Below are 143,316 nucleotides of genomic sequence, written 5' to 3' on the forward strand. Positions count from 1 at the left end.
ATTTCACTAGTCCAGCGGCCCTCAACATTTTTTGCACCACGGACCGGTTTATGCCCGACAATATCGGCCTTTAAGGTGTCGCGGATAAATACAACAAAATAAAACTAGTACCGGTACCGAAAAAAAGAAGATTTATTCATAACACACGTGAAAAGACCCAGGAAAACCAAGTTAATGATAAAAACGATAACAAAATAACGCTGAAAACCGATAAAAACCCTGAGAACCATACATTTCACACCGGAGCCTCTACTCTTGTTGGCCGGTACCAAACGACTCACGGACCGATACCGGTCCGAGGCCCGGGGGTTGGGGACCGCTGCACTAGTCTACTTCCTTCTCTGTTCCTCTGATGTGAGCTGTAAATATTGCTCATACGTGGGGGAAGGATTTAGGCACAGAATAAATAGAGGATGACTGGCAGGAAGCTATAACCCTGATCAAATCTACCTTCATATGCAAGAGACTCAGTATAATAGTGTTCACAGATTGCATATCACCGCTGATGTTTTGCACAAGAGTCTAAATTGATTTCCAGGTTCTGGAAAGTTATGTCTAAGGAAATTAGTGGAATGTTTAAAATAAGCTTCTTTATTTTTTTTATTTTTTTTTAAAGATCCTGGTGTTTTCCTCTTAGGTCTACCCTCTAGCGAGTTGCACCTAGCACACTACAGATTTCTGGAGAAGCTTCTTCTACAGGGAGTGCATAATTATTAGGCAAGTTGTATTTTTGAGGAATAATTTTATTATTGAACAACAACCATGTTCTCAATGAACCCAAAAAACTCATTAATATCAAAGCTGCATGTTTTTGGAAGTAGTTTTTAGTTTTAGCCATTTTAGGGGGATATCTGTGTGTGCAGGTGACTATTACTGTGCATAATTATTAGGCAACTTAACAAAAAACAAATATATACCCATTTCAATTATTTATTTTTACCAGTGACACCAATATAACATCTCCACATTCACAAATATACATTTCTGACATTCAAAAACAAAACAAAAAATCAGCGACCAATATAGCCACCTTTCTTTGCAAGGACACTCAAAAGCCTGCCATCCATGGATTCTGTCAGTGTTTTGATCTGTTCACCATCAACATTGCGTGCAGCAGCAACCACAGCCTCCCAGACACTGTTCAGAGAGGTGTACTGTTTTCCCTCCCTGTAAATCTCACATTTGATGATGGACCACAGGTTCTCAATGGGGTTCAGATCAGGTGAACAAGGAGGCCATGTCATTAGTTTTTCTTCTTTTATACCCTTTCTTGCCAGCCACGCTGTGGCGTACTTGGACGCGTGTGATGGAGCATTGTCCTGCATGAAAATCATGTTTTTCTTGAAGGATGCAGACTTCTTCCTGTACCACTGCTTGAAGAAGGTGTCTTCCAGAAACTGGCAGTAGGACTGGGAGTTGAGCTTGACTCCATCCTCAACCCGAAAAGGTCCCACAAGCTCATCTTTGATGATACCAGCCCAAACCAGTACTCCACCTCCACCTTGCTGGCGTCTGAGTCAGACTGGAGCTCTCTGCCCATTACCAATCCAGCCACGGGCCCATCCATCTGGCCCATCAAGACTCACTCTCATTTCATCAGTCCATAAAACCTTAGAAAAACCAGTCTTGAGATATTTCTTGGCCCAGTCTTGACGTTTCAGCTTGTGTGTCTTGTTCAGTGGTGGTCGTCTTTCAGCCTTTCTTACCTTGGCCATGTCTCTGAGTATTGCACACCTTGTGCTTTTGGGCACTCCAGTGATGTTGCAGCTCTGAAATATGGCCAAACTGGTGGCAAGTGGCATCTTGGCAGCTGCACGCTTGACTTTTCTCAGTTCATGGGCAGTTATTTGGCGCCTTGGTTTTTCCACACACTTCTTGCGACCCTGTTGACTATTTTGAATGAAACGCTTGATTGTTCAATGATCACGCTTCAGAAGCTTTGCAATTTTGAGACTGCTGCATCCCTCTGCAAGATATCTCACTATTTTTGACTTTTCTGAGCCTGTCAAGTCCTTCTTTTGACCCATTTTGCCAAAGGAAAGGATGTTGCCTAATAATTATGCACACCTGATATAGGGTGTTGATGTCATTAGACCACACCCCTTCTCATTACAGAGATGCACATCACCTAATATGCTTAATTGGTAGTAGGCTTTCGAGCCTATACAGCTTGGAGTAAGACAACATGCATGAAGAGGATGATGTGGACAAAATACTCATTTGCCTAATAATTCTGCACTCCCTGTAATTGCCAGAAAGTGTATTTCACTCAACTGGATTAAAGGTTCTAGTGTTACCATTGGGAACTGGGAAATCTTTAATGCTCTTCCACATGAAAGACTACAAGCGACTATAAAGAGTCATGACAAATTGTTTTTGAGGGTCTGGTCACTCTGTCTACACTATCCACCTTCTGGCTTTAAATACTTGCTTCTGGAGTACTCGGTAATATCCCAGAATCTCTGATTGTTAGCTTGATGGCTGTTGATGACAAGTTAACTTATTTATTTATTTATGTTTGTGAATTTGTTAACTATGTAATAGGACTGCAGTGGGATGTTGGGTGGGCTGGTCATTCTTTTGGATGTGTGTCAGACTCTTTGTTACTTGCTAAAACTTAATAAAGTATTTTTTTTAATCCAACAGTACCATAAGGTCATTCACTCATATATAACTTTCATACAGTGCTATGTTCTGTGCATTTATTTTGCTGTTTCTTTCTTTCTTATTCAGCTGCTCCCTTTAGGGTTCACCACAGCAGATCATCTGCCTCCCTATCTATAGCAGTCTTCTCTGTCACACCAGCCCTCTGCATGTCCTCCTTCATTACATCCACGAACTTTCTCTGTGGTCTTCCTCCTTTACTTTCGCCTCGCAGCTCCATATTTTACATCCACTATCCCTCCTCTGCACATGTGGAAACAATCTGAGCCTTTTCTCTAACTGTGTCTCCAACCCACTCAAACTGAGCTGTCCCAATGATCAATTCTGCCGTGTCTGCTCACCCTCCTGATTTTCTTTCTGTGCCACAGTCTACAAACCATAAACCATAGAAGGTCTCACTATCACCTTGTAAACCTTCCCTTTCACTTATGCTCCTCTTGGTTTGTTACAAATCACCCATACAATCACAATCTCCATCCTGCCTGCACTTTCTTCTTCACCTCTGTTATACACTGTCCATTGCCTTGAATCATTTATCCCAGGTATTTAAACCCATCCCGTTCACTTCAAGCACATTATCATCCACGCTGACACAGGGAGAGCTTGCAAACCCCACACAATTTCATGAAAGCCATTATTTGAGTTTCCAACCTGGCTGAGGTGACAGTGCTAACCACTCCATCATTGTGTCACCCATAATTTACATACATGCAATATTTTCTTTAAACTAAAAAAGAAAACCAAAAAGAAATTATGAAATAAACCTGTGAAAACCTTTCTATGAGCAACTCTATGACAGGAGTAAAGATTTCAATTGTGAGACATGAAAAAAACAGAGGAACATTTTTTTTATAACTTTAATAATTTTACAACCAAAAGTACCTCTAAATTAAACAATTATCATGTTCCCTTCCTGCAAGTCTCTGCTAGTCCACCTGCCCTTTTCTTCCATATGAGCAATGCACCAGTTTGATGGTCTCTTAATCACGCTGACTTCATTCAGCGTAACTGTGTCCATTACTCATTCCTCACTAATGCCTCCGGGTGAAAACGACATGCTATGATAAGACATAACATAAAAACAATCATCCATTAATGGTTTTCACAGCGCAAACAATCATAAAATCAATCAATCTGAGGCCATGGTCCTGAGCTGGAAAAGGCTGGAGTGCCCACCCCAGGTCAGGGATGAGCTCCTGCCCCAAGTGGAGGAGTTTAAGTATCTCGGGATCTTGTTCACAAGTGAAAGAAGAAGGGAGTGGGAGATCGCCAGACGGATTGATGCTGCGGCTGTACCAGTCCGTTGTGGTGAAGAGGGAGCTGAGTGTAAAAGCAAAGCTCTCAATTTAGCGGTCGATCTACGTCCCTACCTTCGCCCATGGTCACGAGCTGTGGGTACTGACTGAAAGAATGAGATCACGGATACAAGCGGCAGAAATGCGCTTCCTCCGAAGGGTGGTTGGCCTCTTTCTCAGAGATAGGTCAAGCAATTCAGCCCATCCAGGAGGGGCTCAGAGTAGAGCTGCTGCTCCTCCACATTGAAAGGAGCCAGTTGACGTAGTTCGGGCATCTGATAAGGATGCTTCCTGGGCGCTTCCTTGGTGAGGTGTTCCGGGCATGTGCCACCATGAGGACGCCCCGGGGGAGACCCAGGACACGCTGGAGAGATTATATCTCTCCCCCGCAACTTGGATAAGCAAAAGATGATGATGATGGATGGATGGAATTTTATATTTGACAATGGTGACGTTAAACCGAACTGATGAAAAAGCCAAATGACAAAAAATAATGAGCTAAACTGAGTTACCTTCTATTTATGCAAAATAAATGCTTTATTAATCCCAAATTTAAGAATTTTTTATGTTACAACTGTTGAAATAATAATACTTATTCTCCCCTCGAAGGCAGGGAGTATGTAATTGTATGTTTGCAGCGTAGCATCCACAGTTTGCAAGATATCATTTTTTCAAATTTTGCGTAGTGGTAGATACCAGTAACAGCTCAAGCTGATATCATTTTTTTGAAAATTCTGTAAAGATCAGAGCAAAGGAGGAAATAAGGAATAACATTTTTATGGGTCAAACCTCACAATAATATATGAAGCCTTTCGGAGACATGAGTACTTGGGTTGACCTTCATTAGCATTTTAGGTCAAAGTTGACCTTGTAAAACAAATTTGAAGAATCCATATTGAGTAATGTGTCATATGAAAGGGCATGGGGAGAGCTGTGCAACACACTTTTTATTTGATCAATGCGACGCCCTGGGGCGTCACAATGAAGCCATAATCAGCCGTTGTCATCGTACTGTAATCAAAACATCATAAAACGAAAGACATCATAAAAGAGTTTTAGTATAGCCCTTGCTATTCCGGGGGTGTTGCATTCTCTGAGTGCTCTTGTTGTTATTATGATTATAATTCATAGAATGTGGTATGTATATTGGACTATTTCTTGAGCTCTCTTATATCTCATTAATTCATTCCTCCTGCCTGGGCTCATTTTTCTCAGTCTCTCAGCTTCTTATTCCCGCTGTCAAGCTCCTTCTTCTGAACTCCAACTTCTCCTCCACTTTCCTCTCTGTCATCACTTTCACTTTCCTCACTGTACGTTGAGATTAGTCCTTATCTGCTTTTTAAAGGATTATCCACATTTTCCTATCTATTATTTTCTCTCCTTTCTGCTTTTTCCCTCACACAGCACCCCTGCATATTATGCACGATTCAGTCATTCTGTAATTGATCTCTTCTTGTCGCGTTCACATTCTGGGTTTCCTTTACTCAACGTGTTCTGTTCCTTCTTTCTTTCTTGCTTTTGTCTTCCTTCTTGCTTCCTGCTTTCTCCAGCGTTCCACTTTAACACTTGTTCTGCACCCTTCGTGTCAATCACCTTGTGGGTTCCTCAGTAACTTTATTGCATCTCATTCCTTGCGTCTTCAGCTGATTCCTTCTTCTTTTCATTTCCCCCAAGCCTTCATTATTTAGGATTCCAGCATCACATAGTTGATTTCCTCATCCTTGTTGCTATATGTTCCATTCTATTCATTATCTCTTTGTCTTGTTCAATTAAGCATACCTGCATTTCCAAACTCCCCCCATGTTACCTTCTAACAGTAATATAGCTGTTTTATCCCAATGATTTCCATTTCTTACGTGCACTTGTGTATTCCAGCACATGCTGCACCCCCCCCCCCCCCCCCCCCCCAAAAAAAAACAAAAAAACAAAAACCAAAACTCTAAACCTTGGATTACCCCAGCAAATGTGCAAATATGAATCTTTTCAATGTATGTGTCATATATACTGGGATAAATCAATGATAAGTAAGTACAAAAAAACCTCATGTGTTATTCATAAGATTCAACACTTGTATGTATTTGCTTTCCTCCCTATACTTCCTGCCTCTCCGCTCATTTTTCCATCTCAGAGGCAAAAAGCCTTTCAAGCGAACACCCACAAAAACCATCAACAACAACAACAATAAAGCACTTAGCAGAGGAGCGACCCATTTTTGTTTTCATAAATGTGACAAATCCAATGGAGCCACACTTTTTAGTGCTAACAAATTGGATCAGAGCTCCGGTCTGGTTCATTCTGGGGTGGTTTTGGCCTGTAGAGAAGTCCTCCCACAACGTTTTGACAAATCTGTCAACAGCTGGGATTCGTTCATAGGTGCAAAATGATGTCCTCCACAGCCTGGCATGTCTAGTAAATTACCTTGTGGAGCCATGATCACTAGAGCAGCTTCCTTTATATGCTTATAAAAATCACCCCCACCTCCCCACCCCTCATCTCCCCATTTAAGTGCTTCACTGTACTTGTACATATTGTCAGAGATTGAATTACTACACGGTAATGGAAACCATGCAGAGTGCTGTGGGACATCCGTTTCCCACACAACAACCGTTTAATCACGGACAAACACTGGGCTGTTTGCCACAATATGTATCAGTGTCTATATGTGAGTGAGTGGAGAAGAGGCCAAAAGACCACAAAAAAAAAAAAGTGAGACCGTCTGTTACATGTGCGCTGCAATGGAGCCATGCAACCACATGGAACCGCAGTTAGTTAATATTCCATCTGCCAGGGAACATGCACAAAAAAACATTGATCTTATATGAGAAGAGCTGCCCACACCCCCCCCCCCCCCACACACACACCCCTAGTTACTGATCATATATAATTAATGCTAAATATACATTTCAAATGCTTATCCAACCATGATATACAAACAGTATCTAAGATATTTTTGTCAGCTACAAATGCAAGAGTGAAATCCATATTTGCAGGAAACCGTCATAACATAATGGATCTTAATTGAAGCAATAAAAACGCAAATGATGAAGAGCTTGGCCTTTTATTGCCCCCTTTCTACTCACTCCCTCCTGGGCAAGTTGGTATGAATGCAGCACTTCAATCAAAGATTAACATACATCATCAGACCATGCCGATCCAGAGTGGACGGTGTGTGTGTGCGTGCATTTGTGGGTAGAGTAAGAGCTTATTTCACACAGAACCAACCCACAAACCCTGCATGCTTTCAGAAGGTCTGGGCACGGGGAGCATCACCACTTCCCTCCCCTCCCGCCACTGCTGGATTCCAGGGTTCTCCAGTGTCACAGTATTTTTGGGGGGGATATCTCATTCCTTTCTTTTGAGTTTCTCTCGCTCTCTTTGGTCCCCCTTCTTGCCGTTGCTGTTTTTTGGGACGCTCCGATTCTTCTCCCCCTCTCTCCAGTGATGTCGTCTCTTCTGAGGGAGGAGATGCAGAGAGTTTTGTTTCGACCTGCAAAAGAGAGACTGGTGGAGTTCATTGAAATTGAAGAGCCATCGCACGGAAGACATTTTTTCTGTGCCTCAGGTAAACAGCTTGATTGTTGACTCAGAAATGTGCGTTTGATTTTTACACAGGAGTAAATATCTTCCTCCTTAAAATGTACATTTTTAATGTGTTTAATAACTTACTTCCTTAAAAGCTGTGTATACCTGCACCACACAGGGTGTGTTAAATCTATAAGGCTGGCTTGCTGATGAAAAGCCCGGTGCTGCAGTGCACCTGTTTGTGATGTTTTTCCATTTTTCCGCAGTTGCAAAAAACAAAGAAGTCCAGCTATGTATAGTGCACTGTCAGATGTCTGTGCCCCTAAAGTCTACATCCAAGAGATCCTTCACCAAACGCTCCTGCATACAAGAGTGCTACCGGAGGGCAGAGATCTGGTCCCTGAAAGACCTTACCCTGATTGATGGAAGAAATCCTGACGTGGTAATTAGCCAAATTCTTCTGTAACTTCCATTGTTCTTAACTGGCTAAAATAGAGACAAACTGTCTTTTGGGTAACTGTATGTGGATGGCATTCTTGATGACCACATAGACCGCATAATAATAATTCTGTGGACATTTTGCTTTATCAGTACCTATTAACTAAGTAATTAAAATGTATTTATAAAGTGCATTTAAACACAGTTTTCACCAACCAAACTGGTGCACCAAGTCACTGCACTTTGACCACCACCATAATGTTCTGTTTATGCCACAGCTGCACTAAATTAACAATATTTGTAATTATCCATGTCATTTTTTATGTTTCTGGAATGTTTAATCTACCAGTAAGTACCAAGCTCCTTAATGAAAATGATATTTTTAATGCTAAAATTGCTGTTGTTATTATTATTTTCATCCGTGATTTATATTAAAGCACACTAATTTTTTATTTTATTTTATTAAGATGGCAAATTACAGTGATTGCATTCCTAAACAGAAAAGGTTTAGTGATTGAATGTTATGCAGAAGTCCAGTGTACCGGCATTTTTCAAATATAAAAATGTGAAAACAAATTTTGTGTTTGCTTAATAAATAATAATATAACTTTTAGTTTTAAACACGTTTTTGACAGATTTCTAAAATACTGGTGCTTTCTTGTTTTTATGACAAGTGGTCTAATAAATTTGTTAAGCACTGTATGTATCCCATATACACACAGGGGTGTAAATACATTAAGATAAAATCATAAATGAATTTAAGATAATTCCAAGCTCCTTAGCTATTAAATTCTAGATGAGTTATGTTATTAAAATCTTTACTCCTGCTCTGGCACCCTCCCGTGACTCATCAGCAATAAATTTGACATTGTTATTTATCTATTTTTCACATTTTAATTAATCGTTTGGAAAATTTCTACAGTTGCTTAAACACATAATGTTTGTGGGCTAACAAGGGACAAGGTAAAGATGAATGGTCTATGGTCATTTGGCTTTAGTTGCCCTATAATAATGTAAGCTTTCTACAGAACAAACACAATAAAAAAAATGCAGTGATTCTTAAAGGTGCTCCATAAATATAATTTTCTTTGGTTTCAGGATGACCCTTGTTTCCTGCTGCACTTCGACGAGGTGCGTACAGTGACGGCCATCAGCTGCTCAGCCAAATATGCTATGGTGCGTGCCCTGGTTGCCCTCAGTGACCGGTACTGTCAAAGGTCACTGAACCTGAGGAACTTTGACTGGCCTTACATCAAGCCCACCTCCTTCTACTCAAACAAAGGGGACTGCGCTGTTCTGTCACAGATATGCTTCTATGCAATCAATTTGGTTTGTCTCTCCATGTGTCATGTGCCTCTGGATGGATAATAAAAGTACGCAGTTGTTGTGAGAGTGCCAGTTAAGGTGGGTGTTTATATTACGAAGTTGTAGCAAATACTGTACGTGTATATTGCTTATATCAGTTAGTGTGAAGCAAATGTAGGCTCGTAGCTTCAGTTAGCTGGGCTTTGAAGAACTCATATTTACAATGAAATATGTTTTGCATTAATGCTCTGCTAAATGTATCTTCATGGCAAATGCTAGCTATGTGCCATATTTATCATCTAATTTTGTTAACTTTTAATTATATAACCCTGGAAGTTATTATATTATATTCCATGTGCTGAATTTCAAAATAAATGTAGCACAAAAGAAATAAAGCAACTGCAAATTCCTTGCGCTTTTTTCTCCCTTTATCTTCTTAAACACAGGGTACGAATCATGTATTCTGTCCTCTTTATGCAGTGCACAGTACTGTTAACAGCACATGTCACAGGGAGCTGCGCTGCAAAAATCTCATTTAGTTTAATGAACCTTAAAATGTATTTGGTGGATATTTCAGTGTCTGATTCTGATTCCAGTATACTCTATGCCATTTCTAGATAAATAAATGATTAGGTATTTCCTCAATAGATGTATTACTCCAATGATGAGAGGCTTTCAAGCAACATTGGTGTACATGAACTGCTGTGCAAAACTCTTGAGCCACCTCTCATTTCTTTACATTTTGCTGGGAAAATAGATGCAACAAATTTTTAAACATCTGCAAACACGCACAGAAATACAATAAACAGTGAAAAAAAACGAGTTTGTACAATTCCAGTAAGCCTGAGTTAAGTTAGTTAATACTAAATACTAAGTTAGTATTCTGTATGACCAGCTTTTCTCTTTAACATAGCCTGAATTATCTTTGGAAAACTTGTAATTCCTGTAAGTAGTCTTTAGGAATAGCTCTCTGGGCTTCTTGAAGGACATCCAAAACTCTTCTTTGTATGTTGGCAGCCGGAAGAAAAGGAAATGGAAGGAAAGGCCTTTTCTTCCATTCTCTGTCAAGATGATTCCACACTGCTTCAATAATGTTGAGGGGCAGACTCCAGGGAGGTCGCGCCATAGCTGATAGTGTTCCACTGTATGTTTTTCTATCCAGATATGCTTTTAGTGCATTGGCAGTGTGTTTGAAATGACTGTCATGCTGAAGCCCCTACAAATCAGATGTTTTCAAGATGCCTGCGTGGTGGATCAAACTCTTATGGCACTTTTCTGTGTTAATAAGTCCATTAATTTTGACATGATCACAACACCAGTGGCTGAATTGTAGTCCCAAACCATGACAGAGTCTCTATAATGTTTTACAGATGGCTGTACACGCTGTTGCACCTTTTTCCTGACTTCTTCTCTACATATTAACAATGATTTATTAAAAAAAAATTGGTTTCATCACTTCATAAGACCTCTTACCACTGATTTTCAGTCCAGTTCTTATGTAATTTAGCATACCTCAGCGTTTTCTCCGTTTTCCTTCCTTAAGAATTGCTTCTTGAAATTCACCCCTCCACTGAGACCATTTCTGATGAGGGCTCAGCCAGATATCTGGCACACACACACACACACACACACGCCAAGACCTGCAAAGGTTTCAGTTAATAGGTGAATCAGAAAATATTACTTCATGCCTGTTCAACTGTGTTATCTTTGGCATTTTATTACAATTACAAGAAGTTCCGGCAGCTTGGAAGCAAAAGATAAAGAAATTAGGGGTGGGTCAAGACTTTTGCACAATAGGTTACATAGGTTAAATAACCGTGGGTGTAATTAGTATTTGAATTCAAGGCTATAACTTCTAGTCAATGCTTTTAGCAAGAGGAGCTACTTTTCGTTATTTAACAGTCATACCTCATAGCGCTTCTAAGTGACAGGTTTTTCAATTTCATTTAATATTTCAGATTTTATATAAAGAAACATTTAATATCTAGCATAATTAAATTATCTTTATTAATTAAAACTATTTTTAGTATAATGCAGTATTTTCTCGACCGGCCAGGTTGACTCGGGACGATTTTACTAAATGCACTTGTACTTCATATCTACAGGTGGCGCCAACAAACACACGCGCGCGCGAGCGCGTGCGTCTAAGAGTTTTAGTTGCCTTGGAAGTTGCCTGACGAAAATAAATATATATCGCAATAAATATTTAAGAATCGTTGTTTCTTTGATTTTACATTGACGTTTATTTATTTTAAAATTGGATCATTATAATATACTTGTTGTGTGTCTGCATATTTTTAATGTAGTTAGGTTTCTTTGTTTTGTTTCCGGCACACAACGGACGCACGCACTCGCGGCTCAGGGTCTGCACGCCTGCCGCCAAAATTCAAGTTAGAAGAGAGAAGCTGTTTCCCAGTTGTCGGTTGTAAACACGGGGCTAATATTTGGTGCTTTCTGTTTAAGGTGGTGGTTTGTCACCTGGCTGTAACAAATCTTGCCTCCGGAATCAGCTGAGAGAGGAAACCCGAAAGATGTACATCAAGTCTATTATTATCGAAGGATTCAAGTCCTACGCGCAAAGGACGGAGATCAACGGCTTTGACCCACTCTTCAACGCCATCACAGGATTGAACGGCAGCGGCAAGTCCAATATTTTGGACTCGATATGTTTCCTTTTGGGTATTTCAAATCTCACCCATGTAAGTGTGCTGTTGTCCGTAAGCTAGCTTAAAAGCTATCAAATCCAGTGTTCCAGTTGTTTATATTTGATTACTTAAGAGTTTTTGTTGAGTTTGATAATGGCAGTGGTTGTATTCCTCTCAGTAACAAGCGAAAGTCACAAATTGTTATAGTGCTGAAAACTACTGTATTTTGCGAAACAAATTTAAAAATAAAATGAAGTATGAATACAAGAAATACATCTAGTTGTAGTTTCGTAGAAGCTGTCAATAGAGTAAGCATAAGAAGGCATCGACACTTTGAGACTGCGGTCGCTTCATGACTGGAAGTAAATAGCCGTCACGATTTGTTTATAACAATATTGTTCTCTCATAGCAAGTGACAAAAAATAATAAAATAAACATATCCTTTCTGAAAACTGACTCAGGTCAAACTGAACTGCCACAAAAGTGAGAAACAAAATATGAAGAACAACTGTTGAATAATACGAAAGTGCAGTGACCCTGAACTGAGGTTAACTAAGTAAGAAGCATGTGTAGTTGTTTCTCATTCAAAATTTGCATCCTTTTTTGTTTCATCTCACCTGACAGGTGCGAGCCTCCAACCTCCAGGACTTGGTGTACAAGAACGGACAGGGTGGCATCACAAAGGCCACTGTGTCCATTACCTTTGACAACTCCAACAAAAGCCAGAGTCCTCTGGGGTTCGAAACACATGATGAGATCACTGTTACGAGACAGGTGGGGAAAGAAATAAAGGAGGAAACTCTCTGACTTTAGGATTATTATGCAGTCCTTGTATTAACACGCATATACTTTTTTTTTTAGGTGGTAATTGGTGGCAGGAACAAGTATCTCATCAATGGAGTCAATGCCAACAACACTCGCGTGCAGGACTTATTCTGCTCTGTTGGTCTTAATGTCAACAACCCACATTTCCTCATCATGCAGGTCAGTCTTGTTTCAGCGGTGTAGTTGTGGTTGTAAATGGATATGATCTGTCACCCCATTCAAAGATTTTCCTTTTGTTTTAATACATTAGGGGAGGATCACCAAAGTTCTGAATATGAAACCACCAGAGGTAAGACAAACACTTTGCCCATTAGGAGGACACTTATTTCCCTCCCTTCTTAGGACTTATAATATTGAATACTTCTCTTCTTTCAGATCCTTGCCATGATCGAGGAAGCAGCAGGTACCAGGATGTATGAATGTAAAAAGATTAGTGCTCAGAAGACCATTGAGAAGAAAGAGGCCAAGCTGAAGGAGATTCAGACTGTATGTTAATTCACTCTGACTGTATCACTATCTATACTTGTTCGTCAGCAAACTGCTGCTGAAGCAAACCATTTGTTGTGTTTGCTCTTTCAGATTTTGGATGAGGAAATCACTCCAACCATGCAGAAACTGCAGGAGGTAGTTTGGCATTAAGATTTGAACCGACTATCTCTCTCCACAGGTTCAACCCGTGAAGCCTGTGTTCTTTTTGTTTTTACTGTTGTAATATCCATTTCTGAACCTTCCTCTGTCCACAGGAACGATCATCATATCTGGAATACCAGAAGCTGATGCGTGAGATCCAGCACTTGTCGCGGCTGTATGTGGCCTGGCTGTTTGTGTGTGCAGAGGAGACCAAGCTGAAGTCAGCAGAGAATCTAAAAGTGATGCAGGACAACATCGCCAAGATGCAAGCCAGCATGGCAGAGAACGAGAGCAAAGTCCAGGAGCTCACAGCCCAGATTCAGGAGCTGCAAAAGAAAAAAGACCAGGTACTTTACACTGGGGAAGAAAGGGAGCGATTTTTCACAATTTGATTTTCTTTTTCTGTAATAGTGGGCAGATTTTTTCAGTACCTTTGTTGAAGTCTTTAAAATAATTTGTATGCTATAGGTCCATCCTCTGTATGTTTTAATCAAACTGCAGCAAAGTAATCCGTATCAATCTGCTCGTCTGTAGGAAGTAAATGGAGTATTAAAGTCTCTTGAGGAGGCTCTAGCTGATGTTCAGCGTGTGGACGCCAAAGCTCAGAGTGCACTTGACTTAAAAAAATCAAATCTCAAAGATGAAACCAAGAAGAGGAAGGAGCTTGTAAAGAACATGGAAGAGGTAATGGATTAATAAAAATCTTGCTATTCTATGACTTGCAAACAAGGGCAATGTGTACATCTGAATCATTTATTCAAACTGTTGTTTTCCTTGATCTGCAGGACAAGAAAATGCTTGTGGTGAAGGAAAAGGAGGTTTCTGTGTTGACCAAGCAGCTTCAGGCTCTGCAGGAGGAGGGAAAGAATGACAGCGCTGCCCTCGAGGCAGCTGAGCAGCATTTCAAAGCTGTGTCTGCAGGTCTTTCTACCAACGAGGATGGAGAGGAAGCCACACTCGCAGGCCAGATGATGGCCTGCAAGAATGACATAAGCAAAGCAGATACAGAGGCCAAGCAGGTGAGTCTTGCTTTTAGAATAAATATTTTTGCAGAAGGCTGATTATGCTTCTGTGACTGGAAAACGTTTTTTTCACTGACCTTATTCCCTGGGTTCTTATTTTATCCTGAATTTCCAACCATCTATTTTTTTTCTTCCTTATTTATGCTCAGGCCCAAATGACGCTTAAGCATGCCCAGGCTGAGCTGAAGACCAAACAAGCAGAGGTGAAAAAGATGGACAGTGGCTACAAAAAAGACCAGGACACTCTGAAAGCTGTCAAAAACAGCAGGGAGAAACTAGAGGCTGAGCTAGCCAAGCTCAACTACGAAGGTACTAATTCATGATTATTTATGTATTTGTTTAAACAGGAGTCACATGCACTCACGTATGAGGTGCCTTTTCTGTATAAACCTGTGTACTAACTGGAGGGTTTTTTATGTCCTTCTGCAGATGGGAAGGAAGAAAGTCTGCTGGAAAAAAGAAGGCAGCTGTCCAGAGAGATAACTAAACTTAAAGAGACGCATGAGCGTCTTATGTCACGTTTCCCCAACCTGCGCTTTGATTACAAGTAAGAACTCAGATCTCATCAAATTATACCACATCTAATGTTATAAAGACATTTAATGATTTTCTAATTAGGGAAGTATTAAAAAAAATTAAAAAGGAGCACTGAGAAACTTTCATGTTAAAAATGTAGAGGTGTGTAAATTTATTTATTTATTTTTATAAACTTGTATTCCTTTGCACACTTGGCTGACAGTTCCCTCACCTTTTAGCTTTGTTGTATTGTACCTGTGAAGGGGAGTCTTAGCCATTTGTTAATATATTGATATGATGGCAGATATATATGGGTTTTTATGTGGTGCCAGAGGACACAAGCTAATAAAATGCTAGGACATTTCTTTTCCCTCCTGGGTCCCCAGTGTGTGTGTGTGTGTGTGTGTGTGTGTGTGTGTGTGTGTGTGTGTGTGTGTGTGTGTGTGTGCGCCCACAGTGCTGAACAGTCCAATGATAATAGTTCTGGAGTGTGTCAACACAACATGTAGTTACATTTCTGGGTCGTAGGGTTTGAAAGCGGTTTGCAGTTATGATGTTGGGATAAATCCCCAATAAAGCCCAAAATTTAATTTATAAAAATAAACGAACAAATGAATCACATCCTCTCTTTTGAAAGGCAGGAAAGAGACACTGTGTGGAAAATTTAAAAATAAAAAAACATAAGAAATATGTATTTCAATAATCTCTTAGCTACCTCAGAATATCTTCGATAATTATAATTTCCAATTATTCCAACTCTGTTAATTGATAACTTCATCAAATTTCTTCAGTATACTTATCTTAAAGACTTTGGCCAAACAAAATATGAAAAAATCAATGCTCGAAAACGGGATTTAAAAAAAATCATTAGAGATTAAATCATTCCTTGAAAAACAGGGTTTATGTGTTTTTAGAGGGAGTGAACACTACTTAATGAACTCAGGTGTGCTAACCTCCTAAGACCTGAACTCTTCCATGGCATGCATTTTTAATTTCTCATTGATATTTGGGCATATTGGGACCCAATGAATGTAAAAACAAAGAAATACCTGATGATTTTTTATTTATTTTTTTACCTGATTTTTGTTTCTAAGAACAATGAGAGCCACATCTGAGGACATTCGTTTTAAATTTTGATAGAACTGTGGCAGTATAATGTCCTTGTAAGTGGATATCAGGCCCTTTAGAGCAAAATTTAGTATTTTGCTCTAGACAACCCAAAATGTGATGTCCACATATGTGGACGCCAGGTCCTAGGAGGTTAATGTTGTTTTTAATGTCCCTCTTTAGGGACCCTGAGCGAGGGTGGGACCGCAGCAAAGTGAAGGGGCTTCTAGCTAACCTGATCACAGTCAGCGACATCTCCTATTCAACAGCGCTGGAGGTCGTGGCAGGAGGACGGCTTTATAACATTGTTGTTGACACAGAGGTAGGTGTGTGTGACCAGTCTGTGTGTTGTTTATTTATTTATTTTCATTCACAGATCAGTGGGATGGCATAACTGAAGTTATTGATTTTTGGTTTTTTTGTAGGTGACAGGCAAAAAGTTGCTAGAGAAGGGAGAGCTGCAGCGAAGGTACACCATCATTCCCCTGAACAAGATCTCTGCAAAGACACTTAATGACAGAGTGATCAACGCTGCCAAGAACCTGGTGAGAGAATCTTCTGAGTGTTTGGGTTTGAAAATGTTTGGAGAAGTTGTAAAAGTGCACTTAATTTTTTTTTTCCCCCCCGTTTACTGAAACTTACCATTGACTCTTATTGCATTCTTTCTGTCTTATCTTCATCCAGGTTGGAGTGGACAATGTTCACACAGCTCTGTCCTTAGTCGGTTATGAGTCTGACCTACGTAAAGCCATGGAGTATGTGTTTGGCGCCACACTGGTGTGCGACACTCTGGACAATGCCAAAAAAGTGGCTTTCGATAAGCAGGTGATGACCAAGACAGTCACACTCGGTGGAGACATCTTTGACCCACAGGGAACCCTGAGTGGAGGTGAGAGCAAGGAGGACGTGTGTGCTCTGTCATGTGTTATTTATTGGATTTTGTTGCCACTGTTTTATGATGACTTTGAACATTTTACCTGCAGCGATGGTTTTATTTGAACTCACTCAAGCACTCAAAAAGTAAACTGGCTTTTTTTCCTCCTCTCAGGTGCTCGCTCCCAGTCTGCATCAGTTCTGTCCAGCCTGAAGGAGGTGAAGGAGGTTCAGGACAACCTGAATGAAAAGGAGGCCCAACTTCAGGATACTGAACGGCAACTGGCCAGCCTGAAGGGAACCGCTGAGAAGTATGTACATGCAAACACACAAAATATGCCCATGTTTTAACTGTTTACAGCAAAACTCTTAAAAACCTTGTTTTTAAGACTTAATGCACCACAACGCCGTTTAGTATTTAAAAGCAGTGGGAAAAAAACACAACAGAAACACACTGTGATGTAGCTGCCAGCATGTTTTCTCACCTACCCTGGTACATTTCCTTGTTCTTTTCACCACACTTCTCTCTCTCTCTTGCAGGTATCGTCAGCTGAAGCAGCAGTATGAACTGAAGGTGGAGGAAGAACAGATTCTGCAGGCCAAGGTGCAGCAGAGCTCCTTCCACCAGCAGCAAGAGGAGCTGGAGAGGCTGCGCAAAGCAATTGGTCAGAGAAATCAAAATACGTGGGGCAACAAAAAACCATCCAGTCTGCACTTTGTGTTTTCTAACTTGATCAAATGTGCTGTTTGTTAATCCAGAGGAGAGTGAGGAGACGTTGCGTGTTACTAAGGAGGTGCAAAAGCGGGCTGAAGAGAAATACAAGGTGCTGGAGAACAAGATGAAGAATGCTGAAGCTGAGAGGGAGAAGGAGCTGAAAGCTGCCCAGCAGAAACTCAATACAGCCAAGGCCAAAGCCGATGCCTTCAACAAGAAGCTGAAGCAGAAGCAGCAGGTTAAATGAACTTTTGACTGCTTTGAATAATTGCTACAATATACAATAATATATTTTTAATTTTAGCCAGAATTTTAGTCAGCCAGTGTGTGTCTGTCTGTTTTGTGTTTTATTTATTATTTATTTAACTCTTTCTTTGCTCATGTTTGCAGGAGGCTGATGCTGTGGCCCTGGAGCTGGAGGAGCTGCAGAGGGAGCAGGCTGGCTACGAGCAACAGATTCAGGCTGTAGACGAGGCGATGAAGGCCATCCAGGAGCAGATTGACAGCATGGCTTGCACTGTATCCCAAAACAAGGTATTTGGGCCATTTTGAACATGCAAAGTAGCTCCCAGAAGTCTTTTGGCAAATAGACTTAGATGAGTTTATTACTGCTCCACTCCAGGGGTGGAACTCGTTCACGTGAACTTAAAAAGTGTTATGATTTATCACAATCAATTTGTCTGTGTGGGTTCTCAGTCATCCAGGTCATGACAGTCTTAAGAGGTTGAAAAAGAGGGCGACTGGACTCTCCTTCTTTTGTTAAGCTCTTACGAATCCCAGTCGATTATTAACTCAGATCTTTTAAGTAAAAGTCTGACAACTTTAATTAGGCTGTTACAGGGTTTCCACGTAGTTGTTTTGGTCCTCATTATGAATTATATAGTTTTTCTCTTGTGGATTATTGGGCTGAGCATGTGCTATCTTTCTATGTAAAAAAAACAAAACAAAAAACACCATCAAATGTGATGTTTATAAATTTAAGTATCCAAATGCTTTCCTAATTTATTTTTTCTGTTGTAATGTAGGAGGCAGTGCGTAAAGCCCAGGAGGAGCTGGCCAAACAGAAGGAAGTGATTGTGTCACAAGACAAAGCGCTCAAGGTATATCTATCTATACATCTATATATATTTATTAATTAAATAATGTTACAAGCCTTCCACAGGAGGATTGTTGTTGTAACTGCAACAGTTTCAGTTTCTGACTCAAACATTTTAAAACATTTCACACTCCTCAGCACTGAGAGCTTCACAACTGGTTAGAACTTTCAGATATGACTGATTAACTGAATTGTTTGTCCATCTCAACCCTCCAGACAAAGTCCACTGAGGCCAATAAGCTCAGAGAACAAAACAATGAGGTCCAGCTGAAGATCAAGGAGCTGGAACATAACATCAGCAAACACCGCAAAGACAGCCAGGATGCTGCTGACAAGGTACACGCAAACTCTCATTAGCCCACAGTCCTCCCACTGCAGTAACACTTAATGTCGTCTTGATCCAGAAGATTGGAGTGAGTTTCATCTTTTCTCGTATGACTTGAGCATCATAAACACGTTTCCATCTCTCAGGTGACTCGGATGCTGGAGGAGCACGACTGGATCAATTCAGAGCGCCACTTTTTCGGTCAGCCGAACACTTCTTATGATTTCAAGACCAACAACCCGCGTGAAGCAGGCCAGCGGCTCAAGAAGCTGGAGGAGACCACCAGCAAGCTAGAGAGGAACGTTAACAAGAGGGCTATGAATATGCTGAACGAGGCAGAGGAAAGGGTGAGGAGGGACGAAAAAGTATATTTGTAACTCAAAGGCCTCAGCTACTGTCTGTTCCTCCATGTAACATCATTCCCTTCTGCAGTACAATGATCTGATGAAGAAGAAGAGGATTGTGGAGAACGACAAGGCAAAGATTTTGCAGACCATTGAGGAGCTGGACCAAAAGAAAAACGAGGCTCTTAACGTGGCGTGGCAGAAGGTATACTTCTCAGCACCTTTATTTATTCTTTCTCCTTTACTTATACTTATTGTCACCTTGCTTTGTTTTAAACTTACCATTGCAGGATTTTCAATAAATCTAATATCTGTGGATGTTATAAATCAGTAATGTCAGTGAACAGGACTTATTTTGTGCAGCAGCCACTTCTGCGTCTTTCTCTAACAGGTTTCAGTCACTATGAATATAAAAAGGTGTTAGGATCATAGGCTGTATGAAGAGTGTCACCACCCCATCTTTAAAATGAGGTCAGACAGTGAAACTGTACATATGTTAGGTAATCCTCCTTTCTTACACTCAGGTCATTTTTGTATATTTAGTCATCCTAACATTTTATTCAGTCTGATCCAAAACGGGTGACTGAGCCAAGAATCACATCAGGCTTCTGTAGGTTTTGCCCCCTAGTGGCCATTAAGAAGAAAGCAGGTTGGCTGCCTGTTTTACAGGAGTCACATAGTTTCTTTTTCTGCCTCCATACGACACATATATCATTGCCTCCTTCCTGTCTTGTTGTAGTTTTCTTTGTTTGTTTCTTAGTATCCTGTAGTTGTGGCATTTCAGATACTGGCTTTTGGTTGTTCCTTTTTTGTTTAACTTTAGAATAATTAATTTATTGCCCATTATCTCTCACTGTAGGTAAACAAGGACTTTGGCTCCATCTTCTCCACCCTGTTGCCAGGAGCCACAGCAAAGCTGGCTCCTCCGCAGGGCTGCGGTGTCCTGGAGGGCCTCGAGTTCAAAGTGGCCTTGGGTAACACCTGGAAGGAGAACCTCACAGAGCTCAGTGGTGGGCAAAGGTGAGTAACCTCATTCAGTATGGCCTTTTAGTGTCACTTCGATTGCACCTAAACAATACTGTAAATAAGTTGTGTCTGTTTTCAGATCACTGGTGGCCCTGTCTCTCATCCTGGCCATGCTGCTGTTCAAACCCGCTCCCATCTACATCTTAGATGAAGTGGACGCTGCTCTGGATCTGTCTCACACACAAAATATTGGGCAGATGCTGCGGACGCATTTTAGACACTCTCAGGTAAGTTAAAGCATGAAGGTTTTCACTTTATTTCGCAGAATACACTTCCTGTCGTGAAATACCGTAAACCATTATTCCTCTTTTAAACCAAGTTAATGGGTAAAGTTTTTCCAAACCTTGTAATTTTTATTGTCTTTGCAGTTTGTGGTCGTGTCACTAAAGGACGGCATGTTCACAAACGCCAACGTCCTATTCAAGACGAAGTTTGTCGACGGCATGTCCACAGTGACGCGGACCGCGCTCAGCCAGAGCGACCCCAAGAAAATCCAAGAAAAGCCATCACAGAAAGAGAAGAGGAGCAAACAGCTCATCAGCTAATCATTGCACTGAAATTTCATCACACATTATGTCATCTAAAAACCTTGTAACATAACCTAAGGAGGTATCGGTTAATAAGAGTTTTCTCTTTATCTCATGTGTTCTTCTTTGTTTACATCTTTGCATTTCAAACAATAACGAGCTTTATTTTGTCTGAACTGTCCTTATTTATCCTTTCTCTTTTGTGGTTCACGTTCCCCTGCTTCCTGTCATCTGATTTATGTGCAGTTTATATTTTAGTAAATAAAGGAATAAATGCATTTTTGTCTGGTCTTGTTAGTTCTCCCATTGAAGGGGGGGGGAGTACATAATTCAATTTGTTACTCAAACATATCGAGTAATATGTGATATAAAAGGGCACAGAGAAAACTGTACGACACACTTTAATCTTTTTCGATACAAAACCCTACGACAGGGGACGGGAACTCCAGGCCTCAAGGTGACCTGCACGTGTTAGATATCACCCTGGGTCAACACAACTGAATCAAATGATTAGTTCATTACCAGGCCTCTTCAGGACATGTTAAGGGGCAAATTTAGCCATTTAAATAAACTGTTTTGGATCAAGGTCACATTTACAACCTGCAGGACACTCGGCCCTTGAGACCTGGCGTTCCCCCACCCCTGCCCTAGACATTAGTGACACCATAGCAGGCTGATATCAGCATAAAAAAAAAAGCTAATCGTAAGGTGTTTTGCCTTACGAGGAGTTACACTCATTGAGTGCATTTGTTCCTAGTGCCTTCCACTGAGGCTGAAAGCGCTTAAACATGTGGTTTTAATACAGAGCCTATTTGGAATTAAGTGAAGAGTAATTGGTGCAAATTATTAAGGGGATTTTATTTATTCAGGGACAAATTCAAACAACTATAGCATCTCTTTGAAGTTGACAGCAGGTTTTTGTTTTTAAAAGACTTCACAAAATAGCCTTACGTCTTGCTCATCCATCAGGCAAAAAACCTTAATTTTTTTTAAGATCCCAAGAGTTCTCCAGTAGCCCCCGTCCTTTCACCACTAAGCAGTGATGGTGTTCACAACCCCTGAAAAGCCCCCCCCCCCCTCCATCCTTGTCGACTAAGGTGCGCAACCTTCTGTAGTTTCCAATGTTAGGCAAACCCACGACAGCAGTAAAGCTCCCAAAATTGGGGCTACAGGAAAACAGTGTCCACAAACCTAACACACTGGTTTATATATCATTTATCGTCAGCTTACTGTCCATTTAAACAAATAAATCTCAACAAGTTACGATAACAGCCTCGCCCTTCAACATGTCACTGAGTGCAGATGTAGAGCAAGGTTTGTTAGTCTCTTCAAGCTTTGCCAGCCATAAACATGAAACAGTCTGCATAAACAGGTGGGAGTCTCTTGGGCAACCCAGCATCGCAGCTCATGGGAATTATTATTATTATAGAGTGGGATATTTGTGAATCTCAGAGCATCAAAGAGGTCGGGGAAGTGTGCTAATGTATGGTCACTGATGAAGAAGGAAAAAAAGAGACACCGATGCTGTATGTTCTTGCCGCTGTGCGCTCAAGGTTGGCTTTGGATGTGTCTGCGCAGCTCCTGGGCCTTATCCCGCAAATCAGGCCTGCTGTCGGACTGCAGCGTCGACAGGGAGCGCTGCAGCTGCTCCCGGCTCTTCACAGACACACAATCCCACTGTTCACTCTCTGTTCATATCAGAGAAAGCACAGAAATATCATCAGTCAATCGATCAAATCTTTATTTCAACATATGAGTAATAAATGTAATCACACATTAAAAAAATCAAAACATGAAATCACTCAAACACGAATATGTACACACGATCTACAATTCTTTAACTACAGCAATCCAAAAGTGTTCCTTTTTATAATATGTAATTATCAATTTTTAATGTATAATACAACCACATCAATTTTTAATACTCTGCTTGATCCATATAGTGCTTTAAGACTACACATGCTCCTCATTGCTGTCTATACTTTTTTTTTTTTACACTTAGCTCTTCCCTCACCACACAATCTTTCTTTTGTTTAAATTTAGTGACTATTTGCTCATATCAAAGAACATTTGAACTTATTCTTTTCTGTTATGATTCCCTCTAAAAGCTGCTGTAAACTCTGACCTGAACAAAACACGTTCATATCATCTGCAAATAATACAAGTTTCAGGGTGTTTGAGGCTTTACAAATGTCATTTATGCATATGTGGAACAAGTCTGAACCTTAATTCAGAGCAAACCTCACTACTGTAAAACCTTATGATCAAATGGAGATGCTAGAAAAAGAATAACGCTACATCGCCCAAGAATAAAACTGAAAAACAAAATACATGCTTGTATATAAGCAGGAATCGATATTTACCTCCAGTTCTCTTGACGATCACATCCACGACTGACAGGGCCTCGGTCCTCACAGAGGAGTAACTCTTGTTTTCTGGATAGAAAAGCAGCACAGTTGGGCATGAAACGCATGCGTATAAACTATAAAACAAAGTACCAGGACGTAGTGAAGGGCTTACCTAAAGGATATGTGAGAGCAGCACAGGTCTCTGTGAGAATCTCTGACAATGAATTCAAGTCGTCATTACCCTTTTCTAGCAGCAGTAACCTGCAACGAAAAAACAGCTCAATGCCTTTTAATCATTTTTTTTTCTTCACAGCCAGTCGAACACCTTCTCTTTGTTTCGCTGCTTACCCCTGGAAGTATGCCTTCATAGACTGAAGAACAGCCAGCTGCACTTTCCAGGTGCTCAGCTTAAGCTTCTCGCACATCAGATTGCACACCTCTGCCTGGAAACGTGCTACACACACACACACACACACACACACACACACACACACACACACACACACACACACACACACACACACACACACACACACACACACACACACACACACACACACACACACACACACACACACACACACACACACACAGTTGAGAACATTACTTGCAGATCTTTCAATCAGCTCAAACACATTTCTTGCCCATTCTGTGGTAAGAAATTTGTGGAAGTTCTGCCAGATAACTTAAAAATCCAAGATACATGTAGTGGCTTATAATACGTCTAAAAAGTAGACAAAGGGAAAGAATGGTGTCAATTAAGGGGACAACATTTTTGAGCTGGTCCTACATTCCCATTTCTTTAAATGCCATATACAATATGTCAAAACAAATTTGGGGTTCAGTTTTGTCTCTTGTGAGAATAAACTTACTCTGAGTCTCGGGCTTTCTTGGCCAACCTTTTCCAAGAGTCTCAAAAGCACAAATAATAGCTTCGGTCTGCAGCTCTTTCTCCTTCACATCTTTATCATCATCGTCGTCGTCGTCTTCCAGTGATCTTGGGGATCCAACACCACTCTCTGGACTGCTCTGTTGTAAAATTATTAAGACAGGTTGAGTTCATTAAAAGACTTTTGCAAAATATGGCATCAATATTTTAATATTCATATTCAAGAGGCAGTAGGGAGGTTTCAACCTTCTTGATTAGAGGGAAAAGGATCTCTGCCATGTCGGCGAAACGGTCCTCCTGGCTGCTGTGGAGCACGTCCCCAGCACAGCGCAGAGAAGCAATTTTGTACACGAGATTCTCCTTACGACATTCCTTCAGCACAACCTCCAACACCTCAGAGATGGTGGGCTGGCCGCTGCAAGGCTTCTGTAGCTCCGTGCTGAAATGGAAGAAGTGTGACAAGAAATGTTGTGATGTACTTGGAAGAAAACATACAAAGAAAAGGCTGTGAGAGACTTTTTACCTGCATTTGGACACTACAGATCCAATGGCTTTCAAAAGCTCCTCCTGGAACAAAAATAGTTTAAAATAGAAAAATAAAATGAACACTTTCTTGTTTTCTTCAGGTATATTACATATCATTACCTTGCCAGCCCACGTGCGCCCAGATAGACCCTGCATTAAAGCTGTCAGCACCAAGCCGAGGTGTGGCGCCACCAGTGAGCCTGTCTGTTCCTTGGCAACAGTTGCCATGGCAGCTGCACCCTGAGCCTTCATCTTCCAGGACTGGGACTGCAGCGCTTTCTGTGTGATGGCAATCAGCTCGGTCATGTACAGTCTGATGCCTCCAAAGCTTCCTGATTAGAAAAAAGTTTAAAGAAGTGGAAACAGAATTAAATCTTTATGTCATCACAAAAAGACACCATCACAAATATACAGCACATCTGAAGCTGAAAGGATTAGTTGGTAAAACAGAAACCTTGTAAAACAGGAAGATTTGCTTTGTTTCCTTTATATGTTCAGTGTATTGCAGCAGATTAATCAGTAATGCATAATTTTCATTAATGCTGTCTGGATTTTCCTCACCTGGAACGTTCTCCTGCCACACCTCAGACCACAGCGTGGCATCATGGCTCTCTCCTTTGTCCTCATCAGGACCCGGTGCCTGATGCATGCCCAGGAAAGCCAGTGGCAGGGCCACTCCCGCATGCCCTTTCAGCACATCTGGACTGTAGTGGCTGATTGCATGTACTGTCAGTGCACAGGATGACTTGTACACATTCTCTGGGAGCAAGAAAACACAAAGAGCAGAGTCTGAAAGCTAGCACTGAATTTAGTAAACCAACTTCTTGTGTTTTCAAATATAGAGCAGCTGGGAGAAATATAGACATATTTTACTTTCTCACCTTCTTTCTCCAAGTACCAGGTGTTGAGTTTCAGCAGTAGTTTTTCTACACTGCTGTCTTTTGCTGACTGATGGGAGAAAACAGATGTCCTTATGACTTTAACAAATCATTATTTCTAAATCATCAACAAGATTACTTATCACAATTGCTGCTCACCCTGACCAGGTGTCCCAAAGCAAAGGCATAAGCTTTCTGTACTACAGTGCTTCTGTCATGGATGCCATTCAGCAGGGAGCTCATAAGTTTACCTGAGGAAACAAAAACAGTTATCACAGTTAACACCACACTTCCATCATCCAATACACAAACTAGATGAACAGATTCAAACTTGTCCTGTACCTGAGTGTGGGGTCAGATCCTGTGGACACTGCACTGTGAGGGAAACAATTACACTAGCACAGCCACCCTGTGAGGAGAGACAAAGAGTAGCAGGTAAACACCTTGGTAGAAAAAAAGAAAAGAAAGGAAAGAGCCACTGTGTGGAAAAAAGGCAAATGTACGAAAGATCGGTATGATGATGCAAAGAAAGCTAAATAACTGTGTTTTTTACCTTGGTGCCCAAACCTACTCCACTCTTAAGCAGCTCACAGAGTCTGGGAACCAGTTCTCCCAGAACAGCAACATCCAGGTGCTGCAGACACTGAATACAAAGACAGCAAAATATATGTCACATGCTTTTGTAACACTTTAAATAAGGCACCTCTTTGTGACACATCTACTTAATTAATTAGTAAGGCTGTTTTGTTTTTTACCATGTTAACAGTCTCCATCATTGGAGAGGATTTGGCAGCACTTAGTCTGGCAGCATCCATGGCACTCTAGAAGTAGAGTAATAATAACTCATGACAACTTTTAATAAACTTATAGGCTTCGATTTTTTTATGGAGGCGAGTGCTGAGGTTACCTTTTCCTGCTCTGTGGCTCGGAGACTCAGGTAGTTGAGGACCTGAGGCTCCAGAGTGCTGAGGGACTCCAACAGAGCTGGGATTAACCGGGAAGCATGGGGCCTTAGTCTGGCACCGGCAGTCTTACTGATCTTCACCAGGGTCTGGATACTGATTTGGAAAAAAAGAGATTGTTGAGAGAACAGAACACACAATTATACAGCAAAAAATTACGACCTGGTAACGTGATGACCGAATGATGAATTAAAGTTAGCATCGTGCCATGTTGGAAAAGCGGAAAGGTACTACTACTAAAACATTTTACTAGAATTAAAACTAGAATTAAAGCACAAGTTTACATTAAAAGACTGCCACAGAGGAAAAACCAAACCAAGATATTACCTGAGTGAGCGAACCTCTGCGACATTGCTAACAATGCCTTTTTCCAGTAGGGTGGGTAAAATCACCGCCACAGTTCTCTGGGCTCCAGAGCCTGTAGACTCACACATACGGGTGCACACCTGGAGAGAGAAAAGGTACTCAGACAAGCACACATGTACACACAAACACATACACAGGCCAAAGTTGTGGCAAACAGCTTTACCTTACTGAGTGTTTTCAGTGTTAGGTCTGCAGCCTTCCTCACAGACTCCTAAACAGAAATTTTTTTTACTTTGTAATAATGTACATTTTATTTTTTTTGTTATGCATCAGTGAACGAATTCAAACCTTTGTGCCACATCAATGAAAGAAACACTGATCTCTGATCACTTCCTTCCTACCTTGATGTCATCAAGGACTCTAAACAGGGTCTCCCATATTTCTGCCAGGTGATCAATAAGGTCATCAGCCTGACGGCCTCGAATCAGGTCATTTAAGGCCAGGCAGCTGAAAGAAAAATTCACATAAACGTTTAGCCTTTAAATCTTATTCTAAACAAACTGCAAACATTATTAACAAAGCATCCATTCTAATGCAAGTTAACAAAGTCAAAAGCCAAGGCTGATGATCTTATTTTTTTTAATATAAGTGTACATGGACCTGGACTCTCGCACTCGCCAGGCGTTGTTGGTCAAATTAGAAATCACATCCTGAAGGATCTCTTTGAGATACTTATCCACCTGTAATAAATCAGAACAAGCAAGCAAGCAGGCACATGTAACTAAACAACTATGTCTACAACCATTTTTTTTCTAAAGACAAGTAATGTTTTGTAGTTTGTTTTTTTAATGGATGCAAATGTACAACAATCAGCTCTTACCAGGGTCTTATCAGTGACCAAAGCATCCCAGATGCTTGTCATGGCCTGGCGAATGCTAAGGTTGGGATCAAACTGGTAGCGGTACAGACGAGGAATTATCTGAGGCAGGAATGGAGCCAGCTGTTCCCCGGCTTTAGCTGCGATCATGTGGAAACCAAAAGCTGCTCCCTGAAAGGAGGATAGGCATGATCAGGTTGGAAGGGGCATGGATGTCACGGATGTAAAAACTGGTGAATACAAACATGATACCTTGCGAGAGTTCCACATGGCATGATGATTGGCTAGGTTCATAAATTTGTACACAAGATCTGGTTGGTTCAGGTCGCTGGCCAATGAACACAGCTCCTTGTATGTGGACAAACCGTGACTGCCAGAAACCATGAATACAGATTATGTACAGAAGTAGGCCAAGAAGGGTGAATGTGTGCAAACTGAGCACAAAGATTAAATACATTTTAAAAAGCATGAATATATTTATTACACTTTCACTGAAATAGGAGCTAAAAATGCCAGTAGAGGTGATATGCCTTACCCATCAGGTGTTTTCCCCAAACCTTCTCCTTGGAACACCTCTGTATCCCCTGAGACTGCATGTTTCACTCTGTTTACAAAAAAAAATAAATAATGATTTAACAATTAGCCCAATGCAAGACACGATTGTAAGCTTGTTACAATCTTTGTCCTTCTTCAGTTTAACACTGGTTTCAATCACAATTTCAAGTTTCCCTGACAAACCACTGGAGACCAACAAACCTGCCTGGATCGAGCACAACTTTAGGTGGAAACTGAAGGACACCCACAACAATATATTGCTTTTGTTCTATTTTTAAAAGCGCAAAATTTGACAGAAGCTCGATGCATGTGTTCATCCTGCCCATGGTGCACATTAGCTAATCATTAGTCCTCCCACAGTGCTTAATGGACCATTTAAATTATTTATTTTTAGACTTCTTTTTTAAACATTTTGTGAATCCACTGCTTTATGATCCAAGTCGAGTCAGTCAGCTCTGTGAAACAGATACATTCAGAGGTCTTAACCCTTTAAGACCTACCATAGAACAAAGCCCGCCAGAGCTTATATTATATTTTTACATGCTGTGGAGCCATTTTTGGGAGCATTTCAAGTTGCTATACATCATTACAACCATTACAGCCTAAATTTTAATAATATGTATGCATTAAGTGCATAGTAATTACATAAATTGCAAAAAAGTGCAATAAACTACAAAAAAATTGAAAATCGTTTTGTTTTTTTTTAACATATATTTCTAGTTAGAGAAATTTAAGAGGCTTATCCCTCAAAACTGTAAATACAGAAAAGTTGCACAAAATAGTTTCCTACCACAGGAAATTTATTTTGAGTGTCTTCATAGTTTTATTTTTGAAAAACACCAATTTTTATACACTGCAGAAAAAACGAAAATAAATATTATAGTGCAAAAACAGCATATATATCAAAATAAAATATTTCCAGCAGTGCAATATGAGTCCTAAGCATCCCAGAAACAACACAGAAAGTCATAAAGTCAAACATAACTTTTAAAAACACCAGTATAGGCTCATGAGGCCCTGACGGTAATAAAAACTACATTTCCGCAAAAATTACGTCACTTCCGGTTTCGGGCAGGTCATGGCGGACATGCGATAGTTCGCGCTGACGTCTATTCCAACGTAGGAAGTGTTATGAACAGCTGATCGGATCAGCAAGGCGTGTTTCTGGAATATTATGTTTTTGTTGCTGCAAGCGCTTTGTATGCAGTTTTTGCAAAGCTTTATGTGGAAGGAAACTGTGACCGAGGACAAGCTGATGGCATAAGATGTAAGTACAACTCCTCCAGTTTCATATGCAAAAAAAATTATTGCGCTAGCTCACATGGTTGCAGAGCTACCGGGATTTTAAAGTAGTTGCACAAAACGGAGCGTGCCCGCTCCGATCGGTTTTAAAGGGTTAACCCAGGAAACTGAGCAGCATCTTTGTGAGTCCATAATATTCCATTCCCATTTCTTCTAATTTTTTATTCTGTACACAAACTTATCAACACTTGCAGTAAAAAAAATAAAATTAACTGTATCTTTAGACCATTTTAGCTTTCAGCTGGGTATGTGGAGGACCTCATTCAACATGCACTACGGTCTAACAGTTTGTTTCAAAACAATAAACCTGTTTCTAGATTTTTCCCTCATTCATGCACAAGCTTGAAGCTGTTGAATCTGTACTCAACCCAACCATCCACTCACCTTTTACCAGTCATGAGCGTTTCAACAAGAGTGGACACCAGTTCCTGCTGGTCACCCTCTCCCCCCATCTCATAGACCAGACCAAGGCCTTTAGATGCCACATCCTGACTCAACTCTGAATGAAAGAGGAAGAGTGAAGCGTGAGGAAGTGCACAGGCACAAAGCTAGCAAGTAATGAGCTGATCAAACAGTTCACTTAGACTTGACTCTGATCTTACCGTCAGGGTCTGAGAGAACAGAGATAAAGGCCCCCTGAATCTCTTTCAAATGTGACTGTAAGAGTTAAAGAAGAGAAACAAAATTACGGGTATTTGACATACGTGCATAAAGAAATTAAATTTGCACACTAAAGACTTTGGCACATGAATATTTTTCCCAGAAAGGTACAATTTCACATTTCAAACATCTGATATGTTTTCTACGGTCTCACAAGATCTGCAAATCATTGCATTCTGTTTTTAATTTACATTTCACCCCGAGTCTCAATTTTGGGGTTAAAAATACACACCGTAATCTCCTTGTGCTGGCTGAGCTTCTTGACAAGGGAAAGCAGCCAGATGCAGGCTGCCTGCCGGACGTGGGGGTTCTGGCTGGTTATATACTTGGTCAGGATGGCGTTAAGGACCCAGGGAACCACATCATTGTTTTTTACATCTGTCAGCAGAAAGGAAAAAGTGGAAATTAAAACTTTTGTGGATAAAACATTCAGCTTTTAGATAAAAATGGACTGCTGCAGGTGAATTTATGCTCAGAAAATTCAAAATAATGTCAGACAGAAAAGATAACCATGGATTTCATTAGGACGACTGCTGGTATAAAGCTGAATATGGTCATGCAGAGTGGACAGTAAGCGTGCCACTATACTGGAGAACCAAATCAGAGTAGTGTGAACTTCAGAAATGGCAAAATTCATTAACAGATAAAAAAAAAATGTTAAAAGCACAATACAAGCTGGGACTACATTTTAGAAATGTACTCTGTGGTGGAGTGTAATGGTCCTCGGTGCAGGTCCATGGATCTCTGGCAGCTCCAGAACTGGTCCCTACTGCACCACTTGTTATGGCCTCTCCTACTGTGAATTGTAGCTCCACCTGCTTGGCCTTGGAAAGATTGAGAATGTAAAAAAAAAAAAATTTGAGTACTGCTGCCAGCAACGAGTTGTTAAGCCGAGTGACAGCTCAAGTAGAAATGTTTAGAGACAATACCAGCATATCTGTGCAAAAATAACCACCTCAATACAGCCCGATTCATTACCCTGACCTCAAAAAGTAAAATGTTAAAAAACAAACAAACCTTAAGCTACCAATTACACCTATTCATTTGAACCTAGTCTTTTAAAAATGTACTATCCATCAGTATGTTTCATACCTCTACAGAGTCCATAAGTCCCTGCAGCAGCTTCTTCTGATGAGGGAAATCTTCATCTCCCACTGGCAGATAACCCAAGGTCATGATGGCTCGTTCCTTCATCTGGAACAAAGACACAAACATGATGATCAAGATAAAAAAGTAGGCAAGAAAATCTAAGGACCCGACATATCATTAATTTATACAGTGCAAATAAACCACTGATATAATGTGTGCCAGTAACGATCACTGGAAAGTGCCTCTCAGTAGCCATTTTTTCGATTAGATTTCTAGAATACCTTTGTACTCTCCTTGCCAGAGGGAATGCGGGCCAGCAGGTTTTCTACAACAGAGAGTTTAGTCAAGCCCTCTCCCTCTGCAGGGATCAGCAGGTGGCCATTACGCCCAATTTCCCCCAGAGCTGTACAGGCTGCTATAGCCAGCATTGCACTGCTGTTGTCCAGGAAGGAACCTTGACGAACATGAACAAAAATGGATCAAACAGCATACAAAGAAGCGAATCATTATTTATGATATAAACTTTAAAACTGTCAACTAAAAACTAAGGAATTAAAAAAAAATACTGTATAATCATTACAGTATAGGCAAAATAAAATTTAGCATCAGTTTTTGGTACTCCAACAGTTACCAAATCAGTAAATGAATGAAGCTGATGTGAAATAATTACATACCAATTGTCTTTGTTGCCATGGCAGCAAGTTCATCATCTTCCTGGGAAGAGATGTTCATTTGCTGCCCCATGTTTTCTGTCGAATCAATGGATGTGGCAGCTTTTTTCCTGCTCATGTTCCTTCCGACCATATAGCCAAGAGCCAAGATGGCACCATGCTGAGTTTCAGGGCTCTGTGATTTGACAAAGCAAGTAAACATTAATGCAAGGTAAATTTTCACAGCTATAAAATAAATGAAGCTACGAACGGCTGTGTAGCAACAAAGTGGCATTACGTGGTTGTCTTTGGTGATTTTGACGAGGTTCTGCACGGCCTTCTGCAACTCGTTGCCAGTCATAGTCGAAACCACAACAGCATACAGCTGGGCTGCCAGCTCCCTCATGTCCTCCTTGTTTGTGTTCATCAGACTCTGGGGGGGAAAAAAACATCTGCTATTACAGCGATGAGATCTGTAAAATGTGCACTAGGCTGATGGTTTTACAATATCACAACACAGCTGAGCAGCTGGATTATCTGGTATCTGTCTCATTTGTGAAATAGTAAATACCCATATTGGCACTAACATCCCACATATTTATGATACTCACTTTAATCCAGTCGATTTTATCAGCAAATCTGGGAGCCAGTTTCTCCGGGCACACAGACACAACCTCCAGTAAACAGTACATGACAGGGATTCCTGTTAAGAGATTATTACATTAAGTACAATTTCCTGACAAACATAAATACCTGGAAATGCACATGGATTCTTAAAGGAACACAACTTATTTACATGAAGCACAAACTGAATTTTGCAGTCTTTTATCAAAGAGACAGTCTTCTTGAACAGAAGATACTTGCAATTTTTAAGAGTCAAGAGATTTTTTGGTTACTTAAATATTCACTGCACATTTTCAGAGCAAAAAAAAAAAAGTTCCAAAAACTGCTTGATTGTTTAATAACTAAGTGCTTCCTCACCTCCTACAGCAGAGAGCAGCTGCTGCAGAAGATCCATGTAGACATGTACAGGATTTGCTTCAGAGCCCTTTGACCCTGAGGGCTGAGAGTCAGAAAACAGCAGCGTGTGGACATAGCGGCCAATGGCAGGGGCATCATCCTGCATGTCTGACAAGCGTGTGGACATGGGCATGGCCCCGGCACTGTGGGCTAAACACATCCTCAGGTAGAGCATGATCTGGGACAACAGGAAACGGAAATGAGACGGATTAGAAGACAAGCATCTAGCACAGGTATAAGAGGTATAAGACTATAAGATGGGCCAGTGTCACGATTAATAGATGCCGTGAGGTCATAACAAATTCATATTTACCTCGCCAAATGCAGAGGGGTTGAAAGGAATTGTGGAAGTTCCCACAATGTACTTAGCTGGAGTCTTGATTCGCTGAGCGGCCTAATAAAGACAAAAGTGCAGAGACTTAAGATTTAAAACGTCTTAGTAAAAACACCATCATGAGAAACTTGGAGAACATGCTCAGAGCCTCACTTTCTCCTGGATATAAGCCACCATATCAGGAAAGGAGGGCATAGGTTTTGGTCCCTCCTTCTCTGAGCTCTTGGTATGGAAAGCCCTCAGCACCCTCTGGGCCTCCCCAGACACCTCTTCTCTTCTACAACACAGAAAAATAAGACACTTCAAGCTTTTCTGCAGGTAAGTACACCTAGGACACATTTTAGTTTAAGCTCAAAGCTTCTTCTTTGTACTATCAATAATTTCATGACCCAGTAAAATGTTTACTGTGTGTTCTTGTCATTTATTTACCACCACACGAAAGATTACTGTGTTTTTCAAACTTACGGGTCTCCAGCAGCCAGCAGCAGTAGGTATCTTGATGGCACATGATCAGGAGCAAAGACCGTGCTGGCAAACTTCATGGCCACCTGGCGAACCTGCACCTCTGGCTGTTACAAAACAAAACAAAAAACAACAAAGAACTATACGAGTGTTTGATTTGCCTCATTTCTACTTATTAAACCCACCAAGATTAAAGTTTATTCTACCAGTTCTGCCTCTCACCTTTCCAATATATGCAGCCACCAGGGCCTCCATTAGGTTGAGCAGTGCTCCTTGGAGGTTAGCGTAAGCTCCAACCATCATAGACAAAGCCTCCTGAATAGCTAGACGGACATCAGCTTCTTCCTGAAGAGGAATTTTAGAAATTTCAATACCAGATGCACAAGAATAGAGTTTAAGGCAATAATTTTATATGGACTGTGAGTGCCAATATCTTGTAATGCATTAGTTGCTTGGTACTCAGTTTTCACTGCAACGTCTTTCCCCTACCTTACACATGGACTCAAAGAACTGCTGCACAAGTGCAATGTCCTTTGTGAAGAGCTGAGGCATACGACTAGAACAGAGGACCGAGATATTTTGTATTACATCATTTGAAATACAATGCAAAACTGGAAATGTTTAAATAAAGAAATAGTTCATTATTTCCTTATACCTTGACAGCTTTCCAACAGCAGAGTAAGCAACACACAGTAACTTAGGATCCTGCAAAGACAAGTGTTTCCCAGTAAGTATATTTCAAATTAAAGTGCGCGACCCTGTATGAACTTCACATTATTTATGTCTTGCATTTTACCTCCTTGTATTCATTGATGAGCTTGGTAAGACCATTAAGCAACATTAGCCCTAAAGGCTTATTAGTGTCAGGGCATCTAATGAAAAATCAGAGAGACAGAATCAGCTTTTAATTACTTGAAACACACTGATGAAGACAGATGTATCTGTAGGAAGACGAAGAAAAGACTTACACCATGCAGATATGATGGACAAACTGTAGGGTGAGAGACAGCAGTTTGTTGTTTGTGCTGGCCCCAAACAGACCGTCATAAACAACCTACAGAGGACAGAAAGCAAACTAGTGAGAAAATCTGGAAAGTTTACTGTTTTGCATGGCAGTACCTGAAAAATACCCATATATCAGAGTTATCTGGATACACTAAAACAAACTTCACACTGAATAAAAAAAGAAAACATGGCCAGAAGCATCACAGATCGTACCTGGATATTAGCTGGAAAGCACTCTGCAGCCAGACGTGAGCGTAGAAGATGCGGCAGGATCTTCAGCTTAACTCTTGTGCTTACTGGCTCATGTTTCAGCTCTTGCTTCATGCCGCCCCCCTACAGTATACATATAAAGGGATTTTACATTTCTACGGGTCAAGAAAATACTTATGTTCACAGGTTATGTTAAAAAAAAGAGAGTTTAAATGTTGAGTTTGAGTTGACAAACCTTTGTTTTAAGAGGGACATCCCCCAGATACACTTTGAACATCTTGTTGATAATCAGAGGATTGTTCCAGTCGATGATGCTGAAACATTACAAAACAAGTGCATTACTAATGATAGGAATGACAGTTTGACAGTTTATTCAGCTCCTCAGAAATACTTGAAAAAGTCTGACTTTTTAAAAATTATTTTTACAAAATCTAGGAAACTGTTAAGTTGTATAAACTACCGGACAAAAGGAGCACTTAAAAGTGGAGGACTTGGTGATGCAAATACAAACACAGACATAAATCAAGTTTCATGGCCTACCTTTGTTTGCTCTTCAGCTCCAGATCAGCTGCAGTGGCCACACTGTGTCTGGTGTCACTTGACGCCACCACCAGGTGGACCACCGTCTCCACTTCTGGGACTTGCTTTGCCTCAATGAACTTCACTATTCCCAGTTTACACTGTTGGAACCAAGTACACAACAAGGAACTATTTAGTCATAGTAAACATGCCACATGGTGCTTCACCGTCCACATTTATATTAAAAAATATACATTACAGAAGAAATTGCTCTGAAGAAATTATACCAAACAGTCAAATTAGGGGTGAAGGTGGAAAATTTATAGACATAACTGATTCTAACCTGAATGTTTAGAAGCTATTCAAAGATTTGCCTTACAAAAAACCCCCCTCCATATCAGTGTTTCCCGCAGATTTGAATATTTTTGTGCCGATAACCTGTATGCATCCACAAGCGGAGGCACAAGCACTGCATGTGTACAGCAATAATCATCTCCAGTTACTCTTTACGCCTGCAGATGGACTTCAAATGCACAGTGCTGAACTGCAGCTGGTCGTTTTTGTCATTCTCTGCATCATCTGTGATCTCAGTATAGTTATCCACCTACTGCATGTTTTGATGAACATGAAACTCAGTTACAATGAAACCCAGGGATTGTCTTTGTTAACTGCAGTGCACAATGGTATAGTTGGGCACTATTCCAATGAATGACAGTGAATGATATTCAGGATTGTCATTAAAGTCACCTGACTAGCAAAAGACTGGGATGGCCTAGATTAGTTGGTAAACAACTGAACTTTCAAAACATTGGCAAGGGGGACCAAATCTACCAAATCAACAGGACATTGAGCTATCCACACAGACAGACAAAAACAATACAGGTGCAAGATACACAAAATTCACGGTTCGGTTCGATACTTTGGTGTCACGGTTCAATATTTTTTCGATACAAAAAAAATGTTCATGCCTTTTTAATTTGTCATTTATTAAAATTATAAATATATATTTTAACTCAAAAGTACAGTTTTTAAACTTAATGTTGCTGAAACAACAAAATAAATCTATCTGATGGAGAAATCACTCATCTTTGGAAAAGAGAGTTTATTACAGAGAAATGGCTCTTTCCAAAATAAAAGCTATACTATACGCTTCTTCTGGGCTATATTCTCAGCAGCATATTAAACATATCAGGTCCCCATAAGGAGAATCATGTGCTAACGGCTGTCTAAATGACTCGGGTAAAGTTTGTAGCATGCATGCTTGTTGTTTTTGTCTGCTTCCACTTGTCTTTGCACTAGGATGATGTCGGCGTAAATGTGCAGTCATATTTGTTGTGTTCCCACTAGTGCTGTCAGCGTTAATCTCGTTAAAATGACATTAACGCCATAACGCGGCAAATCTCCGTTAACGAGTTACCGCGGATCGCCCCCCGTGCGTGGGGCTGGACGGCGTCAACACGTTAACGAGCTAACTGCGCTAACGCACTAGTTCCCACAAATTGAGCATTGCTTGGCACATCTGACATACTGTTTTACTTTTGTTTTCATGTGAAGCTTACCATCAGGGTCATGCTTCACATGAAAACCAAGATAGTTCCAAACGCCAGATCTGAATGAGGGTGGGGGAGGTTCAATTTCAGGTAGCGTTGAGGCAGTTGCCATGTTGCAAGCTTAGCTTCTGTCTTGCTAGCTTGCGTTGCGCTCAGTGGAACTGCACTCAACAGTGCAGCCTAGGCAGAGTAGTCGAACGCAGATCCATTGAAGAAAAGTTGATAAAATAAATAAAAAATGTTGTATTGTTCGATACATATGCGTACCGAACCAAAAGCACTGTATCGAACGGTTCAATATCTATACGAGTATCGTTGCACCCCTAAAAAACAAGTCACCAAACATACTCAGATGGGCATAAATATACTTGGCCGGCCTGCCCAAACACTGAGCATATTACCTTTCCAAACAGATAAACATATAAAGCCAGTTCTCATCCTCCCAGTTCAGTTTGTATACCTGCTCCAGCTGTTCAGCATTCCACTGGGCTTCTCCAATCACCCTCTTGGCAGCATAAACACTCATCCCTGGAGGAGGCTGTGGGAGACCCTGACTACTCGCAGCCACTGTCCCATCTCCAGAAGTACCCTGGGAGGAGGAGGGAGCGGGGCGAGTTGGAGATTCATTCAGCACAAACCTAGGAGGAGAAGGACACTACAGGTCAACAATTTGTGGTAAAAATACTTCTCGCAAGGAATTAATTTCACCAGAGGTAGGTCTGCAACCCTTATTCGCTTATGAATCGTCAACTCACCCATAAGGCATCAGTAAAACATCTAACATGAACTCCAACAGCAGGTGCATTGTCTTTGGCCGCTCAGTTAGGTTAAACAGAGAAGCACTCTTGGAGGTGTCAGTAGGATACTTTATGTGGTAAAGAGTAGGGATCAGCAGGTGCATCAGACTAAGAGAGAACATAGAGTATAGACAAATTAAATTAAAAATAATAAGCTGATATCTCAAGATTGCTTAACACACATGTCACACAACCATATCCAAAATGGGTGTTTGGATACATCCCCTTACCTGTCCTGCTGTGGCTGTGGTTTTCCTTCCATGGCAGTGATGAGGGTCTGGGCTAGCTCACACTGTTTTACCACCTCCAGACGAGGGTAGCCCATTTTAATGTAGATGATGGTGAAATTCTGCGTATAAATGTGACCATCAAAACTCTGCTCTCAATAATAGGCCAATTTTTAAAAACACAAGTCAATCTAGGATCACTAACTAGATTTAAAAAAAAACCCCACATAAACGTCAATTCAATCATGTGTATTAAATTGTGTTTTTAAAACAAAACAAAACAAAGGGACAAAAACACTGATCTGATTAAATCCCATGTGGTAACTGTGTGATACCTTACCAACGATGTTCATTGGCCCATAAGGCAATCACGCCCACAAGGCAAACACGAGATCCTCCACTATATGGCAAACATCCTAATATGAGATTCTTACCGTAACGAAAGAGGCAGCTGCAGGGTCTTGGTACTGCACAAGCAAAGTTTCTACTGGAAGTTGAATCTTAGGCCGGCTTTTTATCCTCTTATTCAGGTGGACCAACAACTCCATTACCTAGCAGAGAATACGCAGTTTCCACATTTTATTATGTAGTTAAATAAGACAGATGCATAAACAAAGTAAAAGGGATCTAAGCTCCTTGAAGAACCTTTGCATCTAGAGAACTGAGTCTATATCTCTGCTATACCTTCAAATAATTTTTTTCTGGGCTGAACTTTGAAGTAATGATACTGCAGTTTATAAACACATCTCCCTTGTAATGCAGTCATTATAATCTCTTAAGTAACAGAGACAGGCTACACCCTTCTTACTTTCTTCCGCACCCCCTCTTGAACGCTGGAGAGCTTGAGGAGAACAGGGGGTAGGAACTTGGAGATAATGTCCTGCAGCTGTTCATCTGTCTCTGCATGGCCCAGGCGAAGGAACACACGTTCCAGTTGATCTGTCAAAAATACATATAACACCCTTGTTAACTCATTTTCCAGGCAGTATTTGTCACACGCTAATTATTGGCCCCATCATGGCTAATTTCGCAATATCTTTCTACTCAAGTATCTCACCCAGTAGTAAGGTATCTGCAACACAAAGACTACGACCTTCAGTTTAACATAGAGCAACATGCATGCTTAAAACGGTCTCACGGGCATGTTGCTGCAGTTCTGCTGATAAGTTCGTCCTGTCAGCTGCTGTGCTGGTGCGACCATCACCCAGCCCTGCCTTCCTTCTCCTGGCATGGCTCACCAAGCACCCAGCTAGCTACAACAACTGACAAGACTATTCACGCATTTGATCGTTTCTGTATTATTCAACTAGCTTTTCACTTAAGGTCACATCCTGCAGGTCAAATCCCCAATACCCCGAATATCCTAGCAGTTACTGCGCACTTTCAAAGTTTCATAAATGGATATATATTAATAGCCTACGTGATAGTTTCTTTTTGACCATGACTGGGCAAACGGCCTCCTGACGATAGCATTCTGGTTAGCTTAGTAGCTAGCTATCGCACCTACCCCTGGTTTTTAACTACAAGAAGCTTTAGCGTTACACCAAAAAACACCCCAACTGTCAGGGCGGGTCAGGCATTTTCCTGGATACGTTTTTAGAAACCACGAGTGCGACATTTGACAAAATATATGAATCGCCAATAACCCAAAAAGAAACTTACTGAGTTCATCCTGGGCAGCCATGTTTGCAGAAAGTCAATCAGCGACCCCCACAGTTTAGAGAGTGTTACTGCATCCACCGACGCCACTCCTAAGCCACTGCTTCATCACCCCAGACACCAAAAATTATTAAATGACACACAAGGAATCACAAGGAAGTTTTGTACATTTAAATTGTGCAGCACAGATCCTACATGCTCTTATTCTACAGGCTCTCACGACAAATACAACTAACTAGATAGATAGATAGATAGATAGATAGATAGATAGATAGATAGATAGATAGATAGATAGATAGATAGATAGATATTATTAGTATTAATTTCCCAGATTTTATTGATTAGATTCATATGGGGACAGGTAGTACTTCAATCTCCTTCCCTTCTTCTGCTCCTCCCATCAGCTGCTCATTTGACTCAGTATCGCCCTATCACTGGCATTCTTTTCTGTCACACCAACTGTCTGCATGTCCCCTTCATTACATTCATGAATCTTCTCTGTGGTCTTCCTTTTTTCCTCCTACCTGGCACCTTGTTATTCGGCATCCTTTGTCAAATATATTGCTCCTCTGCACATGTCCTCTCTGACTTTGTCTCCAAACTGCTCAACTTGAGTTGTCCTTCTGATCTACTCACTTCCATTGAAATGCTTAACCTCTTTAGCTCCACCCATCTCTTTTTTTGTCAGCACCATCATCTCCAAACCATACATCATAGCATGTCTCACATTTCATCCATCAGCTCCTCCTTCCATCGTCCTAGCACACTCATTAGCAGCTCTGTCCTTAATCACGCTAACCAGCTTCTTTGCCAGTCAACCTGTACAAGTTCTCTATTCTTTAGTGTCCAGCCTTGCATACAACTCACTATAAGCTGTGTCCTTTGCTTTTGTTCCAGTACTGCTGCCCCTTTTTTCTTTGTCATCCTCTTCCTTCAAATGCGTTCTTGTACCTTTTCCTTCCACCACCAAAATCTCATTGTCTACTCTCCTCAGTCCAGGGGATACACGAAATAACTTTTTTTTGTACAATTATTCATAAATGACTAATTCCGTACTAATTCTGGAGCATTAAATCCCAACCTAACAAACCTCTCACAACCAGGCAACCCAAAACTTATTTTCATCAGATGCCTAAAAGAGCCTCGGCTAAGTTAAGCTACTATTAAAAAATCCTTTGGGATTTAACTTAAGCTTAATTGTTTTAGCCCTTGATATTACAAATTGCACAATTAACTCCAGATTTTTTTTAAATTTATTTATAGCTTTAAAAACAAAAATAACTTTCACCTCTGGGCCTCAAGGTGCAGCTATAGAAATGACAAAATATTAGACCAGCACTTTTTGACTTTTTAGCGCTGGGGATGCAGGTGCACTTACTACCTACGTCTCTGGCTGCGTTCCAGTTGACGGGCTCGCCTCCCGATCCGCAGATCTCACAGCGCCTGGATAGGTTACTGCACCACGGCCGTGCCTGTGGAGGCGGTGTGGGACACCGCCGTTCTGCACGGCACGAATCAGCAGCAGCTGTCATGTGAATCAGCTGTACGAACAAGGAAGGGGATAAACAACAACACGACCCGAGTCTTTCTAAATCAAGGTAAAACAAAACAAAACAAAACCCTGTACACTTTAATGCGGACATGATGTGAAATACCGGCGAAAATTGTGCAGAGGAAGCTAGCTTTGCGCCAGTTTGTGTGAAAGCAGGGTGCATTTCGTGACTCCTGTGCAGAATTAGCCGAGCTATCAACAGCTAAGCGTTAGCACTGCCACAAACACAAGTTGGCACGCTCTCATGCCACTGGACTTCTCGCGGTGTATGTTTTGGCTTTGTTTGTTGGTCTGTTGCTAAACTTGCATAACACATAACAGTAGAGAAGTGCTAGATGAAATGTTCTGCACTACATAAAGTGGCGAAGGGGGTAGCTACAGGCCTGTGTGCAGCCTTCTTGTGAGGGGCATTTAAATCTCATTGACTCGTGCAGTAAGAAGTTAGCTAACGCGATAGGTGGCTTAACTTAACACTTTGTAATGCTTTGCCCTCTCTAACTGTTAGCACCAAATACTGTTGAGCCGCAATGCCCCACGAGCACACATTAAATTAAAGCCGGTGGGTATCATTTAAATATAAGCGAGCTAGTCAGCCGAGCTAGCAAGCTGCGCTGTTTGTTCAGCCATTATTTGGCATCCTAACAAAACGTAGGCTAGTTGGCTAGTTAGCTTGTTGGCAGACAACAAAGATCAGCAAAGCCAGAAGCGTTCATGCAGTGTTATTAATACGTAAGTACAATTCTGCTGTGATTTAATGGAGATATTTATCCCTATATATATATATATATATATATATATATATATATTATGCCAGACAGAGGTTATGCAGGGTTTTAAAACGATTGTTTTAACACCCCGACAAAGAGTAAGGATGTAAACATTGTGCTTAAGCATTTTTTAACTCTCCTCCCAGAAAACTTGCTCCAGCCTGTGATTGCCTATTACATAATTAGGTTGCATACCACTAATTGGGTCGCATATAATGTAGATTGCAGTGAAGTAGCCTTATAAAGAAGTATAAGGCCAAACAAACACAACAGCTTCACCCGTTGATCCTTTGTCTGGATACACAGGAACCTCAGAGTTGGGAGTGGGATGGGTGGAAGGGACAAAAATCTGAAAAGGGTTGTTGGCATGAGCAAAAGGATCACTAGATCACATCCACAGTTGTCGAATCTCTATCTCCATCTAGTGGCGAACCTGTCGGTTACACGCAAGTCAGTTACCCTGCTAATGAGCACAAGATCTTCTAGTAATGCGATTTGTATTTTTTGCAATCGTCAGAAAAACTAAAGAATTTCTAACATTATAACTATAGTGAAGCTGTTTGAAATTATATATCATTGTGATGAGTGTGGAAAAAGTGAAATAGGAGGTGAACAATTGTTAAATGGCATTTTGCATTGTATTTTGCATTTGTAACAAGACTTGGTGCTGGGGGTGCAAAACCATCTGTCCTCTTGTTGCGCCACTCTTGAAATTCACTCTAAATAACTAACTAATACCCTGCATTTTCACTAACCATAGACAGTATAGGGGTAAAGTATTTTGACAGATACTTTTTATGTGAATTTTAAAATTCATACAAAATTCACATTAATGTTGGAACATCATCAATATCTTCTGTTTTTCTTTCTCCTCAGGTTTTACCTGGTAAGGTGGCAGGATGGCGGGAGCAGAGGTGCATACCGCTGCAAACCCCACCTGCAAGATTATGACCTTCAGGCCCACTATGGAAGAGTTCAAGGACTTCAACAAGTATCTGGTTTATATGGAGTCTCAGGGTGCACATCGGGCAGGCCTGGCTAAGGTAAGTAGTGAGTTGAATCAGACCTTGGACAGTTATTTTTTTTTAAACTTATCATATTGTTACCTTATCTTAGTGAGTGGGTTTACATTTTATACGTAGTTTGAACCGAAGTTGGATTTAGTCAATCAAAAGAAGAAAAGGAAGAATGATGTATAGTGTGACATGTAAATGCACAAGGAACTGACTTTTTCTTTTGAATAAATTTCCTACATCGTTGTTTTTGATTCCTCTGTTTATCCTTCAGGTAATTCCTCCTAAAGGCTGGAAGCCCCGTCGCACCTATGATGACATAGATGATTTGGTCATCGATGCTCCAATTCAGCAGATGGTGGCTGGCCAATCAGGGCTCTTCATTCAATACAACATCCAGAAAAAACCTCTGACGGTGCAGGAGTTCAGACGATTGGCCAACAGTGACATGTGAGTTTTAACTAACTGGTTTACATGCTTCGTTAACTCTAATAATCAGGAGGAATAGTTCTTAATTTCACACAAATGTTTCATTTTGATGTTGTCACAGCCAAAACCCAATTTCTTCAGAGTTTGAGTATTTACAAACCTTTGTAAAAGGCCTGTAAGGTTTTGTCTTATACTAATAAAGAGAAATTGACCACAAGCTGGCAAAACAGTATTAAACATGACCATTAACAAAATAGAATAAAGGAGAATGAAATGAAATGAATGAAAGCTTAATAAGGTTAAAATTACATAAAAAGGAGGTCAAGTAAACAGAAAGAGCAGTAAATAAACACGAATCAAACAAAGAAGCTCAATATGTAAAAAATTACGCACATACCATAGAAAGCAATGTGAAAAGCTTAATATACAAAAAGCCATAAATAAAAATCAAAAATACAATAAAAGTGAATTTTTAAAAAAGGTAAATGTTTAAATTAAAGACTATGTAAAAACTGAATAGAGAAGTAAGCATGATGTAAAGAAGCTCACATCAGTAAAGTAAAATAAAAATAGGATACTAAATCTAGCGAAAAAACGCAAGCATAGCAAATATTATTAAAACAAAGTTAAGAGTAGAAATAAGTTGCTTTGGTGTTGGTGTCAGTAGCTCTGATTCTGCGTCTCCGGTTTAGACCACAGCAAAGTACTTGTACAAGGATCGCTGTCTAATGTCAAATGAAATTTCTTTCTTTTTCTCACAGGTACTGTACGCCTCGCTACCTGAATTATGAAGACCTTGAGAGGAAGTATTGGAAGAACCTCACTTTTGTTTCACCCATATATGGTGCTGATGTCAGTGGCAGCCTCTACGATGAGGTAGATGGATCTTTCTTCTCTCTGTTTTTGCTTCTTCTTTTTTTTTTTTTTTAAATGCATGCTGATGCTAAAGCCAACCTTTCTAGTTTAGCTTTCTCTTATTACATTCCCTGCTGAGTTTTTACAATTCGTTTTATCGTAAGCAAAATAATAACAAAATTAAATTGACTGACGATCAGGTTCATGGCCTGTTCCTTTGTTATTTCATGACGAATGAAGCAGATAATATTTGAACTTGATGAGTGTGGAACATGTATTTAGTGACTTGTGAAACAAGTGTCAAAGTCTACCTTCATGAATGGAAATACAGAGAGTTACAACAAGGTGCAAATCACTGGTTACACTCAAAAACAAGAAGTCTGGATTAAACTTTGACAGAAAACATCTAAAATAGCCAGAACAGTCCTGGAAAAATCATTTGGACACATGAAATGAAAATTCACTTTTACCACAATGATGGATAGAGAAGAGTATTGAGAAAGGAAGAAACAGATTCAGGCAAATACTGCAAAGCTGATTAGACAGCACTTCACAGTACACGTCAGGGGTGTCAAACTCAAATACACAGTGGGACAAAATTCAAAACTGGAACAAAGTCGCGGGCTAACGTTAATATTTATTGAAATATATTTATTCCTCCAGATATAAGAATGAATCTTTTCTTATGGACTCAAACACGTTTTGCTGAAAAACTGAATATGGAACAAGCAAAGCTTAATACTAAACAATATATATATTAGCTGTATAATACCAGTAGGCCAGCTCTAATAGTAATTTGGTATGGCTTCGCGGGCCAAATGTAATTAGGCTGACGCCTATGGTCCACGTGGATAATGACAAAGCATACTGCAAAAGCAATGGAAAGAAATGGGACATCATTCAATGCACAAGAAAGTCAATTAACCCCAGCACAATAGAGCAGCTTTTCACTTATTAAATACACAACTGAATGCGGAAATACCCAGAAACAGGTAGTAAAGGCTCAGCAGAGCACCTCAGTGGAGGAAGCGCAGTATTTGGTGACGTCTGTCAGATCAAGATTTCGGGCAATGATTGACTCCAAAGGATTTTTGGCCAAGTGTTAAAACCAATCCTTATATTTAATAATGGTTAGCTTTTTTTCACCGATTAGTTCTGAGCCTTTAAAAATGAGGGAGTATGTATACAAATAGCTGCAATTCCTAGTTTGGTAATGCAAATAGTTTTGTTAAATAAAAGCTGAAAGTCTGCACTTTGATCATATCTCGATTGCTTGATTTAAAATCCACTGTGGTGGAGTACAAAGGGAAAATTGACATTTTAAACGTGTCACTGTCCAACAACTCACACTTTACTGTATATCAATATTGGAACTGTTTGACATTTCTACATGCACACAAATACACCAGAATAATGAAAGTAATCAGAAGGATCTTCTACACAGGGACTTCAATAGTCATTACAAATCCTCCAGTTTTGCACTGCATTGTTGACCCCCAGTAAAATCAGTGAATAGTGCGGTTTCTATTAATATAGAGTGATTGGAAGCCTGAGTAGCATTTCTTCATTGCTGGCTTGAACAACTGAAGGTCAAAACATGTCGAGCAGCACTTTAGCGACACAGCGCACTTGTCTCTTTGTGTAGCTGAGCTGATAGTGATTGGATTTAAAATGCCATCATCAACTGCGGTACCAATCTGTAACCCAGGTCTAAAGCCTGTTTCTCATTTTCTAGGATGTGGATGAGTGGAACATTGCCCACCTGAACTCTATCCTGGATGTTATAGAGGAGGACTGCGGTGTTTCCATTCAGGGTGTCAACACTCCATATCTATACTTTGGTATGTGGAAGACTACCTTCTCCTGGCACACCGAAGATATGGACCTTTACAGCATCAACTACCTTCACTTTGGAGAGCCCAAATCTTGGTGAGTAAGGAACAGTGATTAGTAGGAGATGGAATCATTTTTGTGTTTTCTATTCGTCACTGAGTTATAATCTGACTCCTACAGCAAGAAGGTCTAATCTAACAATGTTTCACAGATTGTATCAGTCCTTTTTCTCTTTTCTATTAACCAGGCAGACAAATTAGACAAAAATGAGAAATTTGAAGCTAAAGGTGATTACAGCCCTTTAAAAGCATTATATCGAAGTCCTTAAATAATAAATGCAATCAAGGTTCAGAGCACAGAAGGCGTTGATCATTAAAGAATAGTCAAATTGGGGTTTTTTTCCAGTCGATCTTTGTTCCTACCTCCACTTATGGCCAAGGGCTGTGTCTTGTGAGACAAAAGGATGACCTCATGGTTACACTGAGCTTCCTTTGAGTGGTGGCTGGGTTACTTTCGAGACAGGGTAAGGACACTTGGTCATTCAGGAGGAACTTGGAGTCTTTACTCTTCCACACTGAAAAGCAGCCAGTTGAGGAGAAAGCATCTAATTAGGATACAGGCGAGGTGTTTCAGGCACTTCCTACCTGGAGGAGGCCCTGGGGCAGACCCAGGACTGGTTGGAGAGATGATATCTCTCAACTGTCTTGGAAGCATCTCAGCATCCCTCTGGATGAGCTGGAGGCTGTCCAGATAGAGCGGGGTCTTGGCTTCTCTGCTTAGACTGCTTGCTCCATGAACCCAAACCCAGATAAGTGGTTGAAGGTGGATGGTAGATGGTTTGGAAAGCCAAATTCTAGATTTCAGTAGAGGAACCAAATGCAAAAAGAATAGAGAATTCTGCTGTGCAATAATACAATACATTGAACACTTCAACTCTGTTAACAAGTCTCTCCTTTAAGTTAGAGGACACTATTATAAATACTATTCACAAAAAAAGAGGGAAGTTTTCCTCCACTGAAAAGTGGCTGGTTTGCAGATAATTGTCTATACTTTTTTTTTTTCAAGGTAAAGAGTTAACTCAAGTTTTGTGGATTTGTGAATAGTCAAAGAAACAATTTTATGTGACATGTTTAAACAAATACAGGGCATAGTGGGGACTATTTTAAGGCTGAGAAAGTATAGAGGAGATGCATATCCTTTACATTTCTAGCAGAGCTGGAAAATAGCTTTTATCATGTCCAAAGTGGATTTAAATAGCAAGTATTTACAGTGTTACAGGTTTAATTTGATTTACATGCCAATTCAAATGCATAGAGACCCCAGAGGATTCTCCCTGTGGTTGTTTTTGGCACACAAAGAAATAAATGAGTGTTGAGTCTCTAAGTAGTGGTGAGAGCTGTAAAGGAACAACAGATGAAGCAATTAGGCTACATGTGCAGGCAGGGAATGTGTGGCAGCTGTGCTATTCTCCACGGGTGCAAGCATTTAAATTGACTTCTCGGAAGCTGTCTTTCCTGTATGTACAACAGACCAAGGTGAAATTTGGCATTTTAGCAAGTCAATCAATACGGTACACAGTTAGCACAAACGCTTAACACAGATCAAAACCATAAACTCTTAGTAGTAGTAGTTTGTTAAGCCTGAGATTTCTCATTGTCTTTGAATTGAACGGAACTGCATTAGTACGGACAATTAGAGCTCCAAATCGTCCGTGTTGGAGGGTTTTGTCTTATACTTTGAAAGTGTGGCATCCCAGCAAGCATCATTGATTTTTTTTCTTACAGATTAATTGGGGTCTGGGGATATAATTACTGGAATTTTCTCTGTTGTTACTCTTTCATTGAGCCAGCTTAATGAACAGATTTTTCTTTTTTTCAATTCATCAAACTATCTTCTTCATTTTAGAGGACGTACTGTATTGACCGCAGTGAAAGGTATCATGATCCATCACAGAGTGCCTATTGCACAGGTCTGATTGGTATTTGCGAAAGGAATTATCAGAGCTTAGTCATTAGGAGGTTAGGACTAGAGTAATAAAGGTAAAGAAGAAGTGGAAATGCAGGTAGATCAGAATGAAGTTTTCTTTTCATTTCTTTGTCAGCTTGGTTGTTCCATTTCTCTCTCTTGCCCTGGAGGGAGTTTTGCTCATTAGAGCAGTGAGCCCTGCAACCCCACAGGGATCAGTGTCACAGCCAGACACACAGAAACAGTCATACACACTCAGAAAGAGCAGCCTGGTGTACCAAATATTCACACACATGCATACCCTTATCATCTAGTACTCTCTCATACACACACACTCACTGACGTAGACTCTTTCATCTCACTGATGTGTTGACATCTTGTCCCTGGAGGGGAGCAGCTTAAAAGATGCACTCTCACCTCTTCTCAATCCTGTATACCCTCCCCCTCCTCTCCCAAACTCCCCGTGTCACCTCTACCTGAGGTTTGCTTCCTTTTCTCACCCTGTCTCTCACTGCCGTGTTAAACTGACAGGTGGTATGATGATAGAAATTCCACACACCTGAGGGTGGATGGTACTAGTCAAATGGAATGCCTAGTCAAACCTAGAGGGAATCTTGTCACGCTTCATGGATTTCTTGCAGGGAAGTTTGAGAAGATTATATATTCAGGTTGCATCAGCAGCATGAACGAGAAGACACAGAATAAGGTCATCTTGAAATTCTGCAAACTCATAACTCAGCAGCAATCACCGATGGTTACTGTGTCCTTATCGGACACATAACTGGGCTTGAATTTTGAAATATTATAGTGGCCAAGATTTAATATAATATGAAGACCAAACCTTAAATGGTCACATATGCTGGAAAAATATGGGTAATTGTAAAGGAGTGTGAGCACAGCTGGGGGATTAATGATAGGATCATGCTGTATGTTGTTAAGATTACATATAAAATAACAGTGCAGTGTATTAAAAGCTTGATCCACCTTTCTGAAGTTTTTCACTTGTCCACCACTTGATGGCAGTCTTGAAACTGCAAATGCTCATTGAAAGTTTGTTTGCAACTGTCAACACATGGTGCCCCGTAGACATAATTAACAGAGCATGTTCATACACAGTCAAAAATAACTCTCTGCTCCATATCTCTGTCTTTAACAGGTATGCCATCCCCCCCGAGCATGGGAAGAGACTGGAGCGCCTGGCTACAGGTAAAAGATTAAAAGGAGTTGGGTTGGGTAATTTAACAAATATTGAATCGTGATCGCAGCATACAGAGGCAGGTCTGCATTAAACAACAACATCCACTTCATAATTAATCTGAGTGCGCTCGAGAGAACAACCTAGATGTAGCATGCTAATGAACTCTGGCTGCAAAGAGATGTAACCTGACAAATCCATAAACACATAAGCCCATGTAAAATAGATGTAAAATGCAGTCGAAATGCCGATTGGCTCGCTCAGTAAGTTGAAAGACAACTAATTTGAGAAGAAAGACAAATGCATATAATTCAGGGTTCTCCAGCCTCCTTTAAACTGAAAGCTGTATTACAAAATGAAAGCTGCTGATAGATACTCCTGTCCTACATTTGTTTTTTTGTGTTTATTCATGTGTCACATCAAGACATTCAAACAAATCTCTGAACCAATCCAACCAATGTTGGATAGTTTTAATGAAAAACCACACAATATTTGGTTTAGCCGTATGTCCATGTCTATACATTTCGGTTTCAGTATGGCATTTAAATGACTTAATATTAGTTTCCAATTAATTATTACTGATGGTTTTTGTTATGTTTTTCTTTGTCTGCATATCTCACTTTATCTATTTCATAAATCGTTGAGAGTACTGATGTTGCTTGGGGTCTCAGCGACTTATAAAGCTGGATTGTATCCTGGATTGTATTGTATGTATTAAGGTCACCCTTACAAATCAGATGAGCTCAATTTTAATCTGTTAGTCTTTTTTTTTTCTGCTGAAATGGTGTCTGAATAATTAAACTTGAAGTCATTGTCTAGTTTACCATCCTTGCTTTGTCAGACTATATAGACCACTGTAAACAAAGTACTGGTTGTTGCAATGATCTTCTTTTTTGAGTGGATGAACAGAGATGAACAGAGACAGAGATCTTTTTGTCTTATTGTTCCGTTAAAGCCTGCTATCCCCAAGACACCTCCATACAGCATTTTCATGGACGTTAGTAAAACTAAAAACTGTCTTTTAGTAGAATGTATTGCATGTGTTTGTTTTGCAGCTGGAACAGCTTTTCTAAGAGAAACTGTGTCATTTAGTATTTGCACATTACAGCCATGGTTTGCACATGAAACTGCAAATCCAAAAGTGGTTTATGACCCAAAATAATTTTTTGTTACAGACAGCCATTTCCAATTTCTTATATATGAGAGTCCAGTCCACTATGCTAAATTGTAAAAAAAAAAAAAAGAACATAAATAATTGCAGTTCTTTCTCTAGGATAGATGGTACTGACGTGACTGCACAATGCATCAGTGAATTGACAGATACAAAATTAATTGCTGACTGTTGTTTAAGTTTAAGTACAATGTTTTAGGGTTTTTTCTGGCTGTAGTTGAATTCATTCTAAACAGAATACTGCTGTATTTCTTTCACCATTTATCAGGGAAAGTAATTATGTTTAAGATAAGCTAATAATTGAAATAATCTTTGGTTTCCATTATGGAAAAAAATGTCACTCTACTCGATAAATATTAAAAATGTAGCAGTCGATAATAAGCCAGTTCTCACACAGCTTTTCGATTTGGCTTTTTCATTCACCTGTTTTTGTTTTGTTTTTTCTCTCTGACAGATTAAGTCTCTCTAATGGTTTTTTTTTGTGTATGTGTGTGTTTCTGTCAGGTTTTTTTCCCAGTAGCATCAAGGGGTGTGAAGCTTTCCTTCGTCATAAGATGACTCTAATCTCCCCTTCTGTACTGAAGAAGTATGGTATTCCCTTTGATAAGGTAGGTTCTCTGTCCCTTTGAAGAATTACTCTCAGTCTTAGTTCCTTTATTTACCACCTGTTTGAAAACAGCTTTTGCTGCTTCTAAAATAGGCAGTGTTAATTTTTATTGGTTGCAGAAATCCTCAGTGGTTTATTTTAAACTTTTCATTTCTTTTCTGTGTTATTATTATTTTTTAAACCACGAGGACATTTAAAGGTCAATCACTCACATACACACATATAAACCAATCTTTTGCTCCTCTTTCTTTCCTTCTTATATGACAAATTGCCAGATTACTCAGGAAGCCGGAGAGTTTATGATCACCTTTCCTTACGGTTACCATGCTGGGTTCAATCATGGATTCAACTGTGCAGAGTCAACCAACTTTGCCACTTTACGTTGGATTGACTATGGAAAGGTTGCTACACAGGTAAGAGTGCACTTAATTCAGTATAATCATAATTTAGATCTCAAATATATGGATTTAAGATCTAAATTATTTACATTTTGAATAGCATCCCAAGTTTTTTGGTAATGTTGTTGTAAAGTTTTGGCCAAAGATCATCACAAAAAACGAATATCTTGCTATTTAGCCTTGAGTCTATTGTGGAGTCTTATGCTGAAAGAAATCTCTTTAATATAAATCTAAACTAGAGATCTCTTTTTTTTTTCCTCCTGTAGTGCACGTGTAGCAAAGACATGGTAAAGATATCAATGGAGCCTTTTGTGAAGCGTTTTCAGCCTGACAGATATGCTAATTGGATGCTGGGTAAAGATTCAACGTCAATTGACCACACACTTGCCACTCCCAGTACAACACCAGAGCTGCAGAGCTGGTTGCAGAGGCGCCGCAAGACCAATTCTGGAAACAAAGGGTACTTTGTTTATATTCATGCAATGTTTATTCTCTTTTCTTTAGTTATTTTCACTCCTTCACTGAAAACCTGAACTTTTCTAGATATTAACAACAGGAGGTACACGTGAGTTTCTAACGTTCCAGCTCAGTAGTAGAAAATCCGTGTAATGTCTTATTGTACATATGTCAGATAGCATTCACAGCGTCGGTGGCGTTTGTCCTGTCTGCTGCAAATACTATCCATGCTACACGCTTGTCTTAGCCAAATGGGCTATTTTCAGTAGTGATAATGTGGCTGACAATTTCAGACAATGTCCCAACATTCTTCACCCAATATTGTCCTCTTGAATTCATGCGTAAACAGCTTGTGGCACATTATTACATCGAGTAGGGTTAATGGTGGTAGTGGGCACTTCATTTGGAGTAGGAAAGAGAGAGTGCATATATGCATTGGATTGTGATAATTTAACGACTGGTAGCTTTGGTGCAGTCATTGGTGATCTAGTATTTGCCCTCTCAAAAGGCAAATCTTTCTACATTCGCTTTTAATGCTTTCATTGCTTTTCGGTTTCGTTCAGGGTTTTGAGTTTTAATCTTCTTTGATCTCTTCACCTTCTGACAGCAGCCACTCTCGTATGCGCTCCAAGCGCCTCAGGACCACAGAAGAGCCCGTTGACTTGGATGGCACCTCAGCGCTGAAAAGCAAGAGGAAAAGTTCGGCAGGTCCTCCCGGCCCGAAGGTACGAAGGTCTGTGGCTGGGACAACCGGCAAAAAAGAGCAGAAAGAGAAGAAAAAGGAAGCTGAGTCAAAGCACAACCAGAGTCAAAACTCTGTTCAGCTCTCTGGTAAGAAACTGACAGATGATAAAGAAGATATTTGAGATATTACTTAATTTTTTTTTATGTACATAGCTGTCTGTGTTCCTGGTTTCTTATATTTGTAAACTCCTTCATGTGAGGTCTGTAAAAACTTTTGGCAGTGACTGTTTTTCATATTTTAGCCAGCCATTCTTTTATTCTCAACAGGTCCTTGCAGACAGATGTGTGTGGTCAAGGTAAATCGTGTAGAGAGTAAAAGTTTGGGGGTTTCTAAAGACCACTCTCATGACTCTCACGATAGTCCCCCTGCCTCACCTTTGAAGGATGACCTTAAGGCAGAAACAGACACTCATATTGACCCACAATACCTCTCAGGGCCAGGTCTCACAAGCAGAACTGCTGAAAGTCTCAGACAAAGGCCCGAGGCTACTCAGGCAGATCCAGGAATTAACGAGCCAAGGTGTCCCACTTCTGAACAAAGAGACCTCTCATCTCGTAAAGACTGCTCAATCAGGATGCCTCCTGTGGAAGCCAGTGAACACAACTCAACTTCCCACACAAGCACTGCTGATGAGACTGTGGTGAACTTGTGTTCCCCTGTTTCTAAAGCTCACACATCTGCTTCAGTATGCAGAGAAGACACTTTAAGTGAAATATTCAACACTGATTGCAGCATGGACACAGGTACAGAGAGTTACTCTAACAACAGCTTTAAAGCAGAGAGAACGGACGCAGTTGTTGATTTGAAGCCTATCAATCCACACTCCACTACAGAAGCACTTTATGATCTAAAAAGTGAGCCAGTAGAGGGGGGTAGCTGCACATCATGTAGCTCCCCTTCTACACACAATCGCATTTTAAAAAGTAACACTGAGGAAAATCTCCCCCCCCCTCTCCTGCAGAGGAATGCAGTGGATATGCCACAACTCACTCCGGAGCCTGCAGATAAGGTTGGAATTTGCCCTTTGCCACCTGAACTGACCCAAGAGATGCCCTCGCTTACGCCTGCTGATGATGGCCTGACTGATTTTTCAAAATCTCGATCGTGTAGTCACCAGATTGCACCTGTGCTTCAAAGGGAGATGCCAACTGGCTCTTCATCCTCACATGGAGCCAGACAAGAAGAGAAAGAGGCTGATTTAGTGATGTCAGCAGAACTTCATACAGGAGAACATGCCAACAACTGGCATTTAAATTCCCCATATAATTGTGAAGGGGCAGCGGTGTCTGGTTCAGAAGGAAAAACGGCTCATTTAACTGCCAGTGGTATGCACAAAATAACATCTGGTGGTGTCCATGAAATGATGATAATGCCTGCAGTTGCTGCTGACAAGGATCACGCAAAGCTGGAAAATCTTACTGCACCGAACAATGCCTCCCTTGGGCAGCTTGTTCAGAGCACTGCACCTCAAAGAGAACAGAAACCCAACTTACAAGAGTTTGCAAATAAAGATAATTCCAAAGATCCATTTCAAAGACAAGGCGGATTCAGTACCTCGAACAAAAACATCCCAGCCCCTGCCCCTCCATTATGCACTCAAAGTGACAGCCACTCAGCATTACAACTACAGCATCACACTACATACTCCTCTTCCTTTTGTACACCCCAGCACACATACACAGAGCCTAAAACATTTTCCAGTAGTATCTGGAAAAACTTTAATTCCCAAAATCCTGCAGTCCTCATCCAAAGTCTGCACCCAGAGCTCCCTTCTGACTTTACCCACGACCCTCTACCTTACACCATGTGGACTGAACCTCAGTGCAAAGAGGTCACTGACCTGGAAAACCCTGAGCAAGAACTACGTGAGTCTGAAAACCAGGAAGGAGAAAGTGGGCCTCTCACCTGGGCTCAACTCGAGCCCACTTCTCTAGTTTCAGTTGGTGCTATGGAGCCTTTGGGGCTTTGTGGAGAGTACGAGTTGCAAAGAGATGATGGGGCTGACGCGCTGTCCCTATGCAGGGAGCTGGGGAGACAAAGGGAAGCTGAGGAGAGACTCCATTCGGATACTGCTGTTTCACCTCTCAGAACGGGAGATGGAGAACAGGATAGGGTGTCTGATATGGAAGAAGGAGGATCTGATGACGATGAGGCAGAGCAGCACAGTGCCAAGAGAGAGAGCAGTAGTGACTCCTCTGATGACGACGATGATGATGATGATGATGATGATGATGATGATGAAGAAGAAGAAATAAATGATACAAATAATTATAAGTGCAATGAATCAGGCCTGGAACCTGGGGAGGTTTGTGCTGTGAGTGTTTTTTTTAAATAGTCAATTATAATAGTTTACACATTACAGAAACTAAAAAATAATGTTTAACACCTTCAATCAATCCCTGTCCATGCCAGTATCCTGCCCTGTCAATGAAGAGGACCACTAAGAGCTGGCGTCACCCACTCAGGAAACCCACCGCAAGGGCTGTACCAACTGCTGTCAAACAACAGGTTGCCAGTGACGACGGTGGGCACACTGAAAAAACACACGCATATATACAGTTAACACAGTTCGATGAAAGGTATTGCTATGGTTGAGCCTTAAAAAAGACATTTAGACAGCGACACATGCACACAGTATAAGCCAAGAGTCAAGCTTATTTCAATAAAAAACCCAGGGACATTTCCTGTTGTGGTTAGTACTGCATGGTGGGTGGCACCGGGCCAGAACCCATGATCGTTAGACTTCTTTTTGGTTGCACTGGAGCGAACAAGAATGCAATCATCACAACATTTAGATGTTAATCCGTTTTGTAGTCCAAAAACAACAACGCATACTTTGTAAAAGTTTGTATTTCTAACACAATATACTCAGAAGTAATAGAACTGACTCTGTTAGCAGCATGAACAACAGTCTTGACAAATATAAAGTACACTCAGGTAAAATTTGTGTTTTTCCACAGTGAGCCATTCCACCCTGTGGTCCATACTTCCCCTCCTCATTTTTCAAATTTTATGTCCCTCCGAAATGATTCTTTTGACGTCAATGCACACATAAACCAAACACATTTAATTCTCGGGCCTACCACAGTAAAATGATCTAGTGATAGATATTCTATTTGTTTTCATGGTTTTAATGGGGTGGGGGGAGGGGGGCCTCCATTAACAACCACTAATGTGCATATACACACACAGTCACATTTATCATCTCTGTAGTTGTGAGAAAGGATGAATAATTCAGCAGCCGTTGTAGTTGTTTATCTGCGAGTAAGAAATGACCATGGCTGTGAGAAGCCTGTTTTATGATCATGAGAGTGCTTAATTATTTTTGGGCAAATTTGGAAACTGACAGGCGTCTATTCCGTGAAAATGTTTTTAAAGTCACTGGAGGAAATTGTCACCACAGCGGCCGGATTAGCTCTGACTTCTGCAGCGATTCTGTGCAGAAAATGCTGCAGAATTCACTTTGTGTTGCGTTTTTTGATATTCTGGCCAGATGATTATTTCACATTCAGAAAAGGCTTAATTAACAAACTACCAGGCAAGAGATTCGTGGTTGGAATTGCATGAATCATTGTCCGCGCCCCAGTAAAAGAAACCACCGTTTGAATAGATGAGTGATTACAGAGTAAGTAAGGCTTTATTTCGTCTCCATTTAGAGCCACCTGAAGCAAGCTTGGCAGAAGAAGAGGGGCAGGAAATGGAAGCGTGGGCAAAGCCGCTTGTCTACCTGTGGCAGAACAAAAAGAGCTGCTTCTCAACAGAGAGGGAGTACAATGCTCATGCAGCCACCATGCAGCCGTACTGTGCAGTGTGCACACTTTTCATGCCCTACTATCAGGTAAAGGGGAGGTCAGCACAAATTGGGAGATGATTGTCTTTAAAACATGCACAGTTCCACTGGTGTAAATTGAGTGCGCATTGCAACTTTCTTCTCTTGAGAATGTTGAAAGATCACATTTCATTCTGTGTTTACATCATTTGCCTCATTTGGCTAGCATTTTTGCTACTCCAATTAGAGGTTGTTTCAGTATTGCACTGGTCAGTGGTTCTTATCCTGTGTTGAGCTCATATGTCTTTTTTTTTCTTTTTTTTTTTTTTTTTAAATCCAACCGCTTTACTGATAATTGCAGCTTTTCAGCACATTTCCAGCTCTAAATGTAGTTAAAGTTCAGTCTGGAGAGACAATTTTGAGTTTTTCGTCTGTCAGAGGTTTTTATACATGAAAATTACAGTCTCTTCCTCCCCTAGGCGGAAGACAAAGCAGAGGATAATAAGCCTATGGTAGCTAAAGACACCTTCCAATCTTCATCTCCAATGGAGGGTCCCTCACCTCATGGTGGAGGGTTTAGGAGAAGCAAGCCCCTGATCCCAGAGATCTGCTTTTCTTTTCGGGAGGAGAATTGCCCCCCTACTCCCACTAACCCACTGCTGCAGGAAGACGGCACCTCCCCTCTGCTCTACTGCCAGAGCTGTTGCTTGCAGGTCCATGCAAGTATGTATGCACAAGGCAACAGTAGCACATATATTTGAGTTTTTTTGTGTGAGAGGAGGGGGGTAGAAGATACAAACTGATGTGTATAGTTTTTAAACTTCATGCCATCTGTTTACCACTTACCACCAGGCGACATTCTTCGTTTTCACATGTTGTGCTTGTGTTACTGATGTCATTATTAGAGGGTCAGTGGGTTTAAATCCTGACTCATTTCTTCTGTATGTTCCACCCTCTCTCTGTTTCCCTTTCTCCCCCCTTTCTTTGTGGTTTGGAGTATTTTATTTCCCTCGTCAGACTGGGGGTGAATCCTCTGTTTCCACCACACACAGTTCCTGTTCAAAATCCCCAAGCCAGTAACAAGCTCTCACACATTTTCTTAAAAAAGGGAAGAAAAAATCCCTGGAGCTTTTCTTTTCCAGGCTACTCAGACACGATACATTGTGCATTGTCGTAATCCCTCATTCACACGGATCTCTGTCCCAATCATGCACATTTCGATATCTTAAGCCTCCAGCCGGCCTTACGCACGCGCGTACACAGACGCGCGCGCAAACGCAGCTACTTTTAAAAGACTTAGACAGCAGTATGCCCAGCTTTCAGTCAGTTTGAGTCACTCTTACTAACGTTCACTTTGCCATATTTTTAGTCTGCTTGGTCTAGGATGTTGTGCATTTATTGTGTGTGTGTCTGTAAGTCTGGTGGGGTGGGAGTTAGAGATGAAGTGTATGTCATTTGACACTGATGAAAAAGCCACAAGTTCGGTTTCGAGCCCCAACAATAAGTACATGTTGATGTAGCTTTCTGCCCGTTCTGTTATTTGAACTCTGGAAAGGAAACAGAGGTGGGCTTAGATTTTGTTTTTGGTTTTCTGATGGATAATGCAGGAAAAGAATAGTGACATGCACACATATACAGACTTCAAGTGTGTTTTTTCAAATAAAAATTCCCAACCTACGTGTCTAAAGCCTCTAGCTCATGGATTGTAATCAGCTGCCAGCTTTGAATAAGATCACGTTTGTTTTACTAAATGAAATCCCAGTGTTTTTCTGTTCAAGGCCATTTTTTATTTTGGAAAAACATTTGGACGCAAGGACTCAGACCAAAAAGCAAAGTTGCTGCTGTGAAGTGTCTAAAATGACAGCGTGCTATGACACACGTTAATATGAGATAAACCCACACAGACGGACGCCTTCGTAAACAACGATGAATTGTACACCAACTCTGTCTTTTGTTGTGACATTTTGTTTCCTTAATAACATAAAATTATCTTGCCATTTACTGTCAAGTCTGCTGTTTCTCTCCCAACCCATTGACACAACAGTTTAATAGCATTTGAGGAGTCAGTGAGTATTTTTGCTACAGATTTTTGATCCATCCCTTCTTACTTTAGGTTGTTACGGTGTTTCTGCAGACGACATCAGTGAACAATGGTCATGTGATCGCTGTACCGAGGGAAACTTTACAGCAGTAAGACAATTTTATACCTTTGATTCAAGTATGACTGTGGTGTATAAGGAGAATAGCAGTGCTATCCTAAAATTTTAATGTGAACTAGTGTTAAAATGATTATACGTTATAGCTGATGATGATGGCTCACCCAAAGATCTGACCCTAGTCAGAACAGTCAGTAATATCTTAAAAATATAGATGACCATATTCATATGTGGTAGTTGACACACTGCAGTGTGATCACTGTATACAATAAAGACAACTAATTTTTTCTTCTTTCTGACTATTTAATAAGCAGAAATATCTTCCTCTGTGGCACGTGTATAGATTTTGGTGACTAGAAGAAAAATATCTGCATTTCGTCTTTCTCACTCATTTTTCTCTTTTCCCAGGAATGCTGTCTCTGCAACCTCAGAGGTGGCGCTCTAAAGAAAACCCAAAACGACAAGTGAGACGAGCTTTTGTTCTGCGATTAGCTCTGCACACTTATCCCTCATCTCTAGAGCTCAGCCAAATGAATTGTCTGGGTATCTTAATCATCACAATGTATTAATTTGTTTGTGTGTATAGATGGGCTCACGTGATGTGTGCAGTAGCATTGCCAGAGGCGAGGTTCAGCAATGAATCCAAGAGGAGTCCCATCGACACCAGCAGGATCCCCATGCAGCGATATAAACTGGTGAGAACACACAGACACACACCAGCACACCACACACACTCCTTGAGGACTGTCCTGGTCTAATTAATGAAGTGTTCACAGTTCTAATTAACAATGTGAGACGAACATGCCCGCAATCAAAGCTAGATAATTAACCACTGGTGGGTGGGAGTGGGGGGGGTTTGTGTGTGTGTGTGTGTGTGTGTGTGTGTGTGTGTGTGTGTGTGTGTGTAAGTGTGTAAGACTCTGTGTGCTGATGTTTGTCTATATGTGTGCAGGTGTATGTCTGCCTCCCTGAGTGCATGTGCATGTGCTTGTGCATTTATTAAGTGTGTATGTGTTTGTTTAATGAGGGAGCTGCAGTGCGTCTCAGCAGACCTGACATGTTGCCACTATACTTAGCTTTCTGCTGCAGGCACTGTGATAAGTCAGCAGAAAGCAAAGTGTTGGAGAAGCACATCCTCACATAAGATGGATCACAGAGATGGGATAAGTTCAATTCTTCTTAGAAGCATATGTAATAAATCACAGTTTAGGACTCCTTAAAACAGCTCATGACAAAAGATACATTAATAAATCAGTTTATTGTTCAAAATGGGTTGCGTGAGCTGAAAGTAACAATGATGTGAATACATCATTAATATATATGAGCTGAGATTACAAAGTTATACAACAAAAATTAAAAGCCATGCTCAATTTTACACTGGCCGTTGTCCCTTCCAAAGTTGTGTTTGAATGCAGTGATGCGCCACTTCCAGCCCTGCTGCTGTTTTTAGAAGTCTTGTTTTGAGCTTTCGTTACAGCACAGCACAGCTGCGATGGCCTGAGGATGTTACAGTAAAAGTCCATGCCTTCACAGTCACAAAAAAGGAAGAATATACAACACCATGAATGGTATTTAGAAGAAAAAAAGGAAGATGAATCAGGTCTCAGGGGTTTCTAGCTCATAGCCAGAGAACTAGATCTCATTTGTCCCCCGACATAAAATGAAGTTCATTTTTGTCCATAGTCAAACTGCAAATGCACAGATGAACTGGACAGATCTGGGCTTCTAAGAAGGGTTGTGAAAAAGGTAGTATAGGCCTCGGATACAAAGGCCTAGAGACCTGTCAGCAACCATCTGGCAACCTCTGGTCATGAGGGAAAAAGAGGTATTCCCTGATAACATTGCACATGGTTGCTGGAGGTTGCTGGCAGCTACATTGAAATTGATTCCTAAAGCCTCGGCCATGCCAGCCTAGAAACGCGTCAGTGACCCCCTGCTAACCACCAGTCACTTGGGAAAGGTGTGTTTTCTATACCTGGTTGCTGGAGGTTGCAGTCAGGGGAAATTTGGAAGTACCTCCACTTCCAAATTAAAGAAATGGTAAGAAGACTTTTCAGCGTAACACAATGATATCCAGTTTGAGTTTAGTTATCAGTCCCTCAGAAAACGACATCTGAGTGAATAGACTTCAGTTATAACTAAAATGTCATACTTCACCACAGGGAACCAGCATATTTAGGTTTATACATGACTGCTTACCCAAAAATAGTTCAAGGAATATTGCTGCACTGACACTGAATGGGATGCTAACTCTGTGGACACAGTGACATTACCCATAGGGTATTTACAGGGATATGGTTCATATCTTCTCACACCACACTGAAATTAAGCTCATTTGGATATGAAAGCACAAACCACAAAGTCAGTTTCCATATCCGCAGGCTGAAATCTGAACAAAATGAAAATTATAGTCCAGACGGGGAAGAGGCAGGGTGCTCATAAAAGCCTCTGACATGACCTACGTGATGGCCAAAATATAAGTATATGAAGGACCTAAATTCCTTTTAGAGGAAGTGGCACTTCCTTGCTTTAGATGTTAAATGCTTTATCACACAGTGTGCATGAATAACCAATATGTCCTTCACATGTACACCAGTAGAAAGTGTGCGCCTGTGATGCAGACTTTCTCTCAAAGTTTCGAGGATGGCGTACAGACTACCTTTCTGTTTTGTCTGCGTTGTCATTTGTAGATTCAATCCCCGAGCCACGTGTTCTGAAGTTCGCATTGGACCCGTTGCCCCTGCAGCAGCTCAGTACATTCATAATTTACTATCATACAACACACGCACACCGATGTGCACACATACACATTCATAATTTACTGTGGGAATGTTCTTAACGCATGGCTCAACACAGGCACCCGAATACACACTGCAGAAGTCACAGGGGAGAAATTGGCGAAGTTCACACACGCATTAAAACATACAATTATTCTTACATGTTTATATTACTTTGTGATCTAATTGGCATTATTTTATTTTGTCCCCTCCCCTGCCAATATATGTACATAAGTGCTCATTTGCAGAAATACGAACACAGATTTTGCACACAGTGCATGCCAGCTAGAATCTTGTTATGCTGGCCTCAATAAGTGGACTAGACAGTCGGGCCAGTTCATCTGTGCAGTGCTGTCCATAATGTAGGAGGTATGGGAAAAGGCTTTACGAAATGTAGGCCAAGTTAGTCACCGAGAAAAGCACTGACTGCTTCTCCCTCAGCTCAGGAACAGAAAGGACAAGAAACTTCATTATTAGGGGGGTGGGGGAGGATAAACTTAGGATTTTCATCCCGTTTTAAAAACAGCATTTATATTGCCTTTTGGTTTTCTTCACAAGAGGAAAAGAGGGTAGTCTCTCACTATACACAATACCTACTGATCCCCAACTGATATCTGCATTAAGAGGGCTAAGCTGATAATTGTAAAGACGAAGCCAGCCCTGCTGTAGAGGTTAAATTTAATTAACGCTGAGCCAACTAATTAGATCAGTTATTGATTTGTTCAAATAAATGAACAAAGGGCAGTGGCTTAGCTGATAAGGACAGAGACTTTAAGAAAGGTTCGTACTTGCGCAGCGTCACCTTCTTATTTACCTCTCAGATGCCTTCTCTTGTTTCTGGGCATCATCACATCCTATTATATAGAAATATACACAGGGGAATTAAACTGTCATAAGGTGCTTTTGATATTGTATTTTCTTAATATTTCAACACGTGCTGTTTAAACAATATGTAAACAACAATATTATGCACAAGATATAGCAATGATATGGTAATTTGGAACCTTTTATAGAAATAGATATTAAAAAACCAGCTAATTCCCACTTAAACTCACTGAGGCACTGGAACGTGTCTGCATATAGACGTATTACATGTCGATATTATAGCATGGATTTCCGGGGAATTAGATTAATGAATAAATTACTTTCAGTAAGATGTGAAACCAAGCTGCAAAGACAGAAGCCAGGGCAGGGAAGCGAAGAAGAGAGCGTAGATGGGTGTTTTATTAAGAGCAGACTAGAGAAAATGGAGTGAGATGGAAGGCATGCAAAGGGGGTGAAAGAGGAAGAGGGAGCGAGTGGGGTTATAATGGGAGGCATGTCGTCATATTTTCCCTTTCGTTGGAGAGGACAGACAAGAGAGATGCCACAGTAGAGGGAACTGACTTGATGGGCTGTTTAGTGCAGAAACCCGAGAGATAGTCTTTTACAAAATTTCGCTTCAAGTGTGTTTGTGCATGGATGCATGGCAGTGTTTGTGTGTAGGATGTGTATGTGTATTATGCTCGCCAGTGTGCAGTTGTGTACTCTTCACAGAGCTTAAACGAGGAAAGAAAATACCACAACATACAGATTGAAGCACTTTTTATTTGTGGAAAGCGTAAATGATGTCATCTGATTGGCTTAAGTTGAGGGTTTCTTTGTATTGCAGCAGTCCAATAACATGTTTCTGTTGACTATTAAACTGGGGTCTCTCATTTTATTTTCTGCTATCAATGACTTGTTTACACTACCGTATCCAATAACAGCAGATTTCACAGATATAATTTTTTTGGAGCACATATTGGCTTTAAATTATGTTAGAGGTTCACGGCACAGCTGAGCGGTGATTCACTTAGCGGTCTATTGTCACTAATTTGCTGTTTTTCCTAGCCAACCTTTAAAGTCTGGAGTGGAAATGCAAATGTTAAATTACTTTATTTTATTTTTTTTATTTTACACCAGACATGGGTGCTTTAGTGAGTAAGGTCAGGTTTCCTCCACAGCAATAAAGGCAGTCACTGGGAGTAGGTGTATTGTGCAGTAGTTTGCATTTGAAATTTAAAAAGGAGAACATCCGACTGAAGGGCTTCCATTTACAGTGTGAATTTTTATTTATTTATTACCCTTGGGGTAAAATGATTTTCCCTTTGTGTAAATAATATCTTCAGTCTGCCCTTTTTGTTATACAGAGCAAATCAGCCACTCTAAGTGTGTGTAGGATGTTGCTGTCCATCACAACTTCCTCCTTTCATCTCTGGAAGCACAGTATTTCATATTTTCTATCAGTGTCTTTTGATTTTCTATATAAAAACAACAACAACAAATGTACTAATTAACCAAAAAGTTTGATCGTTGTTCATCGTTCATCAAACTGATGTCAGCAGTGCCAAGATCCAAAAGTGGTGTCGTGGAGATATCCGATATGACGGTCCAGTATGAGTCAGCAGCTGCTGTTGGAAACTACTGTTATATAGATGATATGTTACTTGTCCTGGGTACTGATCAAGAAATCTTTGTTAATATAAAGCAACACAGAGCTGTTTTGGTCTTTTCATTCATTTCTTCAAAGTAACTTTGGTCAGGATGGTGATAAAGCAACAGGAAGATGGAGTAAGTCTGGTGCCAGACTGCGACTGAATGGCTGTTACATCCAGTCTGTCATGGATAATACAGCATTTTACTGATACACTGGTGAAAATCGCAAATCTATTGCTGTCTGTTGCAAATCTGTCGATGTCTACATATACAGAAATGAACTATTTAAATTCAGAGTCCAGCTAGAACATCAGTTTTGACACTGTTTCAGTAATTCTTTCACAAATAGTGACATTAATTTGCAAAATGATATAAAGATACTCAGTGACATTGCTTTTATATAAGAATATAACTAGAAAATAAATCAGCTGGCAACCAGTTGAGTTGAGTCCCCATCTGCAATTATAAATTAGATGGTAGTTTTTTGGAATCCTTTGCTAATCTGTCTGAGAGTGATTGCAGTCAGTCTGAGCTGTACTGGGATTGTTGCCTCCCACAATGCGACCTGTGCAATTATCTTGTGTTGTCCACAAGTTGAGGGTGTTGCATCCTTGACCTCTGGGCAACAAGTTTTTCACAACATGTACTTGCAATCAGTTTCCAACAGCAAAAAAATTCAATGCAATCACTGCAACCATCAAGTTTTCTTGGTCACGATGAGCTTGGCCATCTTATTCATACTTTAGTGTTATTAAACTGTTAGCAACATGCTTTTAAAAAGACCATATATTCTAAAAGCCAAGAGTGGCGGCCCAGCTGTTGTTTTTATGTGTCTTTAGAACGCAAGCCATAACGATATAGAGGACAAATACTCCTGTTGTAACGATAAGGCTAGAGATTTTATTTATTCGTTGTGTATATTGTTTTGGATAATTTCCAGTAAGGCTTGAAAACATTTTGGTAAAGACGTACTTAAAGAACATGCTTATTGTTTAAAAAATGTTTTTTGAAGAACACTTTGACAGCATTTTAAATCTAGTTATATTGAAACAAAACAAGCTGGATACAGTCTAAAAACACCTTTGGTTTGTCTAAAAGCAGCTGCTGATCGTTCTAGACCACTGGCCATTTTTTGGTTCTTGGCGTCTCTCAATTGTTTTTATAATTCCTTTGCAGTAATAACATTTTCCCAGCTTTTCGTGTGCAACCTAAGTTAATTCAGGCCTATTGACAGTTTGGTCTGGTCCTTATGTGTTTACAGAAGTGCATCTATTGTCGTAAACGCTGTGCGGGAAAGCGGCACTCAGGGGCTTGTATCCAGTGCTCATGTGGCCGGTGTCCCACCTCCTTTCATGTGACCTGTGCCCATGCTGCCGGTGTTATCATGGAGCCCGATGATTGGCCGTATGTTGTGTCAATCACCTGCCATAGACACCAGTCGCGGAGTTCGTCAGCTGTAAGTTATAGGACAGGTGTTTGCTACAGCTGATCTGAACCAGTGCCCGGAATAAATAGACATATTATTGTTTTTGACACGCTTGAAATAACTGACTCAATTATAAGCACTTAATAATTTGTGTTAATGTAATTAAGGAAGTGGCACAAATGACTACTCGCCAGATAATTGAAAACAGCTTGTTAAAGGGGCCCCTTTATGTTATGCCTTTGTCTCTGTTTTACCTGTTGCAAATACTACAGCTGAACTGCCTGAATCACCTTGTTTGTAGTCGAGTCTTTCTTCCATAACTTATACAGGGCACTGTGTAACAACACATCGGCGTGATGCGTGCACAGTGGCTTGTTTGCACTCAAACAAAGAATGAACAACTACTATTTCCCTGCTAGAGCCTTTTTCTGCCAACTCTAACTCTATATTCTATTAATGAAGCACACCAAATGTTCTGTTGTTGGCTGCAAGAATGAACATAAGCATGTTCATTTACTCTTGGCATAAAAGAAGATGAAGATCCAATGGATTACTTTTATTTCTGATGTGAATGTCTCTGCAACACCAGGAAAATCCTTACACTTTATACTGTGTTAGCGTGGGATCTCCTCCTTCTCTAATGTACATGTTCTGTATTTTAATACAAACAAGCTCATAATAAATCATTCAATATTTTGTGTCAGTTAAAACAAATAAAGCGTAAGATAGTAAACTAATGTCCCCACTTTACAAACTGCTGCTCTGCACAACATATTCTCATTTGACCCCAAATAAAATTGAACTTGTGGAATTCCCCCAAAATTGGGATGCTGTGTAAAATGTAAATAAAAACAGAATGAAGTGATTAAAAAAAACTCAAAAGTTTATATTTCGTTCACAATAGAATAAAGAAAACATATGAAATGTTAAAACTTAAGACATGGTAATATTTCATGAAAAATAGCAGCTCATTTTGAATTTGAGAGCAGCAGCACTCTAAACAATCTCTTAAAACTGGTGCAAGGGGCAACAAAAGGTTGGAAAAGTAAAAGGTGCTGAAAAGAAGGAGCTGGATGAACAATTTGCAACTAATTACATCAATTGGCAGCTGGTTAGCCGCATGATGGGGAATAAAAAGAGCATTGCTAAAAACGATGTTTATAATTTGTGGAACAATTACAGAATAATCCTCTATAGTTCATAATACCAAAATATTTAAAGAATCTGGAGAAATCTCTGTGGACAATGGACAGGGCTGAAAAATCAGATTATGTTGGATGCCGCTGATGTTTGGTCCCTCAGATGGCACTTCATTTAAAACAGAAATGTTTCTGTCATGGAAACACTGCTGTCAGAAATCATTGTCTGTGAACACAGTCATTGGGCCATCTATAAATGCACGCTAAAGCTCTATCATGCAAGAAGAAGCCGTATGTGAACATGAGCCACGTGACATTTGGTAAATCATTCTGGTTATAGTCACATTTTAAACGGCGTTCCAGCAGCATTTTTTGTTTTTGGGGGGAATTGCGGTAGTTAATGTAGTTTGACGTTAAGTATTTACTGCAGTCACTTGTAGGTTCAAGTTCAGCTCGTTGCTTTGTTCACTTGCATCATCTATAATAATGCTGGTAACTGAATTAAACGTATAAACTGAAACATTGTCCATGACAGTGCGGTTAGTAGTGCAACATTATGCTAGAAAAGGAGGAGAAAAGTGTGCAGTAAGTCTGTTTTGTTTTGGGTTTTTGGTTTTTGTTTTGTTTTTTGTTTTTTGTTTTTTTTTGTTTTTTTTGCCAGTATCTAAAATGTCAAGGATGTACTTTCACAAATGAGTTCTTTGTGCTGGTACTGAAGAAAAGTTTTCTTTGGGGTCTTGTTAGAGCTGATGCCCAACTTACACTTAAACTCACACTAATTTAAGGTTTGTCTTCACTATGCTGCAACTAACTTGCATGGTGCAATTTCTTCCCTTCTAAATGCAAAGATAACAACCATACTCTGTTCGTACTGAGCTTAATTAAAAGTAAAAGTTGTACCTCGGTACAAGAAGCTGTCAAGATGACTTGAGAGACAGATCTATAAACCTGATTGTATTAAAAGCAGAGATTTGGGTATCAGAGCCTTTTATAATGCAAATAAATCTAACAGAACATTTCAGTTGTCACTTATTATATAACATTGCTGTACCCCAGTGGAATTTAGTTTGACTTTACTCTGTATTGCCATACATTAGTCTAATTGCTACTCTCTGTCTACACTAGAAGCAGCAAGCAAACCAAGCTTCTATCTCACTTGGCCAGACGGTGATCTCCAAACACAAGAACCTGCGCTACTACAGCTCCAAGGTCACGCAGATCACCTCCCAGACGTTCTACGAGGTCATGTTTGATGATGGCTCTTTCTCTAATGACACGTACCCCGAGGACATAGTGGTGAGGATATGTTTAATTAGACGCACACTCAAGAGGTCACTGCGTAGTTGTATGAGGTCAAACCAGTTGTTTAAATCCCCCTCGTTAAGAGGAACTTCTTTTTCTCCTTTGAAAATATGCTCTAGTGTTTCTCATTGTAAATCTTTCAGCGGGTTTCTGAAAGGGCCTTTCAGAGAAAAATACAATATCACACACCAGGGGTTTCGATGGGAGTATGGAAACTGACAGCTAAACGTGTGTTTCTATATTTAAGAGCACATTAAAGTTAAGAGCTTTCAGTCCTGAGCCTCAGCTAGCTACCAAAGATATTGTATATTACACCAAAATAACTGAATGTGTATGTTTTGAAGCCTTGTGCTTGTTTTGTTAAAAAGCTATGTACACCTTAAAGCTTGTTGATTGTCTAGTGTTGAAGCCCCTTACATAGAAGACAAGAAAACAAGTTTCTCGGGGATATTCAGTGTGTCACGGTAGCACAAAGCATTCACGAGGTCCTGCTGTCTGAACACTGAAACAAAACCATTTGCTCTTTACATTACCATAGTGTCTCAACCATTTTGGGCTGAGAAGTTTTGTATGCAGCTTTGAGTTTAGATCTCAACAGCACTCGACTGTCAAATTCTCGACTATAGCAAAAGCTGTTGTCAGTCCACTTGAGTTTTTTTTAGCAGGTAAATATATCAAAGGGAATTACTCTCTTTAGCAGTTATCCTGACACCCACTTTGAATGACTTCTTCTGTCTTTTTGAAATTGTTTTGAAACACTTAGACACTTACAGACCATCTACTACTCTCTTGTATTTCAGAGCAGAGATTGTGTGAACCTGGGTGCTCCTGAAGTGGGGGAAGCTGTTCAAGTAAAATGGCCTGATGGGCTGTTCTACAGTGCCAAATACCTGGGATCCAACGTCTCCTACATGTACCAGGTACCTGAACATGCGATCCATCTGTAAACTACTCAGTCACGGCAGCAGTGAGTGAGCATGGGAGAGAAAAACAAATGGCCACGTTGTGCTGAATAGACTTTCAGGCATAGTTGCAGGTCAAAGCGGCATAGCAGTAAATTTGTTGAACTCCCTCAACGCTGACGTTGTCAATGTCCCCTGGTCTACGTGTGGACAGAAAAGACAGGGGGATTGAGGGAAGCGCTGAAGTCACGATGATCAAGAGGAGATTAAAGATGACGGGAGGGTAAAAGACAGACGTAGGAAGCAAAAGCTGTTTGGACATAGAGATAGAAAATGGGGAGAGGGGGAAAAAGACGGAGAGTGAGCAAGTGAAAAGTGACGGAAGAAGAGAAGGAGGTGACAATCTGCATTATTCAAACTCACTGAAATATTAACTAAGCTAAGACTCATGCAGCTTCCATTTAAGCTTTATTTAGGCGAGCTGGGCGTTAACCATTACTTATGCACAAATGCACCTGTGACGCAAAGACGGTTTAATATAGGTCAGATTAAGATGGGAAAAAATGGCTGGACAAGAACTTTCCATTGTCAAGGTGTATTTTAGAGATGAAGCCCCTGCTTTTTTCCAAGAACTCCAGCGTTAATGTTTAAAGAGCAGAGGTAACATGAAGATGGTCTTTATTTGATCTTTTTTTATTAGAGCTAAGGGGTGGAACGGCACACTTGTGCATTCTGGCAAAAATGTTGTTAAAGTGAGGGGAAAGAAATTCTTTGTGGCCTCTTATAGTCTGTAATAATGGTAGCCTGAAAAACACACAGAAAAAAGCCTGTGTTATATAAATGCCTGTGTAGGTTCTCAGCTATCCAGGTCATGGTACTCTAAGGAGCTTGGATAGAAAGCAACTGGACTCCCACTGTGAATGACCATCATTGAGCAGAGGGGGTGGCTTATGACACCACATTCAATTTTAAATTCAATTTCATTTATATAGCACCAGTTGCCTGAGGGTGCTTTTTATTGTAAGGTAAAGACCTACAATAATACAAAGAAAAGAGAAAATCTCAAAAATCATATGACTCCCTTTGAGCTAGCGCTTTGTTGACAGTGGGAAGGAAAAACTCCTTTTAACAGGAAGAAAATGCCAGCAGAAACAGCCTCTCTGAGATGCGGCCATCTGCCGCAACCAAAAGCCACTAGCATCTGCTCTCTTTTGGATTTTCTATTAGGTGTTTTTAGTACCTGCTTGGCCAGAGTTCCAGCTGAGCTGAGCTGGAATCCAAACTCGGACTCCTTCACAAGAATCAAAACCGCCATTTTTGAAGCTCGGCAATGAGGGAAATGCTATTTTGACACCTGGGCTCATGTGACAAGGCGTATGATTAATAGTAGGGTTTAAATACCGGGGAGACTCCAGCATTGGGTTTTAGATCTGAAGAAGCCTCTTGGATGAGAGGTGTAATTTCTTCAAGAAACTTTAAGAAGTCCAGTTGCCTTCTTTCCCAGCTCCTTAGACTGTTCTGCATTATTAATGCAACAAACCTACAGATACCACCATATGTAACTGCAGTATCAAAGATGATTAAGTAAAAAATATTTAGAAGACAGTTAAATGTAAATAGGAGGGGTTTTTTTTGGGGGGTTTTTTTAAGCAAAAATGTTCAGTAAATTTGGTGGCAAGATTTTGAGTGTGCATGTGCATGAAAACTGTATAAATGCAACACATTTCTTTAAAACCTCTTGGATAGCTGCTGATTGGTTTCACCTTATCTCAGGTGGAGTTTGAAGACGGCTCTCAGGTGCTGGCCAAAAGAGAAGATGTCTACACCTTAGACGAAGACCTCCCCAAAAAGGTGAAGCGCAGACTTGTAAGTATTAGATTTACAAGATTTACACATAAACTTTAAAAGCATAAGTTTCAAACTTCATTGCCATAAACAAACAGAATATTCTCATGCCATGTGGAACATTTTGCTATTACTCATTGGTGCTTTCTGATGTCTTGTTTTCTAGTCAACGGCCTCGAGCATGCGTTTCCAGGATGCTTTCTTCACCACGCAGGGGGAGAGGAAACGACAGAGAACGCCAAATTCACGCTTCCAGAAAGACTATGTGGCCCTGCCAGGCCTCCGTACAACTGCCAAAAGCACATGGGAGCAACGCAGCCACAAAGGGAAATGAAGTCATGGAGAAGCATCAATGACAAATTAATGCACTGAGTTAACAGTGGATGTAGAGGGGAGCTTGTTTGTGTGTGTGTGTGTGTGTGTGTGTGCTTGTAAGTTTTGGGGATTTGGGGATTGCTATTTACATCTTAACTCTTGCCCACACAAGTTTCCTGTGAAAAGTTCTGAGGAAATGATGTAAAGGGGGGTTGAATGAGGTGATGTGGATTAGGTGGATGTTGACTTGCGTGTGCTTCTACATTTTACATCAGTGACTGGATGGTGTAACAGGCAGGGGAGGAATTTTGATTGGACTCTTACAGAATGGGTTAACAGAGGGCATTGTTGCCTCAGTTGCCTAATGCTCTCACAACCGTCAGGGAAATTAATTGTGACTTATAATGGTCACATCACCCTTTTTTGGAATAACATTTTTTGCTTTGTACATGAAAACTTCAAAAAGCGATTTTTCTAATTAGCCCACATACGGTAGCCTTTTGGGTGATCTTTTAAGTTTTGATTTTCAATGTTTACGTTCTTTGCCTGTAGTATTTTCCTCATGTCTTACTGCATGTTCAGCATCGTCTCTTAACTGCTTCTGCCGGGCCGAGTCCAGTTACGCAAGAATGGCTTCCTCTCTGCCCATTTTTTTAAAAAAAAAATTCCCTTACAGATAAAAAATAAATAAATACATATGTGAATTGTGTAATTTCAAGTTTAAAAGCATTAAGAAAAATGACCACGTGCTCATAACTTCCTGTGGGGAAAAACAGACAGGAAGCCATAGCTTTGTGTTGGACTTTTCGTCCAATTAACGTGAAATGCTACTGTTGCCCTCTTGAATGAAACACATTGTTGAAATTATTTAAAATTTGTATTTATTTTTGGCTTGCTATAGTTAAGCTATTGCTAACTGCTGTAAGGAAAACAATAAAACATTACATATGTTTTTCTATTCAGTTTTCAGTTATTTTAACTCCAAAAGAAATGATAGTTTAGGAGCCACTGAAAAGCTTTTCAAAGCTATTATGAACACAAATACTGAAACAATACCTGGGTGTTTAATAGTATATGCATTAGAGTATACAATGTAAGGTTTTAAAACTAGTGATAGATTACGGGTTTGTGGGCATTGCCACTAGGTACTGACATTAAATCATCTACAGTTGGGGAAAAATAAAAAGCCCACCTCTTGATTCATATGTGTGTAGAAGCACCTTTAGCAACAATAACCTGCAGCAGTTGTTTCCTGTATCACTTTGTCAGTCTCTCACATTGTTGTTGAGGAATTCTGGTCCACTCTTCTTTACAGTGTTGCTTCACTTCATTGAGGTTTGTGTGCATTTGTCTATGACAGCTCTGTTAAGGTTCCACCACAGCATTTCAGTTGGGCTGAGCTCTGGACTGCAACACCTTGATTCTTTTCTTTCAACTCTGTTGTACATTTGCCGCTGTGCTTGGCATCCTCCCCTATTGCATGACCCACTTCTGGCCAGACTATCAGACAGCTGGCCTCACATTTGATTCTAGAATACTTTGGTATACAGAGGAGTTTATGGTTAATTTGGAGACTGCAGGGTGCCCAGGTCGTGTGACTCAAAACAAGCCAGATGCAACTTTGCAAACATAAGCTGTGCTGCCGTGTTCTTCTTAAAGAGAAGAAGCCTTGTCCTGGCATCCCTTCCAAACAAGCCATACTTCTTTAATCTTTTATACTGCTAACTGAGGGCTGTACACTCTGAGATGTACTTCTGGTGTTTTTTGCAATTTTTCTGAGCAATGCACTGTCTGACCTTGGGATTTATTCCCAGGAAGACTGGCGAGTGCCTCGAATGTTTTCCATTTGGAAATAATCTTTTTCCTAGTAGAATGATCATCTTGAAATTGTTCGGAAATGGCATTATAACCTGTCCAGATTGATCCGCAAACTTCTGCTTTGCAGAGGTGCTCACACTTGCTGACAGTCAATTAAGTGCTGCTACTTACCCTTTTAATTCCAGCACATGACTGCAAAGAACCATGTGAAACTTTCTTTTTTACACAACTGCAGAGTAGATGAAAAGAGGCTGATGTCAGGAAGTCATCACATGATCAATTATTGTCTTCAGTAATATCACTGAATTTATTTCAAACCATTATTTTTGTCATGCTCTCACCTCTTGGCACAGTGGTTTAAATTTGTTATGCTTTCAAAGATATAACAGTAAATTATGTTTAAATATTAAACTTTTCTGATGTGTTCAGGTTTTCATAAATGCTTTTAGAAACCAAAGCTTCAAGTGCAAGTCAGAAGTACCGGTTACATATGTTTAATCTGGGATACTCTGAACTATGGGGTCAGCCCTTGCAGGTACATACTGTATAAGGGCGCCTCACACTGAACGATAAGGAGCAGAGTGTTCCCAGCAGCTTGGCAGAGCAAACGGAAAGTGAAATCCATGCGGTATCTTAACTGGCTTCAAAAAGCTTTGTACTCCCATGGAAACCACGTCACAGCCAGCTTCAGATGGCTCTTTGTGATACTGAAGCCAAAGCAAGAAGACAAGTCAGCTTTGATGAAAAATGCCAAAAAAGAGAGCTAAACATCCTTTTAACACCGTTCTTTTGTGCGCCCATAATACCCAATCACGCTACCCCTGCTGTTCTTTCAAGTCCTGTAGGACTTTTTTTCTAAACCTTTGACAAAAACATATCCGAGCAGGCCTTTTAGCTGCTGGTAAATATTCAAAGTTATGCACTGGGTGCTGTGCTATTGAAAAGGTTTACTCCTTTTACCAGGGTAGACTTTGTTAGGAGTCTAATGTTTTGGCCAGCTATATTAGAATTTTTGGATCCTTCTTGAGAATAAAGAGGAAAAGTTAAACTGAAGGTTTGAACAGAGAATTCAAATCTAATTGAAGATACATTTCTTATTTGCATAGTTTGAGTTGTAAGCCAGTTATCGTTGTCGTTGTCACTATAAAGCTTTAAAAAAAAATTAGTGCATCATATGTCAATCTGTCACACTTAATGACTCGATTATTTATTGTTCTAACTAATCTGTCAGAACTCACAGGTCAGCTCAAACTTTAAGCTATAACCACAGCTGGACTGGCCATTGGGCATACCGGTGGGCCGATGGTGATTTTTCATTTTTATGTTTGCTTGTTTTTGTAACGTATAAACAATGAAAGGTGGTGGATTAGCCAACAATAAAAGACACAAAGCTGGAGTTATTCTGTGTCTTTGCTGCACAGCTGCCTCTTCTTCTCTCATTCTCTCCCCTCCCTCTCCTGTTGCTACTTCAATCATGAAACTGATCAATGATCAGCTGATCGTCTCTTTTGTCTGTTTATTGCCCACTTTGCGCCAGAAAGAGGAAACCAGCGGATGTCGCACTAAACAACAGCAGCACGTTTAATCCTGATCAGCTGTTGTTTGAATTTATTTAATATTACTTTCTAATATCAGCTGATGTTCGCTGGAGCCACAGCTGTAAAAGCTGCTGGTCATGATATCGGTTTGGATATCTGGTGAGAGGGAAGCATGAAGATGATACACTGTATACAAATCATACATATATATCAACATGACAGTGTACATCACTGTCACAACAACATTTGTTTTTGTTCAAAGGCTTTATGTTTTTTTTCTATAATACCTGGTGGTCTGGTCAATACCCGGGCCGATCTTTTGTCCCAGTCCAGCCCTGGCTATAACTTATTTAGGAATTTCAGTAACATGCATTAATAAAATTTATGCACTCAGTGCTTTCTCTTTACAATACGTTTCACAGTCAGTCAGGAAGTGCTGAATTACTTTTCCTCTATTATCACACTATCAAGTGTGACAGGATAATGGGCAGAGTTATTTAGGTAAGCCAGACCTCTATTTGCACTTGCTTAACCTCTCACAAAGATGGAAGTTTATTTTAGCTAGACTGCTTGGTTTGAGTATTTCATAAATTGCTGGGATTTTCCCACACAACCGTCTCCAGGGTTTACAGAGAATGGTCAGAGGAAGATGAAAGACAAAATAAATGGCCGTTCTCTTGGTGAAAAATGCCTTGTTGGTGTTAGAGGCCAGTGGAGAATGACCTTTGAGCTCATAGGAAGGCAACAATAACTTAAAATAAATGCCCAAGGTAGGCAGAAGCACATTTGCAAATGCACAACATGTTTTTGTTACAGCAGCAAAGACCACATGTGGTGCCACTCCTGTCAGCCAAAAACGGGAAACTGACCTACAACTCACACCAGCTCATCAAAGTTGGACAATAGATGATAAAAAGAATATTCCCAGGTCTACAGAGTTTCTGTCTTGAAATTCAGATACTGGGGTCCGAATTTGCACGGTGCAACAAACAATGTGAAAGTATGGATCCTTTCTTGTATCTTGTATCCATCCAGTTCAGGCTGGTAGTTGGGGTGTAATGGGATGGGGCATATTTTCTTTTGCCTGTCAGTTGAACAATGTTTAAACAACACAGAAAAAATTAAGGCAGTTCTGAAGGCAAAACCCAGTACAAAAGAGGCAAAACAGAGAGCACGGGGATAAGTGTAATGATGTAAAAGGCCAAACAAGGGGAAGTGAGATGATAGTTCATAGCACAGGCAAACATTAAAACATTGGTGATTTAGCAAAAGACAGCTCTCAAATGTTCCCTCAGAAAAAAAAAGGCTCATTTATTTTCTGTGCCTATACTGAAGTACGAGCCACACATGAATAAGCATCAGCTTCAGCTCTTTCCACTTATTGCCTGAATCTGTTTTCTAATATGACTTTAACAAGACTAAAAGAATAGCACAAAGTCCCGTGAGGCTGCAGTGCTCATTGCACATCCAAACACATTATTGCTGATAAACTGCTGGATCTAAAGCACGGAGATGAAAAAAGAGAGAAAAAAGGAGAAAAAATGTTGCTATTCTGAACATTTTTCCATTAACTGGGGAGTAAAATGTTTTTGGTATGACCAGAGGGTGGCATGAAAGGCTGTCTGTCTGTACAATGACCATATTAGTACACCAGACTCAGCTCTGCAGTCAGAATAAGTTAAGCTGCTGTAAAATATTGTGATTTAATTACTATATTATTATTATCTTGGTTTTAGAAACGCCTCAACAGTGGCTTATGGCTGATAAGGCCTTCGTGCCATTCACATAATAAGAAACACATTAGTTTAAAGAGGAAATAAGAAAGGAATCATTTCAAAGAAGCAGTTAATTAACCAGCAGTAAATGAAGCTTTCACAACAACCACAGTAACTACCACACCACAGTTGGCCTAGCAAAATATAACATCTCAAAAGGAATCAAATAAATCAAACTTAGAGAAAGAGAATCGTTACAAGAGCTGAGCAAATTACAACACTAGAAGAGATAATCGCCCATGTTTTCGTCTTGGATCAGTATTTTTCATCAGTCACAGGTCGAATAACTCACAGGGAAATCCCCCCCCCCCACACACACACACACACAGACACAGGAATGGGTCTGAATCCAGAGGTGGAATATTGGAGTGAGGGGATGCTGTCCAGTGGTTATTTCAGTTACTGCTGCCTTCCTCTCACTTTTGGCATCGACGAGGCATTTTGGCCCAGAGAACTGCTGCTTGCCAGATATTTTGCCTTTTTCGGCTTTTTTCTTTATGAACCCCAGAGAGATGCTTGTCCAGGAAAATCGTGGGTGGGTAGATCAGCAATTCCTGTAATACTCAGGCCAGGCCATCTGGCACCGCTTAAATCACCTTTCTTCCCCATTCTGAAGCATGGTTTGAACTTCAACAGGTGGTCTAAACCATGTCTTCATGCCTAAATGAACAGATGTATTGCCATGTGATTGGCTGATTGTAGATTTTTGTTGGCAAACAGTAGAGCAGGTGTACCTAATAAAGTGGTGTATTAACATGAAATGTAATTGTCTCCACGTACGATGATATTATTGTTTTGACTGCTGCCAGCGTAAAGATGCTTTGAAGGGAAAAACTGTGGAAAATCACGTTTGTTATGAGCTGTAAAGGCACCTTTGTTTGCCCTTTTGTGGAGATTGAGTTGCTATTAGCGTTGCTGTTTTGCTGAAAATGTGTACAAGAAAATACTCACCTGCATCTATTTCCTGCCTGCTTTTGCTGGAGCCCATTTGAAGGTGCTCACATTTATAAAAAATAATAATAGTTTTACTGTTTGTTAATTTAGTTTTTATGACTTAGCTTGCTAAGTCTTGTCGGTGGAGTTTGTCTGAATTTGGTTTTCTGTTGCTCCTGGAATAACAGCCTGTAAGCAATATTTTATTTTCTTGTAGCCCATAGACAGTACTGACAACAGTTCTCAACAGTTACACAGTGTATTATTAATTTTTTATACAGACATCTCATAAAATCTACACATTATGCATGAATTACTGAAAAGAATGGGACTTAACGCTGCATATTCACATTGCTCAAAATAATTAAAGGAACACTTTCAAAGCACATCAGCCTTCAATGGGGAAAAAATCATGCTGGATATCTATGGTAAATGGCCTGTATTTATATAGCGCTTTACTAGTCCCTAAGGACCCCAAAGCACTTTACATATCCAGTCATCCACCCATTCACACACACTGGTGATGGCAAACTACATTGTAGCCACAGCCACCCTTGGGCGCACTGACAGAGGTGAGGCTGCCGGACACTGGCGCCACCGGGCCCTCTGACCGCCACCAGTAGGCAATGGGTGAAGTGTCTTGCCGAGACCGAGACTGTCCAAGCCGGGGCTCGAACCGGCAACCTTCCGATTACAAGGTGAACTCCCAACTCTTGAGCCACGATCACCCCACAGCCCATATCTACACTGATATGGGCTGGGTACATCGTCAGATGGAAATGAAAATGGAGGATCTCCTACCTGACTGAGCTCCTGGGCAGTCTGAGGTCCAACCTGGCTGGTGGTTGAACCGAAACATAACATCCCACAGCCACAGGTTTTCTATTGGATTTATGACAGGCGAGAGTGGGGGCTGGTCAGTGGTACCAAGGCACTGACTGTCAGCACCGCCATGGGGTCTGTTAATGTGTCTGAGGATTTCATCCCAATACCTAATGCCTAGCCTATAGAGGTCTGTGTGCCCCATGATGAATATGCCTCCCCATCCCATCAATCGATCATGCTGAACATTATTCACAGTCATGTGTCACATGTGCTCAGGGTGAACTTGCTGTAAACAGCACAGGACAACATTCAGGGTGCCAGGCACAGACCTCACTAGAGGACATCTGATCCTTAGGTCACCCTCATGAACTTCCTATTGCACTGTTGTGTCCGTATTGTTTTGTTCAGTCTGCTGTTTTTTTGCACACTTGCACTTTATGTAGTCCTGTGTTGATCGTCTGTTATATGTAACACCATGGTCTTGGAGGAACACTGTCTTGTTTCCCTGTGTGAGGTACCACTGTACCACTGATTGAAATGACAATAAAAGCACTTGACTTGACTTGAAGTCTGATTGTTTGGTCAAACACATTCCCACTTGTGGCCTGCTGGAGATCTTCGTGTCATTTTTCACTAAAATCACCATCCTGCAGTAGCTACGTAAATCTATAGATAATATCAATCCCTGTTTCAGGTCTCGGCAGTTCTGACTAGATTCTGTATGTAAGTGGTTAATTAAAATTTCCATGTACATAGACACCAACAGATTTGGTGTTTTTGCTGATTTATCACAGATAACCTTCATTTGTAGCCCAAATTTTGAATTCAAAGGTTGACTCAACATTTAAAAATGACAGCGGTAACAGTCATTTTCACTTGAGTTTATTTGTAACAAATGAAACTTGTGTCGATAAAGAACAGAAATCCATACAGACCTGTTTTTCAGTTTTCACGCGCTCCGAGAACCAATGTAAGAAAATAAAAAGCACTTGTTGACTCGGAGCAGAAAACGGAAACAAAAAGGTTTACATGTACAGACCAATTGGAGGTAACTGATCCCAATAACACATCATATTTTCATTTTTTTATACAATTTATAAACTCCAGTTTAATCCATCTACATGATACATCAGGGTAAAATAGAACACTTCGTTTTGTGAAACTTCTCTTTTGTGGTACAACAAATCCACAATGTGATGTATTGCACATACTGCTGTGCCATAAAAATTGTGACTTGTGGTGCATCCTTTTATTATATCGCTCTGTATATCTGATAAATCTCTATTCATTCTTTGCCGTTATCATCAGTTAATTCATTTACTTTTACGTAGTCATCTATTTATGCATTTCAATTACTCTCTGTGTTTTGTGTTATTTACATATACACAACCGTGTGAGCATTGCAGGGTCCATCTTTGCTGAGTTCAAGTAAGACTCCTTTTTTTGAGGGGGGGAGGCCGGGGCTATCGGAGTTAACAGGATACTAAATATTAGTGCATAGTACAAAGAGAGAAAGTGCAAGTCTTCCCGTAACAGGTGCGACCAAAGGGGCATCTCGAAAGTGGTACCATGCATACAAACAACAACAAGGTTACTTTAAGATGGTGGAAAACTGTCAACAATCCCTCATATGGCCGAGAGTTAATGGGCTTACAAAAAAATGAGTATATACTGTAGGTTCTGTGTCAGCGGAGACGTAGCACCTGAACTTCTCTCAGCCTTCGTTTTTGAAAGAAAAGGAAAAATGCGGAACAGCAGAATGAGGAACACAGATGACCCACTGTGACTGATTTTAGGTAAATGGCTTCAGCTGGGATACTTAAGCATCCTCTTACGGGCTGATGCTCCTCCTTTCAAACAGACTGACAAAGAGCCATTCAGCTTTTACAGATTTCTATACAGCCGAGCAAGTATGACTTGTTCGAGCCAGCTCAAAGTCTGCACCAAAATTTCATGGCGGGTAAAAGAAAAGTGTCCATAATGACAGTATATCCACAAAGCCTGTGTAAGGAAAAGATGGAAAGCTTGACGTAGAACCTTAAAAAAACGATCAGTCTGTCTTGCTAATAACCTACTTTAAAACCACATTTTTTCTGCAGTCGAGTCTCTTGTAACATATGCTTATTTTCTTTTGAATGAAAAGAGATATGATGATGCAGTTGCTGGGTTTAAAATGTGAGTACGACTGTCCAGCCTACACAAACCCTTCCATTCAAAATTTCACAGCCAAAAACAACAAAACAACAACAAAGAACAAAGAAAAAAAAGAACAAAACAAAACAAAAAAAATCCCATAAAATACTTTTTCACATACTGTAACATAACAAAAACACACACACACACACACATTCGGTTCACACAAGCATACATAAAATACACAAAAACCCTTTAAAGTAACTTTATCAAAATAGGCGTGTAATATAAGGCACTAGAAATCTAAAATTAAAATACTTATTAGATGCAGTTTGTAATATGACTTCGATCATTCGTTGCTCGCCGTGACACAAAGAAGGATGACATCATCTACTGGACATGTGACTTGATTAAAAAAAAAATCGACTTCCTAAGAGGTCAGAGGTTATTTCTCTAACACTTTTATATGGTGGAGGGAACATCAAGTGTAACATCCTTGTGTCTGGAAAATGATGCACCATCATCAGTATTATCGTCGTCATCATCACCGTCATCATCATCATGGCATATAACTGCAGTTAGTGACTTGACACAAAAATATATAATACATCTACTTATTGCACACTGAATCAGACACAGAGAAAAGTCAACGGTGAGCATTCCAGTAAGAAAATTGTTCTCCTTTTCCCATCCCTTTCCTGCTCGCTCGTCTCGCTTTCTGCTTAGGAAATCTTAATGAAGTTTATTTGGACACCTAATATTTTGTCTGCTCTCTGCGCTTACTAGCTTCAGTCGTGGTCCGCCCAGCTTTCTTTCGGGCTACGCGCAGAACAACGTGGCGGGATTATTCTGGGGACTTTCTGGTAGCAGCAGTGCTAATACTGTACCCCGGCGGGCCCTCGGGAATTGAGAAATTACCGTCTTCGTGTCTTTAAACGTCGCAAGTGAGACAGTAATGAGGCTGAGAGTCCTGTGTGCATGCGAAACGTGTGGGTGGAGAATACAGGAGAGTGACACTCGATTTTTTTTCATAGAACTGTGAACATTTTCCACACTAGATTTGATTGTACACTTTAAAACAGTACTGTATCACTTTAACAAAAGAAAAAGAAAATGGCTACAGCTCATTGGATTACACAGAAAAAAAAAATGCAACTTTGCCCATGTATGGGCAACGGTGACAAAATCATAAACCTATAAGAATGGAAAAACAGAACGTGCCATATGGAATATCCAGTTTTTAAAAAACAATATAGTCACATATTTTTTCTAGAAAACTAAATTAATGTTTTACTTTGCAGTATGCATTTTTAGACCTCAGTAAACCTTCCCTTATCTTAAATCGTGAAGCATAAGGTTGAACTGGTGGTGTTTATTACTGTATGGTAGAAATGTCTTCTTTTTCATTCACAGGAAACAAGAGTCTGTTTCCAAAATAAGACAGAAAAAAACAACCCACACTTCTTGTGTCTTTTTTTTTTTTAAGTTGCGTGTTCTTGGTCTTTTTAATACTCTGTGCTCTGTGTTTTCAGGCTCCTGTTGGCAATTCTCTGGTGCTTGATATCCCAGTTCTTTCTTGTCCACGAGGTTTCCATAAGATGGATTTGTAGCTTCCTTCTGAACTGTCCTCGAGATAGAAAAATCGAAATTTCCTGTGACAGAAAAAAATGCTGTAGCTGGGTCCCGTATTTAGGTTGGTGATGCTACACTGGTGGAGTTCCACACCCAAACAACAAAAAACGCAATCTGGGTGCTCGGAAAAGCACTGAAACAAATAAAAAAAGAAAAAATCTATATTTGATCAAGTATTCTGATTGGAACAGTGGTTGAAGTTGCTGCTTCAGACTGACCAATGGGTGTGTTTGGGCTGAGGGTGGCAGGAAAACACCCTTGTCAAGCAGGTTGCTATGGCTCAGTTAGAGGTGCTGTTTCTAGGTACGGATAAGCCGATGGTCCCCCTTCACTCTGCATGCAGTGGCAAAGTCTTCATACCTGCACATCGCAACCTAGTGCATTTATTCTGGCTGTGCATAACATGAGAAAAATGCACTCGGTTGAACGTGCGCATGATCGACAGCCACTGGGTTTATGTTGCATAGTGATCAAAGCTTCCCAGGTACTCCAGACTGGCGCGGTAGCAGAACTGGTACTGGTCCTAGAGGGAAGCAGAAGAATTGTGAAGAAGAGAAGAAAGACTAAACGAACATTCAAGTGTTCTTTGAAGACGTGAAGTGGTTTAGAAAGCTCACCTCTGTCTGAACGGTGGCTGGTCTCTGGGTGCGCAGCATCTTGACAGTCTGGAAAATATCCACCACTCCCTCGTACCTCATCCTCTCTAGCACGATGCTGAGGGTGATGAACACACCGGTCCTTCCTACACCAGCACTGTTGGAGCACAGGTGGAAACGTATTCAGAGCTGGAAATACATCTCCTTATGTATGCATCATGCACTAGCTCAGTTTGCTACTAGTCGTGCCAAACCGTTATTCTGAATATTTGCTCACACGTGGTGCAGCAAGCGGTGGTGGTGCTTTATTAGCGTATCAGCAAGAAAAAAAGTCCAGTGCTGTGAAAAACTATTTCCCTCTTCCTGATTTCATATTTTTTCCAATATCGGTCACAGCTAGGTGTTTCAACCATCAAAGAAGTTTTAATATTAGACAAAGAAAACCAAGTAAATACAAAATGGACTTTAAAAAAAAGGTTTTTGCCCAGTCTCTTTCTTATTTTTGAATCATGAACTCTGACCTTAACTAAGGCAAGTGAGGCTTACAGTTGTTTAGATGTTTTTCTGGGTTCTTTTGTGACCTCTAGGTAATCAGCATGGTAATTCTGTTAGCCCTGTCATTCCTAGGATGGTTCACTACTGCTCTGAGTTTTCTCCATTTATGGCCTTCACTGTGGTTCCCTGGAGTCCCTAAGCCTTAGAAATGGCTTTGTAATCCTTTTCAGACTGATAGATGTTAGTGACTTTATATCTCAGCTGTTTCTTTAGATCGTGGCATCATCTGTTGTTTTTTTTGGGGGGTTTTTTGGGAGATCTTTTAGCAACATCACTTTGTCCGAAAGGCTCTATTCAAGTGATTTCTTGATTCAACTGGTTTGGGAGTAATCAGGCCAGAGTGTGGTATTGAAATTTAACTCAACTTAGCTTCCCAAAAAATGGATTTTTTCACAGTTAATCTATCATTTAACTACTTTTTCACATAGAAGCAGGAAGGTTTGTTTTTTTCCCTTATTAAATGAAATCATTATTTAAAAACTGCATTTTTCATTTATCTTTGTCTGATATTAAAGCACTGTATATATTTAACAGAGAAGTGGAATAAATTTAACGTAAAAGATTCCCCAAGTCTTTACTCAAGCAGAAACAAAATGTTCCAAGAATCTCTCACAGGTCATCTGGTGAATTTGTAGGTATTCTTTTTTATCGAGTCTGCACAACTTAATGAACAATATGTGAAATGTTGAGGTATTTGTAGGCAGCCTAGACCTTACCTGCAGTGCACAGTAATTGGCCCGTCCTGGCCAAACTGTTCTTTAGTTTTATGCACTTGGCCAATAAAATCAATAAATCCTTCTCCTGACTTTGGCACTCCTTGCTCGGGCCAGTCTGTAAACTGGAACTGACGAACTGTCCGTGACTGGCCATCCTGGGTGAAAGAAAATATGGTAATTTGAAACTCAGAAAATTCTGGAAGCCAGTACAAATTAGTCTGTCTTGCTCACAGGCTGACGACTCACCCTGGCATCAGTGACTTTGAACTCTCTCAAGATGTACTGGGGCATGTTGTACTCAGCCATGGGATCCACCACAAAGTACTGGTACCTGGCTGAGCGCTCTGCAGGCCAGTACTGGTGACACTTCTCCTGTAGAGTACAAAGGCTTCTCTTCAGAGCGCTGCATCATATTTAAAGTACTCAGTGTGTGAGGAGAACCATTTCTAGGCAATTTATAACGGAAATGTCACCATAACTTGTGATATTCATTATTCATTTCATTATATTTAATTCATTATATTAAATTTTTGATAGATTTCCCCCCCCCAAAATTGCAAATTCTTAATCACGAAACATTCGCTTTTCCCCTATTGCAGGCATCAAAAGCTATTCTGCTGCCCATTTTAAGAGGACATTGTTATTCACAGTTCCGTCCTCTCCTGATGTAAACTTCTGCAACAACAACACATGGAGCTGCTCATTATGCTGCTATTCAGTCAGCCCTTCAATATATTCTTTTACTGAAAATAATTAGCTCAAATGACAATATATTGTGTGATACTGCATGTTATAGTACACGCTTAGGCACTTAATCAAGGGAAAAATGTGGGTCTATTGTTTAAAAGCTGCAGCTAGCCCAAACACATTTAATTAATGTGAGTTTCAAAGGATTTGTAAATTCTTTGTCTAGTTTTTAGTTAAGAGCTTGTACAGCTACACACATCTCCATACTGGTAATTCTCTGGGCTCTGAATAGCCGAATAGGATGGTCTGCTTTCCTTCTGTGAAGTGACATGCTTTTTTGTTGTTAACTGAAGTTATTTGTAACCTCTTCAGGTTCCTTTGGTCTAAAATATAAGACTTTATAGAGCCTAACAATGGGAGTGGAAATCAGTCTATATGTTGTTGTTGTTTTTATCTTTAACCATTCTATCGCGTGTGAAAATCAATATTTGTAATTACCACCTTTATTCTTCAACACAGACTACTAGGCAAGCTTTGTTGTTATTTCTTTATTTCTACTTTAAGTAGTCTTCAGGAATGGATCTCTGAGACTCTTTGGCATATCACAGTCTTTTCTTTCTCTTTTCCTTCCTTAAGAGGAACTTCTTGACAGCAACCCTTTCACTGAGACCATCCTGATGAAGCTTCAGGTAACAGTGGGTGGGTCGTCTGTAGGGCCAGATGCGTCTCTCAGGCCCTGTGTCAGGTCTTTGCAGCATTTTTTTCCTATTTCTCCAGGACATGACTGTCAGGTGCTAACAGGTTTTCAGTTAATAGCCCTTTGAAAGCTGCCTTGTTAGTGCAAAAAAAAGCTATTTTATGATAATGGGCTGTGTAATTTTTTGGCATTTTCTGTAATTTCAACTAAAGAAATTGGAACAAACTGTGTTTTTGTGATGGGTTGTTAGTAACAAAGTGCCTAAAGCTACAATTTAAAATTGCTTCTTTGCTAAGCTGCTTTGTGTAGACCCAACACTGGTTCATCTCTTGAGTTCAGTTCCTTTTTATCCTTGAACGGTTCATAGGTCAGTGTTAAGTAGCTCAACATTCCTCTGAAATGGTCAAGCACTGGACTGAAAATGAGTAGAAAAGCTGCCAATGTCCAAAGGAAAAAAACCAACATGTAGCTCAAGACTTTTGCACAGTACTGTGATACGCTAATTAAAAAGACATTCAACCAGTGCAGCTATATGTTTTTATCCTGCAGGACCAATGCATGTATCACATTTGAGTGTGTTTGAGTGCATTTATCCGTACCCGTCCCATTTCTCTCAGTTTGGTTAGCATGACAACAATGGTGGAGTTATGTTCCCACAGCATCCTCCAGTAGTCCTCTGTGGTCTCAGCCAGTGGGCCCTGGGTTGCTATATAGGCCTTCTGCTGCCTATAAACACATGGATAAGTATAAATGAAAATAAATTTCTCCCCATGCGTGAGAACATTGTAAAGTGACTGATGTTAAACTGACCTGTATCCATCAATGAAGCTGGCATTGATGTAGTCGGATCCTTCCACTCCTCTGATTGGCTGCAGACACACACGCGTGGTCTCGTAGGGCATGATATTCACCAGCCGGTTTTTGAACTTGTTGCACGGCAGATTGGCACTCACAAACCGTGATGTGTGGGCCTTGGCACTGGCCAGGCGCTGAAATATAAGAAATAACGGAAATATGCTGTAATATTGTGCAGATGAAAATTACAGAAAAAGAATTACAAGCAGCACTGATGAGAGCACTGAAATGATGGCGAAATAAAAAAGGACGGATAAGCAAGGAAGTAAAAGAAAAAAAAAGTACTCTTTTAAAAAGCACAAGGTTTGGTTTTTTATTGGACAAGTGGAATTAGAAAACCATCTTTAATCTGCAGGCCTCAGGATATTTAGTCAGACATCTTCAACTGAATCAACACAGCAGGGCCGATATAGGGGACGAGGGCAGCGGTAGGGAATGGAACAGGGAGAGGAAGGAGAAAATCAAAAGTCAGGGGGCAGGAAACCACAAGGCCCCACACTGTCTCAACACACACATGTGAACCACAGTTGATCCAGTCAAAAAAAAAAAGAAAAAGAAAAACTGGAACACACACATTCATATGTGGATATGTGCAGACAGGCAGCCGTAAGTACATGCAGTACACTCGCTCACACTCGACCACTGGATGACACGGTTTAAAAAGAAACACAGAGAAACAGAGAATAGGCAGAGGGAAACCGCAGACTCAGGGGGAAACAATGGGGTCTCATGAACCCAACGTCTACCATCAGCGGCTACCGGAGTGCTGTGGGAGAAACAGCAGTACCTTATTTTCTTACAGACAGACTGAGCTGGAAAATCCCCACTAATCACAAGTTCACCAGTTCATTCTGGGTACTCTGAACCCAGTTTCCAGCATCAACAATAGTAATTCTTCATGTCATTTGGTTTGAATTTGACGCGGTCTTATCAATAAAGCCTGGCAAAAACAAAGCTTTTCACCGCTTCGATACATGCCAATATTTTTCACCAAGGAGAAAATCATGCCCTCCTGGCAAGCTCCGAGAACTCCACCAATAAACTCTCTGTGAAAAGAAACAAAAACACGGCGTATTAAGGTGTTGGATTACCAAAAGCAGCCAGAAAACATTCACCTCTCCCTTTTCCTCACACGCTTGCTTCAACTTTGTGATTTTATTTGAGGGACATGACGCCTCTCTTACACGAGAAGTTCCAACCTTTTGGTGTTTTGTTGACGGAGGTGGAAAGTAATCTTTCAGACGGTGGGCTGTGATATACCACGCGAGTTCAAGTGAGATGAAATATGGTGAGTGGGACAACCCCGCCATGTGTTTCACATCAATCTAAGGCTGTGAAAACAATACAGCGAGCGCTCAGTTCATTGTCATTCTGAGGGGAGCGCTCCTATTAGAGGGAGGGAGGAAAGCTGGGGCATAGGATGAGGGAGATTGCTCAGAGTGTGTTTACCTTGCCCTCTGATTGTCTGAGCAGACACAAGCCATTCCTGGGAAAAATTAAGCCACCTGCTTTCAACGTATACCTGTAAAGCTACAACCGATTCTCTCTTTTTCACCCAGCCAGGCCAGTCAGGTCTGCAGAGAACTCATCTGGCATGAGGTAAACAACACAGTAAACAAAATAACAACTAGAATATAATGAAAATAACACTTCCCAGCAAGACTTTGAATCCCTTATGTTCTCACTGCGATTGTTTATGATGCCTACATTTGCTGTTCTCACTTTATATTCTAATCAGCTCCCTAAAGTTTTGAAAAAGCTGTTATAACTTCCAACCCCCTAAGATTTTATTACAAACTTCAACTTTCTGGCCTACATTATTTGGTCTTTACGTGCATGCCTATCAAACTTCCCAAACTGCGATGCTTTCAGAAACCCTCAGAAAAGCTAACTCTCTTACCTTAGATTCAAAAGGTGCAATCCCATAATCCCCTTCAAATCCAACCATCTATATGAATCTCTCAGAGGGGGATTGAAACTGTAAGAACCACTAACAGCCCTGGGAAAGATGCTCAGGGGCTATCAAAGTCAAAGCTTCCTGAATTAAACATTCTGTATGTCATTTTAGACAACGTTCTTCCCAAGCTTTGGTGGTAAGAACCATCTTCCTATGAAAACCCTCAGCATGGGACCTGAAGTGCAACTTTGTTTTTTGGTCAATTATGGCTTTCAAGGTCAAGAATTAAATATGAAATATGAACGTTTGCTCTATTCTTTATATGGACAGAATGGCCAGTAGGTAAAGTCTTCAGACAGTGATTTATCCCGCTGGATATCTCTGAGCAGGCCCTGAAGATCTGCAGTGCTTCAAAGATGCTTTCACTGGCTCTTACTGTTAACCTTTTAGGTGGCGAAGGGCAAGAAAAAGACAACTCGGCCTTACAGAAACCAGTGAAGTGTTACATTATTATCATGAATCGGTTTTATGAACCACCATAAATCTGTAGGGCTTAATTTTATAGCCTTCGGAGGAACAAAGTGAATCCTCCTCACCTTGAACTCCAGCTCCATGCCGGTGACATTTTCTCCTGGTTCAATCTGCGTCAGCCTCTGGATGTAGGAGTACAGGTTCCTCGCAGGGACTTCGGTGTTCCCGCAGGTCACCGCCTCCAGCAGTGCATCGTGAATGAAGATGTACTGGTCTTCCGTCTGCACCATGTAGTTCCTCTCGGAGCGCATCAGCGTGACATGACCGTAGATGTCGATGGTCTTCTCATGCTTGATTCGCTCTGTCATGGCATCAATCACAATGAAACAGCCAGTGCGGCCCACTCCAGCACTGGAAATAGGAAAAGAGAACCAGATAGTGAGGTTATTTTCTCACATAAACTGCAGTGTGTGCGCTGTATCCTAATACCTGGTGCAAATCTGTCCCCGCAGAGCTCAAACATAACATGCTTTGCCTAAATCAGCTAACTATCATCGAGATCCCAGCCAGCAATATTTCCGTCAAAGCAGGTAAAAATTGACATCAGCGATGAGTCAGCAACACTGTCTCGCTGGCATTAAGAAGATATCCTCCCTATCGACACACGATCCGGAAATATAATACCGTTAGCTGCCCACCCAAACACTTCACATTTTTGCTGTGCTAGTAAACGGTGAGACAACCTGACCAAGCAAGTTTGTGCAAGTGAATAGAAAATTCTTTATGTGGTTAAATGAATATCGGTGTGCATGCGCGGGAGCGTTGTCGAGGTGGAATGAGATTTGGTCCGTTGTTTGATACAGAGGTTGGTTGAAATGTAAAAGCACATTATGATGGAGTCTTGCCAGGATAATTAAATTTGACTGATAATCCTGTTAGATACTCCATCTGACTGCTACGGAAGATTAGGAAGAGCTGCTCTCCTGCCAACCTTCTCCGCTGCGTCCCGCCCCCGTCGCTCTGCCTCTTTTTCTTCTCGATAAGTACCCTCTCACGCCAGCCCCGACACTTTTTCACACTCACATTTGTCCTTTTCTTCTTCTTGGAAACCATTTTCTCTCCATCTTTCCTTTTCTTTAATTCATCATTTTCATTCACTGTGTCCTGGATTTGACCTCACCTTCTTTTTTCTCACTCTGCACACATCTCCTCCTCTAACTCCCAGTCCCTCGCTACCTTTCCCTCTCCATCATTGTCTCAGCCTTACCCCCTTCCCCTCCTTCATTCTCCTCCACATCCATACCTCACTAATTCTTCCTCCTGAGAGTTTCTGCTCCATATTCCCACTGCCCTGCTCTATCTTCTTTTCTCTGCGATTGCCAGTAAGAGCAAACAGAAGCTTCATTCGAGCTCTGGAGCTAAACGCTGTGCCAAGCCCGTAATGACAAGCTCCCAGAGTCTCTTCTCCATCCAACACATTGGCCTCCTGCTGCTCAGACAGCAGCTCATTTGAATATAAACTTGTGAACCCAGATGTACCTCCAGCCTAAATGGTATATTGTCAACTGTGAAAGCTAATTATGGAAAATAGGGTCAGCATGGTAGCTGATGATGGAGATGAAGGAGGTTGTTGTGGGAGGAATGTGGGTGTCTAAGCCAGCCAGGATGTTTGGGGTTTGCATAATCGCAGGTCAATCTTATTTTACTTCAGCGCCTCTGAACTATTTTATACAAGCACCCTTGGACTCTTGTTGATTTTCGCCGACTGCCAGGCTTTTGAAAATGTTGTTAACTCATAAATGCCAAAATAACGCATAAGTGTTTCATGCAGACTCACAAACACACAGTCACGGAGCAGACCTGTTTCCTTTATGGTTGTGGATGGATATCATAAATAATTCTGGTTCAGTGAATAATAAGAATGGATGAGCCGAACTGAAAATACACAGACACATACCTGCAATGGACAACCATGGGTCCCGCATCTGGAGGATTGCAGGCCTTGACCCGGCGAAGGAAGGCCAGGAAGGGGGTGGGATGTTCAGGCACCCCGTGGTCTGGCCAGGCTGTAAACTGGAAGTGACGGACTTCACGCTTCTCATTTGAGCCACTCTGGTTGAGCAGATTAGACGTGGGGTTAAATATAAAGACTTAGTTATTCTGTAATTTTTGTAAATGTCCACAAATCCCATTAAAAAAACGTAAACAAGCATGTCATGAGCTGCCCAGGCTATCAGGTTTAGTCTAGTTTATTTTAAAAGAAATCTGCAGGGCACTATAGTTTTTGGCAAACACTGCTCAAATATAAAGAAAGTGTATTAGTTGGCACTCTCTTCAGCCACTGATTAATACGCTGATGTGGTTTGATCACTCATTACAGCAGCAGGATGGTTTATAGTGTGAGCTCTCAGAGCTAGCTCTAAAAATATGCTATCCAACCATGCTGGGAATGAAATTTTGTTTATAGACCTGCAACGAAGTATGTATAAATATTTGAACAGATCAATTACGCACACTCCATTATACATGCCATGTTTCAGTACCTTGTAAAGAGCGAAGGTCCTGACAGAGTAGGTGGCCAGCTCCACTGTGTCAAGCAGAGTGACCTGGATCAGGCCGTAGGTCTCTGTGCCACGTGTTGGCCAGTACTGATCGCACTTCACCTAAAATGGAAGAGGGGAGAAGCTGTGAGAGACGAAGAGCAGGTTGAATAATTCTTTGCAAAGATTTTGGTGAAAGAAAAGAGAAAGAAAAGAGCTGACGTGACTTTGAGTGCATGTGTAGAGGGAACAAAAAAAAAAGAAAAGAAGGGGGAGAGGAGTGCTAAAGCAGATCAGTGAGAGAATTTGAGAGAATCAGACAGTAATGTACATACAGAGACAATCCAGCATATGAAAAGGGGTTTTAGTAAGTGTGTGTCTGTGTCGGGTGGGGTGGGCGTTTGATCATGCTAGTTAACTGCTATAGGTTGGTGGGCTCTCTCAAAGATCCACACCAGTGCTCAAAAAAGCCAAGAGATACCGAAAACTCATCCTTCACATATTCGATGCTGTACGTTGCTAATACATCGCAGCCCCACAAATCCCTACATAACCAATCGTAGCACATACAAAATCCCAGCATCCCTATCAAGCAAAACACTTTGATTTCCCCTGCACCCGGCAGTCATATTTGTAGTTCTTCGATTCGGCTTCGGAGACCACAGAGGAGGGAGGAAAAAAAAATCCCAGAGGAGATGAGGGGGGGCTTGGCAGAATCAGGCCAAACCAAACGTTATGTGCTGATCCCTCCAGTCCTCACATCAAAGACTGCAGGGAGCTCAGCTCAGCTTGCTCTGCATTCCACTGCTCCAGACTGGGGATTATGCGTTTTGGCCCGTGATGTTCAGGCTGTAATTACAGCTTTTCAACTGTTGTTTTCCCACCAGACCTTGAGAGACTGTGGGGACAGGAACGGTTGCCTGTGTAAGGAGGAGGGGGGGCTCACACTGACAGAGCATAAACAGGATCGCAAAAAAAATAAAATCCCTGGTGTGAAGACTATATTATCCATTGATTTATGAGGCTAGCAGCATAACTGTGCCCTGTTCTAGCGTGGTTTGATTGGTGCTAAAAGGAAGGATGCTGGCATCGTTCCCACAGTGGGACCATCTGTGATCATCTGTGCGCTTAATGCGTAAACACATAATGGTATAATGTTGAGAGGTGTTAAATGAGATTAAATAATTTTCTCCAACAAGCAGCCCACTACTCACTCAAACAGTACGTGCAGAGCTAGTGGGCTGATAATAAACAGCTAAATATCTTCAAATTGAATGTTTTCATTTCATAACGCTGTTTATTGAATTTTGACAATTTACAGCTTCACAAGCTCAACACAAACTTGCTCTGCAGTGGAAAAATACCCAAAAAACCCAACCGAAAAACAACCAAAAAATAAACCTTATGACAATGTGGCCAGAAAACAAGGACTACTTAATATACTACACAGTCACAAGACAGGAAGTGGAGGAAAATGCCCATTGTGGGTGCGATCATGCAAACCATAAACACTTATGTGCACTCTTTATGAACTGTATTAAAAGCAAAAAATAACATTTTTAACTAGTTAACTATGTGGTCAGTTTACAATACAATTTTTGCATTATCATCCAATGCATTATTTGCTATTGCTTGGAGAAAAAAAAGAGGAGGTGGGGAGGGAGCAGAAAAACTATAACAAAACGGGGGATAAAGGTAAGGAGAAAACCATGAGAAGTGAGTTTGTACTTATAAAGGGATTTTAGCAAAGGAGAGAAAGAGAGATCTTGCCTTAGAGAAGAAATAAGAGGGCATCTGAGGGTCAAACAGACACAACAGAGACAGTTGGAAAAAGTTGAAAAGGAAACAGTGTTTTAACACAAGGCACAGGTTAATAGGAAAAGAAGCACAAATGGGAAGAAAGGATAATTTTCTGAAAAGGTCTTTGGACATAATTGGTTAACACTTCAGTCATGATTCATACCTCAAGCCATTCATGTTCATTTTACTCTGACATGACATTCTCATTACACTGAATTTTTACTCAAGTGCACATTCTGTTAACAATAGCAAATGCCTCGAAGCCAGATTATTTTCTAATTCATTACTTACCCCAATTTAGCTGTACTTGTAATTCCTCCAGGTCTGGTTCATCAATCCACGCTATTTTTTTTGCCTTCTACTCTGATACACTACACGCCCATTCTGACTTCCCAAGAACATTTAGCTTGATCGTCATGCACTAAATGTTGTATTCCAGCGATTCCTCGCGTGTCCTCTTCTAGCCTATTCTGTTCACTCCACCTACAATCTATTGTCCTCGTGCATTCAAATAAAATAAAATGAAATAAAATAAAACTCATGTCTTTTTCTAGTCTCTCTGTATCTCCTCACAACATGCCACAACACCTTAGCTGTAATTTAGCTGTTTTGCATTTCTCACTCATTATGTCACTCTAACCATCAGTTATATATACACGCCTCCATCATGACAGCTTATGCATTAGTCGCACGTTGCACATAACTTGCTTTCTAATGTAAAGAAAAAATACTGACGATACCGATGATGAAAAATGTTTGTCCGTCAGCATGCCTGCTAATGCTGAAAAATATTTAGGAGCTCACTAACAATATTTCAGTACTAATTACCAACAAAACGACTCTTTTCCCCACAAACTTTAAAAGTTAATTCAGCCACAGAACATTAGCTTCCAGTTCGGAGTGACTGGACAGCATTGCATATGGTATAAAACAGCAGCTTTTGTTGGCCTACACATTCTCACTAACAAAAAGTTTAATTTAAGTTTCAATGATTGTGATTTTGTGGATACCAATTTAGACACAATTTTCATTTGAAGCTATCCAATGAAAACACCAGCCAATATTACCGTATTATTATCAGCTTATTGCCACAATAATGTAATAATAGTAGAAGTTTTAAGCCAAAACATTTTCTTGTTACCACCTTAACACATGGCGACCACAACGCTACCAAATAGTTCTACCTCACTGGCATCCTTGGTTTATAAATGTAAATATTAAGTTTACAAATTGTTAATACCTTTGTATTACTTGCTTAATATCTTGGTTATTATATTATTATCTGATTATGTTGTTATTATGAAACTATTACCCTACTATAAGAACATTACTGAGCTGTAATGGAGGCTGCGATAATATATTTATTGTTGCAGATGAACTCTATATATCATATTCTTTTCAGCTTGTGAAAAAGTAGATGCTTCATAATCAAAGACAAATAGATAACCTCATTAATTTTAACCAAACGTGTAACTTTTCTCCTATTTTATGCAGTGGACCTCACAATAGAGCTTACCCAGTTCTTATACTACATTTGATACATTTAATCCAATAATAAAACCACAATTTTTCTCATCTAGCCTTATGCTTTATCATGTCCTGCTCTAGTCTTTGGCTTCGTCTGTAATATTGTATTTGTACTCATTCTCTGTGATGCTCTCTCTATTCAGCTCTGCAGTCGTGCACACTCCCACCTTATTCCATTTCCTTACCCGTGATTTCTCTTCCAGCTTGGTCATCATGATGATGTTGGCTGTGTGCTGCTCCCAGACCATCCTCCAGAAGTCCCCGAAGGTCTCGGGAAGGGCGCCCTGAGTGGCAATATAGGCATTCTGACGGCGGTAGCCATCAATATAGTTAGCGTTGATGTAGTCACTGCCCAGGACACCTGAGTAATAAGAGAAAAAGTGGATGTTATTTAAGGTGGAGAAAAGAATAGAAACACATGTGTGCAAGTTGAATTGGAGAATGGATTAGATGGAAAAAGCAAATAAGGGAAAAGACAGAAAAACAGATGGGAGCAAAAGATACAGGCGGTGATGAAACACTCAATTCTAAGTCTGTATGCTGAGAGTATGGGAATGATGCATGGCACCGATTGCATCAAATTACTGTCTGCAGATGAACCTGATTTTTATTCTGTTCCATGTTGAAATAATCCAAGTCTACTACTATAAAGGCAGGTTTATGTGCAAGTAATAAAGGGTGAGGATCATGTGAGGTCATGGCAGGGAGATTAATGTTTTCACAGGGCCCAGAGGCCTTTGGTGTTGGATTGTTCAGCCGTCTTGTTTTATAATACATGCTAAGACGATCACGGGCCTAATCTGAGTATACTCTGGATGTGTCGCTTTGAATGGCAATATGACTGTAAGGCCGTCTCTGTGTAAGACTCGGCTGACACTGCTTGTCCTGGAAGGGATTGTGTGTGTGTGTGTGTGAGAGAGATGTGAAAGACTGTCTGTGTGTGTTTGATTTAGGATCAGGCCTGCTCATCTAGGGCCTAATACCATAATCCCAAAAATCACTGAGTCACAGCTCAAACATGCACACATACGCCAAAAACACCAAAGTACACACACACACACATACACTCAGGCACACATGCGTATGTTCAGCTGTGACCCGATTCTGCCGAAATGGGACCTAAAACTCCTTTTGAGCCTTCAGATGGCAGTTTACGTTTAAACAGATTGAAATCAATGAACAAACAGCAGGTTGCTGACAGGAAGAAACTCCTGCAGCCGAGTCTCCTCCCGCAGCTTATTTTACGAGCACGAATCAGTCCCATACAGTTGTAAAATCCCACGCCAACATCGCAAACACACACACACACAGCAGACACACACACTCAAATGACAGAGGAGCAAGAGGAATGCTTATACAACTTACTTTAAATGGGATGTGGACAGACGGTAAGAAGAGCTTCTAACATATGTTTATCAACCCCAGTCTTTAAAAGACAGCTTGCCTAAATTCTTTGCGCTACAACTTTACTGCAATGGACTACAACAGAAGCAATCTGCAGATAAAACACACACTCGCACTTTCCAGTCACTTGGTGGGAATGCTGGCTTGGCAGAAGGTCTGCGTTCAGCAACGCATGGAAGCAGCTGCGAGGAGAGTATATGTTTGTGCTCGTCCACATCTGGGCATATATGTTTTTTTGTGTGTGTTTATGCGTGCATGAAAGCGCTCGTGTGTGTGTGTTTGGACATGCTCAACAGTATTTGCATTTTCTTAGCTGGAAGAAAGACAGACAGCCAGGGCTCCAGGACAGGCGGGGGCGGAGGGGCTGCTCACACATGCTCTGCCCAGATAAGGCTCATCTGTTTGGGCTTGGCCTCCCACTGCCTCCCTCTCTCCACATTGGAGCTGCCAGTTTCTCTGCCTCGGGTCTTTCCCAGCTGAGGTGGGTGAGTGCGCTTCAAAATGCACACTGAGTACAGAACTATTTGTTTCTTCTCATTTTAAACCATTCAGAAAGCCCAAATCCAGGAAAATGGGCACACCATGAATAAATCGGTAAACAGTCTAAATAAAGCACGATCACACGCTATCTCCTCAGATATTAAATTGGTCAGGCCGGGTCCAAACCAGTCATATGATGTGGTAAAACAGTGGGGTAAGACACAGCAGTTGGTTAGATGGGAAAAAATGATTGTTTTCATTGTGTTTACGTAGGCTCAGCACTTGGTTTGTGATGCATGGGAACAGCCAGTGCAGAACAGCTTCGAACTATTAACATCCCATCTTTCACGGATAGAAGCTCTCACGCAAAAGTTCACACAGTCATATACACACATGCACAGTATGACATAACGCACTACTTTGCCTCCACACCCAAACTCAAGAATCACAACTTCATGCCCAATTTAAAGCCTAGCCCAAACCATAACTCTGCAACCAAATCGTAAACCTTAAATGGCCCTGAGAAAGTGACCAGAGTGGCCTCATTTCCTGAAACCATTACCGTAGCCATATAAAGACGGAGGTAACAGGTCATGCACACCCACACACGCACATAAACACAGCGGAAGCGTGTCCTACCCTCGATGCTGGAGAGTATAACTCTGGAGTGATCGTAGGCAATGACGTTCGCGTAGCGGTTCTTTGGTTTGTTGACCTCCAAGTTGGAGTTCTCCCACGTGAACTGTTGACCAGGATCGACTGACTGCAAGACACGCAAGCGAAGGTCAAACAAAGAACAAACATCAACGAGAAGCTGTTGCAGTTATATCGTTTCATGTGGCTTACCACAGTTGTTCTGTGCTCAATCATGTTTTTGTTACCAGAAATATTTTGGCATTATTAAAGCAAGTGGGTTTCAGACAGTGAGACTAGCATGCAGTCTGTCAAAAACATTAGATTAAGATAAATGGCCGTGGCACGAATGATTCACAGGACTTGCAATGAGGAAAAAACAATCTTGCTACATACCACTTTTAATCCCCGTATGATTGTAAGGTACGATATGCTGCTTATGCGTGCACAGCATTGGCTGATTCTCTAAAATCACACATAAGCACCAAGCATTAGCACTTAAAATTTACTGCTGGCATCTCTTAAACTGAACCTCAACGTGCAAGAAATTGGCATCCAGAACAGGAAGATTTTAACAGTTCCAAGAATCTGAGCTCACAGGCACCGGGGCAGGATCGTTGCAGCAAAACCCACTGTTAAAACCAACAACAAACTGAAAATTAAGAAGGTATTATTGATACTGTATAGGAACGTGGGCAACCATGATATCCCTTTTCAAGAAAGACTTTCCACTTTCAAAACTAGCTAAAAGAGAAAGACGATAAAAGCGCAACCAATAACCCTGGGAGAGAGGGGATGGTTGTGTTAGAGCAACACATTAAGTTCCTAGAGGGTAATTACAGCAACCATTGCTGTTAGCTGGGAGAGGCAGACATGAGGTCATTATAGGGCTGTCAATGGAGAGGGACGAAGAGGAGAGAGCCAGAGCAATTTAGCAATTCTGAATATTTTACGACACATAATTATGGTTTGGTTAAGGAAAAAGTGGACAGGAGCGGTACTGGATACGTGCACGTATCTGTGTGTGTGTGTGTGTTTAAGACTGCTTTCCATGAGCAGCCGACATCATGTGTGCCTGATTATTACACCGCAATCATTTCTGGCCTCTCTCTCGCTCTCAGTCCCTCTTCCATCCATCTCTCTTGTTCCTTCGTTAAAGCTTCAGTACCGAACAAAGCACACAGTCATGCAGAGAGAATGTGAGGCTCAACAGAGTGGTTCCAGCTCACACCACAATTGCATACAGCTTCTCCCTCAATGTCTCCTCCATCCTCCTTTATCCTCTCTCCCAACACTCTCCGCCCCCCAAAAAACATTCTTGCTCTGTTTTTCTACTTTTTGCATAATGTGTCCTTGTCTTTCTCTATATACGTACTATATATCTGTCACACACAATTTGTCTCTCTTTTGCGGCAACCAATTAGGGCCTTATGCAGTCTCCTCCACCCAGAAGCCCTTGGCCTAAACACATTTTTTATGCAGGGAAAAGAAAACATTTTTACTCTTTTAACAGCTCTCCGTGGAGCTCATTGTAGCGCTATTTGCGACACAGCCATAATATTTCTGCTAATGTCTTTTTTTTGAGGGCCACAGTTCAGCACGACAAGTTCAGCCACACTGTTATCTCCAAGCAAATGGCTTTTCTGTTGTTGTTCCACATTAACTCTTCTGTAAGTTGAAGGAAACTAATCAAGAAGCGTCTATTTTACAGAGAACATTTGCCTCTTGCATCTCTTGGCGAGTCTGCTCTCTGTGGCTGCCGCTTTATTTCTAGCTCCCCTTTTCTCCACCAGAGTGTAGAAATGAGGGGTTGATAACCATCTGGCTGTAAGCAAACTCTCTTTGAGCTTGCAATTTCAATTTTCCTCTTATATTTGTATAGATAACAACAAGACAGCAGAGAGAGGGAGATGCGCTCGATTTTGTATCGTTCGACGGAGACGAATCCAAACGTAACTTAACTGTATAGTCAATGCGAGGCTTTAAATCTACTCGCGCTCGCTATCAGAACTGGAACTGAGCAAGAGCAAGAAACGGCAGGTCAATGATAAATATGCGAGTGTGTGCGTGTGTTTATGTGCATCAGATAATCAGCATTCGTACCTCGTACTCTTGAGAGAACTTGAGATTGTCATTTGCCTTGAGGCGCTCAATGTGATCTGCCAGCTCAGAGATGGGGACGGGCGGGTGACTTGCCATGCCTGCCGAGCACAGAAACAGAAAAAGAGGCGGTTTTGATACACACACAACTGAACTCCTTTGGAGGAAAATGTTAAGAGTTAGGATTCTCAAAGGAGGTGTTGTTTAGTGCTCGGTCCATGGAGAGTGGAGGAAGCAAATGGAAGTGTTGTCTTTTTTTTTTTGGTTAAGTGACCGTTTTCTCTCCAGGCAGACAGAAGGAACAATGTGCATGTTTAGAAAGTTACTGAGGCACAATAACATGTCTTCAGAGGATACGCACACTGCTGGTGAAGATTTAAAAAAAGGCTATGACACAGGCAATAAAAAATTTAGCATGATTTTAATTTTGTTTTTTTTCAGTAGAAGTATTCCGGAGGCGTTTGATGAAATGTCAAGCAGCTTCATCCTATACGGGATGGATGGTTAGTTAGCATGGATATGGAGAAGGAAAAGAGTAGAAAAAATGGAAAGACAGAAAAAGAAAGAGAAAGAAAGAAAGAGGGGGACAAGGACCAACTAACTTGACAGACGCCGATAACCGCGGTACACTGATACACGGTAGGCTGAAAAGGGAAACAACACCACAGTTAATCTCATCAACACTGGCCACATATAGCATATTTTGCATGTGGATATTTCTCCCCAATCTACCTGGAGTCTGGAAGTTGATTCTGCGTAGCTCCACAGGATCAGTGGGATGGTGGGAGGACATCGCTTTGCTGCAGGGAAAACTGCCCTTTCTTCCTTCAGCCTCGGCTCTTTTCCTGGAAGAACAAACATAATTTACCTCAACCTGATCTACTTAAAATGCACTTAAAATGATGGACATAAACCAGCCGATGCAGTGCAGCTGTCACTCTTCCCATACATATCTTTATCCAACACACTGAATAAAGTGAGCTTGGGGGATTACAAATGTACAATTCAGCCAGTATACTTCTAGTTAATATATTGTCAATAAAGGCACACGGCAATAATCCTGACTCTTCTGGGTTCAATTTTGTAAATGATTCTTTGCAAGGAAATTGTCCCCGTAGGACAGAGGAAATGGTAATAAGCAGTGTTTGTTTACCTGTCAGGTTTGCTGGATCCACGTAGGCAGACGTGTAGATAAAAGCAGAGACAAGGATGAATAACATTAGTGTCCAATCAACAAACATCAGGGACTAAAGCATTGCTGAACTCATTCTCTTCCTCTCATTTAAATGGATAGGAATAATAATATGATCTTAAATATGCAAAACAGCACCTCCTGTAGCTATAAAGATCAACAGTAAATCTAAACACAAAAGCTTTTTCACACAAGGACACTACATACATATCAACACCTAGCAACTCTGCCCTGGAATGGTACAGCTTAAGAACAAGTGTGAAATGAATAGCTAGAAATCACCAGGAGTTACACTCTAGGGCTGTACTGAGTATTAGATTATGACCATCAAGGTTAATAATTTTGCTGAGCTGCATCAGTCACACTAATTATTCATGTGCATTAACTAACCTCTAGCTAGAAGATTGGCTGGCGAGCTTATCGTGAATAGTGCTAATGGGTGATAATGTTATCTTTCACTTTTCTCTCATGCTAGCTAACACTGCTCCCTATATTTGGCTTTAAATGGGCGTTACTGTGCAAATACTTTATTTATTTTTATTTGCAGTTTTCTTCAAAAATGGGAAATTGGTGCAACAATTTATTGGAAGTATATAAACTCAGTATATAAGACAAAAACAGACTTTGCTTCTAATGAGCTTGAAAGTCATTATTTGGTGTTGCCATCTTTTTTCCTCAAAACACACTCTTAGGCAGCTTTCTTGTAGTTTCATTAAGTAGTCGTCAGGAATAGTTCTCCAGGCTTCTTGAAGGGCTTTCAAGTCTCTTGTTTGGATGTTGGCTTTATTTTTGTTCCATTCTCTGTCAAGAGGATCCCGCGCTGCTTCAATATTGTCAATAATGACGTTCGGGCTCCGGGGAGGCCAATCCATGACTCATAGTGCTCTGTTGTCTGTTTTTCTCTCCAGGTTTGTTTTTGTTGCACTGGCAGTGTGTTTGGGCGTCATTGTCACGCTGATGGTAGTTTTCATGATTCCATCAATTTTGACATCACCAGCGGAAATGAAGCTCCGAACCATGACAGAGGCTGTTTATAACGAAAGATGGCTGAAAACAGTCATTCCTGTCACTCCAGAAGACCCGTTGCCACTGATTTTAGGTCCAGTTCTTTTCTCCACTTTTCCTTCCTTACGAGTGGCTTCTTGACAGCCACTCTTCAACTGAAGCCATTTCTCATAAGGCTTCAGCAAACAGTAGATGGATCGCGTGAAGGACCAGATGCATCTCTGAGGTCCTGGAAATGTTCTTATTTCTTAAAGACATCATTTCAGATGTTTTTAAACCTGTGCACTCGTCCAGTTTTCTCAGTTTTTTTAAGGGCAGCTCGTACACCATTATGAGATATGAAAAATGTTCAGCTAATAGCTCTTTGGGAATCACCTTAGAGGTGAATGACCTTCAGAAAGCCTGAAGAAGCATTGCTCATGACTTTTGCACAGTACTGATGATGACAGAAAAAAATACATATCTATGAAAACCTCAAATTTAAGCTTAGCTATTATTAGTATAAATAATTATAAATATTTCACCATACATTTAACCCACTGGTTTAACCTTTAAAGCAACAAGGAAATGCTGATTTTTTTATTCATTTAGAAATATAAATGATGTTCACACAAAATGATAGATCTGACAACTGATGTAAACGATAATAATCTGTATGCACATCTCTGAAAGAAAACTGACACTGTCTGCTGATTAGGATCTTTTTCTGTCACACACTGCTTGATAACTTGTAGGAAATATTCATGAAATGAACAAAAAAGATACATTAAGTGATGGAAATGGATAAACCCCTGCAGAATAACTGTTGTCCCTACTATAAAGACTTATGTGAAGCTTTAAATTCTTTTCTCCATATTCAGCAAAACTCAAAATCTCTTTTGTTTACAGCTTTCTTTGTGTCAGCATTCAAATGTACTACTGAACAGCGTTTATTTCTGTTTTCCTCCATCGTGCTGATCTTACCTCTTGAAGAGGAGAATGGCAATGACAATGCAGACAATGAAGATCACAGCCAGCACAGGCCCCACCACCCACAAAAGACCCTCCTCCTCATCAACAATTGGTTGAGGATCCACATATGATGATGTCACAGGATCAGAGTAAGGGCTGGTTGAATACATAGTCTGCAAGAGACCAAGGGTTTAAGCAGTTACACGTATAAATTAAACACCAGTGTACCCAGACGGTAGATTTGTTCGGGCGTGTTTGCATCTGCACTCACATTCTCGGAGAGGTCGAGCAGCGCCAGCACAAAGAAAACATAGTCTTGTCCGTTCTGCAGTGGACGGTTGCGAAAGTCGCCGTAGTTTCGGCCGTCCCCTAATGTGAATTCAATGGGCAGAGTCTTGAAGTGAGCGGTGACATAAGCCCTGGGATCTGACTGGCTAGCCTGTCTGCGGATGCGAAGGGCTCGGCTGACGCTGGTTCTGTTGATCTCTCTGAGGAGCTATGAGGAAAAACAAAACAGAGAAAATGAGCAGGCAGGTTCAGAGTTTAGAGGAGATGGGGAAAATTGACAGAAAGGAAACAAAGAAACAAAAAAACGTCTGACACAAATACGTGACATAAAAATAGGACAACAACCTGCAAATGCTGGTTGCACCAAGTTCAAACAAAGGGCATGACCAGATCATCAGTCTGCTTCAAACTCCCCCCTCCCATCCCAACCCACATACAAAAAAACCTTCAGAAAAAAAGGTCAGTTTTGACAATTTTACCCCAAACAAAACCCTCATTATTGTAGAAACAATGGACTGTACAGTGCAATATCACCTTAGCCCAAATTTGTTCATCAACTGAATTGCTGCCACATTTATCCACTGAGACAGTAGGCGCCATAAAACTCTATTGACTCAATTGCTTTCAGAGCAGAATAATGAGGTGGTGAAGTCTTTAGAAAAAGGCAGGGAGTGGAATTAGATGGGAAATGGCATGTGAAAGCATTGTTTAGAGTGAGCAAGGAATGGATGGTTAGGCCGTTTGCCTTCACGTAACAAGGCACAGTCTGATAAGTCTGATACAACAGACAAAAAATCTGCATCGCATTTAACAGTTATTACCCCCATCATCCTGATTAACATAATCATTCCCCCCCAGCATCGGTATTACCTTATAACAAGTGTGACCATTATTTAGCTTTTTATTTTTCCTGCCTGCTGCACGTCTCACCTCATCCAGGTTCATTTGGTCAGGGTCCTCCCAAGGATTCAAGAATTTTCCCCCTCTCTGCTTCTTCAGCGGCACCACTACCACAAAATAACCCCTGAAACACAACATGCAACTGGGATCAGGCCTGAGGAAGCACACTCCAAACTGCACAGTTTCTTAAGAACCGTCAGTGTTCTGACATTTAACAGAATACTTTAAAAGGATTTCAGACACAAAAGTATGGAGGCATTTGATGTTACACTTTATTTATTCTCGATGTGTATGGAACATGATGGACACACCTGTCTATATAAAGACCCATAATTCACAAAAACAAGCCATTAAGTTAAGAAACTCTAAAGCCAGCAATTATAATATTGTTTTAAAGCACAGAAAAGGATAGGGGCATAAAACTTTCTAACGCTATCAGTGGTACCACGGGCACGAAGGCCATGTACAAGGATAATCATAAGGATGGTTGTCAGGTCAAGTGGAATAACTGAGCAGGAATAGTCTTGGTCTGGAAAGTGACTTAAAACCACAAGATCATTAAACGGAACTTCAAAGGTGCTCTTCAAAGATGAAGGAAACTCCCTGGAAGTAGAACTCCATTAAACTGGCCTTCATGGTAGAGAAGCAAGACAGAAGTCACTTCTGAAAAATGCATATCAGAGCCTACTTGGAGTTTGCCAAATGGTGCACTGTGAAGTCAGATCTCCAAGCATCTGGCAAACACAATGCACTGACTCATATCATCTCTATAGTAAAGCATAGTGGAGGCAACATTATGACATTGCTTCTCTGTAGAAGGAAAAAGGAGAGAGGACAGAACTGTGGGGAAGACGCATGCAGCCAAATTCAAAAGTACAAATGTGTTGTTCACAAGAGCAGTCGTAACTTTAATTGCATAACAGGGCTAAATAAATGACCTGGACCTAAATTGTAGCCATTTAAATTTTTTCATAGATTTTTTATCCATTTAATTCTTTGAAAATTAATTTTATGAAAAGTTTAAAAAAAATTGTAGTTACTTTCTGAGCATAAGAAAAAGTGGTTGGCAATTTCTATTACAAACAGACTCAGGCTGTTTCAAGTGCTTAGCTAAGCTAAGTGGCTGCTGGTGACAGAAAAGTGCTATTGATCCTCTCATCTAACTCTGGGTGTTATCTCTACTTTAAAAGAGTATGCAGTATCTGACCATCAATATGATATACATTATACTAATATACATTAGTATGTTGCTGTAGTTGTAGCTGCTGTGAAACAGTATAGTACGTTGAAAGTGTGTGGCATCTGCTGGGAGAGAACTACTAATACAGTATGCGGCCTCATGTTGAATCTGACAATAAGAATTTGTAAAGAGGGAATAGTATCCAAATCGATACGTATTTAAATCCAGTTTGTGTTTTTGGATTATTTTGACATTTTGAGTGACCATCTTGTAAACAATAAAAGAGTGGAAAACCCCCCCACCCCAAAACACTACTGAAGTGACAGAGAAAGACAGACTTCTGGAAAATAGCTGTGAGAAGAAGTATGCATATTTAAACATGTATGGCTATTTGGACTTTGTATCTATATTTATTATTGGTGCCAAAAAGCAGATAAAATGTTCAGTAGTGGGGATTCGTTTGGTCTGTTGAGGGAGTTCTCAGACTTGTTGTAAGCTCCGAGACATAGTAAAATGACCTCACAGGGTCCGTAGATATATTGATACAAAGTAATAATTTAAAGCTTTCACAGTTGGTATTTAGGATAACAAATCCACTCTGTCTACATGCTTTAAGTCTTTCCTACCTGACTTTAGCTGTGGTCTGTACAGTCGGTAGCTGCACAGTCACCATGCCATCTGCATTAGTCTTTCCCACTACAATAGGTTTGGTTTTCAGGATGTCTGGAGCGGTGGTAGTAGTGACACGGTGCTGCAGGCCCCCAGCGCTGTTGGCTCGGTTGGTTAGCAGAAAAGAGTACTGAGTGTCTGGCTCCAAACCAGTGATCAGCTTCTGAGTTTGTTTGCCATCCACTTCCACAGACTGGCCCTTCCCATACAGGATCTGAAAACACCACAAATGCACATAGAGGTCTAAATAGGAAGCCTAGTTTTGCCTTACACTTAGCTGATTAGAATAAAATTATGCTTATATTGTGCAGTTCCTCCAATGGAAGTAGAAACCACAAAGGATGGATTGCACTGACAATGAAGAAAATCAAGTTGTGATGCTATTTTGTTATAAAAAATACCAGTTCATGAATATTTGTTTACCACAGACGTGAGAGGTTTTGATGTTCTATGAATTTTCTCTTCATATTTAATCTGTAAATATGTATCAAATGTCTGTGTATTTACATTTAACTACGTTATGACTCCAAGATGGAGTGAAAAGATTTTGACATAAATTGTGGCAATTGTGAGATAAAAGTAACAGTATCTTCCTTTGTCTGTTAAGGAGCCAGACTTCATTATCTTTTCTTGACAGGAAGAGTGAAGCTTCATAGATAATGAGTGGTTGGAAATATGATTCCTCATAATTAATCTGCCATATACAACTGCAAAACATGCAATTCTGAATTTAATCTCACGCTTTTATCAAGGTCCTGCTTTTTCAGCTTATAAACGTTAAACTGCATGAGGCACGGCTAATTTTTATACCTACTAACAAACAAATATACATCTCCTTACAGTGAACGGCTGGACAGGGTTCTTATCACGGATCTCCCAGGACAGCAGGACAGAGTTCTTCATGGATGCTTTTACTCTGAAGTTGGTGGCAAAAACTACGGGACGGGAAAAAGAAAAAAGAAAAAAAAGAAAGGAGTATTAATGTGGCCCAGCATTCGCAGTTACGGTCTCTACTGTCCAGTCCTACTGGTCTTACCTGCGTATCATTCTCTAGTACCAGCCTCATGCTAGTTATTTGCTCTTATTAACACACAGGACTGTGATTCCTGCCCAAGACCCAAAACTCTTACCTTGCTTTAGGAAAAGGATGTTGGGTCTAAGGCTACAGTGACAAGACAACGAAAAAGGACACTTAGGATGCAGCCACAAGATGTCTCATGTTCATGTGGGACTTTGCTTGATTTACTCTCAAATGTGCTGTTTGGAAGTGTGTCTAGCATCCTGAGCCTGGTGAAGATGGGTCGTTAGAATGTGAGTGTGAGCCTACCTTGGTCTAGCCGTTGGGTCCTAAATTGGACACTGGGGCTGTAAGGCCCAGGACCGACAGCTGTGAACGCACACACCCTGACATCATACACAGTATCGGCACTCAGACCCTCCAACAAAACACTCGACCTTTGAGTGGGCACCACAACCTCTGTAGCGTTTCCCCGACTGTTTATATCCTTGTATAGCACCGAGTATTTCAAAATTTTCCCATTTTGCTCAATCAGCGGGACTGTTTTCCACGCCAGCCGAAGCGAGGTGGCAGACGCCTCTTCTGAGATAATATTTTCTGGATATCCACTCGGGACGTCTTCTGGAGTAGTCACCTCTTTTACAGCCTCTTCTCCATAGCCCATCTTGTTGCGGGCTGACAGTCTGAACACATAGTTAGCACCCTTGTGGATATCCTGGGCAGTGTAGCGGTTTTCCTTGGGGAGAAACTCAACCACTGTAAAAGGGAGAACGTCAACGCGGCCGAAGGTGAGGCGGTACCCCAGGAGCGGGGTGGCTGGACTGGGAGGGGGGTACCACTGAAGCAGGGCCGTACCCGAGTCAGTGGCACTCACTAGCAGTTTGGGCTTCTCGGGCACTACGAGGGAAAGGAAAGAAACAGGAGAGAGGGAGAGAATAATGAAAAGAAAATTAGACGGTAATTACAAAGCACATTATTCATTACCTCGAGCAAAACTGCACAATACGATTAATACAGCACCCGTGGCTTCTTGTGGCACAGCAAGGTGTGAGACCATTTCAATGGGCAATAATTATCATTAGTGATGCCAAACTCTCAAAGACAATCAACTACGTGTGTCATTTATTTCAACCTCTGTGTCTTTGTGTATGGTTGGGTCTGTGCAGACACACTTACATGGCGGGGCGGTGCACACAGTAACAGGTTTGCTGCGAGCGCCATCGCCCTTGGCAGTGTAAGCCCCTACTGATACAGAGTAGGCAGTATCTGCCTTCAGGTCCCCAAGCACCACTTCCTGCAGAACAACAAAAAGCATTGTCAGCGACAAAAGGCCACTAATTTTTGTTTGTCCTCGGGATAATGAGCAGTCACTGCTCAACAAAAAGAGACTCAAGGAGGGTGCGGTTAAAGCAACACAAAGAGGTACAGCAAAAGCGTACAGTCTTTGTGCCTGACAGTGTGACTGTGCAGTTATTCAGCTCACTTCTGCACAAACAATATCAAGACATGTACGGATACTCTTGTTTAAATCATTTTTTAAACTCAAAATATCGTTTACCTACAAAGAAATTAAAAACTGATTTGTCTCCATATAAACACATATATTTTGTTAATTTCTTAGTATGTGTGTAAATCGTATATATAGCAAGAATATTTTGGTGATACAAAAAATGACTCATATTATCAGTCATCTGTGGGGTTTTTTTTAGGTCCCTTTATTAAATATATTCTCTTTTCTATGTTCCTGGTGAACACGCAATACAGAAATAGAAATGTGTTCTTGCACGACGTTTAAAGACTTAATTTTAAAGCTCCAGTCTCATAAATATGACTCATCTACTTTTTTTTCTTTTTCTAACATCAAATAATATGCACAAATAAATGTTTACTCACATATACTGTTGAGTCATCGTATTCCCACTGAATGATGAAGCAGCAGGAGGAAAAAAAAGAAGAGAGAAACACATTATGAGTAATAGTCAAAAGGACTTTTTTTTTTATCTGCATTTAACAAAATCTCCAGTTTAATTTAAATAAAACGTAATAACACACATTAAGGCTGTTTAACCTTATCAGATTGTAAATCTTATTTTAGGAATTCTGTGAGTCAGGCTGTGTTCACATTACTTTTAGAGTTGCGATGGGAAAAATTCTCACATTTACCAGAAAACAAAACAAGAAGAAACAAATGCTAGCTCCACTTACTCGAAAGAGTAAGAGTCAGAAAATAGTTTACCCTTACTGAAAAAAGCGCATTTTTAATGTTGAGTTTAGATGTTAAAGATGTAAAGTACGATACTTAACACTGTGGTATTTTCTTTACCAACGGACTTTGGCTGACATGACATTTGCTTGCTTTTGCTGGCACATAACATGAGTTACTAGCTGTTATTACTACTTGGACATTAGTGGAGTTACATAACATGTGATGAGAATAATGATTTTGTTCTCACGTCTGTTCGCTAAGTGTTTAGCTACGGGTTGCGGACTGTTGACTTAGCACAATCAGGAGAAAACACTGATTCTCAAATACAAGTAAGCCCACAGCTGGGTGAAGAGATTTAGACAACAGAGAGGGTGCATTTAAGCAAAATTTAATTTGGATCCTTTTTAGTTGATGTCTCTATAACTGTTGATTCTTTAAAATTGTGGTGAGGGTTTGAAGGTTCTTTCATTTCTAAAGGGTAGAAAAAGTCTGACATTCGCCGACCTGCACAAAGATGGACCAGCTTGTTTCCCGTATTCATGCAAAACTAAGCGTACTGGTTGCAGGTATGAGATATTATACAGACAAATAAGAGAGTTAGCTTCTTATTTAGCAAATGTGTAGTCACTAATTCTGTTGTCATAGTGTTGTTTCCTGCTATTTTAGTAATATTGGATCCCTGTTTTGTTTTTATTGTTCCAGTAAAGCTCACCTTTAGTTTCACTATTTTATTTAAGTTCTAGCTCTCATTTAGTTTTCTGAATACCTGTGAAGTTGCTGTTCTAGTGTTAGTTTTTTGTGTGCTTGGTTCATATTTAATTTGAGTTAAAATTTGTCATTTTTTTCTTTCTAACATGTTTAGTTTCTTCAGTGTTTTCAGTTCTATAGTAATGTCGTGGCTCACCAGTGCTACCTGGTCTGATGTCTTCTTAGGTTTTAATTGTCTTCTAGCCATTTCCTGCTTTGTTGGGTTAATTTTGCTTCCTTTGCCTCTGTCTTGTTGTCCTTCTTTGCGCTTCTTTTTTTTTTTTTAAACTAACAGTTGTTACACATTTCCTGTTTTACTTTAAAAAGTTGGTCCTCTCATGTGTTCTTTTTCCTCCCTACTTGATTGTCCTCACCTGTGCTGATTATACACATCTGAGTCTAATCCCTAGTTAGTCCTCACTGACCTTTCTTCTGTTTGCTCTTTGCTGTTTCTTATGGTTCTCTTTGTGTTTCTGAACTTGTGTTAATGTATTTTGGACTTAAATAAAAAGCCTATATTGTCCTATATTTGGGTCCTAATTCCAGCACAACACCTTCTATGACAGATGGTGTTTGCACAATTGAAATAAGATACTTTATTGTCTTAATGGCCACATCGTGGTTTTTGACATCTGTATAATATGTCCAAGTAAACCTACGTGCTGCTGAACTGAGCTGACTGTGCTAATAATCAGCATTACCATGTAATATAATTTATCTCATAATGTTTTATATTGCATTTATAGATTACTTATTTACAGATTACCCATTAAGGTAATATTCTCGGGTTACCTGTGAGTCATCTATGAGGATGTCCTTGATGAATGGCTGACCCTGAGGTTCTCCGTAGTTCATCCTCACATAATGGACTTGGTAGCCTCGGATCAGACCGTGCTGTCTTTCAGGTGCAGGGGCTCGCCATTTCACCCTAACAGCCGAGGCGTTCACAGTTTCTGCCTCCACCCCTCGTGGAGGACCACTTGGAACTACAAATGCATTTTTGGATAGAAGTCAAGGGTCACAGATGATGGGCAGTTAAACCTCTCAGTTAAAGGCCTTCACTTTAGTGAAGTTTCTTTCTAGTAAAAAAAAAAAAAATGCTTTCAGGGGCAAAAACAGCCAAAAGCTAAAAAAAGGTGAAAAACTACAACCCTACAAAAAGTCTAAAACAGCTCTGATGTCAGGGGAAAAAAGTCAAAATAGTAAAAAAAATGAGAGCGCTTGAGGAAAAACATGGAGGAAAAAAGCAGTGGAGGATAAGAAGCAAATGTAGAAAAGATAAGAATGGCAGATAGAAAAGGATTTGTTGCCAGGGGCAGATAAATAGTGGCAGGCAGTCAAAGAGAAAATACTGTTATCAAGAAAAACCTCTCCCGTACTGCCAAGAACTACACTTCTTTCCCCAAAAAGCAAAAATATACAAAAAGAAGGAAAAAACTCCAGCCACCTTTATCTATTTGACAGACCCACCCACAAGCACAAAGAGTACTGGAATCAAAAATATAACAAATTACTCTAGATACAATAAGACACTGCACTGGTTTAACATTAGATGTATCAAAATAATTGTAAAGGTACTGGAAATGATTTGGTAGGACAGATTACTGGTGAGAAAAGCCAAGGTGAGGAAAGATTGAGGTACACCGACAGCCTTGTTATTGTTAGAGGGGACTATTGCTAGCTTTCGACAGGAAAATCTCAGCAATCCTTTTAGTAAAAAGAGGGGCTTTTAGAAGAAAGGGAAAGGTGAGGAAAAAAGATGCTGGTTCAAAAAAATAAAAGCGGATAATGCCAGCTGCTGCAGGAAAAAAGGGGACTGCTGCTGACAAGAGAAAGCAGTGGTGAGGGAGATTCTGTATGTTGGCAGATTCTGGTGGTTACAAAGGAAAAATAAAGAGGAGGTTTTCACTGGAGGGTCTGACAGTGGTTCACAAATGCATTGTCCGTTTAAATTGCAGCTCAAGAACAGAATAAATGAGTTTACTGGCCAGTAGAACAAGCTTGCTGTTAGTTTAGGGTGCTGCTTGGTTAGTAAGTTAGAGGTAGCGACTATTAGTAGGGAGGACCATCCTATTTTTATTTGTATCTTTTGTTGGGAACATACCATCTTCCTCAGTGCGGATAAGAAGCTGTAAACTTTCTGGTCCATCCCCAGCTTCCGTCTGTGCCCTCACGGTTATGCCGTACTCAGTCCATTTCTCTAGGTTTTCCAGGAGATACGGAGAACTTTCCGGAGAAATTCCATCAATTCTTTTTGATGTTTTGTTGCCCTCTGTAGTGGCATACTGGATGGAGTATCCTGTAATGATGCCGTTCTGAAACTCCACAGGTGGTGGTGCCCAACTTACCAGGACGCTGGTAGAACTGGGACTGGTGCATTTGATGTCCTGGGGAGGTGCTGAAGGAACTGATTGGCCAGTTTTGAGGAGGCACAATAGGGGTTGTTTGGGTAAATGTTATTTGGTTGTGTGTACAAGTTGTTATTGGTGGGTGGAGAGGTGAGTGGAGAAGTGAGGTTTGCCATGGGGGTGAAATTGAGCAGATGAGAGACAGAGAGCAAAAGACAAAGAAACACAAAATGAAAAAGAAACTCTGGAGAACTGAAGCTCTTTTGAAAAATGACCATAGAAATTAAAAGATGGTTGAACAGAGATACTGAAATGATGGGTGTCAACTTCTGTTTGGTAGCAATGTTTGATTAATGAAAACGAGTGAATGACAAAAACACTGACTAGAGCTTGAAACACACATACCTTCCCATAATTTGTCCTTACAGCCTACAAGCCTCTGTGGTCCATGTTGGACTTCTCATGTCTATCTGCCAACCTCGTCTTACCTTGTTTTACTGAGTCTCTTACGGACCTCAGATTGGTAGCCAACAAATGAAGTTTTTCTGGCAATCTTAAAAGAATTGCTTAGTACTGTATGCAAAATACATCAACTAAAGCTAAGTTCTTGAAATAATTATTGGTCTTTTATATATTTGTTGAAATATCAATTCTGAGGTCAGCTCCAGCTATGGTCTTGATTCATGATGGCCCCTTTTTGACAATGCAACAATGCCACATATGTGTCTAATTAAAATTGCAGCAGAGAAACCTACGTGATTTAGCATTACATGTATTTGCTTTTGCATTGTCAAAACTGGATCTTGTTTCTCTTTCGCTCTCACAAACACCTTCACACTTTCACACACTGCAGTCTGTGCAGGTAGACCTACGTGTCTGTGGTGTGTCAATGGACACTTCATTGGTATATGCCCCAATTCCATTTTTGCTTTTGGCAGCTAGCTGGAAGGTGTAGGTGGAAAAGGGCTTCAAGTTCTTGAGCAGGTAGGATGTGGCGGGCTCAAAGCTCACTTTTTTCTGAAGGGACAAAAAGACAAGAGTTAACTTTTTATAACTAGATCAATAATGATATCAAATTAGTATCACTTTACACAATCGTATTTGAATTTGTTATTGTCTATCCACCTACCAATGTGATCAGAATTTTAGGGACACTCATTAAGGGCATGGATGTCATGGTATCTTGGAGCTTTTAATGATTTCTTTCAACTTTTCATTTTTTCAGGTGACTGATTTTACAGCATACATCTTTAGTGACTGTTTGCTGAACTGGCAGAATTAGCAGAGTTTGTTTGAAATGGTTGGTTTCCTGAGACAGAACTGGCTGATCCACAAATTTTCAATAGAGTTGATGTTGGGGCTTTGGGAAGCCCTTCCAAAAACGTAACATCAAACATTTCAAAAATGGTTTTGATGTGTGTTTGGGATCATTGTTCTGTTTCTTTACTCGTTTTTCCCATTGTTTTAAAAAATTGGTCAATCCAACAACTGCTGTGAAACTAATCCATGTTATGCGGGAAAAGAGAAACTACCAGTTGTAATCAGTCACGATCACCAATGATTAAAAGAATCAAGATTCAAATTGAGCCTGTTTGCGTGCCCTGTTGAGCCTGTGTGGACTCGAGAAATAAATAAATCATTAAATTCAAACTTGTGCACTCAATTCATGTTTTTTAAAGTCATTAAAGTTTTCTTTTCTGTACAATCATACCACCCTGAAAACTGAACAGTTCAAAGAAAACATTCAACGTCCAAAATGATCATGACATTCATACCAATGATGGGTTTAGGTAAACTTCTGACCACAACTTTACCTATAAAATTATAAATTTATGAAAACAGCCCATTTAGTGACAATTTTTTTTATCTCCCCATCTTTACCTCTTCTGTGTTGTCAGCTCGTCGGTAAACAAGTTCATATCCTGTAATCTGGTTATCTGGGCCACCCTGGGTCGTTGGAGCCACCCAGGACAACAGGATACTGGTTTCAGACTTTGCCTCACCCTTAAAATCTAATGGTTGAGAAGGAACTAAAGGGGAAGAGGAATGTTTAAAGAACACTAAGACTACATAATCTTAACCATTATATGCCATTTGCTTCTCTTATTTTACCTCCAGTCTTGGCTATAATCTGCAGGTCCTGGGACAAGGGGCCATCTCCTACAGAGGTAAAGGCCAGCACTCGGATGTAATAAGTCTTGTTAGGAGTCAAATCCTGGATGGTGATGAAGCTGGATCCACGCACCATCTGCTTCTCCCACTGCACAACACCGGTGCACAACACAATGCATGAATGCAAGCAGGCACACAGATACACTCTCATACCTTATACATCTTGGCAACACAAGTTATCATCTGTTATGCATAAATAGTAACAATAACAATAAGCCAAACCACACACACAGGAATACACACCTGGTTCACTGGCAGCGAATTGTCAGAGGTGTAGTACACTCTGTAACCAACCACCTGTCCATTAGGTTCCTCAGGCTCATCCCAGTGGATCATTGCTGTTGTGGCGCTCAGCATCCGACCTATGACCTACAAATAAAAAGAGTAAAATTAAACACCAAGTGCAAAAGTGACACAAATGTGGAGAAAGTTTAAACCTGGATTCTGCTAATAGGCAACAGGGGACAGTTTATGTGGTTGCCAAACGGACAATGATCGCATTTAAGTCTAGGGGGAAAAGACCCTTCATCTATAGAAGGTGTACGTTTTGGTTGACATGTCAATATTGCGCGTGTGAAAGTGCCATCGCACTACCACCACCATGTTTGACTATTGGTAAGTTCTTTGTATTGAAATGCTGTGTTAGTTTTACACCAGCTGTAAGAAGATTCAGGTCTTCAAAAATCCAACTTTTGTCTCATCAGTCCACAGAATACTTTTCCAAAAGTCTAGGAGACCAATAAGATGCTTTTTGGCAACTGGGAAACGTTTGTGTTCTTTTTGGTCAGCAGTGTTTTTTCCTTGGAACTCCTCCATGGATGCTTCCCCCCCCCAATCTCTTTCCATGTTGAATCTCGAAGACTGACCTTAACTGAGACAAGTGAGCTGGCAGTTCTTTAGATGTTATTCTGGGTTCTTTTGCGCCCTCCTGGATAAGTCACCGATGTACTCTTGGAGTAATTTCGGTAGGCTGGCCAATCCTGGGAAGGTTCACCACTGTTCCAAGTTTTCTCAATTTGTAAATAATGGTTTACATCAGGGTTCAATGGGGTCCTAAAGCCTTACAAATGGCTTTGTAACATCTTCCAGACTGATAGATGTCAGTGTCTTTGTTTGTCAGCTATTATTGAGTTGTTTGTAGATTGTGGCACAATGTGTTACTTTAAAAAAAGATCTTTTGGCCTACTTCATTTTGTCAGACAGGTGTCAGATATGCAAGGGGTTTCTTGATTCAGCAGTCCTAGAAGTAATCAGGTCTGGATGTGGCTAGTTCAACTGAACTCTTTGCAAAAACATGATTAATCACAATTAATTAATAATTGAAAAAGGAGGACTGATTACTTTTTTGATGCAGAACCTGGGAAGTTTGGCATGTTTTTTCCATAAAGAAATGAAACCATTGTGTAAAAACTGCATTTTGTATTTACTTATCTTTGTCTAATATTAAAAGTTGTTTGATGATTGGAGAGATGTAAACATGACAAATATGCAAAAACAAAACAAAAATAAAACTAAGAAATCAAGAAGGGGGAAAAAAGTTTGTCACAGCACTGGAAAACAGCACACACTGAAATGCATTAAAATAGAGGTTACATAAATGCATCCTCATATTGAACCAGAAATACCAATTTGTATTTATATGCCTAACTAGTCAAGTTGCATATTACATCCATATCTCTCTACATGTAATATGAAATGTTATGATATGTAAAATGTATAATATGTGAGGTGAAGCCTTAGAAAAATTTGGTCTCTGACCAAATGTAAATGATTTAAAACCCTATATAAATATAAGAAACATGTATTTTATAGAAAATTATGATGATTTATTTTGGCTAAAATGCCATCACTGTGATATTTTATCCAATTCCACATTTTTGTATACCATAGTTTGCAATAATTAGTGAAATAAATCCTGGTATATGGCCCTTTGAACAAATTCTAATCATTCCAGTATGTATGCTTGTACCAAATTTGAAATTCCCTCAAAGCTTTTATGAGAATAGAACAGGATGGACAGACAGCTCCAGCAACGGCTGTCTCAGAGTCAAAAATAGCCTCGATCCATATTTGGAAAGAACATTTTTATCGCTGTAAAAACTGCTTTCCACTTTGTCAAATAAAGGCATCATCCTGACCTGGCGAGGAGGCGAGGAGGGGGCCTGCTCAGCTGTGCGAGCCTCCACCACCTCGCTGGAGGGGCCCTGACCAATGGTGTTGACAGCTGCCACCCGAAAGTCATAGTGAGAGTAAGGACTCAGGCCGCCCACACTATAGCGTGTTGTAGCAATGCCATCAATCTCTTTATAGGGGTCCTCTGAGCCTTTGGCGCGATGCTAGATGAAACAAGAGATGAAAAGGGGAAGAAGAAGAAGTACAGACTGAATTCAAGCTGCAATAAACAACTTTGTATTGAGTTAACAGCTACAGCTGTGTCTGTATACATAAATACATCAAAACTATGTAAAACCATACCTGCATCTACTCATCTAGATTTACATTGAAATGTACAGAGTGAAATTTGGCAATTCATGTTTCATGCAGGAGTCCTGCAATTTAGAAAGTGAGTATTTCAATACTACTGTTAACCATAGTACTGTTAATTCATTCTCTTTTATGAATTTACCACTGTCAGTAGGGAGTATTCACAGGACACCAGATTTACTTTGAACACTTCGAGGGAGGTTATTAGTATTGGGAGAAACAGGGATTCCTGCCTTTGCAGCCATACTAAGTAGGCTTGAGGCCAACATAATAACAGTTTATATTGATAAATCCTAGTGCTCTAAGACTCTGGGTATGCAGAGAATGCAATAATTCATAAATAGCATTTTTTATTTACAACAGAACATAGAAAACATGACATTTTCTAAATCCTTTAACGATATTATTTATTCTCGATAACGAGTCTTTACACGTTTACATTGAGGAACATTATTGCGAAATTGTTCCACGTTTTGTATTTTTAATAAAATGATAAAATGCCTCAATTCAAGCTTTCTGTGCATTGTTCTGAAAATATTGGTTTATGAGATCTGGAATTCACTGGATTGTGTTTTATGTATACAGCATTATACATCCCAAGTTTCTTGGAATTCGAGTTGTATAATGTGTGTCTCAGCAATTTGTGTACATATAGTGCTGTGAGGTAGGTAATGTTTACGTGCTTACAAGTCTGTTATACCTGTATGATATAGTAGGAGACGGGTTCAGGGTTTCCAGAATCCCAGGTGAGAGTGATGCTTGTTGCAGTTCTCTCTGTCACCACAGGCATGCCAGGAGCCTTTGGCAAAGCTGAAGTGTGGAAAAAAGACGAGACATATTTTATTGTTTATTGTAATAGACAGCTGGGCAGAGACACGTTTAGCACTCTAGTGCATCACCTCTTTTTTAAGCGCCCCAAGCAACATTTTCTCAGTGTTTCTTGATAGGATTTAAGCTGCTCAGCAGATCAGGGCCTTCTTTGTCATATATATTTTTTTTAATTAATTCTCTAAATATTTTGTCTTGAAGAGAAACACGCAATGAATTTAAGACCACTTAACAGCATTTTACTGCAAAGCTGTGCTAGTTTAATGTATAGACATGGCTTGGTATTGTCTTGCTGACAGAAGTAAGACTAGTTTACTGGTAGCCCACAGGATGCAGTTCTTGATTTTTTTTAAAGAAGAATTTCATATTTTTGACTGAGTCTTACAATCTTACATGAGTTCAGGCCCAGAACTCATACAGTGTAACTCGTGCAACTCTTTCTGGATTTTTGTCTTACACTTTTCATGTTTATTTATTCATTGCATGGTGAAGTCTTACAGTAGAAACCATGACAAGCATTGTTCATTGAGCTCAAAGAGAGATTTTCACAAACCCATTAGGTCAGTTTTTAATGTAGTGCCACTTGAGGCCATTAAGATCATAGTAATTCAATATTGTTCTAGGTCTTGTCCTTTGAGTACATAGATTTACCACAAGCTCTTTAAATTTCAACATTTCTTTTTAATTTTTGTGATGACAATCCCCATTTTTCCTTCTGAAAGACTTTAAAAGTCTCTATGGATGCTCTTTTCATACAGTATATCATTACGTTAGCTACCTGTTACCCATTTGCCTAAATAGCTGAAAGATACTCCAACAGGCGTTATTCCTAAGAACTTTCTTAAAACACAAATTTTCTTTCTTACCCCTGTTCCAACTTTTCTGAGAGTTACAGGAACTCAATTCAAAATCAGCACATTCTTCACAAAGTAACTACAACAGTAAAATCTCAGCTTCAGTATTTAACACGTTTTTCATACAATACTGAGTTTAGATTTGCACATCACTACACTGTCTTTTGATTTCCATTTGCTTAAAGCAGCTCCCCAAGGAATAGAGTTGCATTTGAAACCAAATTAACCCTCTTGAAATAATTAAGTATTCAAACTGATACAGCTGTTACAGCAATAAAAAAGAGCCTTTTCCAATCTAAACCATAACAAAACAAATCTAACTAAATCTCATAAGTCCATGTTACGGCCCTAGCAGGGCCTCCTCCTGAAGTTGCCTGTGTGGGCGTGTCCTACCATCTCTCCTGCCTTAGGTGCCACCTTTTTCTATCGTACAGCTGACTCACGTCAGCAATTAAAGGTATTTAAGGGCAGAGAAAGGTGAGCTCTGGCGCCAGAGTGCCATGTGAGTGGTTGCAGCTAGTTAGCTGTGTGTTTGCACTAAGTTAGCTGTGTGAGTGTTTGGAGGTTGCAGCTAGTGACATTGTTTTTTTGTTTGCTCCTGCTTGGTGGAGAGTGTTTGGTTACTAACCTTTTTTCTGGCTTCCATTATAATAGTTTCTTCTTAATTTTAATTAACTGTAAAACATGTAGTTGTCTTTGTATCTGCTTCAAATGTATTCAGTGACTATTTGTCTGCGTCCATATAGTACAGAACTGCATCTTTAGTGTGTTCATTAGATGCACTCATTACTTTCCTCTTCAATACATATTTTTAACATCTGTATATAAAGGAGCTCTCATACAAATAAGTTTCTTTACTGTCTTACTTTTTAATTCTTTTGTAATAAAAATACATGTTAAACAGAGAGAAAGAGAGTACTGCAGTTCTGCCTTATTACAAAGTCATAAGCAAAATCGCCCTCGATTGAGGTTGGTGTATAACTCTTTTGTTCCTATCCTTTCCACTACTCACCTTTAACTATAATCTGTGCCACTGCCTCAATCACACCTAGCGTTGACATGGCAACGCACGTGTAATTGTTGGACTGGCGTACGTCAGTCAGTTCTAGTACATTGCGGCCAATGGGCATGTCGTCCTCTGGCGTCAGGTCTTCTGCCCCCAGCATCCATTTCACATATGGCATGGGTGAGCCTACCGCCACGCAGGTGATGTTGACGTTCCCTCCTGGCATGATTTCGCTATCCGCCGGAGGAATGGAAAAGCGAGGGGGGACACGGCGCACTGGACCAAACGGCAAAGAAGGCAAGAGAAGACAAACAATTACAATTTAATGATTGTGCAGAGCGACGGAGAACAATCAGGAGGTTTGAGCTCTGAGATAAAGTTTTATGACATTCAAGTTAGAGTACAAGCATTTGAACAGTCTGGTACACTACCATTAGGGTGCATGTGATATCAAGATGTTTTATTAATGTGAATTTTAAAATTTTATGAACATAAAAGACAGAAAAAAGGAGAGCAAAAATCACAACACACACACACATGCATTCACATGGAAAAACAGCACATGGTATATTACTCTGGAGTAAAATGTACAGGCGGGTTTAGACTTTCAGTATTGCACACAGCCCACAGCTGAGCCACACAAACAGAAAGTATCAGTTTAATGGAAGAAAAAAAGCCAAAAAACAACAACTCAGGACTCGAGAGAACCACTCGGTCGTTACAGTACCAACCTTCTCGCAGCTCTGCAGTGGGAGATATGACATGGCGGGAGGAGGAAGAAAAGACAGGAAAATGCAAAATATCAGAAAGAGAATACAAGACAAAGAGAGCTATGTTAGACAAAAAGAGCTTTGCAAGGTGGCAAAATACAGAAAGGACAAGAGAACGAGCAAGGAAGGGCAAGAACGTGTGAGGGGAGGACAGGAAAGAAAAGGAGGCCATACATGGCCAACGTTGGTGAAAGCGTTCCTGTTTAAGGCAGGCTCCTCTGCCAGCTGTCTCCATAGACTGCCTGTCAAACACTCACTGAGCAGCTCTGCAAGATTTCCCTGGCCCTGCAAGCACTGTTAGACACACATCACTGACTGTATGCTGTTTGTGTTTATGTGTACGTGCATGTGGATTTTATATATGACATAGGTGTGTATCCTAATGTGTGTGAATTCAGTGTTTGCTATGTATCCCCATGAGCCATGTTGGAGTCAGAAAAAAAGAAAAAAAAAGATGCTCCACTGTTTAAGACCTTTTTTAAGGGGTGGGTTGAAGGCAGACAACAGAGCAAAAGGCCCCAGGAATAAAAATGTCTCCGAGATTCAAACATTTCGTGGGTATGCGTGTGAACGTGCGTGTGCTGAAGGAGCAGAGGGGAAGACAGCGCCTGAGGAGGTGAGATGCCTGTCAGATTTGGAGAGAAATACAAGTTTTAACCAGACAATGATTTGGTTTTTCTCTGAGGTCTAAAGGCTAAGAAGGCAGGGCAAAGAGATAAGTGACTCGAGTGAAACATTTAGGCCAGCCTTAAGAGCGCTCATTCTTAAACCATCCAGTTTCATTGCTCGATAGCTAAAAACTATAAAATATAGTCTACTTAAAAGCATTGTATCATGTTAATAAATTAGATATATTCCTAATATAGGTCTATCTACTGATACGTGTGTGTAAATTTCATCTCATCCACACATAATCATTAGAATTGTTGCATCATCATAAAAAAAGTGTTCAAACTCTTACCTCTTACATAAAGGTTAGCTGGGGTGGAATAACGTGTCCCATCCCTGTTGGTAGCAACACACTCATACTTCCCCTGGTCTGACTCCTCACTCATCTCTATCTGGAGGGCACCTGGATGCATGGAGGGACGGAGAGGAAGAGCAAAAAGATAAAGAGAGGACAGAGAGTCACACAGACAGACAGACAGAAGAAAGAGCAATCACACAGAAGTGGAAGACATTAGGAATTTTGATATAGTAAGTATATACATTAACATATAAATGGTAAAAAAAAAACTGCAGAAAGAATAAGAATAAATGAGTCTGTGGGCATTTTCAGAAAACAAACAGGCTGAACTCATTCTGAGGAAAGTAGGGGTACAAACAGAGCCAAATCTATAGAGCGACTTTAACAAGTTTCTACCACTTTCAGCAAGAATCTGCCCAAAACAAGGGTCAGCTTCCTGATTTCAAAATATGAAAAAAAGAAAAAAGAAAAAAAGAGAAAAACAACCCAAAAGACCAAAACAAAACCTACAAAAAAGGAGAATGCGGTCTTCATGCAAAGCAAATGAAACAAACAGCTAGAATGCGCAGAAATCCGTCACTGTATTTTGAGAAGAAAAAAAAATGCTGAAAATTGAGATGCAGTTACATTAAGCAACAAATCATGTTTCATTTTCCAAGGATAACGTCTGACAAAAGATATTGCCATGGCAATAAGATTTCCCCAACCCTTTCGGATCCACCAATGGGATCAGGAGTGTGATGTCAATTTAAAACACACCCAATAAGGAGGTAAAGACATCAACCGACCTCCGTCAAGGCCAACAGATGGGAAAAAAAAAAAGAACGACATACGCAAAGCCTTGGGAAGGGACCGATGTTTTCTCGCTCCCTGAAAATAGAAAAACTGTCAAAAAAAGAGTCAACCAGAGGTTCTTTAAAGATGGTGTGGTAAGGCAAAAAAGCGCCCATAAAAACTTTATCAAAAAAGTGGTTGTTTGGGGCTTTTTATCGGTAATGAGAGAGGTAAAGAGAGAGGTAATGGTAAAAACCATGAAAGTATGTGTGTTTCTGTGTGTGTGCGTGTGGAGATTTGAGAATTTATGTGTGCGTGTGAGCGCACTCATGTTTGCAAGTGTGTGTCTGAGTCTTTGCCATCTGGACTTTTCAGCCTGAGCGAATAACAGCTGGGAGGAAAAACAAAACTGGGACGTTTGATTGGGCAAATAGAGACAAGGTAGAAGGAGAGGCCAGGCCAAGCTTAGGTCAAGACCTCTGAGAAAAAGAGAGAAAAAAAAGAAAAAAGAAATTCAGGTCACAAAAATTTAAAAAGCAACAAACAAACAAACAGAGGTAGAAGTGAGTACGCTTTTTCACCTCAAACTAAGCAACAAAGAAAGAAAACCAAGTTGTAAACATATCATGCGTTTGATTGGAAACACGGTCGATGTGAACAGTGGTTAAACTGATGGGTACGAAAGAGAGATCACAACATGACGAGGAAGGAAGCAATGGACTTCTTTGTTACAGAGTGAACGCTGAGGCTGAGATGGAAAAATTAAAGTGTGAAGAGGGGATGAAGGATGAGAAGAGGGGAGGTGACAGTCATAGTATAATGAGTTGCTTGCTCAACTCCAATTCCTCCTCTTGCACCTACTGCAGATCTGAAGCAGTTGGATGAGTTTTACCAATGTCACAGAGTCTTGAGTCTTTTGGACTAAACCCCATATTGATTAACCCACCCGGGGCTGCTTTTCAGATCTGTGAGACAAGTAGGAACCAGGGGTTGAAAAGGAATCAGGCCACTGTGTCATGTTGGTCCTCCCAGCAGTCTTACCTCGTATGGGCGTGCCACCTGAGTGGGCAATGAATGCACGAGATTAGAGAAGGAGAAGAAGAAGAAAATGTTAGTACCACAGAAGGAGAAGGGGATAAGGGAGGGAGGGACTGGGGGAAGGGGGTGGGGGTGGGGAGTAACTTGGCAAGGAGAAGAATCAAATTAGAGAGAAAGACTCAAAATATAGATCCTTACAGAGCGAGAGGAAGAAGAGGCATAAAGGAAATAGAATAAACTAAGACAGAATAAGCCTGAGAAGAGGAAAAACTGACCTGAGATAGAGCGATAGACAGTGACAGAGCTATAAGGAGATGGGTTATTGATTGGACTTTATTGACTTGTAGCAGGGGTGGATGTGGCTATAGGAGAAGGGTGTCTGCACTACACTCATCTGGGTGTCTAAAAAGTGTACTGGCGAACTCTAAGTCCATTAACTACTATGAGCTTTTAACTGCTCTTGTCCTCTAAATGGCTCGAAACCAGGTTTAATCCTGCTAGTTGCAAAGTGTGTTAAAACCTCTATTAGATAATGCGATATTTGCCCCATGCAAGGCAAGCACCCGCTATTTTAGTTCGTGGCTTCTGAGTTCATCTGAGCAGTGACTTCCTAGTAAATTCACTCTTAGCCAGTCACATCACAGGTCTCTATTCTCTGAAACAGCTGTGCCAATTACAGTGATGCATGATGACAACAGCTCCAAAAACAGCAAGAGGCTGATTAAAAAATGTTATTATTGTCTGGGTGGTGCCGAAAGGCACATCCTAAACACACAACACATCAAATTTTCAGCCAAAGGCAGATGGTGTGGGTTTTTATTCAAGTTGTGGAATAATACCAGAAACAAACAATAAAAACGTGGCAGAAGCCTTTGATGTGCCCTAATCTCTCAGAACTACCTTAAATGATAAATGCTGACATGCAGCTTTGCACAAAATAAACATTTTTTATGGTGATTTAAAAGACTCAACTGTCTGGAGAGCGATTAATTAAGGTGATGTATTTGCATAAATCATAAATACATATTTTCATACTCTGTCATACTTCATTTGCTCTCGCTGATGAAATCACAACAGCGTGGTTCTCAGATAACTTTTCCCAGCACGGCTATACATATTTTCCACCAAAAATGCAGACACCCCACGCGGCGCTGACTTATTGGAATGAACTCACACCTGTTTGTGTGACGTGCGCACAGTGTGGTCGCAAAGTAAAGTCATTTAAAGGTCAGGAAATTACCAAACCGATAAAGCGCAAGCTTTTGTGCCACCACTAAAATAGGGCTTATCACATCAGAGCGCTTTCAGCAGGGCATCAACTGTCAGCCAAGAAATGCTCAACTGAAATCAGACGCATGTGTCGAGCTGATGTCTCTTAGGCTCATCTTAAGGTATCTAAACTGAAAATGTATTTTAAAAAAAGTATAGCAAAGTTTTTTAAGGTAATACTACCTATGAGAAATGAAAGCTAAAGCCAGCCTCTACTTCCCCCCCCCTCAGTCTTATAATGAAATTTTAAAATTTATAAACTAACATGACAAAAAACATCAGTTTTAATCAGATTAAACTATATATCAGAAAGTAGATTTGCAATTTAACAGATACAACTCTGCCTTTAAAGGTGTAACATGAGGAAAAGCTAAGGTCTGAGTCCTCACATTACAGGAAAATTTAAGCTGTAGTAATCGCATATTTGGCCCACTGTGCATTTATATGCCAAAGAAGTTTTTCTAAATCAAGTAAATGATTCAAATGTCTAAAACATTTCACGTGATTGTTGGAAAATTAGTGGAAATTACAGCATCACTAAATTTTCAACTATCCATAAACTGAGCAGACGAGATTGTTTCTTCTTCTTTCTAAAACAGTTAATCCTTACTAAGCTCTTTTTTACACTAATGCAGTGTAACGTCTGACCACTACTTTTACACCACAGCAGCTAGACTTATATGTTTTCATATATGCCTATCACAATGCACAGCTAATGTCTAGAAGGCTGAAACGTGGTCTCGATTGATTTCTTTATCCTGGCTCCACCAGTGGCCATCTAGAGCTCATAGCTATTGAATGGTAACTTTATACAGCAGACTGGAGATAGTAAGTGGATGAGTGAAAGGCAGGGTGAGTGAGTGAGTGAGGGAAAGAATATTTGAATTAGCAAAGGAGTGGAAAAGTAAATAGGTGAGTGTGAGGAGAAAAAATATTATTCTCTGGGCGTGGAAGGGCTGCAGGTGCACAGATGAGGGTGAGGTCAGCTACATCTAGGTTGACAGAGTGTGTGTGTGTCTTTCTATGTGCATGTCTGTGTGTGTGTGTGTTTGTACGTCCTCTTTGTGGCATCTACCTTTAGCCAGTACAATGTACAGGTGCTTTGAGAGACAAGTGCGTGTATTACAGTGGGTGTGTTCACATCTATGCTTTGTGCTGTGTAAAAACTGTTAGTATGCCATGCATTTTAATAACACTGCAATAGTTGTAAAAGTGAGCAGCAGCAAAATCAGTAGCAACATTAGTGAACAGTATATAGAAAAGTGGACAGTGAGGGTGTGGGCCTTGGAACAGAAGCACTTACCAAAGGACTCTGTGGTTAAAAAGATACAAAGAGAAAAGAAACAGCATAGACATTGCATTACAATCGGACCATTAGTTACACAGAGGAGTTGACTTAGTAGAAACACCTTGAAAACTCCACAAAAAAAAGTAATGACATGGAAATTTATACTTTAAAGAATCATACAAGTCACGCTATTTTTCATCATAATAATAACCACTTAAAAAAGCTAACATGGCTAACTACCAAGTATTTTACATTTAAGTTGTAACAATTTTTCTACATCCTTTAAATGTTTTTTTTTAATTTCTTTATAAATTAAGATAATAAAGAATCCAGTGCAGGGTCTTGGGGGTTGAGCCAGATAATAATAATAATAATAATAATAAAAAAAGCAGGGACACAAACAAATAGGTTGGTATATCCACACAGAAGCCAGAGACTTGGGTGTCCAATCACAAGAAAGGGGGTTTTAGGTCCAGAGTCGGTCCCTGAAAGCAGAAGGAGGACTGAGGAGGGAGCAGACTTACACACTACTGTGGCTCAAGAAAAAAACAAAAATATTAAAAAAAATCTCGATTGAAATGGATTAATGATTTGACTGGAACAGAATAAACTGTCCTCGTATTATTCAATTTTGGTTTTTGAAATTCTGTTATCAGATTTTCTCAGATAACACGAATACATGTTCTTGGGCTCAGTGTCACATCCACCCAGGACGCTCAAATCAGGAAAAACAAAATGTTATTCAAGTAAGTCACAGCAGTGAGCTCTATGTTAGAGAGGCCATTCAGTCAGTACATGCCACCACCACTTGGTTTTGCTAAATCTTGTCTGTAGATACAGTTTTTACTAGAGATGTAGCCCACTGATGTCTCTTAGGGACATTTTTAGTATTCTTTTACAGAAACTTTAACTGTCTGTGATGGTGACTTGCACAGGAAGACCTCAGAATTAGGAGAAAAGTCGGGAGTCCACTTTTAAAAAGGCTTAGAAGAGTTTAGAAGGGTTGGCAACCGTATACAGTCAACTCATAACAACAGCAGCAACAGCAGCAGCAGCAGAAAGAGAGGCAGCTGAGAAATACAGCCAGTATCCATAGCAGGAGGAGAGTGGAGTAAGAAAAAGGGTTAACAAGGGCAAGAAAAACAGAAACTTTGTAGGAATGGGAAATAAATAATGGGTTTAAGGGGCAGATATTAAGAAGGGGACATAAAACAAAATGGTGGAGGAAAAACCCTTAAGGTGGAAATAAAATCTGGGATTGAAGAGAAGGCAAAAGAATGGAGGGATAAAAGCACTGGTTACCTGAGCGGAGCTGCTTGATTCTTCCATTGTTATTGGACGTGTTGACCGGGAGGAAATCCTTGAACCAGGTAATTTCTGGGTCAGGGTTGCCACTAGCGGCGCATAACATAGTGGCAGTCCGAGAACGCTCCACCACTTTCAGCTGGGGGCCCATGTCAATGGTGGGAAACCCTGAGGGCAGCTGATCCTCTGGAAGGATTAGGTACACAAGTAAAATATTTAACCTAGTAAGACAGAGAAGCAGTTTTCTTCTAACATCTTCCTGCAGTCTTTTCACCCTCACTTACACGTTTGTCATGTTTTGATTGTACTGAATAGATTTGAGTCCATCGTTCCATGAGACAGGTTGTCTCTGATTTTTGTCCAGTTCTTCTGTAATTTGGAATACCTTGACTATTTCTCCCAGTTTCCTCAACTCCTTAAAAAACACCCTCCCACTGAGAGCCACTTTGTTTGTCCTCAGCTGTCCAGTTTGCTCAATTCTTCCAGCCCACACTGCAGACCACACAGAGATATGCCTAGTTTGTACTAATAACTCTTTGGGAATGACCTTGTTGGCGCAAAAATAAAAGTTTATGCCTGTAAAATTGTGTTATCTTTGGCATTTTTTGTGGATTCAGCTAAAGAAATTGGAACAAATTATGTGTTTTTGTTACAGGCTGTTAGGCAAAAAGCCTAAAGATTCAATTTAAAACAGTTTCTTTCCTAAGTTGTCTGTTATGTGTAGACACAACACTACTTCATCCCTTGAGTTAGGCATCGTTTTATGCTTAAATGAGATCAGTGTTAAGTGGCTCAAGAAACAGACAAACAAACAAACAATCCTCTTAAAATTGTCAGGTACAAGGATGTGAAGTGAAAAGCAGCCAATCACCCCCCCTTACTTAAATCTTTGGGAGTAGATCTCACCAAGAATTCAGCATGAAAACAAATAACTGTGTTTCCCCAAATGTCAAACTAATACTTGAGATTGTCCCGCCTGTCTGCGAGCAGTGCAATTTAGGCTATTAAGAAAGCTCTCACACAGTGATCAGTCTGTGCTCAATGTAAGAAATTCCTGAGGCCTGAAGACACACAGCTTAAGCACCGAAATGACATCAGGGAGGTTCAAATGCTAGTCCAGTCTCAGAGGAACTTTCAGGGGAAAACTTGCGAGCTAAATGGTAAAAGACTAATTTGGATTCAGTTTAAGTCAAAATATGTTTCATCAGCCTTGAGTCCAGAGGCAAGACTTTTGAAGAATCCAATAGTGAGGTCAAATAGCATAAGTAACATTTCATCCTACCTGACAAATTCACTAATGCTTTAGGCAACAGCTTTTTGAACAGGAATCAGGTGAGCTACAGTTTCTGTAGCGCCGCGTTTTCTACAGCATGAGCAGGTTGCATAAAGTCAAATGTGTGAGCCCTATAAAGACTTATCTACTGGGACTTGCACTCTTTTGGGATGGAAAATCAAATGTAATTTCATTAAATCAATTAAATCAAAAATAGAGAGTCATTTCACTGTGAGAGAGGAAATCAAAGGCAGCGAACCAACTTCATTCAACTGAAGTAGGAGATTTAACAGAAGGGGGGGACAATGGCTTCGAGGAAGTAGGGGATCAAAGACGAGTGAACCCAGCTCACTAAAAACTGAAATGATACGGTATCCCCCCTTTGAATCAAAAAGCTACAGAGCAAACCAGGTTTTTAAAACTTTGTTCAAGGCTACACAATGAATGCCACATTTGTGAGTCATCTATAATACAGGGAATAAAATCGTTAAATAAAGTCAGACGAACAAGGAATATTTATATAGAAGACAAGTTTATTTTAAGCCCTCAACCCTTCACAATCCCACACACACAAACACTCGCATACATATATTTTTTGTTTTACCCAGAATCCCTTGTGACTTTATCCCTCTACGCCAAACAGAACCTCATTAACGGGAAATCCTAGCGCTGAACCTCGCCAAGGAGATGCTAATTCTGGTACCAGCCCATCGAACCATGGCTGATAGGTCGTGAGACGCCGGTTTCATGAGTGCGTGTGTGGCCTTTTAACAGCTCCGGTTTCAATCAATCACCACGCCCGACAAATGGAAACACGGACATAATAAACCAAGAGAACAAGATGAGAAGGTGTTTGTGTGTACGAGCGTGCCAGCGAGCACGGGTGGCGAAGAGGGCGAAAGTGTGAAGAAGAAAAAAGAGAGAAGGAGAATAGACCAGAATAGATTCAAACAGACTGGGAAAAAGAACAAGTGACAGAAAGGAAAACACAGCGAGAGAGAACAAGAGAGAGAAATAGAGAAATAGAGAGGGAGAGAGAGCACAAGGGACCTATACAGCATAACAATCATGATTCTCTCTGCTTTCATTATGCAAACGCTTACTTCAAAGCCAGCCCCTTGTAGGCAGGAATAATGCATTCTATTTCATCTACCTGGGGTGGGACACTGCACTGAACATTGAGGATGCACAGTCAGAATGCTACTCCCTGAGAACGTGCATCTTTCTCTGCCCCTTTCCTACAACCACTTAGCATGTGCGCAAAGAAAACAAAGTTGGAAATGTACCACTGCTGGTTGAAGTGTTTAAAGCCTTGCAAAACACACAAGTATGCTCATGTAATAGCTGAAAATATTTGCACACACATAGAGGTATATGTACAAAGAAACACCACAAAGACAAACACATACACACAAATTTAAAGTTGACAAGGTGGAAAGTGATGTAAATGAAAGGTTGAGGGAGGTTTCAATTGGCTACACACAAGTTAACGTGCGCACACAATCAGCATTCCGCCATCCATGATGGCGACAGGTGTAAGCAACACCGCAGTGTGTTTGGGTCAAAGCCGCTGCAGCATGTGTATTTGAGACTGGGCTGCTGAATGGTAACAGCTAAGAACCCCCTGAGGTCAGGGTAGATTAGTAACCCTACACTCCCTTGTTGGCGTGGCCTTGCACACATCACATTGTTTCATTTGGATGTGCTCCCTACTTCACCATTTCCACTGAGAGCCACCCAGATAATTTCACAGCTCATAGAAAAAGCCCCGCTCTCGCAATCATGGGAACCACTGCGCGAACACTGTCCCCTTTATATAAGACCTCCAAAATGAATTCTGCACGCATTGCTTTCTGGGTTTGTCATCTGTAAATTTGGAAGTCAAGCCTGGTTTTATAATCATGGGAAGAATGAGCTGGCTGCTGTATCAGAACCCAGAGTGCACCTGCAAACAAACCTGTTTCTGCCATTCACAACTGCTGCACAGTATAAACAGTGAATGCTTATAAAACAGATGACTTTAGATTTCCTAATAAAATGTTGTGTTTCTGACGTGTTAACCTCTTCCTTCTGTCTGTGATGGGTTTGTCAGGTGTGCCTGCAACACTCTAGCACTGTTACAAGTCGTTTATTGTTGCAAAAAGCACCACATGACAACAAGAAGTTGTCACTGAACACAAACAGAAGAAAGTAAATAAGTTGGAACTACAAAACTCCATCATTAACTTTATTTTTTTGGGCTCAAGTACCTAAAATAACGCACAAGCTTTGTCTTCAACCACTAGTTATACAATACCTGATTGTGCCACGGATACTAAAGCACATAATTGCTCTCAGCTTCATTATTATTTCAACCACTGCCAATCACAGCCATTTACTGGAAGCCCAGATTTCAATTAGCCTGGTTCTAATCCTCAGTAATTAAGCCAGCTGACCTTAACACTGGATCCCTCCTGTCAGAGAGTGAGTGAGTGAGTCAGTCACCGGAGCTGTGTCTTTAGAGAGCCAGAGGGGAGGCATGGAGACATGACTGACATGTGTGTTTGAGTGCTTTTGTTTAAGTGTGTATGTGTGTGTGTGTTCGTGTGTGTGTATTTGTGTGGGTACATTTGGACTGACAGTCTATCGGGGACTATTAGCTGCTCCCAGGTGGCCTTTTATTCATCCACAACACAATGAGTCCTCAGAGGAACAGAAAGAGGCTAATCACTACATAAAGGCGGACTGTTTTAGATTGAGGATACGTTTGTATGTCTCTATGTGAGTGTGTGTGTGCTTGAGTGGTTATGGTCTTGATAAGGAAAAAAAACCTGGAAATGAGTGTATTCATCCATCAAGAGTAAAACAAAAATCAAAAATAGACGCAGACACACACAAAAGTAAGCATGCCTGCTTGCACTCAGATGGACAAGTGCACAAACACGCACAAAGACGACCATGTGAGACAGGAAAAATTCTGGATGGATGGAGCGGAACAGCACAGAAGATGCAAAGAGTGGTCTGATGTGAATAATTTAGAGGCTGCTGTGTAGTAGACCTAAGAGCATGAGGAGAGACAGAATGAGCGAGAGTTTGGGAAAAGGAGGAATGTTTGAAAAGATAAAGAGAGGAAAGGGAAAGAGTAAAAGTAGGAGGGATGGACTTGGAAACAAACAAAAACAAGTATAAGAGAAACAGGAAGAACTGAAAACTATGCTATCACCCATCAGACAGACAAGAGGGACACAGAGAGAAAGAGAAAGACAGAAGGGGAGAGAAAGCATGAGAAGACAGAACAATAGGCTGCATGTCCGTTCCCCATGAGCATGTACTGTAAAGGCAGGCAATGTGATTATCCACACTTGAGCAACTTCACTCACTAAGACACTCTTGAGCTTCAAACAACTGGTACATAATGTTCTCCTAATGGACTCCACTAACACTAACATCACTATCTGCATTAATGGACTCTTGCGAACACTAAACCGTCTACTGCAGCGGATCCAGGCTCACACTTGAATATATAGCCGCTTGCGAAGAATCCCCCAAGCCTCCAATTTCCATCCATTCACTCAGCCATCCATTAGTTACACCCACTTTATCCTGTTATTCTGGGTTACAAACAGGAATAGTCATTTGCAAATCATTGTCACTAAATTATCAGAGGAGCAGTTAACCATTGCAACTATTTCTTTTTAAATATTGCTTCAGTTAGTTAGTTAAGAAAACCTGCAAAAACAATGATTGTTTAATGTGTGTATACATACATATATATATATATATATATATATATATATATATACATATATATATATATACACATATATATATATATATATATATATATATATATATATATATATATATATATATATATATATATATATATATATATATATATATATATATTGTTAAGGTTCAAAATTGAGGAGGGAGAGTACAAACCACTCTTGGTCCAGAAGGTCTTGGTCAAACAATGATTTTAATGAACACACGTGTGGGAAGACACTCTGTACGCAGACAGCCAGTAGTCCTCGACTTAATCAAAGCATGAACAGATATTTTATAGCATCAGGGTTTGATTTACTGACGCCCCTTCATGCGTCACAGATACATTTTATACATAGATTTATACAAGATGATCTTCTGGCTTTTACCCCAGAAGATCATCTTCTATTTTCATGGCTGGCCCTTCCTGTCTACCTTTCAGTTCTTGTCTTGTTCCTCTTTCTTGCCGAGACAACAAGGAACGGTTCCTCTTTTACCGAGACACTTTTGCAGTTACAGCCAGACATGAGTAACCTCTTCTCTAAATAAATTTAACTCGTGTGTGTGTGTCACGACCTCACATGCTCTTTGTGTCACCTCTTCACCTACTGTCTGTGTCTCGTCCTCAAATGCTCTTTCTCAATTCACCTGTTGCACTTCTGACCTTTTACCAGACCAGAAGCTCACTGAGACTATGTGTATGTCTTCTACTAAATAAATGTTTTAACCAAGAACCTCTACTTAAAAGCTTAATATAAAATGATCTGATATAAGTGTTTTGTAAGCATGTATTGCAATTCCTTCTATGGCTCCAAGTCACTTGCACAATAGATTGTCCGAACATCGCGCCGAACAAAGCTTCCGACCCCCAATTAATTGACCGAGCTCCAACTCTTTAATAAGCACAGATATGCATTGTGTATAAAATAGTCATAACTGCTTAAGGCCTTCTTAAAGCTATCTGTTACATTGTTAAAGCCTCGTCTTAGCCTGCTGCTCAAAATAACTATCTGCTTTCACTTCTGCATACAACTTCCTGTCAGCCTGCAACTCAGTCTTTCTGAAAGAGACACTGTTTAACCCCTGAATGCAATATAAACTCCAGATTATATTATTAATGCAATGGTAATGATGACAATTATTTAACAATAGCAGTAAAATAATTTCCCTGCTCCACAATATATATATATTTCTGTACTATTGGAGGGTCTTGGAGGGTCTTTACCTTACAATATAAAGTGCATTGAGGCAACTCACCTTTAAGGTCTAAAGGTGAGGTGATGTATATACTGTATACGTATATACAAATATACTACATGGACAAAACAGGCGCACTACTTAATCTTTGCATGTACATATTGTCAGCCTTATTGCCACAGTTGTACAAAATCAAGCACATGGGCATGGAACCTGCCTTTATAAAGAGATTGCAACAGACTGGCGACCTGTCCAGTGTGTACCCCGCCTCTCGCTCTCTGGCAGCTGGGGGGACTGGAGCCTCTCCCAGCTACCAGGTTGGATGAATGGATGGAGAATTTTTTGGCATAGAAGTATTACTAGGAACAAAAGGATGGGGTTTTAAACAGGGCCAATCCATCCAGTAAAAAGCCACTGAAAAGCTGTTGAAAAGATGACTTTTGCAGAAGTCTAAATGACACTGACATTTAGTTAAAAAATGAAACCCTTGTTTCTTTGGGTTATTGAAGAATTTTGGTTGAAAAGTGAAAAGAGCATTTCCTTTCATCTTTTGAAAGATGAGGAGCAGGAGATTCAGACCCACACGCCTCTCACTGTGAGGCAAACTTCTTAACCACTGAAGTCTCGCTCTCTCTCTCTCTCTCTCTCTCTCTCTCTCACACACACACACACACACACACACACACACACACACACACACACACACACACACACACACACACACACACACACACACACACGTATGTAAATTGCATAATATACTTCAGCATTCCCCTTCCTGCAACCCTGAAATGGATAAGCAGAAGAGAATGGATGGATGGATGGATGAACTACTAGTCTGCATACCTAGAGTGGATGGCGTGTTGCTGCCTGATCAATTCACAATCAAATGAAATGGCACAGCTAGGTGTGATGCAGACGCTTACTAGACTACTTTACTTCGTTTTTAGAGGTCTTTCTAAACTCCTGAAAAGACAAATGCTTTTGTTTTTCGTCAATAAAAATTCTCATGTTACCCTCAGAGTGAACCCTCAAAGGTTCACTCTGAGCCAGGAAAACCCCATTTGTTATAAAATGAAGTGTGTCATAAACAATTTATTAGCTGTTTATGTACAGATTATAAACGCCACCTAAGATGTGAGACAGCTGGATGGAAAAACTGTGTGGGGGAGTTCACACTGACCTCGTAACACAGTGAGTCTGGCAGTGGCAGTAATCTCTCCTGCAGAGCTGGAGGCGTGACATTCATAAACTGCCTCGTCTCTGGGGGTCCTCAGCGGCTGGATCCTCAGGACTGAGCCGGATCCATCATCAAACTCTATAACCTGTTAGTGGGGGAATATGTTAAAGCAGCTAAAATTTCTATTTCTATTATAGATTGGAGAATGCGCAAGGTCAAAGATTTCCTTGATGAAGGAGTGCATAACGTGCAGTTCCCAAAATTCAGTGGCAGCATATTTGTTTGGATCATTTGTATTTGCAAAGGAAAAGGTTTTTAAGGCTTTCCCCCCATTTTTTTTTTACTATGGAAAGCTGAATCCAAAGTATGACATCGTTGAAAACACAGCTTAAAACAGATCTCAGGTTTGGAGAAAAGCAAAGACCTTACACTTGAATATCTCTCATGTTCTTTTTCACATGTAATGACCAGATTTTTCAGATCTGCTGGACTGCACATTATAACTGCTGTTGCATAAGTCTAATACATGCATGTAATTTATCTGGATTCTGAATTCTGGGAATGTTTCCACTGACTGAAATCCAATAAAAATAAATCCCACAACAAGTCCTAACCTACAGGACGTCAATGGGAAATATACAGCAGGTAGCCCAAATGTTATATAGTCTGGATTAAAAATAAAATATCTCCTCGAGTGATTTAATCATGAACAGGAAGATACTGAGGTGAACTTGAACCTGGAAGGAAACTCCACTTATTAAAGTGGAAAAGCACCCTGAGCTGAGGGTGACACTGGCTGAGCAGGACCAAGGCTGATTCAACATCTCCATCTAAGAGTGACTTGTGGGGTGGGGAAATAAAGCAAAGGTTAGAGCCTACGGGAAACCAATAAGGCTGATCACATAAGAATCTCATATAGTGTAGCCCCAGGCATCAACTGACATATGAAAAAGTTGAAGCATTCCAGACATCTGTATGGCAGTATAAAAAACTGTTCAAATTGACAGTTTTTGTTGTTGTATGCAAACAGATGCATTGGATTATTTATATATATATATATATATATATATATATATATATATATATATATATATATATATATATATATATATATATATATATATATATATGTATACCTACATATGTATGTATACATATATACACACAATTCCAATTTATTTATTCTTAATAGGGACAGACGACAACAACAGTTGCCTCAGGGTACTTTATGCTGCAAGACCCTACATTATTAGAGAGAAAACCCCACCAATCAGATGATCCCATAATAATAGTGATGGGCACTCATTATACAGCTACATGTCAATTTTTGTACAAACAGCACACCTTTCTCCCAGTGGGGAATCTAATGTGTCAAGAACTAGTCCTGTTATATTTAGACAATGATTGAGTCAGTAGCTTTTACAATAGCTCTGACGCTCTGGAATAATCCTTGTTCATGAATACGTTTCATGAATACGTTTCTTAAATAATTGATCGTTTGCTCTGTTAAAATGTCAGGAAATTTAAAGAATGTTTAGACAGTTTTCAGGAGGCCGGTTTGACTTCATCAGCTATTATTTTTTGTTCTCAACGTCAAAGGGTTTTGTTTCATAAGACAAAAAAAGAACATCCTCGCTGTCAGCCGGCTGGGACTATAATGTTCGGCATCTGTTCTTAAAAAGTTTTTTTTAGACGAATAGTTTTGGGAATATCCTTTTTCACTTTCATGCTATGTTGTATGACAGCATAAACAGTTAACCTGGCATTATCCAAAGATTATAAACTGAACCTATTAATATTTGACATCTCAGTATGAACAATAAACTATAAAAATTACACATTATCTTCGGCTTCCTCTTTTGTTTTCCACAATTCTCATTAGTACTTTGAACAATTAAGTGATTACAATAACAGCTGAAAATGATTTCAGCTGATTGCCAATTATATCGGTGCTTTTAACAGCTATATTTAAGGAGCAGAAGTAGCGAGGGTAGATCAGTTGAAATACCTGGCGTCAGAGAGGTGAAGGGGTGAGTGCAGGAAGAGTGGGTGGAGACGAGTTTTGGGGATGATTTGTGACAGAGGGATAACAGCATGAGTGAATCGGAAGGATTACAAGATGGTGGTGAGACCTGCTGTGATGTATGTTTGACAAAAAGACAGGAGGTCGAGCCAGAGGTGGCAGAGTTGAAGATGCAAAGATTTTCGATGGGAGTGACTAGAATGGACAAAGTTAGAAATGATGAATATATCAGAGGGACAGTTATGTAGAGGAAGGATTTTGGTGAATATTAGACACACGGTGTTGAAGATGGAGCTCTCAGGCAGGAGGAAAAGAGGTAAACCACAGAGAAGCTTCATGGATGTAGTGAAGGAGGATGCTAGAGATGGGGTGAGATGGAGGCAGATGGTCTGCCATGGTGAACATCCCAAAGCAGTCTTTTTACTAAAAAATAAATAAATAAATCGTGGGCTGTGGGAAAAATTATAAAGAAAACATGACAGGAAAATGCTAACAAGAACTGACAGTAGCAGCAGTCATCTTGCCTCAGTGCTCTGTGTGGCCACTCACTGCAAACACAGCTGCTTCCAAGTAGCCAATAAATCTCTGTTGTTGGACACTAATCTATTTTCTTTCACAGCACTTCACCACGGGAAAAAGTTAGTTAATGTTACAGGAGACACAACGTTTCAAATCCCATTAGTATCTCAGCTTCTTTACCTCAAATCGCTGATTGCTGACTTTTTTGCCTTTCTTATTCCAGACAATCTTGGGCTGTGGATCTCCTGCGGCCTGGCACACAAAGGACGCGACTCCCCCCTGGACTCCTGTCTGGTCCTCTGGGGTTCGTGTGAATCTAGGGGGTGCTGCATGAAAAAAAACATAAATCAAACATCAGGTTCACACTGAGCGTGTTACTCTGTGTGGATGCACATCCACATGCCGCAAAGCAAAACGATAAGTTGTGACATACAGTTACAATCTTGATAGAATTTCCACCACTACTATTTACAGGCACTCCTACAAATATTCTCTAATAGATTATTATGTTTTTCCGTTCTCTGCTTTGTTGTTTCGCACCCAAATATCACTTCATATAAAACCACAAACTTCTGCTTACACATCAGTAACAGTTAAAGTGTGATTGTGATCTGTGCTGCACTTACACAGAGTGGGAAAGAGGGACGCCAGCTGTGTATGTGTTATGCAGTTTAAGTAGGAAAAATTAAGGACAATGATGCAGCCTGGAAACGATTTCAACAATCCAAATGTGTGTAAGTGTGTGTGTGTGAGTGTGTGTGGTATAATGTCAGCTACTTCTTGAAGTAGCTCTACACCTTCAGCACATCTTTCTGTTGGATGTTCACGAGGTTGGCTTTGTCTGTGTGTCTGTGTGTGTCCTTTTTTCTCTGTACATGTGTGTGTGTATGTTCCGCCATGTTTTTCCCTCTGTCCCTGTACCACCAAAGAAGCTTAATATTTATATGCCATAAAGGATTTATGAAGACTTACTCCTGACATGACCACTAAAGCCCCTCGTTCCAGGGACGCCAACAATATCATAACCGCAGCCTCCGCTGGATTGTGACATCATGACATCAAATAGATTCGGCACGTCAGTCACGGCACGTCACCACCAGCTTGCCTAATGGCATTCCAGCCAAACCAGAAAATCCCTACTTAAGGGCTTAGCGCCAACCGCCCTGACAAAGGGAGAGAAATTGCTTTTTGCTGTTTAAAAGGAGGGAGGGAGTAAGGGAGAAAAGCTAAGCTCTTCAGAAAAGGGAAGGAAACAGAGAGCGAGAGAGAGTGAGTGTGTGTGTGAAAGAGTGGGAAGAAATGAACAGAGGAGTGAATGAGATAAAAGGAACGAGTGAGAGAGACAGATGGAGAGCAGTAGAGGGAGCGAGCAAGACACCGAGGGGTGAGACGGAGCGCGAGCGAGCCAGATGTACTGGCAAACATAGCCGGAGAGCCCCAAGCTGCCCAATCACCTCTACACCTCACTGGCTCGCAGCCAAATCTACCTCAATGACTGACTAAAACAATGTGTGTGTGTGCGCGTCTGTGTCAGAGAGCCAGAAAAAGGTAACGTGTGCATGTTTCCGGGTTCTTCTTCATCCTCCGTGCCACATTACATGCAAACCGCATGTTTCGGGTTACGACTAGGCTACTAAATGCTTATCGACAGGCTCGCGGTGACTGCCAAAAAAAAATTGACAACTTATTAGTCGTGTATTTATTTCAGTCAGCTGCGAGGCAAGAAATACCTTCATCAGGCCAAGCTTTTAAAATAAGAAAACTCGCAGATCCTCCTGGTAAACATGTATACAAAACAAAAATATAAGTAAAAAAAGTATCTTAGTATCTTAGTTAACAAATCAGTCAAGCAGAAAAGCAGTCTGCAGATTAACAGAGAACAGAAATAATGACCTGCCTGCAGCTATAACATGTAAAGTATGTGCAACATTTTTTGCGTGTGTCATTACAATGCATGTGTGTGTGTGTGATGCATGAGCGAGTAGATGGGTGTGTCCCTCTGAGAGAGAGAGAGAGAGAGAGAGAGAGAGAGAGCATGAGAGAAAGAGAAAGAATGAAGAGCAGGAGAATCTCTCTCTTAATCCTCTTGCTAATCTCTCCCCCACAAAACAAATGAAAAGTGTAAAGGCAGCAGGGCCATACTAACGGTAGATCTTTCCAATTGCTTTTTTTTTTTTTTATCTATCCCCCTCTTCTTTTTTACCCACCCTAACCCTGATCATTCTCTTCATACATCTCGTGTTTAATTGTCTTACGTTAAGCTTTGCCTCTCTATCTCTCTACCCCATCCCAGTTTTTTTAACCACTGAATCCCTTCTTTCTCCCGCTTCACAGCTGCTCTCCTTCCTCCATCTTTCACCCTCCTCCTTGTTACTCTTTCCCCATCTCCTCCCTCCATCTCTGGGGTGTTACATAAGTCTTCCTGTCACATTGACTGACTTTATGAAGGGAGGTGGGGTTCCAACCGTATGCTCCACACTTCTCCCAACTCTCTCCTCGCAATTCCCCATCTCTTCTCTCCTCCCCTCTCTTTATTGGCTCTCATCCTTATTCTCTTTTCTTTGATTTCCCTTTCAGTTACTTCACTGTATTTTCTCTGAATTCATCTTCACTGTTCTCCGCCTCTGGTTTCCTCCCTCTGGGTGTCCTAACTGGTCTGTCTTTTGCCTTGATCATCAGGGTTTTTTTTGTGACTGTGCCACTTGGTGGGATTAAGCATTGACATCTGGGCCAAAGGAGAGAAGCTGAAACTCAAAAGGAAACTTAAATATTTGTACATGTTTTCAGGAGGGACGGAATATGCACAGGTTCATTGTTTTGCTGATGTAGATGGACTCGGAAAAATGAAGAACAATTACAGTGAGAAGGTGCTCATGAATGTTACCATATGTTACCACATTTCCTCACACCATCCTTCAATGTGATCCAAGATGGAAGTGAAGGAAAACTACTAAGTGGTCCACAGAGAGAGATTTAGAGGGAATTAGACGGTGCCAATCTTTCCACTCTGGTGTGAGTGTGTGTGGGGGGGTGGAAGAAGGGTGGCCTACATAGCAATCCATATAGTGGGACCTAATCTACACAACAGATTGCAGAAATTATTCGGTCAGCTCCTGTCCCTGCACCACTTCTGAGTCATGGCTAAAGATCTACGGTAAACAAAAAGATAATCTTCAGATCTTCCCTGTAATTAAAAATAAAAGAAACATAAGAATTTGGTTACCACCAAGTAGCACTGAGGATCTATAACCTGAATAATTTTGACTTCTTCACACATGCTTTCACATTTAGACATTGTCTTTTCCGTCCAATTTTTAGTTTTAATTTTGTAAATGGTGACAAATATTATGCCATTTCAGAATTAACCGCAATGGGGTGATGGGGGCTCAGTGAAGAAGCACTTTGAAAAGACAAATAGCCAGACTAAAGGAAGCTAATGGCACCGTGTAGGAGACTATGGGGGCATATTATAGCTGGCAGATGCTGTCTTAACCTAGAGGGAGGGAGAGAGAGATCGGGTTTGTAAGAACAGATGCTAGAACAAACCTTCAGGGAGCATGATTTACGGATATAGTGTACTAGGATTGGGAATGTGATTAGATATAAGAATGGAGAGCTGATGTTTGGTAGGGAAAACAGATGGAAAGTAGTGGAACTTTAAAGGTTTGATAAATAAAAGTCTACTTTTAATGCGCAGAGAAATTCATGAATATGTGCCGAGTAATGAACAACGACTGAAATGTATATTTTATTCTCAAGACTCATGCATTTGATTACAGAAACCTAGGATGACTTTTTCATTCATTTGATTACATTTTCTACTAAAAGTAACCCTTAAATAGCAATATATTTTGGACAGGCTAAGGGCTCTGAACTCATTCCTACACATCTTTTAAAATGCTGCAAATTATGTGCCCTCATATCTCATCTTGTGTGCCCGCAATCACTTAGCTGATCCAATACGAAAAAGCCATAAAGCAGACAGGCGGATCCGAACAAATCAAATCAACAAAAAGCAATGGATTGAGCAACACGAAATGGGACTATTCTGCCTGATACTGCAGATATCAATTGGAAAAGAAAAACTAATATAAACAATATAAAAATATAGCGGGAGTAAGCTGAGTTTTCATTAGTGAAAGACTAAGGTTTCAGCTAAAAGGAGCAGATACTGAGGTCAGCTTTTCCTATGTGCTGGCTAATGTTTGGAAATGAGGATCAAATTGTTTTTAACCTTTATGATCACATCAAAATCAGGGGCATCTTCATCTACGTACTCATAGATAATCCTGGGTGTGGACGTGTAATCATGCGTATGAACAGGTTATGTGAGTACTTGTGTTGGAAGTTTTGATCATGTCTAAAAACGCTGACTAGATCTTACCAAACATCTGTGCTGCACCTGAGATTCATTAGTATGTTAGGGATAGAGAAAAGATCTAAATGTGGCTGGCCGATCAGTACTCAAAAGAGCACTGAATCAGGCTTGTCAGACAAGTTGAGGAACGAGGCCAATATAGAAGACTGAGCCAGGGCCATGATAGTCAGGCGAGAATGGGCAGCTGGCCAGAACCATAACTTAAAACACATTAACATCAAACGGACACATTAAGAGCAAATTATCAGCTGCTCGCTTTCGTCCTGGTAATGAAATTGGATTGCTTGGGCCAATAAACACAGAAACACAGAGCTATCATCCTTCTGCAGAACACAGAAGCATTAATTGGAAATTATTTGGCAAAATGAGCAATTTCAACTTAGCAAAATTAAATTTTACACAATAAAGTGCCGTAACATTTGGAACAATTTCACATTAAAATATGATGTTATTCAGGTTGCACAAAGTTTAAGTGTCTATTTGAACCAAGCCAAAGCAAAGTATTACATCCTTCTTTAAACTCAAAGCCCTGCAGTTTTTTGGGTGAATTTATTATTTGACTTATTTGACATAGATTAGGAGTTTCTGAGCAACTGCCAGCTGATGTTAACAAGCATTAACGAAACATTGTGATTTTTACACTAATGCAGGGAAAGACAAAATGCACTTTTATTGCTGATAGTTAACGCACATCCAATTAGCATGACACTTACCCACCCAAGCTGCCGCAGGGTTTGGCTAGTGCTGAGTTAATCAGGGTTAATTTGTTAGAAACACAAGGGGAGGAATTAATCAAACAGGATCTCTTTTTATACACAGGTCATTAGAAGCACATGGGCTTCCCACTGGGTATACTACTTTACTGGGTCAGAGCTGGCTTCCCATAAAGAGGAACAGAGGGTTTTCAGTGCTGGTCGCACTGCATTAGTTACATACCACTGGTCAGTTACGTTACAGCAAAGCTAACATTATCCAGGCCTCAACACAGATGAGTGCACCTGCTAAGCTAATGCTAAGACAAGGTAGTCAGATTCTGTTACTCACAGATGAGCGCACAGCTATGCTAGCTGCTAATAGCTACAGTGCCTGTGATAGCACAAAACTGAGAAGCTTCATATTTCTTCAGTTTCACATGCACTGTCCTGCTCTCAGCCTATCACCTTACTCAGGGTTGGACATTAATAACAATAAAGAACAAATTGAGGGATCACAAATAGTCAATTTAACAATAATTTAACAGGCTAATTTCCCAGAAAGTTAATAGTAAGGCCCTTAATCCTAGCGTGAGCTAGTTAAAATAAAGTAACACAACTTTGATTGCCATTTTAGTTTCGTGTGTTAATGACTTTGGAAATTGTTTGTGATGTGGCCCATTTCTGTCACCTTCTGCTGCACAGATCAAAGATTTAAAATGAGCAGATGAGCATGAGGTGACACATCATCACTGAAAATGAATTTTAATACAATATAATGAATTATTTCAGAAAACATACCATGAATTATTTGGATAATGACTAAAATTACTTAAGTTGATGGATGGCATTTTCATTTAATAATGAGCTGCACACATTTCTTATAACCAATCCTTTTCTCCACTATCGGAGCAGATTTCTGAAAACTGTTAACCCTTCTACTCTCCATGTGTCCATAAATTCATAAATCCTTTACTTGCCTAAAAAAAATGTTTATATTGCCTTTTTCATTTTTAAGATACAGGAGCAGAGGACCTAATGTAAACAGATCGCCTATTGGTCTATACTCATTTTCATTTTTAAAAAATGTATTATATAAAAATGTAGGTATTAGTAAAGAATTGAAGTCAGTTCTAAAGCAAAGACTTTATCCATTAAATAACCTGTTTTACACTTTGCTTCCTTTGATAGCTCTGAAGTAGAGCGGAGGACTGGAGGGGCATGTACTTTTTTGATTTCATGTGGAGACCAACAGTGTCAACTCAAAAGCAATGAAAGATCTTTTTTTTTAAATTTTTTACAAAAGCTCAAATGTAAAACTAAACCATTGTGATTGTACAGAGAAGGGTTACTCACAACGAAGATAAAATTAAAAAGATATATAATGTGTTAGATCTGCCTGTTCAGTTTATACAAAACAACTGCTGGATCTTGCTTAATACTGAATAGGGAGCTGTTATATTTATTTCTACAAAAATCTTTGTATACAGTACAAAAAAGTGTCATTGAAGGCAATGAATTCACACAAAAACTGTATGTTAATAACAAACTACAGAGAGTTTCACAAGTGTGATCATACCAACTTAATTTCTTGGACCTCACCCAATAATGAATGACATCACTCATTCATATGTCAGCTACATACCTAAATAGGTACAAAGTTTAAATACATACATAAAGTTTGGGGCTATACTTTGAACAGTTGGACACTGTTATTGATCACTAGTGCGCCAGTCATTTGAAAATCTGAGCCTACAGAGGAATTCAGCAACTGTCTGCATCATGGCCCAAACTGCGTTGGGCAGGTGCTGACGTTATAACCAGTCATGTCAACCAGGTTCGGGGCTTTACTCTCCTCTTTCAGTGAGCAAAGTGATACAAATCACAAAAGAAACAAAATCCCTTAAAGTAAATTGCTTGTATATCTTTCACGCACTTAACAAATTCTTTGGGCTCAACCCGCTGACCCTGACCTTTAGGCTAACCTGACCTCTGTGACCCTGTTTCTTCACCCTGATCCAATGAATCCTGACTATGGCTGCATCCACACGTATTGGAATTTTCCATGTTAGTTTTCTAAAATATCTCTGACTATTTCCATGAAAATGAAAATGCAAAAAATGATGTCAGTTGTCATCAAGTGCATGCCAAAGCAACAGGTGGCAAAATAACCTCAACTGTGTCGAAATGTCAGCGATTCGGGAGCCTGAAAAAATACTGAACACGCAGTCTGCCAATAAAAAAGGAGAGAAAGGCACAAACATTTGATGTTGGAAAACAAAATCTTCACTCTGGTTTTTCAAAATCTCCTTTCAAAGTGACCTAAAATAAAATTTATGTGGATGAAATGTCAAATAGGAAAAGCTACATTTACTTATTTTCTTTATGTGTGCATGTGTGTGTGTGTGTGTGTGTGTGAAAGTAAGAAAAGCTAGCTCCACTGTCACTGTAGCATTCTGAGCCAACCATCTCTCACTTTAAGCTCGTCCAAAAGGCCAAGTAAATACTGGCAATGTGTTCAGAGGGTGACAGGTCAATTGGTCACCACATGAGCAAGTTCTTTGTTTCTAGTGTTGTGCGCTTGTCTAATATGAATGAAAAGATTATTTTTTCTAGTAAAAAACAACAAGAACAAAAAGACTAAGGAGTTTATTGAATCTCCT

The 143,316-nt window shown here is 40.4% G+C and overlaps 5 protein-coding genes across 16 annotated transcripts in view; 3 read left to right on the forward strand and 2 right to left on the reverse strand.

Annotated features, from left to right (window-relative positions):
* Positions 1-7,398: 7,398 nt before the first annotated feature.
* Positions 7,399-9,622, forward strand: exoc1l (exocyst complex component 1 like). Its single transcript, XM_080879926.1, has 3 exons — positions 7,399-7,521; positions 7,748-7,923; positions 9,018-9,622. The coding sequence occupies exons 1-3, from the start codon at positions 7,401-7,403 to the stop codon at positions 9,285-9,287; spliced, it is 567 nt and encodes a 188-aa protein (XP_080736052.1). The 5' UTR covers positions 7,399-7,400; the 3' UTR covers positions 9,288-9,622.
* A 1,972-nt stretch (positions 9,623-11,594) lies between these two features.
* On the forward strand, positions 11,595-21,153 carry smc2 (structural maintenance of chromosomes 2). The gene is made up of 25 exons (XM_080879919.1): positions 11,595-11,923; positions 12,494-12,643; positions 12,731-12,853; positions 12,945-12,983; positions 13,070-13,180; positions 13,274-13,318; positions 13,438-13,671; positions 13,859-14,008; positions 14,110-14,343; positions 14,496-14,655; positions 14,776-14,893; positions 16,153-16,291; positions 16,395-16,514; positions 16,654-16,858; positions 17,018-17,153; positions 17,383-17,507; positions 17,602-17,795; positions 17,948-18,091; positions 18,583-18,657; positions 18,870-18,989; positions 19,125-19,325; positions 19,411-19,527; positions 20,182-20,342; positions 20,428-20,575; positions 20,717-21,153. Exons 1-25 carry the CDS (start codon positions 11,756-11,758, stop codon positions 20,891-20,893), a joined length of 3,594 nt encoding a protein of 1,197 aa, XP_080736045.1. The 5' UTR covers positions 11,595-11,755; the 3' UTR covers positions 20,894-21,153.
* A 561-nt stretch (positions 21,154-21,714) lies between these two features.
* Positions 21,715-41,222, reverse strand: ecpas (Ecm29 proteasome adaptor and scaffold). Of its 5 annotated transcripts, none has more exons than XM_080879911.1 (50): positions 41,085-41,222; positions 39,703-39,799; positions 38,849-38,979; positions 38,475-38,591; positions 38,044-38,162; positions 37,772-37,921; positions 37,477-37,654; positions 35,488-35,627; positions 35,183-35,261; positions 34,951-35,070; positions 34,701-34,786; positions 34,529-34,604; positions 34,388-34,437; positions 34,222-34,288; positions 33,955-34,077; positions 33,736-33,839; positions 33,424-33,547; positions 33,250-33,330; positions 32,898-33,114; positions 32,528-32,619; positions 32,215-32,349; positions 31,941-32,112; positions 31,548-31,720; positions 31,270-31,371; positions 30,878-31,001; positions 30,410-30,555; positions 30,120-30,174; positions 29,902-30,016; positions 28,196-28,264; positions 27,913-28,030; positions 27,664-27,831; positions 27,444-27,523; positions 27,185-27,290; positions 27,007-27,054; positions 26,805-26,923; positions 26,423-26,573; positions 26,271-26,336; positions 26,069-26,158; positions 25,858-25,924; positions 25,675-25,766; positions 25,519-25,585; positions 25,199-25,396; positions 24,758-24,969; positions 24,636-24,679; positions 24,359-24,551; positions 24,096-24,252; positions 23,572-23,677; positions 23,396-23,484; positions 23,239-23,310; positions 21,715-22,563 (listed from the first exon to the last, which is right to left on the reverse strand). In XM_080879911.1, the coding sequence occupies exons 2-50, from the start codon at positions 39,722-39,724 to the stop codon at positions 22,424-22,426; spliced, it is 5,550 nt and encodes a 1,849-aa protein (XP_080736037.1). In that variant the 5' UTR covers positions 39,725-39,799; positions 41,085-41,222; the 3' UTR covers positions 21,715-22,423. The 5 variants fall into 5 exon arrangements, with proteins under 5 accessions (XP_080736037.1, XP_080736033.1, XP_080736034.1 ...); XM_080879907.1 differs by having other exon boundaries at positions 30,863-31,001; XM_080879908.1 differs by having other exon boundaries at positions 30,863-31,001; positions 39,703-39,802; positions 41,085-41,218.
* Positions 41,151-71,849, forward strand: kdm4c (lysine (K)-specific demethylase 4C). 8 transcript variants are annotated; one of them, XM_080879916.1, is made up of 22 exons: positions 41,152-41,297; positions 42,895-43,061; positions 43,306-43,481; positions 44,222-44,336; positions 46,051-46,244; positions 49,270-49,319; positions 50,984-51,087; positions 51,362-51,499; positions 51,751-51,944; positions 52,548-52,771; positions 52,952-54,999; positions 55,098-55,209; positions 56,342-56,523; positions 56,934-57,177; positions 58,568-58,644; positions 59,019-59,074; positions 59,197-59,305; positions 65,106-65,300; positions 67,535-67,705; positions 68,512-68,631; positions 70,387-70,464; positions 70,625-71,849. In XM_080879916.1, exons 2-22 carry the CDS (start codon positions 42,918-42,920, stop codon positions 70,790-70,792), a joined length of 4,899 nt encoding a protein of 1,632 aa, XP_080736042.1. In that variant the 5' UTR covers positions 41,152-41,297; positions 42,895-42,917; the 3' UTR covers positions 70,793-71,849. The 8 variants fall into 8 exon arrangements, 7 of the variants coding, with proteins under 7 accessions (XP_080736042.1, XP_080736041.1, XP_080736040.1 ...); XM_080879915.1 differs by having other exon boundaries at positions 52,551-52,771; positions 70,387-70,479; positions 70,625-71,846; XM_080879914.1 differs by having other exon boundaries at positions 67,538-67,705; positions 70,387-70,479; positions 70,625-71,845.
* A 6,687-nt stretch (positions 71,850-78,536) lies between these two features.
* The window catches only part of ptprdb (protein tyrosine phosphatase receptor type Db), a 169,587-nt gene continuing 104,807 nt past the window's right edge, over positions 78,537-143,316 (reverse strand). The window contains exons 7-44 of the mRNA XM_080881151.1: positions 135,764-135,909; positions 133,045-133,186; positions 125,642-125,830; positions 124,355-124,363; positions 121,786-121,803; positions 119,965-120,075; positions 118,240-118,509; positions 116,246-116,355; positions 115,200-115,397; positions 113,305-113,430; positions 113,002-113,149; positions 112,771-112,919; positions 111,762-111,906; positions 110,646-110,948; positions 109,334-109,527; positions 107,482-107,508; positions 106,765-106,882; positions 105,898-106,485; positions 105,411-105,505; positions 104,528-104,784; positions 102,752-102,845; positions 101,805-102,029; positions 101,546-101,706; positions 99,539-99,550; positions 99,118-99,230; positions 98,988-99,029; positions 98,389-98,486; positions 96,292-96,415; positions 93,954-94,129; positions 90,445-90,564; positions 89,859-90,013; positions 88,027-88,312; positions 85,489-85,667; positions 85,278-85,404; positions 83,541-83,666; positions 83,295-83,449; positions 82,045-82,180; positions 78,537-81,950 (exon numbers count right to left, since the gene is read on the reverse strand). Of these exons, the coding sequence (XP_080737277.1) occupies positions 81,882-81,950; positions 82,045-82,180; positions 83,295-83,449; positions 83,541-83,666; positions 85,278-85,404; positions 85,489-85,667; positions 88,027-88,312; positions 89,859-90,013; positions 90,445-90,564; positions 93,954-94,129; positions 96,292-96,415; positions 98,389-98,486; positions 98,988-99,029; positions 99,118-99,230; positions 99,539-99,550; positions 101,546-101,706; positions 101,805-102,029; positions 102,752-102,845; positions 104,528-104,784; positions 105,411-105,505; positions 105,898-106,485; positions 106,765-106,882; positions 107,482-107,508; positions 109,334-109,527; positions 110,646-110,948; positions 111,762-111,906; positions 112,771-112,919; positions 113,002-113,149; positions 113,305-113,430; positions 115,200-115,397; positions 116,246-116,355; positions 118,240-118,509; positions 119,965-120,075; positions 121,786-121,803; positions 124,355-124,363; positions 125,642-125,830; positions 133,045-133,186; positions 135,764-135,909 (5,741 nt within the window). The 3' untranslated portion in view covers positions 78,537-81,881. The remainder of the gene's footprint in view (positions 81,951-82,044; positions 82,181-83,294; positions 83,450-83,540; positions 83,667-85,277; positions 85,405-85,488; positions 85,668-88,026; positions 88,313-89,858; positions 90,014-90,444; positions 90,565-93,953; positions 94,130-96,291; positions 96,416-98,388; positions 98,487-98,987; positions 99,030-99,117; positions 99,231-99,538; positions 99,551-101,545; positions 101,707-101,804; positions 102,030-102,751; positions 102,846-104,527; positions 104,785-105,410; positions 105,506-105,897; positions 106,486-106,764; positions 106,883-107,481; positions 107,509-109,333; positions 109,528-110,645; positions 110,949-111,761; positions 111,907-112,770; positions 112,920-113,001; positions 113,150-113,304; positions 113,431-115,199; positions 115,398-116,245; positions 116,356-118,239; positions 118,510-119,964; positions 120,076-121,785; positions 121,804-124,354; positions 124,364-125,641; positions 125,831-133,044; positions 133,187-135,763; positions 135,910-143,316) is intronic.

The sequence above is a fragment of the Rhamphochromis sp. 'chilingali' genome (assembly GCF_963969265.1).
Source record: "Rhamphochromis sp. 'chilingali' genome assembly, chromosome: 4".
NCBI lineage: Eukaryota > Metazoa > Chordata > Actinopteri > Cichliformes > Cichlidae > Rhamphochromis > Rhamphochromis sp. 'chilingali'.

Coding starts and splice junctions, on each gene's coding strand:
- exoc1l (XM_080879926.1), top strand. CDS start 7,401: ATGTCGTCTCTTCTGAGGGAGGAGATGCAGAGAGTTTTGTTTCGACCT. Junction 7,522..7,747: donor ACATTTTTTCTGTGCCTCAG/GTAAACAGCTTG, acceptor ATTTTTCCGCAG/TTGCAAAAAACAAAGAAGTC. Junction 7,924..9,017: donor ATGGAAGAAATCCTGACGTG/GTAATTAGCCAA, acceptor CTTTGGTTTCAG/GATGACCCTTGTTTCCTGCT.
- smc2 (XM_080879919.1), top strand. CDS start 11,756: ATGTACATCAAGTCTATTATTATCGAAGGATTCAAGTCCTACGCGCAA. Junction 16,859..17,017: donor ACAGGGAACCCTGAGTGGAG/GTGAGAGCAAGG, acceptor TCCTCCTCTCAG/GTGCTCGCTCCCAGTCTGCA. Junction 20,576..20,716: donor CGCATTTTAGACACTCTCAG/GTAAGTTAAAGC, acceptor TTGTCTTTGCAG/TTTGTGGTCGTGTCACTAAA.
- ecpas (XM_080879907.1), bottom strand. CDS start 39,724: ATGGCTGCCCAGGATGAACTCA. Junction 35,628..37,476: donor ATGCTGAACAGCTGGAGCAG/GTATACAAACTG, acceptor TGGTTCCAACAG/TGTAAACTGGGAATAGTGAA. Junction 35,262..35,487: donor GAGCTGAAGAGCAAACAAAG/GTAGGCCATGAA, acceptor GTAATGTTTCAG/CATCATCGACTGGAACAATC.
- kdm4c (XM_080879912.1), top strand. CDS start 42,918: ATGGCGGGAGCAGAGGTGCATACCGCTGCAAACCCCACCTGCAAGATT. Junction 55,000..55,097: donor AACCTGGGGAGGTTTGTGCT/GTGAGTGTTTTT, acceptor TGTCCATGCCAG/TATCCTGCCCTGTCAATGAA. Junction 59,306..65,105: donor CCATGCAGCGATATAAACTG/GTGAGAACACAC, acceptor ATGTGTTTACAG/AAGTGCATCTATTGTCGTAA.